The 120839-nt window shown below is 39.5% G+C and overlaps 5 protein-coding genes across 21 annotated transcripts; 2 read left to right on the forward strand and 3 right to left on the reverse strand.

Moving 5' to 3' along the window:
- Positions 1-3815: 3815 nt before the first annotated feature.
- Positions 3816-21129, reverse strand: LOC133635800 (gastrula zinc finger protein XlCGF57.1-like). 2 transcript variants are annotated; one of them, XM_062029104.1, is made up of 3 exons: positions 20720-21129; positions 17933-18181; positions 3816-6690 (listed from the first exon to the last, which is right to left on the reverse strand). In XM_062029104.1, exons 1-3 carry the CDS (start codon positions 20841-20843, stop codon positions 5168-5170), a joined length of 1896 nt encoding a protein of 631 aa, XP_061885088.1. In that variant the 5' UTR covers positions 20844-21129; the 3' UTR covers positions 3816-5167. The 2 variants fall into 2 exon arrangements, with proteins under 2 accessions (XP_061885088.1, XP_061885089.1); XM_062029105.1 differs by lacking the exon at positions 3816-6690 and adding an exon at positions 11540-11654.
- Positions 21130-21238: 109 nt separating this feature from the next.
- Positions 21239-118938, forward strand: LOC133635799 (oocyte zinc finger protein XlCOF6.1-like). Of its 12 annotated transcripts, none has more exons than XM_062029092.1 (7): positions 21239-21360; positions 24116-24362; positions 71345-71830; positions 78258-78476; positions 85804-86352; positions 109383-109625; positions 117074-118938. In XM_062029092.1, the coding sequence occupies exons 2-7, from the start codon at positions 24116-24118 to the stop codon at positions 118378-118380; spliced, it is 3051 nt and encodes a 1016-aa protein (XP_061885076.1). In that variant the 5' UTR covers positions 21239-21360; the 3' UTR covers positions 118381-118938. The 12 variants fall into 12 exon arrangements, with proteins under 12 accessions (XP_061885076.1, XP_061885075.1, XP_061885077.1 ...); XM_062029091.1 differs by lacking the exons at positions 21239-21360; positions 24116-24362 and adding exons at positions 59611-60022; positions 62895-63128; XM_062029093.1 differs by lacking the exons at positions 21239-21360; positions 24116-24362 and adding an exon at positions 59611-60022.
- On the forward strand, positions 33175-40577 carry LOC133635811 (zinc finger and SCAN domain-containing protein 2-like). Of its 4 annotated transcripts, none has more exons than XM_062029125.1 (3): positions 33175-33281; positions 35065-35308; positions 39413-40577. In XM_062029125.1, exons 2-3 carry the CDS (start codon positions 35065-35067, stop codon positions 40399-40401), a joined length of 1233 nt encoding a protein of 410 aa, XP_061885109.1. In that variant the 5' UTR covers positions 33175-33281; the 3' UTR covers positions 40402-40577. The 4 variants fall into 4 exon arrangements, with proteins under 4 accessions (XP_061885109.1, XP_061885108.1, XP_061885107.1 ...); XM_062029124.1 differs by lacking the exon at positions 33175-33281 and adding an exon at positions 33538-33894; XM_062029123.1 differs by lacking the exon at positions 33175-33281 and adding an exon at positions 33903-34063.
- LOC133635810 (uncharacterized) lies at positions 43419-53407 on the reverse strand. 2 transcript variants are annotated; one of them, XM_062029122.1, is made up of 5 exons: positions 53167-53407; positions 50782-51527; positions 50503-50703; positions 47347-47557; positions 43419-47269 (listed from the first exon to the last, which is right to left on the reverse strand). In XM_062029122.1, exons 2-5 carry the CDS (start codon positions 51470-51472, stop codon positions 47014-47016), a joined length of 1359 nt encoding a protein of 452 aa, XP_061885106.1. In that variant the 5' UTR covers positions 51473-51527; positions 53167-53407; the 3' UTR covers positions 43419-47013. The 2 variants fall into 2 exon arrangements, with proteins under 2 accessions (XP_061885106.1, XP_061885105.1); XM_062029121.1 differs by having other exon boundaries at positions 50782-53407.
- Positions 92572-98515, reverse strand: LOC133635809 (gastrula zinc finger protein XlCGF57.1-like). Its single transcript, XM_062029120.1, has 2 exons — positions 98099-98515; positions 92572-94694 (listed from the first exon to the last, which is right to left on the reverse strand). Exons 1-2 carry the CDS (start codon positions 98220-98222, stop codon positions 93424-93426), a joined length of 1395 nt encoding a protein of 464 aa, XP_061885104.1. The 5' UTR covers positions 98223-98515; the 3' UTR covers positions 92572-93423.
- Positions 118939-120839: the final 1901 nt, after the last annotated feature.

A 120839-nucleotide genomic window follows, 5' to 3' on the forward strand; every position in this document is an offset into this window, starting at 1 on the left:
GAGCTAAAATGAGTTGGACACCCCTGATGTACAGTATTAAAGTATATGTAACAGCTGCAGCAAAAAAAGGGCAACATAAAATCGAGAGTAGATCCAGCAGAAAATAGACATTATAAACAAAGAGAGGTAGCTAACATAGAGGCGGTCGGACAAATAAAATAAAAAACCTTGAGACTTCCCGCAAGCCGGATTTTGGACGCTGGCGGGCCGTATTCGGCCGTAGTTTGGGGACCGCTGCTGTAGAGGAAGCATACGACCACTTCTGCATGGCCACCTACAAGGCTGCAATCCCCCGAAGTTACCGAGACCTCTACCTCCCATGCCTTGATGAAGAAAGTGCTGCCCTCTTACAAGCCTGTGAAACTTCAGGGAATCCTGAGATGGCAGATCACCTAATTGAATCGCTAACTACCGCTCGCCGTAAAAAGTGAGAGGAGAACGTAGCTGACCTGAACTTCACCCTCTGTGACAGGAAGTGTTGGAGCCTCAGCCACCATCTCGGATCAGCACAAAAACCTCCTACCCAAAGCCAATCATCTGTCACACCAAACCAAGTCGCATCCCATCTAGTGGACCCACGGCAAACACACCAGAAGAGCAGTTACAGCTGAGCTTAAGTCACATCGGAAAGCCCTCGGGGAAGAAATAAACCCTGAGCTATAAGAGGCTGCTGAACTGGAGAAAGTCCTGCAGGGTTTGACAGTCTCTCATCAGAGTTTATGCAACATCTGGGCCACCAAACTCGATCCTGGTTGACCCAACTCTACACCAGAATCACACAGACAAACCTGATCCCAAAGAAATGGAAAACAACAAAAGTTATTGCTGTATTAAAACCTGACAAAGACCACAAACTACCAGCAAGCTACCGCCCAATCTCTCTACTCTGCGTTCCCTACAAAATCTTAGAACGCCTTATACTTCACCGTATATCCCCAGAAGTCGAGGATATTCTCTGTCCGAATCAGGCAGGTTTTCGCAAGACGAGATATTAAAATGTTGTGGTCGACAGTGTCAAATGCTGCTGTCAGATCTAAAAAGTTACCAGCACACCCGAACAAACAGCGTCAGCTATTAAAAGAAGGTCACTAAATTAAAAAAAAAAAAGGGTTGTTTCTGTGCTGTGACGAGATTTAAAACCTGATTGGAATTGTTTGCAAAACTAATTTAAAATGAGGTGACAATAAACCACATTCTCTAAAATTGGCCCGTAGTTTGACCACACCAAAGAGTCCAGTTTATGTCTTTTTTTCTTTTAAAGATGTTGTACTCCAGCTTGTTTCAAGCAACAGGGAACGCTACCTGCACTAAGTGAACAATTAACCATGTTTAATACATGAGGCCCAATAGAGTCAAACACATATTTTAAGAGTCTGCTAGGGAGGCTGTCAAGGGCGCACTCAGAGGGTCTTAAACTTTTATTAGTCTATCTAATAGTCTCGGAATGACATGTACAGCGAGTTGAGTTTATTTATTTACCTATTTATTTATTTATTTGAATTAGGACAATGCATTTTCATCAACATAGAGCAACAATGTAAATATGCTGGAGTTAGCACAATAGCTAATTTTCATCCGTTGGTCTAAGGCAGGTTAATACAGTAAACATTCAACAGGTCATGATATAAAATAATACATAAATCACAAGACATTTCAAGCATACCATAAGCACAGACCATGGACAAAATAATAAAACAAACAACAAACAAAAAATCAATAGATCAACAGTTTGTGGATCTAAAACTGAGACTACTCATGTGTCGATGTAACAATAAAATGAGTGATTAAGTTGTCTTAACGAGCTGTTTTATTCACAATGTTACAGCTATGTTAAGTGCTAACTGCTAGCCACAGGAACGTACACAGAATGTCGTAACATGAAGACGCCGACCTATACTTATTGCAACATAAATGGCACAGAACAGCTCCATTTCAAGAAGAGAGGTAAAACAAAAGTAGTGAACAGAAGAATTTTTTAAATAAATAACGTGACAACGTCGGACAAGCAGAAATGCACAAAGCTATGTTTGTTTACAGTGGAAGTCATTGCTTTTCAGCACCAGCGGTGAGCGGACTCGTCGAAAAGATGGCGCAATAATACAAACCAGAAGACACCTTTCCTATTACGATGTATGGTGCGCATGTCAAAGTTAAGTATTTCCATTTAAGGTGTGATGCATGAAAATTCACATCATAATCGGATCCTTTTTTTCAGGGTCCATGTACACAGGAACATTTTAATCCGACTGTTGATCAGATTAAAAAAATTGTACCCATGTACACGTTGCTACTGTTTCATCTCTACACGAACGACCTACCCAGCACCGAATCCTGTAAATTCATCAACACAAATGACGTCTGTCTGGCATTCCAAGCACCAGATTTCAATCAACTGGAACGGGTGCTCACTGAAGACCTCAGTAAATTTGATCAGTACTACAAAACTTTGCGCCTAAAACCAATCCCAGCAGAAACTGTTTCTAGTGTAATCCATCTCCACAATGCAAATGCTGCCGGAGAACTACAAAACCAAAACCAGTGAAGTTGTCACGTTGTGTAAATCGCAAATAAAAACAGAATACAATGATTTGCAAATCTTTTCAACCTATATTCAACTAAAAACACTGCAAAGACAAGATACTTAACGTTTGAACTGGAAAACCCTGTTATTTTTTGCAAATATTAGCTCATTTGGAATTTGATGCCTGCAACATGCTTCAAAAAAGCTGGCACAAGTGGCAACAAATATTGAGAAAGTTGAGGAATGCTCATCAAACACTTATTTGGAACATCCCACAGGTGAACAGGCTAATTGGGAACAGGTGGGTGCCATGATTGGGTATAAAAACAGCCTCCATGAAATGCTCAGTCATTCACAAACAAGGATGCGGCGAGGGTCACCACTTTGTGAACAAATGCGTGAGCAAATTGTCGAACAGTTTAAGAACAACATTTCTCAACCAGCTATTGCAAGGAATTTAGGGATTTCACCATCTACGCTCCGTAATATCATCAAAAGTTTCAGAGAATCTGGAGAAATCACTGCACATAAGTGATGATATTACGGACCTTCGATCCTTCAGGCGGTATTGCATCAAAAAGCGACATCACTGTGTAAAGGATATCACCACATGGGCTCAGGAACACTTCAGAAAACCACTGTCAGTAACTGCAGTTTGTCGCTACATCTGTAAGTGCAAGTTAAAACTCTTACTATGCAAAGCGAAAGCTATTTATCAACAACACCCAGAAACGCTGGCGGCTTCGCTTCCAAGCAACGTTATCATGGACGCCCCTGCTTATTTTAGCAAGAAAATGCCAAGCCACGTTTTACAACAGTGTGGCTTCATAGTAAGAGTGCAGGTACTAGACTGGCCTGCCTGTCGTCCACACCTGTCTCCCATTGAAAATGTGTGGCGCAATATGAAGCCTAAAATACGACAACGGAGACCCTGGACTGTTGAACAACTTAAGCTGTACATCAAGCAAGAATTGGAAATATTTCCATCTGAAAAGCTTCAAAAATTGGTCTCTTCAGTTCCCAAACGTTTACTGAGTTTTGTTAAAAGCAAAGGCCATGTAACACAATGGTAAAATTGCCCCTTTTTTGCAATGTGTTGCTACCATTGAATTCTAAGTTAATGATTTGGGAAACAAAATTACGTTTCTCAGTTTGAACATTAAATATCTTGTCTTTGCAGTCTATTCAATTGAATATAAGTTGAAAAGGATTTGCAAGTCATTGTATTCTGTTTTTATTTACGATTTACACAAACGTGCCAACTTCACTGGTTTTGGGTTTTGTACACTCCTCCATAAAATAAACAGCTCTGATCAATTTCTATATTACTTATAAAAACTGTTTTGATAAAATTCTACCCAAACATTTAATACAGTCAAATACAAATAAGGCAACAAGAGAAGTATCCAACACTTCTCTTTTCTAAAGTAAATCTGTACAGCAAATATGATCATCTACATCAACAATATGATTAGTATGAGTGTCTGGACAGGACAGATTTTAAAGAAAAGTAAAAGAAAAATCATTTTAAAAAATTTTTTTAAATCGATTTAAGAATTGTTACAAATAACAATCTTGATTCATTCGAAAAAAAAAAATTTTTGACACCCCTACTACATAGTGACTGAAAAAGAAACAGAATGATGATTAAAAAAACAAAAAAAAACTGATGTAAAATAACCAGCAAAAAGTGCCACATTTGAATTTTTCAGACAAAGTTTGAAACATTCCCTTCCTGCACTTTATTGGGTTTGGTCCAACAAAATGACAGCAATGTGTAACTTTAGACAAGCAGGCTCCAGACAAGGTGAGTTCCACATTCCCAGCCCTTGTGACTGCAGAATATTATAATACACACACTGATTATGGCTAATAGTCATTCGTTGTCCACACTATTCACCCGTTCTTACTTACTACACATTAATCATGTCGGAGTTTACCGAATAATCTTGAAGGTGTGTAATTCCATTATATGTCAAAAGTCGGCCTGATGCTGAGCAAATTGCTAAGTGTGTGTTGGAAATTTCAAAAATAAAGTGAAATAGTGTTGAATATTTCAAACCTAAACCAGTGGTATAGTGGGAAGCCCCTCTCACTCTCTTTGTCCAAGTCCAGCAACACTGAAAACATCTTTGTGACCTGCAGGACCAGCCTTCCTAAAGCTGGCAGCAGTGTGGCCTGCAAGCAGAAGAAGCTGATCTTGCAGCTGATTCACGAGAAAAAGGCTGAAAAGTGAAGGTGCGCCCCTTGGAAGTCAAGTGTGGATGATTCTTAGCCACATCAAAATACGGGCTACTCGAAGAGATGGTTGCGTGAGGGATGGTCCACCGGCAGGTAGGTAAAGACCTCTTGCGCTGCTGAGTGGGAAAGCCAGTGGATGTAAAGGAGAAAGTTCACCTCTGGGCTCTCAAGTGAGTTGTTGGCATCCACAAGGTAAACCTGCTGAACCCTTACTTTGAGTGTTCAATAATTGATATCTAATCCTATGCAATAGATGCAGAAAACATATTAACATAAGGTGGGCTGGCTGGGTCTCAACTGACATGGCCCAGGGACCGAAGTCTGGACTATAGCTGAGCCCTGCAGTAGATCATAAATGACTCTGCAGGAGTAGTGTAGCAAAGAGGACTTCCAAAAAAGGAAAAGTTATTCTCCCGTGTGTGTTCGCATGTGTCTTTGCATATTGCGTTTGTCAGAGAATCTTTTAGCACACACTGAACAACTAAAAGGTTTTTCTCCTGTGTGCGTTCTCATGTGTTGAGTCAAATCAGAGTTTTTATAAAAACCTTTTGCACAAACTGAGCAACTATAGGTTTTTTCTCCTGTGTGTGTTCTAATGTGTCTTAACATATTACGCTTGTCAGAGATTATTTTCCCACACACTGAACAGCTGAAATGTTTTTCACCTGTGTGGGTTCTATTGTGTTTTTGCGCTTCACATTTGTCTGAGAATCTTTTACCGCACATTGAACAACTGAGGGGTTTTTCTCCTGTGTGTGTTTTCATGTGTGCCTGAATATGAAGTTTGCAGGATAATTTTTCACCACACACTGAACAACTAAAAGTTTTTTCTCCTGTGTGTGTTCTCATGTGACGAGTTAAATTTGAGTTTGTAATAAAGCTTTTTCCACAAACGGAACATTTGAAAGGGTTTTCTCCTGTGTGTGTTCTTGTGTGTATTTGCATATTACTTTTGTTAGAAAATCTATCGTCACACACTGAACAACTAAAAGGTTTTTCTCCTGTGTGTATTTTAATATGTCGGGTCAAACTAGTTCTTCTTAAAAAATCCTTTGCACAAACTAAACAACTGAATGGTTTTTCTCCCGTGTGTATTCTCATGTGTTTAGTCAAACTACAGTTTCGAACAAAGCCTTTTGTACAAACGGAACAACTATAGGGGGTTTCCCCTGTGTGTGTTCTCATGTGTATTAGCATATTACGCGTGTCATAGAATCTTTTACCACACACTGAACATTTGAAAGGTTTTTCTCCTGAGTGTGTTTTCATGTGTGACAACATGGCTCTTTTTTGAGAGAACCTTTTTCCGCAGTTTGAGCATTTGAAGGGTTTTTCTCCTGAGTGTGTTCGCATGTGTTGAGTCAAATGAGAGCTTTGAAAAAAGCCTTTTGCACAAACTGAACAACTGAAAGGTCTTTCTCCTGTATGTAATCGCATGTGCCGAGTTAAATGAGATCTTTGAAAAAAACCTTTTGCACAAACTGAACAACTAAAGGGTTTTTCTCCTGCGTGCGTTCTCATGGGTGATTCCATGGTTACATCAACGTCTGACGTTATGTCGTCACTATCTGATAGAGGAGCTAAGAGGTTGTCTGATTGTGATCCTCCACCGTGGTCTCCATCAGCTTCTGTTGTCATGTGTTGAGTTGAGCTGCTGCTTGAAGGTTCCACCTCTATGTTCTGCTTACTAGGACTGTGATGAAGCTGTGAGGACTCAGGCGGTTTGTCTTCATGGTCTTCAGTCTTCACAGAGACAACAGTTAGTGGAAACTTGGTGAGATCAGCCTTCTCTCCCTCCTGAGTGATCCCGAGTTCCGCCTCTTCATATTTAAAGTGGGGGGGTTGTGGCTCCTCCTGTTTCAAAGTGAAGCTACCCTCCAGAGACTGGGGGAGATGTTCTTCTTGATGACCAACCAGCTGCTGGATGTCTACAGGACCAATAAGAATTATTATTAAATATGATCACTGGTTTAACAAGTTTGTATTACAAACAATGAATATATCTGTTTTAGTAAATTATATGTCTTGGCTCTTGTGGTTTCAGAACAGCAAACATAGGAAGTTGTTTATTTGTCCTCATGCTGAACAGCAGTTTCCCTTGTTGGTGGAACAGAAAGTAACTTTTAATGTTGTGCAGGTAAGATGCTTGCCTCAGGCATTCTGCTGCAATGTTTCCACAAGTGTCAGCGCAACATGTCATACCTGACTCATCTGGTCGGTCTGTTATGTCAGGGAAGCTGTGCAACACTCGTGTTGTTTTAGCTATAGCCTCTATGCACCAAACTGGGACGATGAGCATGCCATCCCCAGATTTTACTCTTCTATTACAAATGTTGAATATTATCAGGGAGCTTTTTATTTCAACTCAGCTATGTTGTTTGCTTCAGTGGCAAGGGAGCTGAACTTATCTGACAAGAAAGGGTCTAATTCCCTAAAAAATAAATTCTCCTTTTCTGCACATTTACAGCTTGTATTGTCAAATAATAAATAAATATTAATTTGTTTTAGACAACAGACTACTTTCTAATGTATCATTGTCATTTCAGACCATGTTCCTACATCATTACACTTTCACAATTACACTGCTAAACCATGAAGATTCAATTCACATCTACAGGCAAATAACTTTATTGTGGACACCAAGTATAAAATTACATTCAGAAATAAAAGACACACCTGGTGTGTTGAGGGAGGTCTTTAAAGCTTACCTAAGAGGACACTTCATGTCATATTTTGTTGGGTTGCACAGGAGGGTAAACAAAGAGTATTCCTAACAATTAGAGTGAAAATGTGGCGTACACCTGTGGAAATGTTTCCAATAAATATGTTGGCAAACTTTATTTCAGAGTTCCTATCATTGTCCATCATAAACAGAAAAATGTTGTTAAACAAAAAACACAGACAAAAGTTGCTGCTGTGACAAAACTGTCGCTCTCGTCGAGTGAAGCTGAGTCAACACCACGATGGAGTTTGCGGTGAGCACTTGGTCAATGTCTGTATAAATTCATATAAACTCTAAAAGGCTGTTTATTATTTATTTTATTTTAATATTCTCCATATTCTTACATACAAACACTTTTCTTTAGGAAACGTTGGCGTCTTGTAACAATAGGAACTAGGAAATCCTTGTCAAGTCAAGTCAAGTCAACTTTATTTATATAGCACGTTTACGACAACTTTTAAATTGAACCAAAGTGCTTTACAGGTTAAAAAAAAGCATAGAGCAAAAAACAATTTAAAAAAAAACAAATAAAAAAACAACGAACGTAAACAATGAATGAGCTGAACAAGATAGTGCAAAAACAATACGGTAAAAGGGGTCGAATAAAAAGTAAAAATTTGCTAAATAAAAATAATAATAATAAAAGACAAATTGAAAAATACAACTTAAAGCGAAGGGGGTGGGGGAGGGGAGGACGACTAGAAATGGTGGCCTAGTGGGCGGACTCAGCTCAGGTCAAAGGCCAGCGAGAAGAGATAGTTCTTAAGAAGGGTTTTGAAGACCTCCAGGCTCTGGGCTGGCCTAATGTGGAGGGGAAGGCTGTTCAAGAGCTTAGGGGCGGCAACGGAAAAGGCTCTGTCCCCATCCTTGTTTATGTTGCACACAAACGTCTTTGAGTGACGCACCAGTCAGGTTTGAGTTGACAGCAAAAGATGTGTCTGCTTTAGGCTAAAGCTCGCTCGTCCAGTTTGTAGAGTCAGGACAAAACAAGAAACTGAACCATGTTGGCAAGACCATTCGACAGCTTTTTCTTGTTTTCATGGATTAATGTCCGCTGCGTGGATGTTGTTTTGGCGTGGGGGCTGAACTCTGCTTCGGAGTGGTGCAGACTGACGTTGCAGCGGTCGAGCTGCAGAGTCCAAAGACTGAGGCTTTTCACACATGTGGGGCACGAGCAGCACCCGGGACACCTCAAAGTCTTGCAGAGCGCACAAGTTGACCTCCAGCTGTCCTTACCTTTGGCAAGGTACTCAAAAGTTGGAAGGGTTCACCCCAAATTTATTGGGTCACTTGGGGAACTGCACTTTTTTGGAATTTTGCCTATCATTTTCTTTTTTTCATGCATTCTAACTTGTAAATAAACGCTAGCAAAAGTCAGCTAACAATGGAGTTAATGGAATTTGCGCTAATCCGCCTGTAAAGCGCTCTGAAAAACCTCCAAAAACCTCCATCAAGGTTGTATATACACTCTATATATACACTTTATAAGTATATATGTAATGTAGTAACATTCATAATAACATGGAATATTTATGTGTTTTGATCATTTTAAACATACGGCGGCATATTAATTTCACAGACGCATAACAACGTTCACTTTCCCTTCAACAACAACAACACTTCTAATCGTGGCAGACTTGATAATAAACAACAAAGACTACTTTCGGACAAATGATGATCCATAAATTTCTATTTTTGATCCTGAATATACGGAGGATGATCTACAAGTTTTAGAAGCTGCATGCTCAACAGATGCAGCTTTAGTTAAACACTAGGCATCATGTACCAGTATTGCTAAGTGCTAAACAGGATATACAAACATAATAAAATAATCACTTACTGTACAATGGCTGCTCTCACTGGGATCAAGACTGATGGGATGTTTATATCTTCCCCTTTACATCAACAATTCATCATAATCCTGATGAAGGTAAAAACCAAAGTGTGTTTTTGTCTTTCTCACCATCTCCGGGTCTAAGTTGGATGTCAAAGTTGACCAACTTGTGGGTTTATGTCCACAACCTTCTACTATCCAGGTGAGAGGCATGAATTATAATCTAGAATTTATTTTCACCAACTCAGAGGCGATGCAGCAGCTCAATATGTCAATATAGCAGCGTAAGCTAGTTAGCTCTCTGTGATCATGGCGCCGCTAAAAGTAGGCCCTTATTGTTAGCACTTATAATAACAATATCGCTAATACTTGGTTAATATTCAGGTCATGACATATCAATGGAGTATTGTTGGCGGTTTTTGGATGTATTTTAGGGGGCTTTATAGGCGCAATAGACGCAATGACGTCATGGCTGCCATTGGCTCCATCGTTAGCTGACTCTTATTTACAGTTATTTAAGAATTAGAATGCATTAAAAAAGACATAAGTGTTATTATTCTAATAAGGATTGTGAATGGTAGGCAAAATTCCCCAAAAAGTGAGGCGTTTCTTTTTCCCTCCTACACTACGGTGACCGGTGGTAAGTTCTTCATAAACCAAAGTACAGAGGGAGTCTGTTTTCTTCCATGCGATAAAAATGGCTGACCCATCTAAGCTGGCGCTGGATGGTCAGGACTTCCAGTGTGCTGGAGCGTGGTCTGCCCTGGTGATCCCCAGGATCCGCTGAAGGCATCTCATATGAAAGGCCTCAAGACTCTCCATGTGGGCCGTTATAAGGTCCAGACTTTGCAGCCGTACAGGAGGGCAGAGATACACACCGCCTTGTAGACTACGGTTTTACTGATGGTTAAGTTTTGATTTTGGAAAATCCAAATTGAAAGTCGACCAAAAGGACTTGTGGCCTGTCGAGGAGGACAGGATTCTGCCAACGAAAGCAAAGTATTGAGTCTGAAGATTCTCATCCTCTCCAACTTTAAAATCCGCAAGAGGGGGTTGGTCATCCTAACGCAATGCTCGAGAACAGACCCGATCTTCCTGCCATTGACAACGAGTCTTCGGCTGTTGTAAGTATCGTTGACTGTGTCAAGTGTCCGTTGCGGTTCTACAGCAGTGTGACTGATGAAAGCTGCGTCGTCAGCATACTTTCAATCCAATATGGTCGCAGTTATGGTCTTTGTGAAGGCTTGGAGTCGTCACAGGTAGAATAGACTGTGGAGGATAGTTGGAATTTGGGCTGGGGCAGGAATGTCACTGCTGCCATGTAGATGTTGAAAAGTGTTTTACAACAACCTTGACTTGACTCCAGGCTGCCCACCCCAACACAGGCAAACTTTCCTGTAGGATGGTCAGGAATGTCTGGGGGCACCAAAATCTTTGCTAGAATCGTCCGCAGGAAGGCCCGGGCGACTGTATTGAAACCTTTGTGAGCTCAACCAAGGCGGCTTACAGGTTTCAATGTTGCTCCCAGCACTTTTCTTGAAGAAGCCACTTGAAGAGGCACTTGATCGCCTCGGGTCGGCTGGATTGATACAGTTCAGGAGCTCACCAAGGTGCTCAGCCCAGCGGGCGGAGATACCCCGACAGTCTTTGATAAGTGTCTGGCGTCTCTTACCTCACATCCTGCTCAGTGGCCTTGTGGTTAGAGTGTCCGCCCTGAGATCGGTAGGTCGTGAGTTCAAACCAAAGACACAAAGATTATAAAAATGGGACCCATTACCTCCCTGTTTGACACTCAGCATCAAGGGTTAGAATTGGGGGTTAAATCACCAAAATGACTCCCGGGCGCGGCCACCGCTGTTGCTCCCTGCTCCCTTCACCTCCCAGGGGGTGATCAAGGGTGATGGGTCAAATGCAGAGGATAATTTCACCACACCTAGTGTGTGTGTGACAATTAATGGTACTTTTTTTTAAAGAACCGTGGATCCTCTGGTTGTTTCAACACCGTTGTAGAAGCTGCGGAGGTCGTGGTCATCTGCAGAGCGCTGGATTTCAAAAGCTTTGGCAAGACACCACTCATCCTCCATTTGCCTGAGACATGTTTGACTAGCAGAGCAGAACTCTGCGAATTAGGCACACAATAAAGGGGAAGATGGATTCTTTATATCAAAATCATGTGCAGCGTTCTTTCTTTGAAGTAGCTGAAGAATCTCAGGAGAGTTGTGGTCGAACCAATCTTGGTGGCGCCCAGGCGGTGGGGGTCCCCACAATTGCGGTCCCCTCCAAGGTTTCTCATTGTATCCCATTGGGTTGAGTTTTTTCTTGCTCTGATGTGGGATCTGAGCAGAGGATGTCGTTGTGGCTTGTGCAGCTCTTTGAGACACTTGTGATTAAGAGCTATATAAATACATTTTGATTGATTGATGATTGGTATGTGGGCTTGTATTAAGCCTCAGGGAGTTGAACGCCCCTGCCTTACATAGTTCCGGGTCACCCTTGGGCAAGGTGTAGCACCCGAATGCCCCCCCCATCAGGGTTACGATACCCCCCATGAACTACACTAAAAGAGGATGCGTTACCCGGCCCGGAGGAAGCCCGGGGCCCTCCTCCGGAGCTAGGCCCGGAGGTAGGGCTCGTCAGCGAGCGCCTGGTGGCCGGGCTTGCCACGGAGCCCGGCCGGGCACAGCCCGAAGAAGCTACGTGGACACACCATCTTCTCTGCCACGTGGGCCCACCACCCGCGGTCGGAACCAGTGGGGTCGGGTGCACTGCCAAGTGGATGGCGGTGAAAGTGGAGGCTCCGGACGGACCAATTCGGGGCAGCAGAGGCTGACTTTTGGGACGTGGAACGTCTCTACGCTGGTGGGGAAGGAGCCTGAGCTGGTGCGAGAGGTGGAGCGCTACCGGTTGGATCTGGTGGGGCTTACCTCTACGCATAGCAAGGGCTCTGAAACCACACTCCTGGACAAGGGATGGACCTTGTTCACTTCTGGAGTTGCTCAGGGTGTGAGGGCACAGGCGGGTGTGGGGATACTCACGAGTCCCCGGCTGAGTGCCTGTACGTTGGAGTTCACCCCAGTGGACAAGAGGGTCGCCTCCCTTCGCCTTAGGGTTGGAGGGGGGAAAACTCTGACTGTTGTTTGTGCATACGCACCAAACAGGAGTTCAGAGTATTCAGCCTTCTTGGATACCTTGCATGGGGTCCTGTATGGGGCGCCGGCAGGGGATTCCATAGTCTTGCTGGGGGACTTCAACGCGCACGTGGGCAATGACAGTGATACTTGGACTGGCGTGATTGGGAGGAACGGTCTCCCTGATCTGAACCTGAGTGGTGGATTGTTATTGGACTTCTGTGCTAGTCACGGACTTGCGATAACAAACACCATGTTCAAGCATAAGGATGCTCATAGGTGTACCTGGTACCAGAGCACCCTAGGCCAAAGATCAATGATCGATTTTGTAATCGTATCAGCTGATCTGAGGCCGTATGTTTTGGACACTCGGGTGAAGAGAGGGGCTGAACTGTCAACTGATCACCATCTGGTGGTGAGTTGGGTTAGATGGCGGGGGAAACCTCTGGACAGACCTGGCAAACCCAAGCGTGTAGTGCGGGTGAACTGGGAACGTTTGGAGGAGTCCTCTGTCCGGAAGGACTTCAACTCCCACCTCCGGCGGGACTTCTCTGCCATCCCTGTGGAGGTTGGGGACATTGAACAGGAATGGGCAATGTTCAAAGCCTCTATTGCTAAAGCTGCAGATGCGAGCTGTGGCCAGAAGGTCTTAGGTGCCTCAAGGGGCGGTAACCCTCGAACACCCTGGTGGACAGTGGTGGTCAGGGAAGCCGTCCGACTGAAGAAGGAGTCCTACCGGGGTATGTTATCCCAGGGGACTCCGGAGGCAGTTGCAAGGTACCGACGGGCCCGAAGGGCAGCGGCCGTGGCTGTGGACGAGGCTAAGCAGAGGGTGTGGGAGCAGTTCGGGGAATCCATGGAGAAGGACTATCGGGCGGCACCAAAGCTGTTCTGGAAGACCATACGGCACCTCAGGAGGGGGAAGCAGGGAACCATCCAAGCTGTGTACGGCAAGGATGGGACTTTGCTGACTTCAAGTGAGGAAGTCGTGGGGCGTTGGAAAGAGCACTTTGAGGAACTCCTGAACCCAAATACATCAGACACACCCTCCCTGATAGGAGCAGGGCCTGAGGATGATGGGGGATCGACGTCGATCTCTCGGAGTGAAGTCACTGAGGTAGTTAGACAACTCCACAGTGGCAAAGCTCCGGGGGTTGACGAGATCCGTCCAGAAATGCTGAAGGCTCTGGGTGTTGATGGGCTGTCTTGGTTGATACGCCTTTTCAACATTGCGTGGAAGTCTGGGACAGTGCCGAGGGAGTGGCAGACTGGGGTGGTGGTTCCCCTTTTCAAAAAGGGGGACCAGAGGGTGTGTGCTAATTACAGGGGTATCACACTACTCAGCCTCCCTGGGAAAGTTTACGCCAAGGTACTGGAAAGGAGGGTCCGGCCGATAGTCGAACCTCAGATTCAAGAGGAGCAATGTGGATTCCGTCCTGGTCGTGGAACAACTGACCAACTCTTTACGCTTGCGGGAATCCTGGAGAGGGCCTGGGAGTATGCCTATCCAGTCTACATGTGTTTTGTGGATTTGGAGAAGGCGTATGACCGCGTCCCTCGGGAGATCTTGTGGGAGGTGCTGAGGGAGTACGGAGTGAGGGGAACCCTGTTGAGGGCCATCCAATCTCTGTACAACCAAAGCGAGAGTTGTGTCCGGGTGCTTGGATGTAAGTCGGATCCGTTTCCAGTGGGGGTTGGTCTCCGCCAGGGCTGCGCTCTGTCACCTATCCTGTTTGTGATTTTCATGGACAGGATTTCTAGGCGGAGTCGTGGCCATGGCGGAGAGGGTATACGTCTCGGGGGGCTAAAGGTTGCGTCACTGCTGTTTGCAGATGATGTGGTCCTGATGGCACCTTCGGTTCGTGACCTTCAGCTCTCACTGGATCGGTTCGCAGCCGAGTGTTCAGCGGCTGGAATGAGGATCAGCATCTCCAAATCTGAGGCCATGGTTCTCAGCAGGAAACCGATGGTTTGTACAGTCCGGGTAGGGGACAGGACTCTGTCCCAGGTGGAGGAGTTTAAGTATCTCGGGGTCTTGTTCACGAGTGAGGGAAAGATGGAGAAGGAAATCAGCCGGAGAATCGGAGCAGCTGGGGCAGTATTGCAGTCTCTCTGCCGCACTGTTGTGACGAAACGGGAGCTGAGCCAGAAGGCAAAGCTCTCGGTCTACCGAGCTATCTACATTCCTACTCTCACCTATGGTCATGAAGTGTGGGTAATGACCGAAAGAATAAGATCGCGGATACAAGCGGCCGAAATGAGTTTCCTCAGAAGGGTGGCTGGCATCTCCCTTAGAGATAGGGTGAGAAGTGCAGTCACCCGAGAGAGACTCGGAGTAGAGCCGCTGCTCCTTCGCTTGGAAAGGAGCCAGCTTAGGTGGTTCGGGCATCTCGTGCGGATGCCTCACGAGCGTCTCCCTAGGGAGGTCCTCGTTGCACGTCCCACTGGGAGGAGGCCCCGCGGCAGGCCAAGGACCAGATGGGGGGATTACATCTCCTCTCTGGCCTGGGAACGCTTCGGGATTCCCCAGGAGGAAGTCGCAAATGTTGCTCTGGAGAGGGAAGTCTGGGGGTCTTTGCTGGAGCTGCTGTCCCCGCGACCCGATTCCGGATAAGCGGTTGAAGATGGATGGATGGATGGATGGATGATTGATGATTGATTTGAATGTGACCGAGGGCAGCTGTTGCAGCCCACTTGATTGTGTCCGTTGTCATTGTTGGAAATTAGAATTACCGTAAAACCGTGATTGATAACTGCACTGATGAGTGATGCTGCGCATTTCTTGGAGAAGCAAGCTAGTGCGCTAATCGCTAGCTAGCTGAAATGCTAACATGAATAGATTAAAGCCTTCCTCCATTACAAATGTCATACCCCAATCTAAACTTGTATAAACACATAATAGTCTGAGCAACCAATATAATCAAATATGATCATTTAACCTACGAGTTGTGCTCTCTTAGAACAAAGTGATAATGTGACAATTCCTACACAGGTGTCCAAACAGGAAGTGAACCTGCGTGACATCACATAAACTGTTTTGCCTTCATCATAAAAAAAACACTATAAAAACTTCACAAATTACAACGGGAGCAGATAAATATATTTAAACATTCAAATAACAATAATCTGCCTTTTATGAAGACAGCGCAATGATTCTTCGGCCAACAAATGTTTTTTTTTTAAATAAAACTGTGTTAAAAGATTTCAGTGTATGTCTAAGTACTTTTAAGTACATTAAAAAATACCTTGGTAATAATAATAACCATGATAATTCATGTCACAATAACCGTGATATGAAATATTTATATCGTTACATTGATATGAACGAATAAGTCTAAAGAAGGACTAGGAAGAAGAGGACTAAAGAAAGAAGACCAACCTTTTTGACACTTACATGTCCCATGTAATGTACCACACATGTTTTTGTTTTTTTACTAGCTCATTTACTAATATTATTATCATTAAAAATGTTAAATTCTATAACATGCATGCAAAGAAGTCAGAAAACGTTTCCCATTTGGCAACTCTATCCTGTAGCCACGCCTCCTTGGGTAATACACTTCCTGTGTTGTGACCTCTGTTTACATCAAAAGTATACCTTCTGGCTGGCTACTAATAAATACTCTACAACTACAACTGGTTGGGAACTAACAGTGTTGGGATTGTCATCATCCAAATACGATTAGCAGCAATGTTGTGGCTCGGAAAGCGAACAGAGGCGACAACAAGTAAGCTAGTGATATGGTTAGCTAACAAGGGAGCTTATTTCCGTGCTCCTGATCATCTCCCGTTCTGCAACCCAGTATGGCAGTTAGGCAAGAGGAACATTGAGTACCTGCAGCTGCGGCGAGCGCTCAACAAATTTAGTTTGCATCCAATTTTTTTATATATGTGTAATTAAAAAAGTGATATTTTGACGTGAAAAACGCAGATTTCCGTGGACATTTCACATGCATCAATATAAGTGTATATGTGGGACATGATTGTGTTGTCATGGCAATGACTCCTGTCTTCCTTCGTTGTTATAGTACCAACCTATAATTATGCAACACTTTTGTACTTCTACTCCCCGTGAGTGTAGAACGGGGTGCCCACACTTTTTCTGCAAGCGAGCTACTTTTCAATTGACCAAGTCAAAGGGAATTTACCTCATTCATATATATAATTTACATTGATTTATTTATGAAAGAGAGGTTTTTGTTAACAAGTTAAGGGTGTTTAATGATAATACAAGCATGCTTAACACATATAGATTCATTTATTTCATGAAGACAAGAATATAAGTTGGTGTATTACTTGATTCTGATGGCTTGCATTGATTGGAATCAGACAGTGTCACAGTAGTGCTGATAACGTCCACATTTTCAAATGGAGGAGAAAAAAAGTCCTCCTTTCTGTCCAAAACCACATGAAAGTGGTTGTTTTCTGGCATCTTATTTGTCCAGCTTCCATACTCCTTTTTACGCACATTACAAGAAATACATCGGCGGCAAACTCCGTTTCTTGCTAGCTTTCTGAGACTCATATTTTGTTAGCACAGGCAGGATGAAGCAGGACTTTTATTGTGAAGACAGGAACTCTCTTTAGAGTTTTGACGGCAGGTACGGCGCGAGAGTCTGTTGAAATAAAGTGTTTCTCGCCCTCCTTGTAACAATAGGAGCGACTGTTAAGATATGTGTTCCCTAGGAACTATTGTTTGTGTTGCAACAGGGACATTATTCAGTGATGCACCGGAAAATGGAGTAGAGCTTGTGATGTACTGTTGTGAACGTGTCTGCCGAAGTTGAACAATAAATTACGGCCCAGTTTGGTCTAAATAAAAAATTATGTAGTCAGTGTGCGATAGAGAACATAATTTTACTCTCTTCTCTGTAATTTTTCCTTAATAATGATCTCGCCGCAGCCAGCGTCATCTCACAAGACCCTCGGGTGCCGTGAAAGTCAATCAAGTGACGAAAGTGACGTCTTGGTGAAGATTGACGATTGCTCACTTTTAGGTCTATGTTTTTAATGCCTGGCTGGCGATCGACTGACACCCTCCACCATCGACCGGTAGCTCGCGATCGACGTAATGGGCACCCCTAGTGTAGAAGGAAGTGTGGTCGACCAGATGGTTTGAAAAGTCCACTTTAGTCATGATAAACCTTTTTTTTTTGTACATATTTAGATAGATTTTTATTATTATTTCTGACTTTTATATCCACCACTACACCTTTAAAATACGCTGACATGTATGCTGCTAAAGGTAAATAAACAGCAGCCATATTGAATGTTTGCCTTCATTTGACCACATGAGGTAAGTAGGACGGCCTCTAGGTCACATGGTTACAACCCAGCAATTACATTGTTAATGATTAATACAACATTTGTTTTTAATGGTCGTGTTAAAAAGCAAGTATATCTCCACCCTCAGAGAGAATGTTGGACCTTGGATAAAAAATCAGTAACAAACTTCGTATTAGATGATATGTGGATGTTGTTCTTACTTGGACTGTGATGAAGCTGTGAGGACTCAGGTGGTTTGTCTTCATGGTCTTCAGTCTTCACAGAGACAACAGTCAGTGGAAACTTGGTGAGATCAGCCTCGTCCTGCCCGAGAAGACACTCTCCTTCCTGACTGATCCACACTTCCTCCTCTTCCTGTTTAATGTGTGATGGCTGTGGCTCCTCCTCCTCCTTTTTTACACAATGGGAATGTGGATCTTCCTCTTTAATGTGGGGGTGCTCCTGGACGTCTGTTGGTTAATAGACAACAGAAATAGTTTTTGACTGTCACTTTTAACACAATGAGATTATTTGTGTGTGATATGTTAAAAGTATGTAGCTAAATAACCAATGGAAACATGATAGAAGATTTTATTTTATCCCAACCATAAAAAATGCTTTTAAAGCGGTAGAGTGATTATGGTGTTGTGGGGCTATTTGCTAAGTTTTCATAAAGATGAGTTAGGATTTATGAAACATTACTAAAACTAATATCAGAACTTTATAAACATCCAGTTTAAAGCGAGTACACATTTTTTAAATGTATACATGTTGGCTTATTACACCTAAACGTTAGCAATAACTTTAACTATAACCTTGTAATTACACAGTCCTAATGATTACTTAAAATATCAAAAAAATGAAAAAATATTACTCAAAACCAACTAAAACACTCATACTATGTTTTTATCGTCATGTAAAATATTTTTCTTTATCTTCATTTTGTTGGCTTGGTCAAAAGTAACTTTTACAAAACATGTTTTACGAAGTGGTGTATTTATGGAGTATGTCCATCAACAATTCCTCTTTAGAGCACAGCTCCCACATTCACTTGGAGACCATCTACGACACGCTGAAGGAAAGTCAGTCACCTTTATGTTGTTTTCATAAATCAACTGTTGACTAAGTTGAAGAGGTTCATTTAGCCTACTAATGTGTATTTATAAATGGTTGATTTAGAACAGACCTGGGCATTCTGCGGCCCGCGGGCCGCATCCGGCCCTTTGTGCGTCCCTGTCCGGCCCGCGTGAGGCCAATTATAAATTACAAAATAAATTTTAAAAAGTATCTATGTCGAGTGTGCAATACAACGGTGCTGCTTTTGTTTTGAAAATCGTTATTTGAATTACTTCCGTGTGGACGTGTGCGTGTGCGTGATTGTGAGTGAATGTGAACAGCTGCAATCATTAATTACAAAATAAAGTTGAAAAAACATCTATGTCGTGCGTGCAATACAACTGTGCTGCTTTTATTTTGAAAAGTATTATTTATGGGCGTGTGTCCGTGTGTAACCTGCGAGTGAAGGTGCACATGCAGCGACAAGTGATGCACGGTTTACACCCGAGACGCTAAAAAGAGAAAAGTCGATGAAGAATGGCGTGTTTCCAACAAGACATGGACTGCAAAGCAACGTTCCCTCGAAGGTGCGTGCCTGCGCAATTGCGCACTGCTCAAGCGTCTGCTGCGCGCAGCAAATCAAATCCCATCTGAATTCTAAACAAAATAAACATATTTATTCTATGTAATTTTGCAATGCAACTTTGAGTGACAGTGACAACAAGCGGCCCTAACGGTGTTCGTCAACACCGTTCAATTGAACACCGTTCAATTATTGTAACGTCTATCGAGATGCTTCGAGGACAGGAATTATATCGATCACTTTATTGAGCAAAACTGTTTATATTCGGACATAACCACACCAAAAACATGAGTAAAACATTTCTATCTCGAAAAACTAGTCATTTTCTACCGTACAAACCAGGCCAAAACCAACTTGTCATCTGTCACCAACACGCATAGCACTAAACCACTGCTGCGTTTATGGCCACACAAAAAGTCGGACAACTCAAACACCACACAAAGTTACACTATGACTCCTCAGTCATACGTGTGCTTATTTTACTGTCATTTATTATTAATGTTAATTTATTTATATTAGTCATGGAATGCTGTTACACACACTATGTTGAAGTATTACTATTATTATTAATATTATTATTATTATTTATCTTACGGTATATATCAAAAATAATATTGAGCAAAATTTAATTTAAATATTGTCGATGTGGCCCTCCAGCAGTGCTCGGGTTGCTCATGCGGCCCCCGGTAAAAATTAATTGCCCACCCCTGATTTAGAAGCAAGATAGCCGAAACTTGTCAGGTACAAAACTTTACCTTACTAGCCTATATAAATCAACCATTTCTAAATCAACTGTTGACTACTTTGCTAATTGAAAGATGATTGACAATAAATGTTTAGTTACACTTATTGATGCATTTAGGTCGGAATCAGGGAGTGAAATTCGCCATGAAACTATTAATTATATTAATTACAATGTCAAATAAATTTGGTGACTGTGTGAGTTTAGTGTAAACATGTTGATACACATTGTTACAAACTGAGAGGAACAGCTCAGTTGGTAGAGTGGCCGTGCCATGCAACTTGAGGGTTCCAGGTTCGATCCCCGCTTCAGCCATCCTAGTCACTGCCGTTGTGTCCTTGGGCAAGACACTTTAAATGTAACTTAGATATTGGGTTTCACTATGTAAAGCGCTTTGAGTCACTAGAGAAAAGCGCTATATAAATATAATTCACTTCAATTCACACTTCACAACGTCTCATAAATATTGTACGTCTGAAACTGTCACCTTTTCATGAACAATATAAAAACAAAGCAGTGCATCATCCTCACAAGACAATTCACCTTCCTAAAAACAACATATTTAGGAATAATGTTAATAATCAAATACAAAGTTAGCAAACGTGTGAGAGTAACAAGTAAACAAACCTGCTCTGTGTAACACAACTTGATGTTTCTTGAAAACAGCGTCCAGTAGTTGATGTTGTCGCTCCTTCTCCTCTTTTGTTGGACAAAGTTCCTCCTCGTACCCTGCTATCGTTCTTTCGCACATTTTCACACAATCACAACACTTTACACTCACACTTCATCTCTGCTTGGCGATGTGTTGATAACTTCCGCCTCTCTTTGTTAGCAGCTAACAAGCTAAGCTAACTAGCAAGTTAAGCTAGCACAAGAAGCGTCAAAATGCGTTTAGACTAACGTACAAACAATTATTAATTATATTTACCTTTTTAAACGGTATATATGTGCACATATATGCACTAATTAAGAACAAAGAACGTATCTATCAAACACCATTTTGTTTTTTGTATTCCTCTTGTTTTGTTTGATGGTGGTACAATACATGACTTAACAGTACTGTACTGCCACCTGTCGGTAATGTTTGGCTACCACACAATATAATTGACGCGTTCGAGGAACGATTATTGGACAACATGCGTTTCCCTGGGACATTAATGGTTGGTGCACAACTCCTTTGCCAAGCCACGTAACAAATAGTCACATTTAATAGTTGTAACAATTAAAAAAATATATTTTACTCCTCTCTAGTAAATGCGTCGCATAAGGTAATGTAGATTATATATATTTTTACATTATTTTTGTTATTTACCTGAGAGGTTGTTCGAAGCTAACGTGCTATCGTTAGCCCACTAGCAGACCTATTTTGGAGCAAATAAAATGCAAGTGTTATTTGAGCAGCTCTCTATGAGAATTATATTTTGTTATGTGATACTTTAAATTACTATTTTCTATTGTACAGTGACGCTTATCATTATTAAATACATATAGCTAAAAATGAATATCTTGGTCTCGTAATTTGAGACTGATAGTACCAAAACAACACATTTTATAACAGGATTGTACAGTAATACTTTTTCCTCTCATCTAAAAAACAACCAGAATAACAACATACTTTGCCACATTAATATATAACATTCTCACCAATCAGCCAGAGAATAAAGAACACATTACTGTAACCTATTGATCAACACAAAAATAGCATCCAAGGTACGTGGAAAGTTTTAAATGGCATCATTAAAAAAACATGACAAATAAATCATAACTATTTCGTAAAAAATAATCAAACTATAAATAACCCTAAGGGAATAACTGATGCATTTAACACCTTATTTGTGAATGTTGGACCCAATTTAGCCAATTAAATTGTACAAGTAAAACACATTGTCAAATTTAATGAACAAATCATTCAAAACAACTTAGAATTGGTTTTCATTTCTCCTGTTCATGAAAGTGAAGTCACAGAAATGGTAAATTCCATGAAAAACAAGAAGTCAACAGACTGCTGTGACATACACATCTCTGGTCAAATAAATTGTTGATTATATAGCTGTTCCCTTCACCTATATATGTAATATTTATTTTATAAGAGGTGTCTTTCCAATGAAAATGAAAATGGCAAAAAATATTCCCATCCTCAAAAGTGTAGATGAGCATCAGTTTACCAACTAAAGGCCTATTTCCTTACTCCCACAATTTTCAAAAATTCTGAGATTAGGCAGTTTTATTGATAAGCATCACTTGCTAAGTGAACAACAATACGGTTTTCCATCAAACAAGTCCACTCCAATGCTGGAATTAGTTGAGGAGGTAACCATGGTTCTCATCAATCGCAGTGCACTGCGATTGATGAGGAGTTCACTGTTGGCGTTTTTATTGACCTGACCTTTGACACCATCACATTACACATTACTTTTAAACAGAATGCAGAGGTATGGTGTCAGAGGTGTTGCTCATGATTGGTTGAAAAGTTATCCTGGTGGCAAAGAGCAGTATGTGCATGTGAACAATGTAGGTTCTGATAAAAAGATTATAACACCCATGGAGTTCCCCAAGGCTCTGTAATGATATCTGTAAAATATTTTTAAAAAACTAAACTGTATTCTCTTTGCTAATGAAACAAGCCTGTACAGTTCTGGGCAAGACCTCGGCCAGCTCCTAGAGACCGTAGAGAGTGAACTTCTAATTCGAAAGGAATGGTTTGATGCTAATAAAATATCAATCAACTTAAATAAAACAAAGTATATAATTTTTTTGAGCACTGAACGAATAAATAATAATAATTATAATAATATTAAAAAACAGAAGTAACATTGTGTTACACATACATTGTAGTCTATTTTGTGTTGATAGATACCTATTTAGCAGTAAATATATAAATGATACTCTTCTTATTAGGCCTACTTTACATCGTACTTTTCACACAATAAGCTGTGAATAAATATTAACTATTTCGTTTTTTAATACACTTTACATAAAACGTTAGCTGGCTAAAAATGGCGGGCTTTGCCTTGGCCTACTTTCAGAATATACAGTTTGTCCAATGTATTTGATAATATATTTTGTTTAGTGTTGTATCAACAATCAGTAAAAACACAGCCGGCAGGAAGGCGGGACTTAAACCGGAAGTTACGTAAAATGAAAGTATTAAAGGCTTCGTTATGTTTCATCGTTGGTCAGCGTCCTTGTTGTTGCTTCCTTTGCAGAACTGTGACATTTTTTTTTTTAAACGCTTTAGTGTAGGAAATGTACATTTCTGAGAAGTTTTAACATTTCCTACGGTCTGTAGTTAGGATGAGCAGAAATATTTTTTTAATGTTATATTGCTTACTGTATTGCACACATTTGGTTTATTTTCTCTTAAATGTGTATCAGGACACATTTGAATTTTAGAATTCAATATATTTATTACCTATGGTTCTATATTTGTATGCATTTTCATTACTTTGATCACATATAATGGACTTTAATTCAACTGATGTTCATTCCAAATCCACTATTTGCACAATTGCATTTGATCAATGCGTATTCAGTGAGACAAAATATGTTTAATTAAATATATGTTAAACATGAAAAAGTGCTTCAATATATTGAACACAAGTTAATCATGCATCAATAATTGTTTTGTAATAAAATCATGAGGCGCCCAAAGATTCTTACCACAGCACATTTCTTCATGTATTGACGGAGATTTAACCAACACACTCTGACGCTGCAGCACAATGCAACTTTTATACGTGCAGACTGACTTAATGGAGTCATGAAGATATTAAAATCCCAGCAGGAAGTTTTCTATATGTCATAAAAAGATGGTCTGTGCGGCCACTGCTCATCTTGTATAGTTGTAGAAAACAAGATCAATTAAACAATCCATAATAATGACTAAATTATGTTAATTCCATGTGTATAAGAGCATTATAACTTCTGTCAGTCCACTTGTAAAATATTATATTTGATGGAATAAATAATATTTGACATGCTTGAGCTAAATTTTGTTTGTGTTGTCCTGCAAACGTCCAACAGATGAATGGTTGTCAAGAAGAAGAAGGTCCCCTTCAGCAGAGAGGGAGCTCCTCTTTAAAGAAGGAGGAGCCACAGCCCCCCTGTGTTAAGGAGGAAGAGGAGGAAGTGTGGATACGTCAGGAGGGAGAGTGTCTTCGAGGGCAGGAGGAGGCTGATCTCACCAAGTTTCCACTGACTGTTGTCTCTGTGAAGACTGAAGACCATGAAGACAAACCACCTGAGTCCTCACAGCTTCATCACAGTCCAAGTAAGCACCACAGATTTTTTGAGATATTTGATCAAATATATAAATAGATACAAATATGGCCTGCTGAGTAGTTCTGTTTGTCCTGCCAAAGGCCTCACAATCGCTGTGTTTATATTTTTTTGCTCTGGCCCTTGGAGGTGAAAAGTTTTGTTACTTGTGATTTCGAGGAAGTAAAGTGTAAACAAATGTGGCGTCGTCCGTGCAGGACTTGTTTACTCCTTATGAGGAAGACATCCTGTGTGTTGCCCTGCAAACACTCCGCAAGGAAAAAAACGAAAAACACCCGACTTCGACACATCAAACCTCACCATCCAACCCAAAGTGCAGTCAACATCCATTCCAAAACGCCCATCAAGATCCCTGCGCTGGCAAAGAACCTTCCCAAAGCCAGCCGCAATTAAAAGATGTCTGCTGCTGCGCCATAAAAGTGCAAAAAGCCTGCCAGACAAATAGATTTGCATTTTTCTCATGGAAATGAAATGATGGCATTTGACAGAGCCAGCAAACAAAACTTTCCTCGGTGTTCCCCGCGTCAGCTGCGATATCAGAGATGCAGAAGACCATGCCCCCCACCATCACTAAAGACATTGGACTTCAGCCTACAGACCACTTGGAGCCACAGTTTGTACTTCTGAGCCGCTGTAATTTTTCAGATATATGTTTGCTAGCAAAGAACAATGTGATGGCTACACTCTTGCACACACTGATAGATGGAAATAAGGACATCATATTCATGACTAGTTTATGAATGTGATGTTAGCGCTACCTCAGGAGTGATGTCATATTTGGTTAGGACAAATCTACAGGAACACTTTGTTTTATCCACCTTTGACTTATTTCCAGCTGTTTACAAACAGCACTTACATTTACTTAAAAAACAAAAACATAAATGTTGATAAATGATCTGTTATCTGTCTTAAAAAGCATGATGTTATCAGCATCGATTTTAAAAAATGTTACCCTCCTTCCCTAATTTCTTACATGATTTGCATGGGATTTCATGAATTACGATTATATTCTTTTGTCCTGTCCCATTTTTTCCTTCAGATTTACGTGCCACTGTACAGTATGCAGAGGTTTCATACGGGTTTTCAATTACTTGTTGCATTGCTTCTGTTATTCCCTTATGAACAGTATGGTTATGACCACTTGAATGGCAATGTGGTAACTGATGAGATCCTCAGAAACATCCTCAGAACATATGTCCCATGTGACTGAGCAAAGCTGGACTTTTCTAAAGCATGTTTGTCTTCTTGTGTCCTGCAGATGTCTGTGAAGAACATCTTCTCCCTCAGCACCAAGAGTGGAGCGTCAGGATGGAACAGAAAGAGCCACAGCTTGCCTACATCAAAGAAGAAGAGCAGGAGGAGTCTCAGTTCACCCAAATAAAAGAGAAAGTAGAGATGCCACAGCTACCCCACATTAAAGCAGGAGAGGAGCTAGAGCCGCCTCAATTCAAAGCGGAAGAGAAGGAACTACAGCCCCCCCACATCATAGAGAAAAAGGAGGAACAGAGCATCAGTCAGGCGGGAGAGCAGCTTGAATGGTTGGAGGAGTTCCCAGTGATTGGTGTGATTGTGAAGAGTGAATATGATGAGGTCAAAGGTGAAAATGAGGAGAAGAGAGTGGTGGAGCCTCCAAGCAGCAGCTCAACTCAACACATGACAACAGAAGCTGATGGAGACCACTGTGGAGGATCACAAGCAGACAAGCTCTCAGCTCCACTATCAGATAGTGACGACCCAACGTCACACTCTCCTGACACTGATGATGAAGACTCTAAAGCTGATAAGACATGTCACACTGACAACACACACTTAAAATGTTCTCACTGTGACAAAACTTTTAATTACCGTTGTCAACTGAAAAAACACACAAGAAGACACACTGGAGAAAAAGCTTTTTCCTGTTCAATCTGCGGTAAATGTTTCATTGAAAATAGTGACTTAAAAACACACAAGAGAATACACACAGGAGAAAAACCATTCATGTGCTTAGTTTGCAGTAAAATATTCTCTCAAAAACAACATTTAAAACTACACACCAGATTACACACAGGAGAAAAACCATTATCCGTGCTTAGTTTGCAGTAAAAGATTCTCTCAAAAAATACATTTAAAACTACACACCAGATTACACACTGGTGGAAAACCTTATTCCTGTTCAATATGTAAGGAAGATTTTATACAAAATAAATGTTTGAAATTACACAAGAATACACAACGGTGAAAAAACATTCGGCTGCTCAGTGTGTGGTGAATGTTTTGTACAAAAGAGTGATTATAAAGTACACATGAGAACACACAGTAGAGAAAAAACCTTTGTCTGTTCAGTCTGCGGTAAGCGTTTTCTACAAAGTTCATATTTGAAAGTACACATGAAAATGCACACAGGTGAAAAACCATATTCCTGTTCAAGCTGCAACAAAAGCTTTTCTGACCGATCAAAACTTGTAAGACACGTGAGAACACACACAGGTGAGAAAGTGTTTAGTTGCAGTGTGTGTGATGAAAGATTCTCTTATAAGTACCAGTGTAAGAAACACAAGTGTGCTGGTGAGAACAGCTGCAGCAGAAAATGAAGGTGCAGGATTTGAAATAAACTGTCAAGACTCTGACGTTGAATTCTAAATGTGTGACGCTTATTATATATATATTTTTTTATTCTAAATTATTCCATTGATGAAATATTTTATATGATATACATATTTGTTTTACATTTGTTCATACCTTTGCTTTTAAGTACACATAAATCCCTCTTAGTTCATATTTACTGGTTCACATCTTCTGGACCACTTCTGGAAGCATATTATTTACTCTATACATCATTTGAGCACTTGTGTTTTATACAATATCAAATTACCTTTAACTCGGAATCCGTGATGATGTTATAAACTGAGGTAAGGTGTTGATTTTTACAAAAAGAGTTGAATGAATACTCATGATTTAGACAAATACCCATTATAAACACTAATACCTTATGAAGTAAAGTGTTTAAAATGAAAACAAAATATCACAGAAATTGGATGACTTTGAGGGAATAATCACATGTTTTGTGGCACTATGACATCAGAGCATTGGCAAATTATCACATAAAATAAAACTATAAAATGCAACATTGCAATTAACTTAAAAAAACATATCCACAATTTTTTTTTGCCAATCAAAATGTCATGGCCTGGGCGCACTCCCAGTGTGTATACATCTATGCACTGCGCTGGGCGCACCTCCAAACACGCGTCACTCCGGCGGCAGAAAGCAGTTGCTTTCCATCAGCACTCAACGCACCTGTCACTAATGAGAGGACCTGCCTTCATAAGCCTGCACAACCTGTTATCCCAGGCCAGAACGTAGCTACCTGTCCTGTACAGTAAACCTAATTGTCATCTCTACGCAAACCTGCTCTCTCTCTGTGTTTTCTCCCCCGTCGTGTTTATTGTCCCGTGTCCTCCTTGTCATTCCAACAGCAGACCTCTGTTCCCGCGTGACGAGCTGTGTGTCTCGTCTCCCCTTGTTCCCTCTGCTTCCCTGACTGCCGCTTGGATCTCGACCTCCTACCTGGACACAGAACTTCAACGCCTCGCTATAGCCCCAGACTTCCTGCCTGCTCACGGACCTCCGAGCTCTGCCTTGTCCCTCTTGATCTTCCGCCTCTCTCGCTCAACACTACCGGTAACACTCAAAAGCTAATTGCCACACATAGTCGCACACCATACACCCTTTGGATTTATTACACACTTCATTTCTGATTATTATATATTGTGCATATATAATAAATAACATACAGCTAAATACGACGTCCCTGTTGTCTGTGCCGTCTCCTTCCCCCTGTACACGTAACACCAAATAAGCTATCTTTAATGACATTATCCTGTTAAAGGTATTGTTTGCCGTTTTTGACATGTTTACACCATATATGGTATGGCATTGTTTCAAAGGGAATGTTTGCAACTTTTATGTGGTAACACATGCATTAGCTTTGTTTGTTGTTAGCTAATGACAGTGATTTAGCTAAGAGGCATGAGCTATCATTGAATGTAAATTCTATCATAACAACTAAATGACGCAAATTGTTTGCTGCTTCTCTGCCTACTTTTGTGTGTGTGCACGCGCTCCCTGTGTGTATGTGAGTATGGTATTCATTTCATGGCCCTACAAGTGATTAACACATGGTTCCATACCATTTGACAAGGTTGTAAACTGAAAGTAGGTTAGTTATAATTATTGAATACAATTAAAGTCAAAATTAAGATTACTAATTCAGAAGTAATATTTGAGTGGGCCGCGGGGCCCTCTGTAGTGGAAAAGTTGGGCCCCGATGTCTAAAAGGTTAAGAACCCCTGCTGTAATACAAACCCTGTTTCCATATAAGTTGGGAAATTGTGTTAGATGTAAATATAAACGGAATACAGTGATATGCAAATCATTTTCAACCCATATTCAGTTGAATATGCTACACAGACAACATATTTGATGTTCAAACTGATAAACATTTTTTTTGTGCAAATAATCATTAACTTTAGAATTTGATGCCAGCAACACGTGACAAAGAAGTTGGGAAAGGAGGCAATAAATACTGATAAAGTTGAGGAATGCTCATCAAACACTTATTTGGAACCTCCCACAGGTGAACAGGCAAATTGGGAACAGGTGGGTGCCATGTTTGGGTATAAAAGTAGCTTCCATGAAATGCTCAGTCATTCACAAACAAGGATGGGGCGAGGGTCACCACTTTGTCAACAAATGCATGAGCAAATTGTTGAACAGTTTAAGAAAAAACTTTCTCAACCAGCTATTGCAAGGAATTTAGGGATTTCACCATCTACGGTCCGTAATATCATCAAAGGGTTCAGAGAATCTGGAGATATCACTGCACGTAAGCAGCTAAGCCTGTGACCTTCGATCCCTCAGGCTGTACTGCATCAACAAGCGACATCAGTGTGTAAAGGATATCACCACATGGGCTCAGGAACACTTCAGAAACCCACTGTCAGTAACTACAGTTGGTCTCTACATCTGTAAGTGCAAGTTAAAACTCTCCTATGCAAGGCGAAAACCGTTTATCAACAACAACCAGAAAAGCTGTCGGCTTCGCTGGGCCTGAGCTCATCTAAGATGGACTGATACAAAGTGGAAAAGTGTTCTGTGGTCTGACGAGTCCACATTTCAAATTGTTTTTGGAAACTGTGGACATCGTGTCCTCCGGACCAAAGAGGAAAAGAACCATCCGGATTGTTATAGGCGCAAAGTTGAAAAGCCAGCATCTGTGATGGTATGGGGGTGTATTAGTGCCCAAGACATGGGTAACTTACACATCTGTGAAGGCACCATTAATGCTGAAAGGTACATACAGGTTTTGGAGCAACATATGTTGCCATCCAAGCAACGTTACCATGGACGCCCCTCCTTATTTCAGCAAGACAATGCCAAGCCACGTGTTACATCAACGTGGCTTCATAGTAAAAGAGTGCGGGTACTAGACTGGCCTGCCTGTAGTCCAGACCTGTCTCCCATTTAAAATGTGTGGCGCATTATGAAGCCTAAAATACCACAACGGAGACCCCCGGACTGTTGAACAACTTAAGCTGTACATCAAGCAAGAATGGGAAAGAATTCCACCTGAGAAGCATAAAAAATGTGTCTCCTCAGTTCCCAAACATTTACTGAGTGTTGTTAAAAGGAAAGGCCATGTAACACAGTGGTGAACATGCCCTTTCCCAACTACTTTGGCACGTGTTGCAGCCATGAAATACTAAGTTAATTATTATTCGCAAAAAAAAAAAAAAAGTTTATGAGTTTGAACATCAAATATCTTGTCTTTGTAGTGCATTCAATTGAATATGGGTTGAAAAGGATTTGCAAATCATTGTATTCCGTTTATATTTACATCTAACACAATTTCCCAACTCATATGGAAACGAGGTTTGTATGTACTCATACGTGCTTAGGTTTGCTTAGATTTTTTTTTTCCTAGTCGCAAACTGCTCTTCTTCAGCGTGGCAGCTTGAGATTGGCCTTTTTTTCCTCTCCCTCTTCCTTCCTCATGTTCTTATCGGGTACATTGGGAGAATGGCTGTAGCTCCACCCAATCAGAATAGCTGTCGCTCTGGTTTTTTTTCCCTCTCTTCCTCTTCAAAACCAAGAACAAGATGAAAAAGATCCGGCTGCACCATCCACACAAGCATCATCATTATCATCATCATCATCATCAGGAGCTATACCCCACTCCACAATCAAAGAAAAGAGAAGAGGAAGGCCTCTGTGGACCTCACTGACCTACACGACTTGTAACGAGAGAACGAGCTCCTCTGCAATGCCAAGCTGAAAGATAACAAGAACATGGCACTGAAACAGAGACCGATGAAGGAGAAAGCCACAGACTTTGACGTCACTGAGATCCAATTGCTCACCTGGCCTACAGTAGGTCCAAATACTTGGACTTCCCAACAGTACTAATGTTTTTTTTCCTGTTTAACTTTTCAGTCCATTGGGCAAGCGAGAACGATCCAAAGAGCACTTCAGAACATTGCAGGCATACTGTCATGCTAACTTTCTCGCAAGTATGTTAACAGTTAAGTTAGCATACTTGCAAGGTGAGTGAAGTGTGTGGTTGGCGGAACAATTCAAATCGGATGAGAAATGTGGGATATGCAGAAGTGTGTATATTGCTATTTCATTGACAATGGGAAGAAATTCCAGGTAAATCAGGAATTTTGGGAAATAGAAAACATGTTTTGCCACTTTGCTGACCTCAGCTTTCATGAAACCATGCTCATGAATGACATCACCTGGAGCGATTATCAAACACAATCTTTCAAGATGTTGATGGCCTTCAAGCAAAGGCATCACCAAATGTATCATCTACAAGCTGGGCCACCTCCTTCATTGACAAGGTCTGCTTCAGGTCCACCTGCAAATCCATGCACACTCTCTCCCTAAACCCCTCACAGAATTTTACTGATCAAACAACATGTTCTAAACGTGTTATAGCTCTATTTATTATTTATATATATATATATATATATATATATATATATATATATATATATATATATATATATATATATATATATATATATATATATATATATATATATATATATATATTATTATATATAGATCTTCAGCTCTCACTGGATCGGTTGGCAGCTGAGTGTGAAGCGACTGGGATGAGAATCGGCACCTCCAAGTCCGAGTCCATGGTTCTCGCCCGGAAAAGGGTGGAGTGCCATCTCCGGGTTGCGGAGGAGACCCTGCTCCAAGTGGAGGAGTTCAAGTACCTCGGAGTCTTGTTCACAAGTGAGGGAAGAGTGGATCGTGAGATCGACAGGCGGATCAGTGCGGCGTCTTCAGTAATGCGGACGCTGTATCGATCTGTTGTGGTGAAGAAGGAGCTGAGCCGGAAGGCAAAGCTTTCAATTTACCGGTCGATCTATGTTCCCATCCTCACCTATGGTCATGAGTTTTGGGTTATGACCGAAAGGACAAGATCACAGGTACAAGCGGCCGAAATGAGTTTCCTCCGCCGGGTGGCGGGGCTCCCCCTTAGAGAAAGGGTGAGAAGCTCTGCCATCCGGGGGGAGCTCAAAGTAAAGCATCTAGCAAGCTTCTGGTTGAATTTTTGACCACTCCTCTTGACAAAATTGGTGCACTTTAGCTAAATTGGTTGGTTTTCTGACATGGACTTGTTTTTTCAGCATTGTCCACACGTTTAAGTCAGGACTTTGGGAAGGCCATTCTAAAACCTTAATTCTAGCATGATTTAGCCATTCCTTTACCACTTTTGACATGTGTTTGGGGTCATTGTCCTGTTGGAACACCCAACTGCGCCCAAGACCCAACCTCCAGGCTGATGATTTTAGGTTGTCCTGAATAATTTGGAGGTAATCTTCCTTTTTCATTGTCCCATTTAAAGCACCAGTTTCATTGGCAGCAAAACAGGCCCAGAGCATAATACTATCACCACCATGCTTGACGGTAGGCATGGTGTTCCTGGGATTACAGGCCTCACTTTTTCTCCTCCAAACATATTGCTGGGTACTGTGGCCAAACAGCTCAATTTTTGTTTCTTCTGACATCACATGGACAAAGATAAGACCTACTGGAGGAAAGTTCTGCTGTCAGATGAAACACGATCGTCATCGTTCACGATAGCGCTAAACATACTATTTCCGAACCATTCAGTGGAAAATAACATTGCAGCGGCTGTGATACGATGGAGACATACTGTGAGTCATTAGATAAGAAGTCCCTTCGTCGTTATAAGGAGCAAACAGCTGTAATGGTGTCTCATACCCAGACTTTATGAACTACCTAATTGTTCAACCCAGCCCATTTTACACTTTGAAAGACATTCTAAATTATAGGAGTCAGGAGAGCTAAGGCTGTGGATGTGTTTGTGGATATGTTCGTGACATTTTTGTTTAGCTGTATAAACCCAGTCGACATTGTGTCCTCAAGCCAGTCTAGCGTAATGGACTCTCAGAAATGATCCGACCCAAGTTTGACATGCTGGATGATCACGGATAACCAATATAAGGTCATCTCAGCACACTGTGACTCGAGTCATACCAAAAACTATAAAAATGGGACCCATTAAGTTAAAGTTAAAGTACCAATGATTGTCACACCTCCCTGCTTGGCACTCAGCATCAAGGGTTGGAATTGGGGGTTAATCACCAAAATGATTCCCGAGCGCGGCCACCACTGCTGCTCACTCCTCCCCTCACCTCCCAGGGGGTGGAACAAGAGGATGGGTCAAATGCAGAGGGTAATTTCACCACACCTAGTGTGTGTGTGTGTGTGTGTGTGTGACTATCAGTGGTACTTTAACTTTAACTTTAAGGCAGAATTGAGAGAATACTGTTCTCATGTCACTTCACTTTTGTTTTATGTGGAGGTTACAGTTCGGATAAGAAAAGTGAGTACCATTTTTATTAATACAATTACCATCAAAGTTCTTCCACCAGGCACATCAAGTTAATGCAAAGTGAGGCTGTTATCTATTTTACATTCTTTTTTACTTACAAAATGTTTTACGTGCAATGACCCGAACCAACAGGAAGTCGTCAGCACGTCACATGTCGGTTGATTGTAGCAGTCCATGCTCGCCTTCTTATTTTTGGTCGTTTATTCCTGTCCAGAAATAACCTTAGGAATGCGATACGAGCTTGTTTTATTTACTCCACCCTTGATTGCGACAGTTGACAAGAGCACACGTCGTCGGTATTATGAATTATATGTGATAAATTATCGGAGACAATTAGCGTTTCACTAACTTCCGCCCTTCAATGTGAATATCGGCAATGCATTGTGGGAAAGTAATTTCACTGGTGGCCATACATACCGTGCAATAATCTTCCATTTACAAAATATAACCAATAGTAATGTCCACTCTCACTTGTGAAAAGTAATCCTGTGTGCCCTGTTTTTCATGGTTCACCGATTTGCACAAGAATATTCAGCACAATGCTCTGGCATCTTCTTCTCTCTGCTTCTTTCTGAGGAGTAGACGACCGGTTCAAGATGGCGGCGTAAGCATGATGTCAATGGGAACGATTGCTGGGCAGCATATGTTTACTTTGGACATTAATGATTGGTGCACCACTACCTCGTCAAGCTACAGAACAAAAAAGGCACAGTTGCTGGTGTAACAATTGAAATCAAATATTTGACTTCTCTTAAGTACATGCTGCTAATGAGGTAATGTAAATTATATATATTTTTAATTATTTACGTTATTTACCCGAGATGTTGTTCGAAGCTAACGTGCTATCGTTAGCCTGCTATCAGGCCTATGTAGCAAATGCAAGCATTATTGAAACAGTTATCTAGGATAATTGTGTTATTTAATACTTTAAATTACTATTTTCCATCGTGCAGTCACGCTTAACATCATTAAATATATATGAAAATATCTCGGTTTCGTAATTTTAGACTGGATGAAGTAATGCGTTATACTTGTATAGCGCTTTTCTACATTCAAGGTACTCAAAGTGCTTAGACGCTATTTCCACATTCCACATTCACATTGCTCAAGGACACAACGGAAGTGACTAGGATGGCGGAAGCTGGGATCGAACTTGGAACCCTCAAGTTGCTGACACGGCCGCTGTAATATATAAGCCATGCAACGGCAAGTGATCAATGCTCATTCAGTGAGACAAAAGTACAAGTTTAATTAATTCAATGTTAAATATGAAAAGGTGATTCAATAAATTGAACACAAATTAAACATGCATCAATTATTGTTTTGTAATCGAATCATGAGGTGCCCAAATATTCTTATTCCAGCACATTTCTTCATGTGTGAGTGATGTTTAACCAACATGCACAGCCACACTAGCTGTCACTGGTTACACATGCACACTGCACTTATGTTTGTTTTCTGTTGATTTAAAAAAAAATGTTGCTTTCAGATTGACTTAATGGAGCCATGAAGATATTAAAATCCCAGTAGGCTGTTTTTTATGTGCTGTTAAAAGATGGTCTGTGTGGCCGCTGCTCATCTTGTATCAATAATTACTGTGATTGTAGAAAACAAGATCAATTAATAATAATCACTAAATTATGTTAATTCCATGTGCAGAAGGACTTTCTAAATTCTGTCAATCCACTTGTAAAATATTATATTTGATAGACTAAATAATATTTGACATGCCTGAGCTAAAGTTTATTTGTGTTGTCTTACAAATGTCTAACAGATGAACGGTCGTCAAGAAGCAGATCCCCTTCAGCAGAGAGGGGGCTCCTCTTTGAAGCAAGATGAGCCACAGGTCCCCCATGTTAAGGAGGAAGAAGAGGAAGTGTGGATCAGTCAGGAGGATGAGTGTCTTCTAGGGCAGGAGGAGGCTGATCTTACCAAGTTTCCACTGACTGGTGTCTCTGTGAAGACTGAAGACCATAAAGACAAACCACCTGGGTCCTCACAGCTTCATCACAGTCCTAGTAAGCAAAACAGATATTACATTTTTAGATAGTAGATCAAATATATAAATAGATACAAATATGGCCTGCTGAGTATTTCTGTTTGTCTTGCCAAAGGCCTCAAAATCGCTGTGTTAATTTATTTTCGCTCTGACTCTTGGAGGTGAAAAGTTTGGGTACTTGTGATCTCAAGGAAGTAAAAGTTGTAACAAGGTTTCTGTACTGAAACCTGCTGGAGGATTAGTTTATTACCACCTTTGCTAGACAGGAGCAGTCACATGGGCAGAAGCTACTGGTGGCGAGTCCCAGCAGGGCCGACGGCAGGATTAGGCCTGCCTGAAGCGCCCGATGGCACGGACGGGCCCCGTGTCCACCATCTTGAAACAAGTAGTGCGATAAATCGATATCAATGTTTTTTGCGAAAGACACACAATTGATATCAATAAAAAATGCGTTCCATAACACGTCCAATATTTTATTTTCTTCTATGTCAGAAGAAAGTAGAAATATGGAAGGAAGGTTGGTTGCATGAACGAAGTAAGTAAGTACATTTTATTTATGAAGCACTTTTCACAGATAAAATCACAAAGCGTTGTACAAAACAGAGGTGAAGTAAAACAACAATTCAACTAAAACAACAGGGGCAACATCATAAAAAGGATACAAAGTGGATTAAAAATGATAGCTAAAAGGTGCATTAACTAAAAGCTTTACTAAAAAGAGAAGTTTTCAAATGTTTTTTAAAAGTGTCAAGATCACGGAGGGACTGGTGCAAGTTGTTCCAGAGTCTGTGAGCTATAGCCTGGAATGCCAGGTCTCCAGAAGTGAGTTTTGGGGATCTTTAGAAGACCCTGACCTGAAGACCGGAGGCTGCGCCCTGAAGAGTAGGGGCATAACAAGTCAGTGATGTACTGAGGGGCCCCACCATGCGGAAAGTCAGGACTAAAATCTTAAACTCAATGCGGAATTTGACTGGAAGCCAATGAAGACTGGATAAAATAGGGGTGATATGGGCTGTTCTGGGTGCACCGGTCAAAAGTCTGGCAGCTGCATTTTGTACCGTCTGGAGTCTCTTTAGCGTTGACTTGTTGAAAAGAGTGAAGAGCGAATTGCAATAGTCAATACGAGATGAAATGAACGCGTGAATGATCACAGGCACATAGCGAGTCTACTGATAGATAAAAGTTAGAACTTTACGTTACTTTGTATTAGAAATGGCAACAGTGGAGGATGAATGTCCCACAAAGGGAAGATAGAGAAAAAGGAGGAGCTTATTGACTACGGTTCGGACTACAGTGGCGGACGCGTGCAAATGTTTGGGGCTTATGCAGATCCCAAACATACATGAGAAGGTAAGAAAAGTTGGTTTTGCATAATATTGCCAAACAAAACTCCAGATAGTATGTCCCCTAAAAGGTGCCATTTTGGGGTCCTTTACACACACTATAATAATACTGTATGTTGAAGCACAGTACGTCTGACTACGGTAGCCGTAATGCTCTGACAATCCATCAAGCGGTGTGGCTTCGTAGCTTACCAATGTTTTCCTAAAACATTTTGACAGATTTTTAAGCGCCGTGTGTAATCTATATTCTCAATGGAACATCAACCTTTTGGTGTTGCTTGCTTACGAGTACTTGCTAGCGTCAGTTATTGAACAGGCGTCAACCTGCGGTCCACACGTATCTAATGTTTGACTGCCATGTACCAAATAAAATTGCTTCCAGGTCGGTAAGCACAAGCAGAATTAATCCGTACATTTGGCGCACCGGGTTATAAAGTGCACTGTCCATTTTTGAGAAAATGAAAGGATTTTGAAGTACTAGTGAAGTCGAAAAGCAAGTTGCCTCTATATTGAAGCCTTTATCATACAGTATATATCTGATGTATGACACCAAAATACTCACAAAGTTTACAGATAAATAAAAATGATCAAAATAGTATCAATCTCACTGAGATTCCCGAGCCATTATGAGACATAATGAGGAAGCCAGACATGTAATCGTATGACCTAGAGGAGGAACCACAAATCCCTTCAACAACAACAATGAATATCATGCAGACTTTGTGAGAGCCAACAACGATTACTTTGGGACAAATGATGATCCAGAAACTTCTATTTTTGATCCTGAATATAAGGAGGATGATCTTCAAGTTTTAGAAGCTCTGTGCTAAACAGATGCAGCTTTAGTGAAACACTAAGCATCATGAAGCAGTATTGCTAAGTGCTAAACAACATATACAAACTATCAACATAATAAAACAATCACTTACTGTACAACATCTGCTCTCACTTGGATAACGATTAATGGGATGTCTATATCGTCCCGTTTATATTTAAAATGAATTATGATGCACACAAAACGTTAACAATGAAAAGTCTCCCGGCATACATCATGTGGGTCACCTGCAGTGAGCGACACCGGAATAAAAATGCTCCATGTAAACACGCCATTCGGAATAGTCTAAACCGATCACATGTTCAGATCAAAATGGGGGTCAGCATAGCGTCATTGTATTAGTTGCATTATTTGCTCTGATACGATTTTCTTTAAAAAGGCTCCAAAATGTATAGATATTTATTTTTAAAATCTGTGTTATTATTATTAATAACATATATTATTATTTTGTATCATTTTGGCATATTTTCAACTGTTGCTGCTTATTGTACAAAACACTTTTTTTTAGAATTTTTCAAGTACTTTAATCACTTTAAATTATTTTGTCAGAGAGAGATAAATACGTATAATGTTCCGCTGTGTTTTTTTTAAGTGTTGTGAACGCAGGGCGGCGGGACGAATGTCCGTGTGTGCCCAATAGAAACGAGTCAGCCAGGCACGGAAAAAAACTCCCAGGCAATGCTGCTGTAACTTTCACTCATTTAGAAATGTTTCTCTGCTTGCATCGTTGTCTTGCCCCCGAAAGCCGTTTACCCCACCGTGATTGGTATGTTCGTTCAGCACCGCACACAACACTATTAAGTGGCATGCTAAAGAAAAATGTACTACGGTACATTTTTAGTCTACTTTATACTTTTTGTTTTTGCCCTCTTTTTGTGCCCGTGTGTGCATTATCCTTTCCATCCTTTGTAACTGAGCTACTGTGTGGAACAATTTCCCTTGTGGATCATTAAAGTTTGTCTAAGTCTATTCATATAAAACTTGCGGGCCGCACTAACATTAAAGTTTCATATTAAGGTGGGGGCCAGACAATATCGTCTCGAGGGCTGCGATTGGCCGGCGAGTTTGAGAACCCTGAGCTACACAAATTTCAGATTTGAATTTGTCAGGAGTGCAGGATGCATATCTAGCAACATCACTGTGATCATCAGAGAGTGAGATATTTCAAAAGATCGCTATTTTTGGTGAACGGCTTTGACTATTTACTGTCATACAAACTACACAGTGAGTGATTTTTAAATGTTTGGTTTACATATCAATAATTGTCATTGTTGTTTATGTAAAGGATGTTTGATTTCACAAATTTTCACATGATTATAATTTTCACTAATTATGAATAACGACGTCCTTGTGATCTACCACTATTTATCATTGCTGTCTACAGACTAATTGACCAACAAAACATACTCGTATTATTTTTTACTTTGTTTTAATTCAATTTTTATATACAAAAAAGGTTAGTGTCAAAGACTGGCTGTTTATAGGTTTCTCTCCACTGGGATGAGCCTGCGTATTTTTATGAAAGTTTCCTCTTCTGTTACTTATTACACGGATCGGCTTTTATTTGATCATATACTTAAAAAAATATTGACTTATTTCATCTTCTATAGCTTGTATGCTTGTTGGTGTAAACTAGGGCTCTTTAAATTGTTCTCAGGGCCACATTTTCTTACATTCTCCCCTCACTAATATTCTTATTTTGAGAAGTAGTGGACATATCGCCCATCCCCGGTAAAAAGATCCCCCACCGGCTTGGTCGTGTTTTCCTGTAAATAATGTTGTAAAGAGCAGCGTGTTAGTCCCTCGCTAGGGTTGGAATTGAGAGATTTCGGGCCAGTTTATACGATAACCTGTTTTTTCCTTATGTAAATGTATTGAATGTCCCATGTGACTGAGCAAAGCTGGACTTTTCCAAAACGTGTGTTTGTCTTCTTGTGTCCTGCAGAGGTCTGTGAAAAAGATCTTCTCCCTGAGCAACAGGAGTGGATCTTTAGGATGGAGCAGGAGGAGCCCCAGCCCTCCCACTTTAAAGAGGAAGACGAAGCGTCACAGACTCCTCCTGTTAAAAAGGAAGAGGAGGACCCACTGACCCCCCACCTTAAAGAGGAAGAGGGAGAACACAGAATCAGTCAGGAGGGAGAGCATCTTGAATGGTTGGAGGAGTTCCCAGTGACTGGTGTGATTGTAAAGAGTGAAGATGATGAGGTCAAAGATGAAAGTGAGGAAAAGAGAGTGGTGGAGCCTCCAAGCAGCAGCTCAACTCAACACATGACAACAGAAGCGGATGGAGACCACTGTGGAGGATCACAAGCAGACAAGCTCTTAGCTCCATTATCAGATAGTAAGGACACAACGTCACACTCTCCTGACACTGAGGATGAAGACTCTAAAGCTGATAAGACATGTCACACTGACAACACACGTTTGAAATGTTCTTACTGTGACAAAACTTACAAATACCATTGTCGTCTGAAAGTACACACAAGAATACACACCGGAGAAAAACCATTCTCCTGCTCAGAATGTGGTAAAGGCTTTATAACCGGTCAATATTTAAAAGTACACATGAAAATACACATTGGAGAAAAACCTTTCTCTTGTTCAGTCTGTAGTAAAGGTTTTACACAAAGGCATGGTTTGAAAAGCCACACAAGAATACACACTGGAGAAAAGCCTTTTTCCTGTACAATCTGCGGTAAAGATTTTGTACAAAATCAGCATTTAAAAGTACACATGAGAATACACACTGGTGAAAAACCATATTCCTGTCCAAGCTGCACCAAAAGTTTTTGTGATCAATCAAGACTTGTAGTACACATGAGAACACATACTGGTAAGATGGTGTACAGTTGCAGTGTGTGCGATGAAAGATTCTCTTATAAGTACGAGTGTAAGAAACACAAGTGTGCTGGTGAGAACAGCAGCAGCAAATGAAGCTGCAGGATTTGAAATCAACTGTCAACTTTGACTCTTTTATTCAGTCAAGCACATGCATTAATGTTGAACATTGTGTACATTTATTTAAAAATAAACAGAACAATGTGAAAAGGTGAGCGTAAACAGCACAAAATATATGTGACATACAATTAACATTATATATATATATATGTATGTATGTATATATATATATATATATATATATATATATATATATATATATATATATATATATATATTCATAATTCACTTTTGTACCTATTCACAGTAATGTTTTATGTTTTTGACATAATGAAGTGTTAGATATTTTCATTTCTAATTGTGAATGATTCCATAGATGAAATATTTTATATGATATACATATTTGTTTTACATGTGTTCATACCTTTGCTTTTAAGTACACATAATCCCTCTTAGTTCATATTTACTGGTTCACATCTGAAGCATCTTCTGGAAGCACATTATTATTTTTGTACATCATTTGAGCAGTTGTGTTTTATACAAGATCATTTACTTTTAAATAGGTGACTTTGTGAATCATTGGTTGGGTCTTCATAATACATTCTATTAATTATCTTTATTACTCTGTATGAAAACAATTTTGTGATTTGTTTTTCATGTCCCCAGACCTTAATGTAATAAACAATGTATACTTTAACACAAGTTGTGTACAATAAATGTAGTTAATATTTATGAGTATGTATTTTGTTCTATTTAATATAGTAGTCATTTTGGGTATTTCTTCTTTATATGATATTTATATAGTGTCCAGCTTAGTTAATCTATAATAACAAATATTATATATTTAATTTTATTGAAGTTAAGTGACAGTTTATTTATGTTAGCCATCTTTTTATGGTCAAGTTCTCTCTGGATAAAATAAAATGGGAGCTAAATCAAGCAGTAATGAAGATGAAGAATGGAAGGTTATTATATACATAATTATATATAAATAATTAAAGACCACTTTCATTCAGTTCATTTGAGCGTAACAAAAGAAATGAACAAAGTGAAATATGCTAAACGATAGAAGAATATTAATATCAGCAGCCAATATTCAAAAATTGTGAATGTACTTGTAGAAATGTCAATGGATGAAGTGAAAAAAGAGGAAAGGTGTGAAAATAATATTCATGAGCTTCTCCTCACAGGCGGTCAGGTTGACAGTAGCCTCGCGCAGCAGTCCCAGCTGCAGTCAGAGCAGAGAGGAGAGCCCCATTAGTTGAACATGGTTCATGTTAATGAACGTGGCTTGGCGAGAAAAAAAGTTCAGCTGAGTGACCATAATTTTTGTTGACCGCTGTAACACGCTGTATTGCACCGTTACAGATGCTTTATAGGAGACTTTGGACGTTATTAAACGCATTGTTGAGCACAATTGGACGCTATTGAAAGCTTTGGACACTTGAACTTCATGCTGTCTATTGACGAACCAAGCAAGTTTATTTTTGTACTGAAGTGTATTAATTAACTCATTATGTTCTACCTATGGTGAATGTTCATATTCATCTTAGAGAAAGCAAACCTTCAAGTTTGAGTACAGATTATGGTCAGGATGCGCTCTCCTGACCCAGCACACACACAGACAGGAGATAGGAATATAGAAGCTGATGTTTTGGCATCTCCAAGGTAGGAGTGCCTAATTTTTGACCTGACCTCCTCCAGGAACTGCGGTCCTGTATAATGACACTCGCTTGTAATAAAGCAACTTTTGGTTCAGTAAAGCGTCTCTTTTGATCCAGCCACACTGCCGTGTTACCCCTCTGTCTGGGCGAGGATGACAAGACCAGAAATACACATCATAACTCACCAACTTGGGTTAAATCAACACTTTGTGAGTTGTTATTAATACTATGTCAGAGTTCCTTCTTTAACTCTCCAAACTGGGTGTAACTACTATGGACAAGTAGTTTTGCAAGACATGTTAATGCTAAAACTAGCTCTCCAATTAGCTGAACAGACTCAAAAACTCCATGGTGACGTTTTGGTGAATTTACCTAGGAATTTGTGAGAAACAAAAAAAAATGTTGCTTGGAGAGAACAATGACAAAATCATGTGAGAAAAAATAAAGCTATTGACGACAAGGAAATGGAACGGAACTTTTATATTAGGTTCAAAGCACGAAGCAAAAGGAAATTCCAGATCAACCTGCAACACTTGTAGTGAGCAAACTAAACCACAAGATGTCGCCATAGCATAACAGACAATATGGACTATAGAACCATACTTTACAACTTGTAGCTCATCCTATAAGGTTCTGGATCATCATTTGTCCCAAAGTAGTCTTCCTTGTCCCTCAAGAAGTCTGCCATGATTAGTAGTGTTGTTGTTGAAGTAAATAAACATTTTGCATTTAATACGCCTCCTTACGGTTGTGATGACTAAAATCCGTAAATATTACACGATATTATGAATGTGCCTGTTACATTACACTTGTATACAAAACATTGATGGATGTTTTTTTTTTACAGCGCTTTATCAGCTAAATAGGGCAAAACCCACTCGTGCCATTGGTAGCTGACTCTTGCTAACATTTATTTATGAGTTAGAATGCAAAAAAAACTGAAGAACGTGTGTTGTCTCACGTAAGTATTGTGAATGATAGTGCAGGTCTCCTTTAATACAACAGGCAACAGTCCATGTCCTTGCAGATGTACAGTTTCCCTTGAGAAGGCCAAATAATACGCAAACTTACAAATATAGGAACAGGGACCAGACTATGACTGGAGGTAAACTGCTTTGTAGACTCAGATATTTATGAAATGTTCATTAAGTTAAGTAACACCTTTTTTAGTTAATCGTTGAAACAGTGAGAAACAACTCCTTGCCCACTATCTCACCAAGAATCAGAGTGACGAAGCCAAAGAAAGACTAAAACACTTTGAGGACAATTTTCAACAAGCTGGGCAGTTGGAGTTTTTAAATAGACTTTGATTGTTAATTAAAATACACTTGGCCAAAACTTTGTTTTTTTACTACAGAACGCATTTTACATGCACACACACACTGCCAGGGTTCTTATGGGTGTTTTTTCCTTTTTAATGACAGTTTTTACTAATTTGAGTATTAGGCTCACAGGGTAAATGAAATTTTGACACATTGATTCTAGTATCTTACCAACTTTATTCAAGAGTACTTTACAGTACAAAGCTCCAATACAACAGTTCTTTAAAAAAAAAAAAATTGGGAGGTTGGGAAAAAAATAAGTCTGAATCATTGGAGCCAGGATGTGAAAGGTAAAATATTCAGAGGCTATAAAAGTTAGCATTTTAATGTTAGCATACTAGAAGGCCAACAGCTTTCATGTGTCAACTAGTCGTATCACTCTGAGGTAAATGTGAGTGAACTCGTAGCTTTGGGAGAAAGGTGGTTGTACAAAACCCAAAACCAGTGAAGTTGGCACGTTGTGTAAATCGTAAATAAAAACACAATACAATGATTTGCAAATCCTTTTCAACATATATTCAATTGAATAGACTTCAAAGACAATATATTTAATGTTCGAACTGAGAAACTTAATTTTTTTTTTGCAAATATTAATTAACTTAGAATTTAATCGCAGCAACACATTCAAAAAAAGTGTGCACAGGAGCATTTTTACCACTGTGTTACATGGCCTTTCCTTTTAGCAACACCCAGTAAACATTTTGGGAACTGAGGAGACCAATTTTTGAAGCTTTTCAGGTGGAATTATTTCCCATTCTTGCTTGATGTACAGCTTAAGTTGTTCAACAGTTCGGGGTCTCCATTGTGGTATTTTAGGCTTCATACTGCGCCACACATTTTCAATGGGAGACAGGTCTCGACCACAGGCAGGCCAGTCTAGTACCCGCACTCTTTCACTATGAAGCCACGGTGTTGTAACACGTGGCTTGGCATTGTCTTGCTGAAATAAGCAGGGGCGTCCATGATAACATTGCTTGGATGGCAACATCTGTTGCTCCAAAACCTGTATGTACCTTTCAGCATTATTGGTGCCAACACAAATGTGCAAGTTACCCATGCTTTGGGCACCAATACACCCCCATACCATACCATCACATATGCTGGCTTTTGAACTTTGCACCTAGAACAATCCGGATAATTATTTTCCTCTCTGTTCCTTAGGACACAACATCCACGTTCCCAAAAAAAATTGAAATGTGGACTCGTCCGACCACAGAACACTTTTCCACTTTGTATCAGTCCATCTTAGATGAGCTCGGGCCCAGCGAAGCCGGCGGCGTTTCTGGGTGTTGTTGATAAATGGCTTTGGCTTTGCATAGTAGAGTTTTAACTTGCACTTCCAGATGTAGCAACGAACTGTAGTTACTGACAGTGGTTTTCTGAAGTGTTCTGTGGTGATATCCTTCACACACTGATGTCGCTTTTCGTAAGAAGATGGATCGAAGGTCCGTAACATCATCGCTTACGTGCAGTGATTTCTCCAGATTCTCTGAACCTTTTGATATTACGGACCATTGATGGTGAAATCCCTAAATTTCTTGCTATAGCTTGTTGAGAAATGTTGTTCACGCATTTGTTCACAAAGTGGTGACCCTCGCCCCATCCTTGTTTGTGAATGACGGAGCATTTCATGGAAGCTTCTTTTATACCCAATCATGGCACCCACCTGTTCCCAATTAGCCTGTTCACCTGTTGAATGTTCCAAATATGTGTTTGATGAGCATTCCTCGACTTTCTCAGTCTTTTTTGCCACTTGTGCCAGCTTTTTTTGAACATGTTGCAGACATCAAATTCCAAATGATAACGATTTTGCCAGGCAACACATTTTGGTACTACTAGAATTTAGAGAAAATAGAGTGCCAGTCATCCATTTTCCTCAGCCTTCCCGGTAAGGTCTATTCAGGTGTACTGGAGAGGAGGCTACGCCGGATAGTCGAACCTCGGACTCAGGAGGAACAGTGTGGTTTTCGTCCTGGTCGTGGAACTGTGGACCAGCTGTATACTCTCGGCAGGGTTCTTGAGGGTGCATGGGAGTTTGCCCAACCAGTCTACATGTGCTTTTAGGCTTGGAGAAAGCATTCGACAGTGTACCCCGGGAAGTCCTGTGGGGAGTGCTCAGAGTATGGGGTAACGGACTGTCTGATTGTGGTGGTCCGCTCCCTGTATGATCAGTGTCAGAGCTTGGTCCGCATTGCCGGTGGTAAGTCGGACCCGTTTCCAGTGAGGGTTGGACTCCGCCAAGGCTGCCCTTTGTCACCGATTCTGTTCATAACTTTTATGGACAGAATTTCTAGGCGCAGTCAGGGCGTTGAGGGGATCTGGTTTGGTGGCTGCAGAATTAGGTCTCTGCTTTTTGCAGATGATGTGGTCCTGATGGCTTCATCTGGCCAAGATCTTCAGCTCTCACTGGATCGGTTCACAGCAGAGTGTGAAGCGACTGGGAAGGGAATCAGCACCTCCAAGTCCGAGGTCATGGTTCTCGCCCGGAAAAGGGTGGAGTGCCATCTCCGGGTTGGGGGGGAGATCTTGCCCAAGTGGAGGAGTTCAATTACCTCAGAGTCTTGTTCATGAGTGAGGGAAGAGTGGATTGTGAGATCGACAGGCGGATCGGTGCGGCGTCTTCAGTAATGCGGACGCTGTATCGATCCGTTCTGGTGAAGAAGGAGCTGAGCCGGAAGGCAAAGCTCTAAATTTACCGTTCGATCTACGTTCCCATCCTCACCTATGGTCATGAGCTTTGGGTTATGACCGAAAGGACAAGATCACGGGTACAAGCGGCCGGAATTAATTTCTTCCGCCGGGTGGCGGGGCTCTCACTTAGAGATAGGGTGAGAAGCCCTGTCATCCGGTGGGAGCTCAAAGTAAAGCCGCTGCTCCTCCACATCGAGACGAGCCAGATGAGGTGGTTCGGGCATCTGGTCAGGATGCCCCGAACACCTCTCTGGGGAGGTGTTTCGGGCACGTCCGACCGGTAGGAGGCCACGGGGAAGACTCAGGACACTTTGGGAAGACTATCTCCCCCGGCTGGTCTGGGAACGCCTCGGGATCCCCTGGGAGGAGCTGGACAAAGTGGCTGGGGAGAGGGAAGTCTGGGCTTCCCTGCTTAGGCTGCTGCCCCCGTGACCCGACCTTGGATAAGCGGAAGAAGATGGATGGATGGATGGATACATTTTCTACCGCTTGTCCCTTCCGGGGTCGCGGTGGGTGCTGGAGCCTATCTCAGCTGCTTTTGGACGGAAGGCGGGGTGCACCCTGGACAAGTCGCCACATATTTGTCCAAAATCTCCCGAATGACCTTTGGAGTAGCAACAAAAGTATACACACGTTTCTCTCAAAGCAACGAGTTCAAACACAACTTCCTTTTTCTTGGCTCTCATCCAACGCTCACTTATTCACAGTCTTATGCCTTTGCAAAGTTGCAAACACACCAGATGCCACAATGACCCCTAGTGGAGTCCTCTCGGAAATACATTGTAAAATTCCTTTTTTCCTACCTGGCTACATACATTTCAGAAAAATAGCTAAAAAAGTTGTTAGCATACTAATGTTAACATGCTAGCATAGTAATGTTAGCAAATTCCAAACGGCTCATTTGGAGGAAGTATAAAAGAAGGCAAGATTAATTCATAAATTAATCTGGAGACGAAGAAGTTCTGCTGGGATCATCGGTCTCCCTCCCACACACAGTTGCATTCCCTTAGAGGGTTTCTCTGGCGCATGGCGGTGACTACTGTAATCCTATTGGCCGACATCCCCCGCAGCTGGTTGATGAGCTCTTGCACGGAGGGTCCAGGCCACGGGTGTCCGTTCAGGTAGCCCCTCAGGATTAAGGAGCGCTCCACCAGCAGCTCCAGGCGCTCCAAGTGCCGCAGGCGGTGAAGGTTCAGCAAGTCCTTCTCCGGCTCCCGATGGAAGAACCTGGAAGGCGAGAGAGAAGCGCTCAGAACGTGACGTAAAAAGTCTGATCCCGCTGACTCAAGGGGGTGGGGGCTCACCTTATGCGCAGCGTCCTGAGTTGAGGGAACAACGTGGGGATGCAGCGACACAGGCTGCCGTTGGAGCGATTCTGCCCAATGTCCAGGTGCTCCAGAGACAGGCCTTTCGGAGCGATTGAGTCCAAGTCCTTGAGAGTGATGGCCACACGCAGCGTCAGGCTAGTCACGCTGGCGGGAATGGTGGTCGTGTAGACGGCCAGAGAGTTCGGGCCTGTCTTGGGAACCACAAAACATTGGTGAGAACGTCCCACAAGGAGGACTCAAATGTAATAAGCACTTATTCATCTCTTGCTTCCGGATGCTCTGTATACTACAAATGTAGGTATCGATCCGATACCAAGAAGTTACAGAGGCCAATGCTGATACTGATACTTGAGGATTTTCAAGATCAATAAAACACTGCATAGCGATGAAACAATATCTTGAAACAATATAAAGAGTATAGGTTCGCCACCACAAGCCCAGGGAGTAGGGATATATACAGAGTACTGCACTTTTTTTGGAATGTTGCCTATCGTTCACAATTATTATGAAAGACATGACGGATGTATTTTTTTAATGCATTCTAAATAATAAATAAATGTGATCAAAAGTCAGCTTACAATGGAGCCTTATAGAGTCGCTCTATTCTGCCTATAAAACCCGTAAAACACATCCAAACACCTCCATTAAGTTTTTATATACATGATGTAAGTATTTATGCAATGTAGTAACATTTATAATAACATTTAATATTTACCTATTTTGATCATGTTAAGCATACGCAGCACATTAATTTCAAAAACGCATCACGACAGTCGCTCTTTTTTTTTAACAACATTACTGATTATTACTCACTGCAGACTTCGTTAGAGTCAACAAACATAATAAAACATCACTTACTGTACAATTTCTGCTGTCATTAGTATACCATCTGCTTGGATGCTCATATATTCCCATTTAGATGAAGAATGACTCATAATCCTCGCCAAGACGTCTTTTCGTGTCGTTCTCGCCAGTTGCAGGTCCTAAATGGCTGTCACTGTACCAACTTGTCAGAATATGTCCTCATCCTTCTACTGTCTGTCGCCACTATAAATAGTTTGTCTGCGTTAGCGATTATAATAACAACATCACTAATACTTGTTATTATTCCAGTCCACCCATCCATCCATTTTCTACCGCTTATTCCCTTCGGGGTCGCGGGGGGTGCTGGAGCCTATCTCAGCTACAATCGGGCGGAAGGCGGGGTACACCCTGGACAAATCGCCATCTCATCGCAGGGCCAACACAGATAGACAGGCAACATTTTATGGGCCCAAAAGAGGACCTCCCTTTGGACCTCCCTGTAAGCTGACTTTTATTGACGAGTTTGAATGCTTTAAAAAAATACATCCGTCGTCATGTCTTTCATAATGATAGTGAACGATTGGCAAAATTACAAAAAAAGTGCAGTTCCCCTTTAAATACGACCAATGTATGATCCTGTAACTCCTTGGTATTGGATCCGTACCAAAATGTGGAGTATAATCTAAAACTATTGTAAAGTATCAAACAAGAGAAGAATAAGTGATTATTACATTTTAACATAAGTGTAGATAGAACATGTTAAAACAGAAAGTAAGCCGATATTAACCGTTAATGAACAAGTAGATTAATAATTTTGACAAAATAATAGAATGAGAAATGACACAATATGTTAGTGCATACGTCAGCAGACCAAATAGGAGCCTTTGTTTGCTTACTTACTACTAAAAGACAAATTGTCTAGAGTGTTCAACATCCTATTTCATGCATAAATTATTTGATTGCAATAAGAAATGTATGTTTAATAAGATTTAGTAGGAAACGCGATCATTTCAGCTGCTATGTAATTACTGATCACTTATTTGAATACAAAAATACTTCTGACCACTAAGTTCCTGCTAAAACATGAACTTTTATAATTTGAGTGACTGCAAGGCGCTGACGAGCGGTGAGTATAAGGAAATGCAAGGGCATTTACACAAATCGCTGTACAGAAAGACGAGTTGTAGAAGTGTAGCTAAATTCATGTGTAAAAAAACATCTAATAGAGGATTCCTGCTTCACACACATCTAAATAGGCACACACGCCGATTGAAATACGGACATCTTTTTTTTTTTTTAAAAACACGGACCAATTAGAATCGGGATAGACTACTTAGAACACGCGCGCATATTTGATTGATTACACACACACAAACAAGTACACACGCATGTGAATTGGATTACACACACACACACGCAAACACACTCACACACACATGCAAACACACACACACACACACACACATTTGAAAATAATAGTGCTACAATAATACTTCCAATAGAGGCAAACAGGGAAATCATGTTTACTAGCCAGTCAGGGGCCAGCACCGGCAGCCCTGCATCCTTCTGGGGCCATCTCTCTGCTTGCCTCCAAGACACACGGCCATTTCAAACTACCAAACTTACTCCAAAATTCAGACCCCAACAGTTCCCAAATGACTTCTACGTATCAGGTGATATGTTTCTTTTGTGAATTTGATGACTAACCGTCTTCCAAAAGCCGTGTGAAAAACACAGTGCTAACTAATGTCAGTGCTTAGAAGTTGTGGACGCGGCCTCAGATCTTCATTGGTAAGTTGATGACTTCATAGCTTCCAATGCTACAGTTGGACCGCAAGTGTTGAAAAAATATTTGATGCATTGTTGTGTGTGCTTTGTTTTACTGGTACACAAGTCAACGCAAATGTATTGGTACATTATGTTATTGTGCTTTTTAAAGTGAGTTGATTTATTGTATCGACTTTGTTTTTTGTACAGACGCTTTAAAACTGGCAGGTTAAAAACAATATAAAAAAATGGTGACATTAACCGATTATTTTTTTTTTTTTTTTGCCATATCGCTAGGCCGTACGATCTGACAATCAGCTTGAAATAACCACAAAAACGGAAGCAATAATAAAGAAAATAATAAATCAAATAAAAACAGTTATAAAAATGCATATTTTCCCATCTCTATTTACACTACATATATTACCGATAAGAGTAGCGATTAAAACTGGTATTGATAAGAATATCGATATCAGTATGGATAAAATCCTTACGATATACATCCCGACCAGGGAGTGTTCATCTTCATCAATGTGTAGTTCCCTCCTGACAACAACTCACCGATGATGCTGAGAGACTCCAAGTTCTTGAGGGGTCTTAGCCAGGAGTTTAGGCGACAATCCACGCCATCTTGAAAGTACCTGTAGCGCACCGTCAGTGACTTGAGTGAGGTCAAGTTCCACAGGGCTGTCTCAGGCAGGATGGTCTCAGGGTAGACCTCCAGCTCCAAGGTGGTCAGAGCTGGGCCGCTGTACTGAGATCCTGAGGAAGGTAAAGTCAGTTAACTGCTTATCTCTGCCTTGAAATCAGTGTCCGTGATCACATGAGGATTGTGCTTACCCGGGTGCCGAGGATCTGGTGGGCTCGGCCAGTTGTCAGGCAGAGGATCCTGCGGCTTGCCCCTCATTCCCCATGAGAGGTGTTTGAGCTTCTTCAGGTGCATCATCATGTGGTGGAAGTCTTCCAGGGGCACAGGACGAACCTCGTCCAGGTCGTAGCCCTGTTGGTGGAAGAGCAGGTACCGCAGGTTGCTGAGCTGCGACACGGCCTGAATGAAGGAGACGGTGCACGTCAGGCTGACGTTGCACACGCTCATGTGTGTCAGCCGATCCCTCAGGTGGGCGATCAGGCTGGTGCCCAGCACGGGCTCCGTCCAGGTGGTGTCCCGTACGCCCAAGTCTCTGATGTTTGGGAACTGCAGCAGGGGGTGCAGGTACTTCTGCTTGTACACATGCCCTCCGCCCACGAACACGATGGCGGTGAGCGCCGGGAGGAACTTGACGAGCCGCTGCCATTCTTTCCGTCGAAGGTGACGCACGGCCACCCGGGTCAGCTTGCGCTGGTGCAGAGTGTCCCAGAAGCCAAAGGTGTAGCGGTCGAGGTCCCTCAGCACCACCGTGTACCTCCTCCACAGGTACGGGTGGTCGACCAGCTTTTTGAAGGCCCTACAGCAGCAACGAACGGCGTGCTTTTCCTCTGTGCTCAGGTAACCGAACACAGACACCCAGAGCTCTGGCGGAAGACCCAACATCTTCTCCCCGGCCAATCAGTGGCGGGAATGCGGCTCCCTCATGTGAGCTAGATGTCTAGCGTAATGACAGCGGTAGAATTCACCATTAAGTGCCGTTGTCACGTGATCAAATACTGTCTAAACGTTCCACTGCTGATCCTTTTAGAATGTGGAATGGTTGACTTTTGTTATTTGTAAGCATAATTTTAAACACAGTATTGTACGCCTGCTCTACTTCAGCTCCCCTGGCTAGGTCATGTTAGCTAGCCTAGCATGCATTGCCCACTACTATATTCTACACGTAGCTTAACTGCTTTTTTCTCTTTTCAGACTACACACAACAATCAACAAAACAAAGTTTCGCAAGCGAGGGCTAAATAACGTTTTTATTTTATTGTAGCAAAGTGCTGGCTTTGTCGCCATCAAGCAATGACAACGTCAGAGGCCTACTGTGGTTGTCACCATAGACATCATACATGAATAGAGACGCCGCATTGGCGCCTACAGCGCAGGAACTTCAGCCGCTATATCTTATACTTTATAAAGAATCTTAATTTTCCCTTGGGGATTAATAAAGTATTTCTGATTCTGATTGTAAATACAGTGGGTTATAAAATGTGTGTTTCAGTGCCTGCTGGTCACCAAACACTGCAGGAACGTAGCAACAAAATTCACAAAATAAAAACATGTTTTACTGTAAGTTTATGAGCTGGTGTATGTTTAGAACTATAGACAGACATTATTTTGGCTTATTTCGTCAGAAAAACTAACGTCAAAATGACAGCAATCGCATGCATCCGGGCACAGCCGCACACGTCTATGGTAGCAAACATGGCGCCTCACGTTTAGTTGGCCATACTCTCTTTATACACCACTATGGCAGTTACCATGAATTGATTTGCGTGGACCCCGACTTAAACAACTTGAAAAACTTATTCGGGTGTTACCATTTAGTGGTCAATTGTACGGAATATGTACTGTGCAATCTACTAATAAAAGTTTCAATCAATCAATCAAAAGTTATGTTTGTGTCCGCCTATACAGTTACCATGTTTTTTGTAATCTTTATACTACTAACAATGCCATATAAAAGATAACATACAAAACAAGCGTTATCTAAAAAATACAGTGTTTTGAAACCGGATGGATTCGTACAGAAACCTTAACGATGTATTCAGCAGCCTTAAATTGCAAAAAAAACATTTGTTTTATACTTTTTCTACAGTAAATATTTACAATTTTAACGTTTATGTTTGTAAGGCTGCAGATAAATATTGAGTTATAGTAAATGCCTCGTTTAAAAAAAAAATCAACATTTAAGAAAATAAACTATGGAGTGGGAGTCAGTGGCGCCCCCATGTGTCATTGTTTACAATAGCAGAAGTGTTTTTTTAAATCTACCCCTTGCTCATTTTTATTTTATTTTTTCTTTATACAAAACATTCAAGTACCAGCGACCGTGACGTCGCAAAAGCCCCGTCGTTAAATATTGCAAGTCCAAGAAGTGACAATCTTCGCGCATGCGTGTGCCGATCGGGTTTTTGTACTTGTGACGCTGGTCGCCGTGCTAAAGATGGCGACGTCGGACAGCCTCGCGCTCAGCTACCTGCGGTCGCTACTTAGACTGGTCGACGACCGGCGCGACCCTGCAACTTCTAAAATGGTCTATTTGTTGAACTCGATAGCGGGAAAAGGTCAAATGTTAAATAAATTACCACAGGGCCTCTCCCGTCGAGTAGGATGTCATCCTCACGTCAGCCGAACATGAGCCGAGTCTGCATCCTTCGCAGTGCACGTTTGTGGGCGCTGACGTAAATTCAAAAACGCGTCCTTTGAACAATGTTCTTCCTTAGCTTTTTAGTATACATAATATTGAATACTTAAAGTAAATAATTTTACTTTAAAGACTGCACGTTAACTATCTCGCTCTGCGTTTCCACACTCCTCTACCTTGTTTCTCTTTCTTCTCCTTTTTCCGGTGTACTAGGGCACATGGGTCGCATAGTTAGCTTGCAAGGTGCGCACTGCCACCTAGTGTGCTGGGGGTATGTACTGCAGCATGTGCCGAGTTGCGATCACGTGACCGAGAGGCGCTGGTCGATGGTCTTTTTTTAAACTTTATTTTAATAACAGTATAATGCAAACATTGAACAAATTAAAGTAACGATTATCAAGTATGTAACAAATTAACAGGAAGTTGGAACACACAGACATAAAGGAAAAACAAATAACAGAAAAAAACAAGAAACATAACGTGCGACGGATAACACTACAATAAAATAAAAGCAAATAAGAGTATCAGGCTATACACTTACATATTATTTGGTTTTGTGATGTTTAGAACGTGGGAAGTTATGGCCTTTTTGTTTTCCTTTGTAATTATTAGTGATCTGTACATTTTTTTTTAATTCAGAAGAAAACACAAACATATTTGGTTTGTATGCTACTACTCTGGATTTATGAATATAACATTTACCTAAAAGACATAATAACAGTTTGATTGCATTCTCCACCTCTCAATGAAGTTTTCAATGTGAAAACAAAACCATTTCTCTTTTTAACTCAAAAATTGTATGCCAAATACTGAACAGAACAAATGAGAGAAGGGACAATCAAAAACAAATCTGTATTTGATTATTTTTCAATATGATGATAGGCTCCAGCTCCCCCCGCGACCCCGAAAGGGATAATCGGTAGGAAATGGACGGATGATGAAATGTGCATTCTGCAGAAACATCCTGCATACATTTGGATAGATTTGAGTTACATGGGTAAAATGTATGAATTATTTTGATGTGTACTTCTTTCATATTATTTGGGATGAAAAATCTGTTATGTCCAAATGTTCCTGAAATCAGTATGAGGGAAGGAGTTCCTCCAGAATGCAACAGCCTTTGGTGGACAACTTTTATCTAAATCCAGAGAGTTCCTTCTGTGTTTGTTGTTACATTTTTGATCCGGGAAGTTTATTCCAGCTATCATTACGCCTGGCAAAACACCTTCCAGCTGTTCACCCTGTAGAGAGGATTTAACAAGTTGAAGAAGCTAGGCGGGGATGCCATTAATCCATTTTTATAGGCAATAAGACCAATGTAAAAAAAAAAGTAATATAATCAAATTATATTACTTTCCTATCAATGACAAAAAACATATTTTTTCAACACATTTTTTGTGAAACAACATTTTGTCTCTGTGTAAAATTTAGTTGTTATTCCAAAGAATGCACTTATGTGGGGAGAAGTTATGTTTATAGGCCAACCTCCATGAATCCAGAGCTTGTTCATAAAAATTAGATAACTTCATGGGTAATTTAGAAGACTTCAAATCAACTTAGTAGAAACTTGAGACCACCACATTTTTCAAATATGCCCATCCATCCATCCATCCATCCATCCATCCATCCATCTTCTTCCGCTTATCCAAAGTCAGGACGCGGGGGCAGCAGCCTAAGCAGAGAAGCCCAGACTTCCCTCTCCCTAGCCACTTCGTCAATCTCCTCCCTCACCCTATCACTAGGGAAATCCCCGCCCCCGACAAATGAAACTCATTTAGGCCGCTTGTACCTGTGATCTTGCCCTTTTGGTCATAACCCAAAGTTCATGATCATAGGTGAGGGTAGGGAATGTAGATAGACCGATAAATTGAGAGCTTCTACCGGCTCAGCTTCTTTTTCACCACAACGGAACGATGCAGGGTCCGCATCACTGCAGACGCCGCACCAAAACGCCTGTCGATCTCACGATCCACTCTTCCCTCACTCAGAACGAGACCCCAAGGTACTTGAACTACTCCACTTGGGAAATGATCTCCTCCCACCCTTTTCCAGGTGAGAACCATGCACTCGGACTTGGAGGTGCTAATTCTCATCCCAGTCAAATATAAGGTTGGGAAAAACTGACCTGGGTTTTTTTATTGCATGCACATCAGCCATTTTTTGATCCATTTGATTTGAATACAGTATTAAGCGTTTCAAAGTTTATAGCAGGACTATTCAACTATATCATGAAGAGATCCGCAGTTTCGAGAGTCCAAGGGCTCAGGGGCCGTACATCAAAATGTGGATGTTTCGTCAGAAAGTGCCTTCGCAGGTTAAATTCCTTTGTGGCTGCGTTTACCTGATTGCAAAGTAAACACAATGTCCATTGTGTATTTTATATAAATAATGTCCATTGTGTATATTACAGAAATGAAATAGAATGTTTTGTGTTGATACATTCACACAATAAACTACAAATCATTACGCATATTTAAATTAAACAACATCCACAGCAAACAATTGCGCACCATCAATGGCTCATCACAATTAAAATGTAAAATGTAGCATTATCGCCCTCTACTGGACAATTTTAGCGCTACATGCATTAAACAAACTTTGATTGCCAGAGTTTCTCTCAGACAAAAACAACACAACCACGAATACAAAAGTCTTTACAAAGTCAGCAAGTTCAATAGAAAAACTAAATATATTTATGCACAATATCTACTTCCAAAGATCTGACCAAGTTTTGTGACAAATCTTACTGCTTGTCTAGAACACTGTGTCCGTCGCTTAAAATGTCCGACAGGAAACAATGACTCAAGCACTTGCTCAGGGTAGGACATTCATACTTTGTTGTCTGGTCGTTGTTAAAAATCTGAATTTTGCAATTTATTTAAAAAAATAAAAAATCAGGGTTGAATGAGTAGTCTCCTTCTACTCACCCCACTGCTGCTTCATTGTGACATATGCCTCGCTGTTGCTCCCTGCGGTGTGGATGGAGTACTGCATACATTATCATCTATCCATCCATTTTCTACCGCTTGTCCCTTACATGATCAACCCTAGTTAAAATGGTTTCATCAAGCCTATTTGGCTGATGTTCGGCGGGCCACGTGAAAAGCTTTGGCGGGCCGGCTGCCACTGGAATAGACCTGGTCTCTCACATTGAAACCTCCATCGATGTAGTGTCTAATTATTGTATATCGTTGACCATACTTTGTTTTATTCCGCCATATAAATTTAAATAGAGAATAATTCATTGTTAAGGATGATTTTTATTAACATATAATGATAGGGCAGGATCCACCATCCTAGAAATCTCTTCAGCCTTGGAGAACATTATCCTTCCTTGTAAGGCGAGGTCCCTTTAAAGCCAACAGTTTGATTTCTGTATATTTAAAGATACATTTTCATCTACAAATAGACTTGTTAATAGTAATTCCAAGATGTCCTTGTGGCTTGTGCAGCCCTTTGAGACACTTGTGATTAAGGGTTATACAAATAAGCTTTGATTGATTGATTGATTGATTGACATCAGATATAGTTTTAACAGTAATACCACCAACAGATTTTAGTTAGTTTAGTTTATTATTTCTTCGGTCAGTGGTCAACAAAATAAACAATCAGTTTTACATTCATAAATTGACAATTTTGCAGACCAAAGGGGTTTAGGCTGAAGTTGAGCACTTATTTCGCCTAACCTTATAAACAATCTCAAATACCAGGAGACACCGGGCTCTGATCTTGAGCTTCATATAAATATGAAATTTCCTTTACACATTATATTATAAATACACCTTGTGCACAACATAAACACTGATCAAATATATACACAGTAAAGACATAGACAGATTTCTTATCTATTTCATTATTTCACACTTCTTCCTATTAATTACCAAACAAGAAGCATTTGAAAATCCTGTAAAGCAGTGGCGTGCAGTGAGGTTTGAGGTTGGGGAAGCACTGCCACTGACCCACTAGTCAGATTTACAAACATACAGTATGATGCTATGTCACTGTCTCACAAGTCAGATTTACAAACATGACAGTATGATGCAATGGCACCGGCTAAAAATCACAAAAACACACAGTATGATGCTAGAATAAAACATTTCAACACACTTAGCACACAATTAACACAGCAACTGCAGAGCAGACTACTTTTTGACTTGGGGGTCGCATTGGGTTAAAACAATTTGGCCAGGGGCCGGGCTGTATATATATATATATATATATATATATATATATATATATATATATATTCCCCGCGCACTAATTGACCGTCACTGCGGCGCGAGTGCAATGATCTCTTGATTTTCGATGGGAAAATGCATTTTTAGACAATATGATATGCCTGAGCGGCTAGGAGACACCCGAAGTAACAAGCGGTGGAAAATGGATTAGAAAGGACAGATTTTTAAATATAATAATTAAAAAAATATATATATATTTCTTTATTTTTTAACTTGGGACTTCCCGTGGGCCGGATTTTGGGGACCACAGTACTTGACAGTATACCTTACCTTTACTTGTAAATGAAGTCCATTCGCCTTTCCTTCTGGACAAGGATGTTGTAGAAGTCCTCCTTTTTCTCTTTTTTTTGAGCTTTTAAAGTCTCTCTTTCTCAATTGAGATAATTCCCGCCAAATGCAAGCTCCTGTTTCCCCAAGAAGCAAGTGGCATTTATCAGGTCTTTTAATATCTCACGATGTTCCTTTACATTGGCATTGTGGATGCTGTTTTTTAGTCTCATTTAGAGCCAGATCAATACGTGATATTCCAAACGTTTTTAAGGAACCCGGACCTTGAATGTGGGCAGATGAGCTTTCATGTTTTTCGAGGCTTCTTGGCAGGTTTTTCAGATCCATCCCGTCCATCCATTTTCTCCAGCACCCCCTGCAACCCCTCTCGGGGTTGCGAAGGGTGCTGGAGCCTATCCCAGTTGCTTTTGGGCGGAAGGCAGCGTACACCATGGACAAGTCGCCACCTCAGTATATCCCATTTGGGTCCAAACACGGCCACTCGTTGAGAATAAAAGGCAGGGAAAGCAATAAAGACGTTTTTTGTAGCACAGCCACAAAGCCATTCTTTCCCAGTATACCAAACCTTTTGAAATGAACGCGTTATTTTCTGTCCTCGGACCACACACGTTTGAATCAAATCTGGCAGCTCTGGCGTTGGTCTCCCAGTGTTAATGACTTCATGCTTTGATTAAAAGTCCAGTCTTGAAAAATTACACACACACACACACACACACACACACACACACACACACACACACACACACACACACACACACACACACACACACACACACACACACACACACACACACACACACACACACACACACACACACACACACACACACACACACACACGCAGTCACACACGCAGTCACACACACACACACACACACACACACACACACACACACACACACACACACACACACACACACACACACACACACACACACACACACACACACACACACACACACACACACACAATCTGGAGTGTGGTCCTAACTTTTACCCCTATTGGCTTTTACAATCTTTATCTTCATCATTTATTTCAACTTTATGTTATTCAAGTATGACATTTTTAAATGTAATTAATTTAATTGACAAGCAATTCTATTATGGTCATACTCTTGTTTGCTAGCGGCTACGATTTCAGTACTATTGAAGATCTTTGCTCCTTCTCAACTCTGTGGTAATATTATTTTACAAAATACAACCAATAGTACGTTAATGTTAAATCTTACTTGTGAAAAGTAATCCCCCGATTCCTATTTTCAACTGTCCGCTCATTTGAGCAGGAAAACGCTGAACACCAGCCCGGCATCTTTGTATTCTACCTGTCAATTAACTGTCAGTTTAGGCTGCTCGCCAGCTCCTCATCACCACTTCAAGATGGCGGCCGAATTTCTCGCGTCACAGCAGCCAATGCTGCGTCTACTGATAGTATGTCTATGGCCGTGGAGGCACCACCTGTGTCTGCCTCACTTCTCGTCTGCCACGTTATTTTGTTAAGGAAACACGGAATTTCCGCGATTTTGACCATGAAAATTATCAATATATACAGGAACCACACCAAAATCACATAGAAAGAATAGACCAAAAGAGAAATATTAAAACTTATTTTATTTTATTAATTCGTTTTTCTAACATCTCATGGTTAAGCACTGCCTCACTTGCCTCCCCTGACGGCACGTCAGTGCTGTAAAGACTATAAAGACAGTTGGGACATAATGGTAATTTTAAAGAAAGATGCATGTATCGTCTGATATTAGATGTGGGCCATATGACATAACGAGGAAATCCCGTTAAGAACCTGTTGGGGGCAGCAATACGCCTAAAATGCTCTACTAGTCTGCTGGAAATAAAATAAGAAGAAGAACAAGGAAAAGGCAAAATGGCGTTTGATAGAGAAGGTCTAAACGTGGCCATTATAGTTCTGTATTTTTAATTAGTGTATACATGTACACATGTATAACGCCTAAGAGATTAAACATTATTAGTAATTGTTTGTATTCGGATACATTAGTCACTCTGACGCGTCTTGTTCTCGCTTAGCTTGCTAGTTAGCTTAGCTTGTTAGCTGCTAATAAAGACGCAGAAGTTATCAACACATCGCTAAGCAGAGATCAAGTGTGAGTGTAAAGTGTTGTGATTGTGTGAAAATGTGCGAAAGAACGATAGCAGAGTACGAGGAGGAACTTTGTCCAACAAAAGAGGACAAGGAGCGACATCATCAACTACTGGACGCTGTTTTCAAGAAACATCAAGTTGTTTTACACACAACGGGTTTGTTTACTTCTTACTCTCACATGTTTACTAACTTTATATTTGATTATTAACATTATTCTTTAATACATTGTCTATAGGAAGGTAAATTGTCTTGTGACGACGATGCACTGCTTTGTTTTTATATTGTTCATGAAAATGAGACAGTTTCAGACACAATATTTATCAATCAATCAATCAATCAATGTTTATTTATATAGCCCTAAATCACAAGTGTCTCAGGGGGCTGTACAAGCCACAACGACATCCTCGGTACAGAGCCCACATACGGTTTATGTTATGAGGTTTATGTTCCTCTCAGTTTGTAACAATGTGTATCAACATGTTTACACAAAACTCACAGAATCACCAAATATTTTTGACATTGTGATCAATATGATTCATAGTTTCATGGCTAATTTCACTTCCTGATTCTGACCTGCATGCATCAATAAGTGAAAGTAATCATTTATTGTCAATCGTCTTTTAATAAGCAAAGTAGTCAACAGTAGGGATGATGTTCGAAACCTGTTTTCCCGGTTGTTCGATAAGAAAAGAACCGAGTCCTCGGACTCGAATCCCTTTGTGAGAACCGGTACCCGTTATCAAGACCACTATAGTAAAGAAAAAGAGTTGGTTCTTTATTCGAATCCCTGGGAACAAATCCCGTCCTGACAAGAAATGCACCGTGGGACATCACAAGAAACGACGTCACGTAGCACAGTTATTAGGCGCAGATGGGGAAAGCAGGAAAAAAATGGACCGGAAAAAGCGCTCCAAGGCATGGCTTCATTTCACCCAAAAAAAACGAGGAAGCGGCAATGTGCAATTATTGCCAGGCTTCGCTCTCGTGTAAGGGGGGGGAAGCACAACAAGCGTGTCGTGTCTTCGAACACGTGCTGAAGCAGCGGCAGAGACGACGAAGAACGCCCCTTTTCTTCTGCCAGCTGCCCAAGTCCCAGCTACAGCGGCGGTGACGCCGGTGAGTAACTAACGTTAACTGTTGCCGGTTAATTTCCATATCTGCTCACTTGTAGTAACGTCACCTCTTATGTCAACCAGGACTGCAGTAATGTTAGCTAGACTAATCGTTACCTAAGCATAGTCAGTGGCTAACTGTAACGTTAACGTGAGCCTTTTTGTATGTGTCTGATAACGTTAACGTTATCTTGTAGCCTACACCACGACAGAGTTTGCAAGTCTGTCTAATAAACTAGTGCTTTCTTTATTTCTTTAGTTTATTTGGAACATGGACACACTTACAGTATAATACATCACCGTTTCATATCATTTCACTTTACAGGAGTAGGAAGAAGTAAAGCTTATTTAATCCTACCCCTTTACCACTTCATAGCGTTTACAAATATATACATTATTTACTGACCTTTTTATAATAAAATATCTGTGAATTAGTATGTACAATAGTTTTGTAATATGTAATTAATTAATTCAGTCATTATTAATATACTGAGATGAAGAATATCTTATTTTCAATAAGGTTGAAAGTATTTCTCATAATTCTTCTTCTTTGTACTTTGTAAGCACTATTCATTTGAACAACCTCTTAAACTGGATCTTATCAGTACAATGTTTAACTTCATTACTTAATCCATTCCATCATTTAATTCCACATAATTTTAGCTGTTTGCAATTTTACCAAATCATTGAACTTTAATATTTTTGATTCAATAAATAAAGTGTTTGTATGTTCTCTATATCCAACATTATGTATCAGTCGAATTAATTTTTTTTGTAACACGGTTAATAACGCACATTTGTAGTTATTTCCCCACATTTCTGCACAATAACTCCGATATGGTAATACTATAGTAGCGAGCAGTAGAGAATGTGAAGTGATTTGTTAAACCAAATATTGTGTGTTTTTTTTACATATACAACAACCTATCTGGACTCGATAAGAGAATCGATAAGGAATCGGTTCGATAAGAGGATTCGATAATAGGCTCGAACTTCAAACATCATCCCTAGTCAACAGTTGATTTATGAAAACAACATAAAGGTGACTGACTTTCCTTCAGCGTGTCGTAGATGGTCTCCAAGTGAATGTGGGAGCTGCGCTCTAAAAAGATATTGTTGATGGACATACTCCATAAAAACACCACTTAGTAAAACATGTTTTGTAAGAATTCCCTTTGGCCCAGCCAACAAAAAGACCATAAAGAAAATAATGTTATAAGATGATAAAAATATAGTGTGGCTGTTATGAGTACATTTTGTATTTCCATTATATTTAAGCAATGGTTATGACTATATTATTACAAGGTTGAAGATAAGGTTTAGGTGTAATAGGCCGACATGTACACATAGTGGTTAGAGTGTCCGCCCTGATATCGGTAGGTTGTGAGTTCAAACCCTGGCAGAGTCATACCAAAGACCTGCTTGGCACTCAGCATCAAGGGCTGGAATTGGGGATTAACACCAAAAATGATTCCCGGGCGCGGCCACCGCTGCTGCCCACTGCTCCTCTCACCTCTCAGGGGGTGATCAAGGGTGATGGGTCAAATGCTGAGAATAATTTTACAAAACCTAGTGTGTGTGTGACATACATTGGTACTTTAACTTTAATAATTAATTGGCTTTCTTTACACCACTGAGGATACAATTAATAATGCCTCAATCAATGCTGGCTCGTACTTATAAAGACTTTTCAAATTGCCCCTTAAATTTCCAAGCATCTTGTATTACTGACTGTACCTCTTTTACATTTAGTGGCTGTAACAAAAGGAAATCTTTCCCATGTTTTTATTGGTTGTTTAGTGATACACTTTTAACACAACATACAAAAGAACACATGTTATCTCATTGTGTTAACAGTGTCAGTCATAAACTATTTCTATTCTCTAATAATTTTATTTACTTATTTACCCAACAGACGTCCAGCAGCCCCCCCACATTAAAGAGGAAGATCTACATCCCCCTTGTGTTAAACAGGCGGAGCCAAAGCCATCCCACATTAAAGAGGAAGAGGAGGAAGTGTGGATCAGTCAGGAGGAAGAGTGTCTTCTAGGGCAGGAGGAGGCTGATCTCACCAAGTTTCCACTGACTGTTGTGTCTGTGAAGACTGAAGACAAACCACCTGAGTCCTCACAGCTTCATCACAGTTCAAGTAAGCACAACATCCAGATATAATTTTATTCTCAGGGCATTCAATCCATCACAACTGGACTGTTCAGTTTGTCTTAGAAGACATTTGGCCTGTCATCCAAGTAGGCTTAATCAATTCGTGCTCACAGAATTACAATCTTAAATCTTATCATTTCAATTGAAGGCCTTGGAATGTCTTGAATTCTATCAACATTTTGTAAAAAATCTTAAACACGTCCTTGAAAGTTCCCAAAAATGATAATAATATTTTTATTTAAAGAAATATGTAAACTAATTATCTGTACAGCCCGGTCAGAATTTCTGGAGCAGGACGAGTGTGCTATGCTGTGTATGTTACAGTAGAGTTTAGCTAGCAGCGCATAGTAGGAAAGCCCACAGCAAAGCAGTTATTTGTGTAAGATGGTAAGTGCAAGTTCAACCATTTGTGGCTGTAGTATAGAGGCTTTGCAACTGACGTCATCAGCCACGTGACATTACCTTGGCGGCCATCTTGCCGGTCACCAGTTCAGTGCCCGTCAACGACTCACACACGCTTTCTTGTTAGATCTGCTGCTATTTGAGCTTGGAACCGAAAGAGGCGATTTAAAAGAGGCGATTTCAGCCACTTCCGTCATTAAAGCCGAGTTTAGATATACTTTTCGAAACGAGTGACGTAAGCGCGCATCCGCGTCAGGGGGTGCATTCTACGGCAGGGGTGCGTTTTCAGGAACAACATCTGAAACCTGCTGTGCTGTTGGATGTAGCAATAGACGAGGGGCTAAACCAAATCTTAGCTTCTATAGATTCCCGGCAAACATCAAAAACGCGATAAATGGATTGCGGCGATTTGTCGTGAACGATGGAAACCTACGATGTACACAAGGATATGCAATGAACACTTCATATCAGGTATGTAAACAAACTATTTACCCCTGATTTGTTTCACAAAATGTGAAATAATACAATATGGGATGATACAAATATGATTGTTGAAAATGCTGGGTGCATTTTTAGAAAGGCAGCAAGAGCAGCAAGGCAGCTTAACAATGTGAGTTTTCATTAGAATCACTTCAGTAGTTTTTTCACAATCACACTGTTACTGCCACGCGGATTTGTAAACAGACAGTAGGCTCTTCTGTGTGTGCTTTTTCCTTACCTTGGTCATGAGAAGAAATCGATTCTTGTTTGGAATCTGCCATATCAGCCCATCATGCACAAAACCTGCTGTAAAATACTTGTAGGCATCCAGACTCTTGTATGCCTTAAGGTCCTTTCTAGTGTACGGAGATGGTGAATCGACGAGGTAATTATAAATGTCTGGATATGAGAGATCAGGCAGGTCGGCTGTTGCAAAATGCTCAGGTGATTTTAGCATGCTTCTCGGTAAAAGGTACGGATCCGTTGTGCCAACAAGGTTCAACTTCTCTCGGTAACGTTTCTTGGACTCTTCATCCAAATGCACAACTTCATTGGATAGCAACTCAGCCATAATTCGGATGAAATCGGTGAAAATGTAGCGCAGAAATCAAACTGAATCCGTACGAACACGTAGGAACGAGCTGACCGGTTAACCGGCAAGATGGCGGCGTAACACAAAGTCACGTGATAAAACCACGTGACTGCAAAGCCTCTATAAATCATGTGGAGGACAACGTTTGTAAACATTGCAGTGAAAGGGAATGGAAAGATTATGAAAAAAAGTTTAAACCCTAACCCTTGGACTGCAACTCACCACTACGTTGATAGATGTCATTGACTAGTTTAAAGATTACTAATCGGATTGGCTCTAATTTAGCCATTGGCTCTTAGATTGATTCATAAATATTTATGTATACTGTTACTGTGCTGCTCATTAGGCTGTTACAAAATAACTATATTCAATTGTTGTTAATTTAAAAGCAAGGATCGGAAAAGTGCTGATAAAAACAGAGAATACATTTTCAAGGGAAACAAAAGACCGTCAAAATAGTGTCAAACAACACAACACGACCAAAGCTTAATTGCTTCCTCAGAAAAAATATATATTGTGATGATGATGATGTGTTTAGATACACAAGTATTCTTTGTATTCACCTGACGTCACGTCCGGCTCATTAAATATGCGACACTCAAAGTAGTGGTCCAGCTAGCGTCTGTTGTCAAAGCGTGCTGAATGGCATTTTGCCTTTCTCGACAGCATTTTGCCTTTCTCGAAGAAATTTGCTGTATGCTACTATTATGCTCTGGGCCTGTTTTGCTGCCAATGGAACTGGTGATTTACAGAGAGTAAATGGGACAATGAAAAAGGAGGATTACCTCCAAATTCTTCAGGACAACCTAAAATCATCAGCCCGGAGTTTGGGTCTTGGGTGCAGTCGAGTGTTCCAACAGGACAATGACCCCAAACACACGTCAAAAGTGGTAAAGGAATGGCCGTTCCTGAAGTCCTGACTTAAACATGTGGACAATGCTTAAGAAACAAGTGCATGTCAGAAAACCAACACATTTAGCTGAACTGCACCATTTTTGTCATGAGGAGTGGTCAAAAATTCAACCAGAAGCTTGCCAGAAGCTTGTGGATGGCTACCAAAAGTGCCTTATTGCAGTGAAACTTGCCAAGGGACATGTAACCAAATATTAACATTGCTGTATGTATACTTTTGACCCAGCAGATTTGCACACATTTTCAATAGACCCATAATAAATTCATAAAAGAACCAAACTTCCCGAATGTTTTTTGTGACCAACAAGTATGTGCTCCAATCACTCTCACAAAAAATAAGAGTTGTAGAAATAGTTCTTTACAAGTGTATGTAAACTTTTGACCACGACTGTACACAATTTTGACATCTATAGTTATATTTTGATAAACAATCATAAATGAATCTTTCAGCACTTACACAATGTTGACATCTATAGTTATATTTTGATACAGACGGGGAAAAACATGCGCGCTTGTAACGACGCGTGCAACAACATCAAGATAACATGGCTGAAACTTACCTGTTATAGTTGGCTGGGATTACTTTTCCGTAATTTTTCACAACCAGCCAGGTCTTCAGTGGTGTCAGCGATTATCTTTGAGTTGTTAACATAGTAAGAAAAGGAAGAACAGCGAATCAAGGCTATCAAGTGCTACCTACAGTTTGTTTACAAAGACGGGTTCTAGCAAGACGTGAAGTTAAATCATGAAATGCATCCTTACCCGAGCAAAAACGATGCATATTTATCAGGGAGAGTCTTGATACCAATGTCCTTGACCCAGCCACACACAAAGAAGTTGTATACCTCCATGCTTTTCCAAATTTCCATCTGTTCTGTCGTGTGGAATGATGTCTGGAGCACAATAGTTCCATATGTCTGGGAACGTGACCGACGTATAATCCTTGATATCTCACGACAAATCTTTTTTTTAATAAAGTGTAGGTATCTAATCCATTGCACAGTTAGATGTTTTTGCTCATATCTGCTTTTAGTGGTAATATTTAGGCTCCTTGCTTACTCAGGTAGTTTGCTACACAATAGCCATGTTGGTTTGGTTGACCACCACTTCGTTCACCGAAAGTTACATCTCAGAAAAAGTCACGTGACTAAATGCAATCAATACTGCCCCTATTACTACTTGGTATTGGATCCATACCCACATGTTTAGTATCACCCAAAACAAATGTACAGTTTCAATAGGGCTGGGCCAATAATACGATATCAATATATACAGCGATAGACACATAATCGATATCAATATAAACTGCGTTCGATAAAATATTCAATATATATTGATATGTTTTGGTCGGAAGAAACCAGAAATTATGAAGCAAGATTTGTTTTATGAAGTCACTTGTGCTTAGGGAACCCAGCAAACAGGAAACAGGAAGTGTCACTGTCCCTATTACTACTTGGTATTGGATCCATACCTTACCCCGACGGGATCACCACCTTATCCTGGTTGGGTGGTTTTGCTCGCCTCCATGACCTCTAGAGCTATGTTGCCTGGAGTCTCGTACTCCTGGCAGGGTCTCCCATGCTAAACAGGTCGAAGGGTAGAGATCAGACCAAGAGTGATCTCACCTGTCCTCCAGGTTGGGAGTTGGGCTGAGGGCCAATAACCCGCTCCCATAAAAAGGAGTTTATAACAGAAACCCACAGCAGAGCAAATTCACTACCGGGAAACGCTGTAGCCAGTCCTTGAAATGAGAGAGACACCATGACGCCCAAGGGTCAAAGCCAACAGAACCAACGGGACACCCTTCGGCCGAAAAAGCTACTGCTGCACCCCAGAAAAACGATGAAGAATGGAAATTGGAATGTCAGCGGCAATATAGCACTGGCAGCAAAATAACTAACCACCAAAGGAATCGGCATCATGGGAATCAGCGAAACACACTGGACAGGACAGGGAAAAGTAGAATTGGCAGAAGGAGAAACAATAATTTCCTCTGGCAGAGACGACAACAACCACAGGCAAGGCATCGGCATACTAATGTCAAAAACTGCAGCAAGAGCCCTGATTGGTTGGACACATGTCAACGAAAGAATTATTCAAGCTAGGTACCATTCCCAACACATCAAACTGACTTTCATACACAACTATGCCCCAACAAAAGATGCAAAAGAACAAGCAAAGGATGCATTCTACATGCGGCTACAAGACGTACTTGACAGGAGAAACAAACCCGACACGTTGATTGTGACAGGAGACATGAATGCTAAAGTGGGAAACGAGCGCCAGGGTTATGAAAGAGTCATGGGCAAGCATGGGCTTGGAAGAAGGAACAACAATGGAGAATGGCTCTGCGAAATGTGTGACATGAACGAGCTGGTCATTACTGGGACTCTGTTCCCACATAAAGAAATACACAAGGCAATATGGGTATCTCCAGATTGGAAGACCAAGAATCAGATAGATCATACACATGTCAATAAGCGTTTCAGGAATTCAATAGATGATACAAGAGCATACAGATCTGCAGACATCGGAAGCGACCACTATTTGGTTTGCACAACAAATAGGCTGAGGTTTAAGAGAAAACCTAAGGAGAAGAAAAGCGCCAGAGTCAAGTATTACACGGCAAAGCTGAAGAACAAAAACATCTTGAAGACATTTACCATCAGTCTAAGAAATAGGTACCAAGTCTTGGAGGAGGAGGAGCAGGGAGGATTGTAAGATGAGGAGGTGGAACGAGACTTCAGAGTAATGGAGAAGGCTTACATCAAAGTGGCCGAGGCAGTCCTGGGGAGACCACGGAAAAGGAGAACGCCATGGATTAGCAAAGAATAATGGAGTTTAGTAGAACAAAGAAACAGCATAAACAAGACGATCCTGGGCACTCGTTCTGAAAGAATCAAAAAACGGCTAAAAGAGAAGTACGCAGATAAGAACAAAGAGGTGAAGAGAAGCATAAAAGCAGACAAAAGGAAATGGATGGAGAACATCGCTGGTGAAGCTGAAGATGCTGCAAGAAAACAACATATTAAGACATTATACGGACTCACAAAAATACTGTGCAAAGAAAGGCCCAGACAGAGCGCAGCAGTGCTGGACAAAATGGTAACCTCATCAGTGGAAGGGATGCAATAAAGTCGAGATGGACAGAACATTTTATGGAGGTCTTGAATAGAGAAGAACCAGCAAACCCAATCACTCAAGAGGACGAATTTGAATTCAACGACATAATTGAAGATATCACATTAACCGAACCAACACCCGGGGAAGTCAAAGAGGCAATAAAAAGGCTACAGAACAGAAAAACACCAGGGGTCGACAACATCACAGCTGAATTGTTAAAAGCGGATATAGATTTCTCAACAAAGAAAGTACACCAACTGTTGGAAAAAATATGGAAACATGAGAAGATCCCAACAAACTGGAAGAAAGGGCTCTTCATCAAACTTGCAAAGAAAGGGAATCTCAAAGAATGCAAGAACACGAGCGGCATCACACTACTCTCCGTAGTAAGGAAGATAGTTTGAAGAGTCATTGTAGATCGCAAAAGAAAAGGAATCGACTGCAGGCTGAGAAAGGAGCAAGCAGGATACAGAACGGTCAGAGGAACAACAGAGCAAGTCTTCATACTGCGAAACATAATTGAACAGGTTAACGAGTGGCAAGCAACACTATTCATGAACTTTGTAGATTTCGAAAAGGCTTTCGACTCCGTCCTCCACGAAAGTCTGTGAATGATTATGAAGAAATATGGAATTCCAGAGAAGATTGTGAGAATGGTGAAAACATTGTACGAAGACTTCCAGTGCGCAGTAAAAGACCAAGGAGAAACATGCGAGTGGTTCAACATTAAAACCGGTGTCAAGCAAGGATGTAATATGTCCGGATTCCTGTTCTTGATCGTGATGGAGTGGATAATGCGAAGAACAGTTAAAGAGGGAGAGAATGGAATTCGCTGGAAGCTAACATCAAAACTCAACGACCTGGACTTTGCAGATGACGTAGCATTACTGTCCTCCACAAAACAGCACATGCAGAGTAAAACAACATGGATTGACGAAGAAGCTGGGCGAGTAGGACTCAGGATCAATACACAAAAGACTAAAACAATGATGATCAATGCAAGAAACCAGGAAAAAATCCAAATCAATGGACACGATGTCAAAGAGGTAGACCAGTTCACCTACTTGGGAGCCACAGTTTGTAAAGAGGGAGGCGGCATGAAGGATCTGAAGAATAGACTGTCGAAAGGGAGAGGTGCATTCATCAGACTTGGAAAGACCTGGAGCTCCAACAGCATCACAAGAAGAACATAACTAAAACTGTACAAGACACTAGTGGTACCAGTATTGCTATACGGGTGTGAAACCTGGAAAATGAATAGAGGAGATAACAGGGCGGTTGACGTAATCCATAACAAATGCCTACGAAGACTACTCAGAATCTGCTGGCAAAATCACATCAGTACTGAAAAACTGCTGGAAAGAGCGAATATGAAGCCACTCAGTGAGGACGTAAAGCTACGAATATGGAAGATGATTGGACACATACTACGGCAGGACCACAACAACAATTGCAGCATAGCCATGACCTGGGCACCAGAGGGGAAAAGAAGAAAGGGAAGACCAATGACCACCTGGAGGCGTACCGTTGAGAAAGAAAGGAAAGCGGGAGGATGGAACTCATGGTCGGAGGCGAGGACTGCAGCAGCCGATTGTGACAAGTGTAGAAGCCCTGTGAGGTCCTTATGTGCCACGAGGCACAAAGTGGATAGGTAACAGGTAATTGGATACAAACCCAAATTTTTAGTATCATCCAAAACTAATGTACAGATTCAAACAACAGAAGAATACATGTTTATTACATTTTAACAGAAGTGTAGATAAAAACATGTTACAACAGAAAGTAACCAGATATTAACAGTAAATTAACAAGTAGATTAATAATAGTTTTGAAAAAATAATACAACGGTAAATTATGTAATATGTTACTGCATATGTCAGCAACTAAATTTGGAGCCTTTGTAGCCCCCTTTAAATTGGTTTTATTATCAGTGCTGTATTAAATGATATATTGGAATATAGATTTTAGGCCATATTGCCAATCTTAGTAAAATGTAACCCCGCCCCAGGTTGGTCTCTTTATCCTCTAAGTATTGTTAAGTCTTGCTCTAAGATTACCGGAGTAAAACTAAGAGTTAAGTTAAAGTTAAAGTACCAATGATTGTCACACACACACACTAAGTGTGGTGAAATTTGTCCTCTGCATTTGACCCATCCCCTTGATCACCCCCTGGGAGGTGAGGGGAGCAGTGGACTTAAACTTCTTCTGCAACCAGCAAATCCTCCAAAAAGCAAAAAGCATTTTAGCCTCCCCGAGCCATGTCCTTGCAGGTGAATTCTCTTTGTTGCCTTCGGAGCGATTTAATGCCTTTCCATTGCGTAAAATAAATCGCTTTTCCAAATTATTCGTACCCTCTGCACTCTGACTTTTAAACTCTATAAACTCTTAAAATTTTTCAGAGTGTTGTATTGTTGTACTGTTTATGTATTTATTGAATATTTATTTTTTGTGGGCCGTGTGTAAACTTTTTTAACCACGACAACCTGATGCTCAAAACGAATTGTTTGAATGAATTGTTTGAATTGAATAATGTAAAAAGTGGCATGTTTCTTCCCCCACATATATTTAGGACCAGTTCATACAATAAGTTGTTTGGTTTTTTTTGATACATGAAAAAACGTACTGAATGCCTCATGTGACGGAACAAAGCTGGACTTTTCTATAGCATGTGTTTGTCTTCTTGTGTCATGCAGACATATGTGAAGAACATATTCTCCCTGAGCAGCAGGAATGGAGCGTCGGGATGGAGCAGAAAGAGCCACAGCCCTCCCACATTAAAGATGAAGACGAGGCGCCAGAGACCCCTCACTTTAAAAAAGAAGAAGAGGACCCACTGACCCCCCATTTTAAAGAAGAAGAGGAGGCGCCACAGCCCCTGCACATTAAAGATGAAGAGGGGGAACACAGTATTAGTCAGGAGGGAGAGCATCTTGAATGGTTGGAGGAGTACCCAGTGATTGGCGTGATTGTGAAGAGTAAAGGTAATGAGGTCAAAGGTGAAAGTGATAAGAATAGAGAGTTAGAATCTCCAAGCAGCAGCTCAACTCAATACATGACAACAGAAGCTGATGGAGACCACTGTGGAGGATCACAAGCAGACACGCTCTTAGCTCCACTGTCAGATAGTGACGACACAACGTCACACTCTCCTGACACTGATAAGGAAGACTCTAAAGCTGGTAAGAAATGTCACACTGACAACACTCACTTTAAATGTTCTCACTGTGACAAAATGTTTAAATACCGTTGTAGTCTGAAATTACACATGATAATACACACTGGAGAAAAACCTTTTCTCTGCTCAGAATGTGGTAAAAGTTTTGGCCGAAAAAATGTGTTGAAAGAACACATGCACACGCATACTGGAGAAAAAACATTTTCCTGCTCTGTCTGTGGTAAAGGTTTTGTGCAAAGTCAAAATTTGAAAGTACACATGGGAGTACACAACGGAGAAAAACCTTTTTCCTGCTCAGAATGTGGTAAATATTTTGTCCAAAGACGGTATTTGAAAAAACACATGAGTATGCACACTGGAGAAAAACATTTCCCCTGCTCAGCATGTGGTAAAGGTTTTTCGCAGAAATTTTGTTTGAAAGAACACATGAAAATACACACTGGTGAAAAACATTTTGCCTGTTCAATCTGTGGTAAAAGTTTTGTACAAAGTCAAAATTTAAAAGTACACATGAGAATACACACTGGAGAAAAACCTTTTTCTTGTTCAGTCTGTGGTAAAGATTTTGTAGAAGGTAACAATTTGAAGGTACACATGAGAACACACACTGGGGAAAAACCTTTTACCTGTCCAACATGTGGTAAAGGTTTTGTAACAAGTCAAAATTTGAAAGAACACACAAGAATACACACTGGAGAAAAACCTTTTAACTGTTCAGTCTGTGGTAAAGGTTATGTAAACTACCGAAGTTGTAAAGTCCACATGAGAAAACACACTGGTGAAAGTGTTGAGTTGCAGTGTGTGTGATGAAAGATCCTCTTATAAGTACCAGTGTAAGAAACACAAGTGTCCTGGTGAGAACAGTAGCAGCAAATGAAGTCACAACTTTGGTAACTATAACTTTCTAACAACATCAATACATAAAACATGTGTGACGACATTGTTGTGTGTGTGACACATACTTGTTAATATGCTTCTTACATTTATAGGATAGATATTTAATATTATTATTGTTTTTTTTGTCAAGTATTGGTACATGCATTAATATACAACATTGTGTACTTTCTTTTAATTGAACGGATACATTTTACTGAAAAAGTGAGAGTAAACAGTACAAAACATATGTGACATACAATAAACATTTTATGTATACGGTATATGGATGTTCATAATTCACTTTTGTACAGTAATATTTTTATACAATAACAAAATAGAAGCGTTAGATATTTTCATTTCTAATTGTAAATGATTCCATTGATGAAATATTTTATATGATATACATATTTGTTTTACATGTGTTTTACATTGCTTTTGAGTACACATAAATCCCTCTTAGTTCATATTTACGGATTCACATCTGAAACATCTTTTAGACCACTTCTGGAAGCATATTATTATTTACTTTATACATCATTTGAGCAGTTGTGTTTTATACAAGATCAGTTAGTTTTACTTTTTAAATGAATGCTTCAAATAAAGCTGGGTACAATACATTTAGTTAATATTTGTTATGTATGTATTTTGTTGTTTTATATGATTTATATGTAGTTTCCAGCTTTGTTCATCAACTATAATTACTCCTCAAAATGTAATTACCTTTACTGTTTTCATTTAAATATTATCCATTATAATTTGTGTTTATATGTCTACAATATCCAAAAAAGATATATTTACTTTTATTTAGTTTAATGACATGTTATTAATGTTAGCCATCTTTTCATGGTCAACTTCTCTCTGGATAAAATAAGATCAGAGCTAAATCAAGCAGTAATGAAGATGAAGAACGGAAGGTTATTATATACATAATTATATATATTTACACTCAGTAGCGACAGTTAAAGACCACTTTCATCCAGTTCCTTTGAGCAAAGCAAAATATATGAGGAAAGTGAAATATGCTAAAAAATAGAAGAATATTAATATAAGCAGTCAATATTCAAACATTGTGAATGTACTTCTAGAAATACCAATGGATGAAGTGGAAAAAAAGAGGAAAGGTGTGAAAATAATATTCATGAGCCCCTCCTCACAGGCGATCAAGCTGACAGTAGCCTCGTGCAGCAGTCCCAGCTGCAGTTAGAGCAGAGAGGAGAGCATCATTAGTCGAAAATGGTTCATGTTAATGAGCCAGTCAATAGATTATGTTCGTTCATCAATGTCACAACCCTCCAATCTTTGGATCAAATGTGATATTCTAACATTAAACAATGCAGAACGAATTATTTACATTTAAAGATAAACTAAGACTCCTCTCTGAGCTGCCACATTAACATTATCGCTAAGAGCTTCTATGCCCCTGTTTGGGTCTCCCATGACAAACAGGTCCTAGGTGAGGGACCAAACAAAGCAGCTCAAAGACATCTATGAATACACAAAATTAAGGACCAAGGTTTCCCTCGCCTGGATGCAGATCACTGGGCCCCCCCTCTGGAGCCAGGCCTGAACGTGGGGCTCAATGGCGAGCACCTAGTGGCTGGGCTTTCCCCCATGGGGCCCGGCCGTGCACAGCCCAAAGAGGCAATGTGGGTCCCCCCTACAATGGGCTCACCACCCAAAGGGAGGGGCTGTTGTTTTTAGGTTATAGAGTTTTTATCTACTCAGAATTCAGCTAGCTTATGTTGCCATGCTGTACCAAATCTGCTCGAAGCCTTCAGAATCCTTAATGCGGGCGTCCGTTCACTTACAGTGCACGGGCACATACAGTTGACAGACAGTTGCAATAGCCAATCAGACCACAAGTTGTTGTCAGTAAGGCCTTTTAGATGGCCTAAGGCAGATATATATAGTGATGTTATGAGCTGTGTAACATAAGAACTCCATTACCCAGCATGCCACAGTAGTGAAGCGCATGCGCAGTAGCCGTGTTTAGCCACAGCCACAGCGGGATGTTTTTGATGAGCACCCTGCTGAGTAAACTTTAAGAACTCAGCCAACAGGCCTCGTCTGCATCTTTTATGATGAGACAAGACAACACATATATTTGCAAGGCCATTTTCAAGAAGGATATTTAAAGAGAAACTACATCTTGTGAGACGATGTCAGCCAACCTCGGAAACTCGAATGGGTGTAACAGATTGTGAGTTCAGATATTTGATTTCTTAATTTTTTTAAGTTTAATATATTTTTTACAATTTTAATTTTGACTGTACCACATAAGATATGTTTTAATTGCTGATGCGTGTTTATTGATATTTAAATGCGACAGCAAATAACCTGTTATGTACACTGTTGGTGGTGATTCAATGCACAGTAGTGCGTAAATGTGTTTCTGCATAGTATTTCTCCAGCAATTGTCATGTGGTGACATAAATGATGGCATTTTGAGAGGTAATCAATGAAGTCGGACATCACTGAAGGCCTAGGTGGGAAACGCACTGCCTGCCACTGAGTGACATTCCTGCTTTCCATGTAAATAAGGTCCCTTTGAAGCCAAAAGTTAAACATCGACTTTAAATTGTGTATATTTATAGATACATTTCTATGTAATCTATCACTTGTACACTTTTCTAATAGTTGTTCTTCCCTGCATGTTTTGTTGACAGGAAATTGACAATTGTAATGTACTAGGGTGTTTTATTTTGACAGCGTTTGCGGAAGTCGGAAAATATGATGGGAAACTAAGCTTCCGGGGTCTTGTAAGAATGTTTCTATAAATACACAGTCGATGTTGGAACTTGCCGTCGAAGGCAAAAGTATAATTGGACAGCAGTGGCAAATAAATTGCGAAAATGATGAAAAAGGAAAGCAGTTATTTTCTGTTCAGAACCAGGTCCGGGTTTTAAGATGGAAAGGGATTGTAAGGAAACACCAAGTAATAATGAGCATAATTATGATTGCGCATAGCCATTTAAATGATAAATTGTTTTTTAGTTGCGAAACACCACATACAGGAATGTGTGAACAATGTAAAAACACGTTTTTTGGAATTTACCAAATATAATGTAGATATACTGACTATGACGGCAAAACTGAAGGTACTGGGATGCAGAAGAGCCTGATCAATCCTGCAGAAACTGAAAATGGTAAAGGAAATAGTAAGGGAGTTTTTTAATAATACTGGACTCAAGCAGAGACTGTAATGTAATTATAAAATGAAACTGAAGATGGCAGTAATGCAATTTAGATGGATGCCAGCTGCTGTAAAACTGAAAAGAAGAAGAACTTAGCGTCGTGTTTTTAGCCTTCATACGCTTCAGAAAGCAATGTCTGTGAGTAAATAAGTTGTTTGAACGGTAAGGTGACAAGATTGTGTAACTTTTAAGTGTTTTATGTGCATTATTAGAGATCGTTTTGTGGCTCGTTGTCACTGCTTTTTGAATGGGTGAGTCGGTGTCATCTAGTGGTCATTTTGGGTATAGCAATCTGCCTGTCATATATGGACCCCGAACGGGACAAGCGGTAGGAAAGGGTTGGATGGATGGATGGATGGATTGGTAACGTCCTTACGTGGTACTGCAATTGTTTATGCAAATTATGACATAATATTTGTGATTAAATACTAAGTGATGCATGATATTAATGATATGTGCATTATTTGTTTTTCTCCTTGTTCTTGTAGTTTCACTGGTAATTTTTGTGAGCCATAAAAGTGTCATCAGTTGCACTTGTCGACAATAAAGGGATCAATACGTGTTGATCCTGCCTCGTTTAACCCGAGTTTGGCTTGCTGTTTATCTACGTTAACATAATAGAAGTATACAACATGTAGTGGGAACAGCACAATAGTAATTCCAGGATATCGAAGAGAGTTTTGAACTGTAATTCCCACCAACGGATTGCTTATCTGTTTTGTGAATAAACATTATTTCACACTTCTTCCTATTAATTACCAAACCAGAAGCTTTTTAAAAGTCCTCTAAGACAGTTGACACATACTTGAAGAAAGATGCATGTATCGTTTGATTATTATACGAGCTAATGTAGTGTGGGCCATAGGTCATAATGAGGAAATCCCGTTAAGAACCTGTAGAGGGCAGCAATACGCCTAAAATGCTCTAATAGTCTGCTAGAAAAACAAAGAAGAAGAAGAAGAACGAGGAAAAAGCAAAATGGCGTTTGACGGAGAAGGTCTAAACGTGGCCATTTTAATTAGTGCATACATGTACACACATGCGCAGTCTAATAGATTACAATTTGTTAGTAATTGTTTGTATTCGGATACATTAGTCTGAGCGCACTTTGACGCGTCTCTTGCTAGCTAGCTTAGCTTGTTAGCTGCTACCAAATAGACGCGGAAATTATCAACACATCGCTAAGCAGAGATCAAGTGTGAGTGTAAAGTGTTGTGATTGTGTGAAAATGTGCGAAAGAACGATAGCAGAGTACGAGGAGGAACTTTGTCCAAAAGAGGAGAAGGAGCGTCAACATCAACTACTGAACGCTGTTTTCAAGAAACATCAAGTTGTGTTACACAGAACAGGTTTGTTTACTTATTACTCTAACACGATTACTAACTTTATATTTGATTATTAACACTATTCTTAAATATGTTGTTTTTAGGAAGGTGATTTGTCTTGTGATGATGATGATGATGCACTGTTTTATGTTATATTTATATTGGAGACAGTTTCAGACACAATATTTATGAGAGGTTGATGTTCCTCTCAGTTTGTAACAAATTGTATCAACATGTTTACACAAAACTCACAGTCACGAAATATATTTGACATTGTAGTCAATATAATTCATAGTTTCAAGCCTAAATTCACTTCCTGATTTTGACCTACATGCATCAATAGGTGAAAGAAAACATTTATTGTCAATCATCTTTCAATAAGCAAAGTAGTCAACCGATTATTTATGAAAATAACATAAAAGTGACTGACTTTCCTTCAGCGTGTCGTAGATGGTCTCCAAGTGAATGTGGGAGCTGTGCTCTAAAGAGGAATTGTTGATGGACATACTCCATAAAAACACCACTTAGTAAAACATGTTTTGTTAGAGTTCATTTTGGTCCAGCCAAAAAAAAAGACCATAAATAATAGCATTTTATATAATGATTAAAACCTAGTATGGCTGTTTTTAAGTAATTTGGAATGCAATTTTTTATTTCCATTATATTTAAGTTATTGTTATGACTATGCTATTACAAGGTTGTGGTTGAGGTTAGAGATAAGGTTTAGATGTAATAGGCCGACATGTAAACATAATTAATTGGTTACTCACTTTACACCAGTGAGGGTAAAGTTAAGAAGGCCTCGATCAATGCTGGCTCGTACATATAAAAACTTTTAAAATTACCCCCCTCAAATTTCCAAGCCTGTTTTTTACTCGCTATTCCTCTTTTGAAGTCATTTTAGTGGCTTGGATTAAAGGAAGTACTTCACTTGTTTTTATTGGTTGTTTAGCTACACACTTTGGACACAACACACAAAATAACACAAATAATATTTCTATTCTCTAATAATCTTATTTACTTATTTATCCAACAGACGCCCAGCAGCCTCCCTACTTTAAAGAGGTAGAGGAGGAGCCACAGCCCCCACATATTAAAGAGGATAAGGAGGAAGTGTGGATCAGTCAGGAGGGAGACTGTCTTCTGGGGCAGGAGGAGGCTCATCTCCCCAAGTTTCCACTGACTGTTGTCTCTGTGAAGACTGAAGACCATGAAGACAAACCACCTGAGTCCTCACAGTTTCAACACAGTCCAAGTAAGCACAACATCCACATATCAGTTTATTCTTAGGGCATTCAATCCATCACAACTGGACTATTCAGTGTGTCTTGGAAGACGTTTAGCCTCTCGTCCAAGTAGGCTTCATCACTTCATGCTCACAGACTTAAAGTCTTAAATTTAATCATTTAAGTTTAAAGCCTTAGAATGTCTTAAATTCTATCAAAATCCTGTAAAAAAAAGTATTGAATTCGTCCTTAAAGGGTCTCAAAAATTATATTGACAATATTTTAATTTGTAATAAATACATCAACTAATTAACTGTATTGGCCGGTCAGAATTCTGGAGCAGGACGAGTGTGCGGTGATGTGTATGTTACAGCAGAGTTTAGCTAGCAGCGGATATTAGGAAAGCCTACAGCAAAGCAGAGTTATTTGTGTAAGATGGTAAGTGCAAATTCCACCATTTGTGGCTGTAGAACAAATCATGTAGAGCAGTGGTTCTCAAATGGGGGTACGCGTACCCCTGGGAGTACTTGAAGGTATGCCAAGGGGTACGTGAGATTTTTAAAAAATGTCTGTCAAAAAGAACTGTGAAAAGAAATGCAACAATGCAATATTCAGTGTTGACAGCTAAATTTTTTGTGGACATGTTCCATAAATATTGATGTTAAATATTTCTTTTTTTGTGAAGAAATGTTTAGAATTAAGTTCATGAATCCAGATGGATCTCTATTACAATCCCCAAAGAGGGCACTTTAAGTTGATGATTACTTCTATGTGTAGAAATCTTTATTTATAATTGAATCACTTGTTTATTTTTCAACAAGTTTTTAGTTATTTTTATATCTTTTTTTCCAAATAGTTCAAGAAAGACCGCAACAAATGAGCAATATTTTGCACTGTTATACAATTTAATAAATCAGAAACTGATGACATAGTGCTGTATTTTACTTCTTTATCTCTTTTTTTCAACCAAAAATGCTTTTCTCTGATTAGGGGGTACTTGAATTAAAACATTTTTCACATGGGGTACATCACTGAAAAAAGGTTGAGAACCACTGATGTAGAGGACAGTGTTTGTCAACATTGTGGCGAAAGGGAAAGATAATGAAAAGGTTTAAAATCCTGGAAAAGTTTGTGTCAAATGACGTTAAAACACCTGCACAACTGTACATAGTCAACCAACCTCCCAAAGGACCATGGTTGACAAAGGGATTGATAAATGCTTGCAATCAGAACAATACATTGTATTGAATATTTTTGAGACAAAGATTAATAGAAGCAGATAAGTACAAAACGAATAAAAATAAGCTAACCAACCTCTTAAGAACAAGTAGAAAATAATATAGTCATTTATTAGACAGGAACAAAAACAATATGAGAGCAACATGGGGCATCCTAAATAGTGTTATTAAAATGGTGCTAAGAAGGTTTATCCTAAATACTTCTCAGATGGAAATGCAAAAAATCACAATATGTACGAAGTAGTTGAAAGCTTCAATAAGTACTTTGTGAACATTGGACCAAATCTGGAGGAAAAGATTCAAAATACTGGGTCAGTTGAGGACTTGAATGACACCACAGACAGAAATGTCAACTTGAGGTTCTTTGTTAATGTGACAAAAGAAGAAATAATCAAAATTATAAAGATATGTAAATCCAAGACCTCAACTGGCTGTCCCTAAATAGATATGAAAGCCATAAAAAAGTTATTGGAGACATTTCAGAACCTTTAAAATATATCAGCAACCAATCATTTCAAACAGGCAAATTCCCTAACAAAATGAAAATGGCCAAAGTTGTTCCTATTTATAAAACTGGAGACAAACGCAAGTTTACAATTTATAGACCTGTTTTTGTACTTCCACCATTTTCTGAAATCATCAAAAAATTATTAAACAACAGATTGGACAAGTTCATTAATAAATGTGGAACACTTGCAGAGAACCAATACGGATACAGAGTTAACATTTCAACAACAATGGCATAAGTTAAAATAACAGAGGAGATATGCAATGCAATATATGTTAAACAATGTGCAGCTGCAGTGTTTATGGATCTAACAAAAGCATTTGACACAATCATAATATTTTAATAAACAAATTAAAATGGTATGGCATCAGAGGGCTGGTCTTGAACCGGGTAAGAAGCTACTTAAAGGGGAGCTGGCCTTTTTTGGGAATTTTCGTTCACAGTCATTATGAAAGACATGACGACGGCTGGATTTTTTTTCAATGCATTCTAAATATTAAATAAATGCGATCAAAAGTCTGCTTACAATGGAGTCCATAGGAGTCGCTCTGTTCCGCCTATAAAACATAAAAAAACATCCAAACACTTCCATTAATGTTTTATATACATAATGTAAGTATATATGTAATGTAGTAACATTTATAATAACATTTAAAATGTACACATTTTGATAATTTTAAGCTTACGGGGCGCATTAATTTAGAAAAACGCATCACGATGTTAGCTTTTTTTTAACAACATGACTGATTATTACTCCTCACTGCAGACTTCATGAGAGCCAACAAACATGACAGCACATGCCTAGTGGTTAAGCACATGCCTAGTGGTTAGAGTGTCCGCCCTGAGATCGGTAGGTCGTGAGTTCAAACCCCGGCCGAGTCATACCAAGGACTATAAAAACGGGACCCATTACCTCCCTGCTTGGCACTCAGCATCAAGGGTTGGAATTGGGGGTCAAATCACCAAAAATGATTCCCGGGCGCTGCCACCGCTGCTGCTCACTGCTCACTTCCCAGGGGGTAGGGTGATGGGTCAAATGCAGGGGATAATCTCACCACACCTAGTGTGTGTGTGACAATCAGTGATACTTTAACTTTTAACATACACAATGTTGACATCTATAGTTATTTTGCGATAAAAACACGCTACTCGTAAATGAGGCGTGCAACACCAACAACAACAAACATGGCGGTAGACGTTAAGTTAAATCATGAAATAAAACTTTTACCGAGCAAAAACGATGCATATTTATCAGGGAGAGTTTTGATACCAATGTCCTTGACTCAGCCACTCACAATGAAGTTGTAGACCTCCATGCTTTTCCAAGTTTTCATCTGTTTTGTCGTGTAGAATGATGTCTGGAGCACAATAGTTCCATATGTCTGGGAACGCTTCACACGTATAATTCTTGATATCACTCCACAAATCTTTTTTTGATAAAGTATAGGGATCTATTTCATCGCATAGTTAAATTTTTTGCTCGCATCTGCTTTTAGTGGTAATATTTAGGCTCCTTGCTTACTCAGGTAGTTTGCTACACAATAGCCATGTTGGTTTGGTTGGCCACCACTTCTTCGTTCACCGGAAGTAAACATCTCAGAAAAAGTCACGTGACTAAATACAATTAATACTGCCCCTGTTACTACTTGGTATTTGTTCCATACCCACATGTTTAGTATCACCCAAAACAAATGTACAGTTTCAATAGGGCTGGGCCAATAATACGATATCAATATATACCGCTATAGACACGTAATCGATATCAATATAAAATGCGTTCGTTAAAATATTAAACATACATTTATGTTTTGGTCTGAAGAAACCAGAAAAATATGAAGCAAGATTCGTTTTATGAAGTCACTCGTGCTTTGGGAACGCAGCAAAGAGGAAACAGGAAGTGTCACTGAGCAATGGGAGGGAGACGCTAACCGCCAATTATGTAGAGTTACACCTTTCCTGCTCTTCGGCCTCCTGTCCCAGACCGTAGTCGAGGAGCGCAGGGGAGACGTTCCCTCCAGGGCTGATGTTTTCATCGGGGGTAACATCCATTACTTTACCCGCTTTCGGGTCAGAATGACCCAACACACTGCCATTCTTAAAAGAGAGCACACACACATCAATACTCTCATAACACTAGTGTGGTTGCGCCGTCTTTCTGTCTTACTGTGGGTTCTCTGCATGGAGTGAGAAGAGAAACTGTAATAAGTTGATATATCAGACGATTATGCAGACGGTGCGGCAACAGTCGGACACTTCAAATTTGTGGGTTTATTTAGTTGCTTCTCAAACCACTGTAGTGTTCAATAGCTTATACACTCCTGCCATCCCGTGTCTCAAATCTGTAACTACCTTCAAATCTACTTTAATTACTTTATTACCTTAGCCACGCTCATCCTACCTGGCTAGCAGACACTCTCTCCACTGATGAATAGCAGCCTTGGTAAGTTGGAAATAGTTTTACTGTATTTATTAGCAGACCTAAATAAGTCATAAAAAGTATCAATAAATATCGATATTGATCAACTTATAAAACATATAGTTTTCTCAGCCTTTAGTTTCAAACAGAAGAATAAAATGCTTATTACATTTTAACAGAAGTGTACATAAAAACATGTTACAACAGAAAGTAACCAGATATTAACATTAAATTAACAAGTAGATTGATAGTTTTGAGAAAATAATACAACTGTAAATGATGTAATAGGTTACTGTACAGTATATGTTGGCAACTAAATTAAAGGCCTACTGAAACCCACTACTACCGACCACGCAGTCTGATAGTCTATATATCAATGATGAAATCTTAACATTATAACACATGCCAATACGGCCGGGTTAACTTATAAAGTGACATTTTAAATTTGCCGCTAAACTTCCGGTTCGAAACGCCTCTGAGGATGACGTATGCGCGTGACGTAGACCGGCGAACACGGGTATGCCTTCCACATTGAAGCCAATACGAAAAAGCTCTGTTTTCATTTCATAATTCCACAGTATTCTGGACATCTGTGTTCGTGAATCTGTTTCAATCATGTTCATTGCATTATGGAGAAGGAAGCCGAGCAAGCAAAGAAGAAAGTTGTCGGTGCGAAATGGACCTATTTTTCGAACGTAGTCAGCCACAACAGTACACAGCCGGCGCTTCTTTGTTTACATTCCCGAAAGATGCAGTCAAGATGGAAGAACTCGGATAACAGAGACTCTAACCAGGAGGACTTTTGACTACACAGACGCCTGTAGAGAACTGGGACAACACAGACTCTTACCAGGATTACTTTGATTTGGATGACAAAGACGCAGACGTGCTACTGTGAGTATGCAGCTTTGGCTTCTAAACATTTGATCGCTTGACCGTATGTGCGCAACTTTTTTTTGCGTATGTACGTAACTTTTTAAAAATATATAAGCATTATGAACCTTGGGTTAGGTGAACGGTCTTTTGGGCTGAGTGATTGTGTGTGTTGATCAGGTGTTTGAATTGTATTGGCGTGTTCTATGGAGCTAGGAGATAGCATAGGAGCTAGGAGCTAGCATAACACGTACCGTACCGTACGTGCGCGTCACATACGTAACTTTTTAAAAATATATAAGCTTTATGAACCTTGGGTTAGGTGAACGGTCTTTTGGGCTGAGTGATTGTGTGTGTTGATCAGGTGTTTGAATTGTATTGGCGTGTTCTATGGAGCTAGGAGCTAGCATAGGAGCTAGGAGCTAGCATAACACGTACCGTACCGTATGTGCGCGTCACGTACGTAACTTTTTAAAAATATATAAGCTTTATGAACCTTGGGTTAGGTGAACGGTCTTTTGGGCTGAGTGATTGTGTGTGTTGATCAGGTGTTTGAATTGTATTGGCGTGTTCTATGGAGCTAGGAGCTAGCAGAGGAGCTAGGAGCTAGCATAACAAACACGCAGGTGTTATTATGCAGGATTAATTTGTGGCATATTAAATATAAGCCTGGTTGTGTTGTGGCTAATAGAGTATATATATGTCTTGTGTTTATTTACTGTTGTAGTCATTCCCAGCTGAATATCAGGTACCGTGAGTATGCAGCCTTGGCTGCTAAACATTTGACAGCTTGACCGTACGTGCGCGTCACGTACGTAACTTTTTAAAAATATATAAGCTTTATGAACCTTGGGTTAGGTGAACGGTCTTTTGGGCTGAGTGATTGTGTGTGTTGATCAGGTGTTTGAATTGTATTGGCGTGTTCTATGGAGCTAGGAGCTAGCAGAGGAGCTAGGAGCTAGCATAACAAACACGCAGGTGTTTTTATGCAGGATTAATTTGTGGCATGTTAAATATAAGCCTGGTTGTGTTGTGGCTAATAGAGTATATATATGTCTTGTGTTTATTTACTGTTGTAGTCATTCCCAGCTGAATATCAGGTCACCCCCGGCTCTCACAGCATCTTCCCTATCTGAATAGCTTCAATTCCCCACTAGTCCTTCACTTGCACTTTACTCATCCACAAATCTTTCATCCTCGCTCAAATTAATGGGGAAATTGTCGCTTTCTCGGTCCGAATCTCTCTCACTTCATGCGGCCATCATTGTAAACAATAGGGAACTTTGCGTATATGTTCAACTGACTACGTCACGCTAATTCCGGTAGGGGCAAGCCTTTTTTTTATCAGATACCAAAAGTTGCAATCTTTATCGTCGTTGTTCTATACTAAATCCTTTCAGCAAAAATATGGCAATATCGCGAAATGATCAAGTATGACACATAGAATAGATCTGCTATCCCCGTTTAAATAAAAAAAATTCATTTCAGTAGGCCTTTAAGAGCCTTTGGAACCTCTTTTAAAATGGTTTTATTATCAATTCTGTATTAATATATTGCAATATAGATTTTAGGCCTTATCGCCAATCCCTTGTAAAAAACAAAAAACAAAACTCAGCCCCAGCTTGGTTGTCTTATCCTCTAAATAATTGTGTATAGTTTGGCGTTTTTTCCCCCCCACAAAGATTTAGGACCAGTTCATACAATAGCTCGTTATTTATTTTTGATACATTTTATCCGGTCCGCGGCATGAGTTTGCTAAGTATAAAAATGAGCCAAAGTTTTTGAATGAAAGAAACTGCTGTTCTAAATGTGTCCACTAGATGTCGCAATAGCGATTATTTGTATCTTTGTAGATTATGTTACGTATGTAAAAAATAATAAACCACATGATGTTAGTGCACCAGTCGAGGAAAGTTAGAAAACTACATAAATACCATCCTGTAATTTGATTTTGATATTTTTTTATCGTGATAGATTGAAAATTAACACCAATAAGTTGACTGATGAACATTATCCCATAATTTATTCAGAAAGTATAAATAACGACAAATAAAGATGGAATACTATTAACCGCAACATGTAAGTGTAAAAAAACAAAACAATAACAACATCATGATTTGTACATTTTGAGAATGTGCTTGTTCTATTTTTAAACAAAGAAAACAATCGTGCTGTGATTTTACCAGTCCAGCCCACTTGGGAGTAGATTTTTTTCCCCAATCTAAAATGAGTTTGACACCCATGATGTAAACGTACTGAATGTCTCATGTGACTGAGCAAAGCTGGACGTTTCTAAAGCATGTTTTTTTTGTGTGATGCAGACGTATGTGAAGAACATATTCTCCCTGAGCACCAGAAGTGGAGATTCAGGATGGAGCAGGAAGCACCACAGCCCTCCCACATTAAAGATGAAGACAAAGTGCCAGAGACCCCTCACATTAAAAAGGAAGAGGAGGACCCATTGACCCTCCACCTTAAAAATGAAGAGGACCCACTGACTCCCCATTTTACAGAGGAAGAGATGCCACAGACCCCTCACCTAAAAAAGGAAGAGAATGAGCCACAGCCCCCCCACATCAAAGAGGAAGAGGAGGAACACAGCATCAGTCAGGGGGGAGAGCATCTTAAATGGTTGGAGGAGTTCCCAGTGATTGGTGTGATTGTGAAGAGTGAAGATGACAGGGTCAAAGGTGAAAGTGAGGAGAAGAGAGTGGTGGAGCCTCCAAGCAGCAGCTCAACTCAACACATGACAACAGAAGCTGATGGAGACCACTGTGGAGGATCACAAGCAGACCAGCTCTTAGCTCCACTATCAGATAGTGACGACACAACGTCACACTCTCCTGACACTGATGATGAAGACTCTAAAGGTGATAAGACATGTCGCACTGACAACACACGCTTTAAGTGTTCTCACTGTAACAAAATGTTTAAATATCATTGTCGTCTGAAAAGACACTTGATAATACACACTGGAGAAAAACCATTCTCCTGTTCAAGCTGCAACAAAAGCTTTTCTGACCCATCAGCACTGATAAAACACATGAGAACACACACTGGAGAAAAACCTTTTTCCTGCTCAGACTGTGGTAAAGGTTTTACGCAAAAATTTAGTTTGAAAGTACACATGCAAATACACAGCGGAAAAAAAACATTTTCTTGTTCAATCTGTGGTAAAAGTTTTGTACAAAGTAATAATTTAAAAGTACACATGAGAATACACACTGGTGAAAATCCTTTTACCTGTCCCATCTGTGGTAAAGGTTTTGTAACAAGTCAAAATTTGAAATTACATCTGAGAACACACACTCGAGAAAAACCTTTTATCTGTTCAATCTGTGGTAAAGGTTATGCATCTAGTCAATATTTAAGACTACACGTGAGAACACACAGTGGAGAAACAGCTGTTACCTGTTCAATCTGTGGTAAAGGTTATGTAACGAGTCAATATTTGAAATTACACATGAGAATACACACTGGTGAAAAACCTGTTACATGTTCAGTCTGTGGTAAAGGTTATGTAAACAATCAAAGTTTGAAAGTACACATGCAAATACACACGGGTGAAAAAACATATTCCTGTTCAAACTGCAAGAAAAGCTTTTGTAACCAAGCAAACTTTGTAGCACACATGAAAACACATACTGGTGAAAAACAATATTCCTGTTCAAGCTGCAACAAAAGTCTTTGTGACCGATCAGCACTAGCAGCACACATGAGAACACACACTGGTGAGAAAGAGTTTAGTTGCAGTGAGTGTGGTGAAAGATTCTCTTATAAGTACCAGTGTAAGAAACACGAGTGTGCTGGTGAGAACAGCAGCAGCAAATGAAGTCAAAACTTTGATCAATTTTGAATTTCTAACAACGTCAGCACATACAGTATAACATGAGTGACATCATTGTTGTGTGTATAACACCATCCGTGCATCCATTTTTTTACTGCTTGTCCCTTTCAAACTTGTTAAAATGCTTCTAACAATTATAAGTGAGATATTTTAAATTGATTCTTGTTTCACTCAAGTACATCTTTCAATATACAACATTGTGCACGTTGTTTATTTGAACTGCAAAGATGAGTAAACAGTACAAAACATACTGTATGTTACATACAATAAACATTTTATGTGTGTATATTTATATACAGGTATATATATTATTCATAATTCACTTTTGTACTTATTCACAATAATGTTTTATTAGGTTTTTAAAATATTGAAGTGTTAGATATTTTCATGTCCAACTGTAAATGGTTCCATAGATGAACTCATTTTATATATTATACATATTTGTTTTACATGTGTTCATACCTTTGCTTTTGAGTACACATAAATCCCTCTTAGTTCATACTTACTGGTTCACATGTGAAACATCTTCTGGACCACTTCTGGAAGCATATTATTATTGACTTTATACATCATTTGAGCAGTTTTGTTTTAAACAAGATCGTTTACTTCTAATATGTGAGCCTTTACTCTCTTTTGTAATGTGAATATTGTTTTGTGATTGTTTTATATGTATGTCCCCAGACCTTTTATGCAATAAGTAATGTATGCTTCAAAAAAGCTGGGTACAATAAATGTAGTCAATAGTTATGTTTGTATTTTGTTCTTTATATGATTTAAATGTAGTTTGCAGCTTAATTAATCAACTATGATAACTCCTAACAATGCAATTACCTTTACTCTTTTTATTTCAATATTATCTATCATCTTTTTATGAATGCACCCGACACTTATTTGAAAAAACTGGATAATGTATATCGCTGTGCCTTACGTTTTATTACTAGTTGTGGTCAACTGTCCATCTTTGTCAGTTCGCAGATGGATGTTTTTTTTATATATAAATCACTTCTTGGTCTGGTTCCCCCTAATGGTGTACTTATATGTGTAGATTCAAGTCGCTACAATTTAAGGTCGCAGGACATACTTAGCATGTTTGTTCCTAGAGCCAACTCAAGTCTAAGTAAAAAAAAAGCCGTCAGACTTGCTGCTCCATGGTCATGAAATGACTTACAGAAGGATCTGAGGTTGCCTGAGCTCATCACTTTGGGAGAATTTCAGGCCATTTTAAAGGATGATGAAACTGTTTCTATTGGGCACTGTATTTGTTTTAAGTTGTTTTTACTGCAACATTTTATATATTTTTTGACCTATCACATGTTTTTATGTTAATATAAAGTATATAAGTGAAATTAATTTTATTCATCTAGCGCTTTTCTCTAGTGACTCAAAACCAACCCAAAAGTTCAACAACATGTCTGCTATGTTCCTTGATATTAATTCTACACGACAACTGGCACTACATCCATACCTAGAACTGTCCAGGTTTTAGTTGCTCTTTCTCTACTAAGCATGTTTCATTGTTCAGTTCGATGCAGACAACATTTGACTACCGGCCAGCATCACACAGAATTGAAGCCAGAGAATTGTACCTGTGTTTGGTTGCTGCCATATTTCACATATTGTTTGAAAGGTGTACTTTATGCATGAATGTGTCCAAATTGGAGTTGCTTCTTCCACTTATGGAAGATTGTGTCACTCAGAGTCTACATTTCAAATGCTCTTCCTCATAACAGAATCCATCATTGACTTTCAATACACAATCATTGGCAGTTCACTGATAAATTCTCATTTGCCCTGTGAGAGACCTGCGTCCGATTCCCGGCCAATGCAATAAGTTTGTTTCATCAGAGCTGATGTTGAAAATGTACAATATCTTTGTACAGCCTCGACCAACTTACAGTTAAAGTGGGGATACAGTCGCGATCAAAAGTTTACATACACTTGTAAAGAACAATGTTATGGCTGTCTTGAGTTTCCAGTACTTTCTACAACTCTTGTTTTTTTGTGATAGAGTGATGGGAGCACATACTTGTTGGTCACAAAAAACATTCATGAAGTTTGGTTCTTTTATGAATTTATTATGGGTCTACTGAACATGTGAGCAAATCTGCTGGGTCAAAAGTATACATACAGCAATGTTAATATTTGGTTACATGTCCCATGGCAAGTTTCACTGCAATAAGGCGCTTTTGGTAGCCATCCACAAGCTTCTGGTTGAGTTTTTGACCACTCCTCTTGACAAAATTGGTGCAGTTCAACTACATTTGTTGGTTTTCTGACATGGACTTGTTTCTTTAGCATTGTCCACACGTTTAAGTCAGGACTTTGAGAAGGCCGATCTAAAACCTTCATTCCAGCCTGATTTAGCTATTCCTTTACCACTTTTGACGTGTGTTTGGGGTCATTGTCCTGTTGGAACACCCAACTGCGCCCAAGACCCAACCTCCGGGCTGATGATTTTAGGTTGTCCTGAAGAATTTGGAGGTAATCCTCCTTTTTCATTGTCCCATTTAAAGCACCAGTTCCATTGACAGCAAAACAGGCCTTGGGCATAATACTACCACCACTATGCTTGACGGTACGTTTGGTGTTCCTGGGATTAAGGGCTCAACTTTTCTCCTCCAAACACATTGCTTGGTATTGTGGCCAAACAGCTCGCAACAAAACTTTTCAGGTTTGTTGTGAGGTTGTTGCATTCCTTTATCGCTTTATATGAAAAGGCTGATTGTGCAAAAGAGGTTTTACATCTGCCCCCTGGTGTAGGCACGTGTGTTTCTAGTTGTCACAGCAGCAGACGATGGCGTGGAACACCGCAGAGGCCACCTCAGTGTATATGTTGTTTTTTTTGTTTTGTAGTTGTTTTACTTCTGTGGCTGTGTGTAGAAGTGGCTGGTTGCATCAGCTCTGCTCTTTTAATGTCTTTAATGTCCTTTGTGTTCTTTGATGTTTCCCTCTTACACATGTGTTTGTGTGCTGTGGCTATGAGGTTTTTTCCCCCTTGGCCTCAGTCTGGACCCCCTCTCCAGGGCCCAGGCTTAGACTGAATGTTTTTATTTTATTGTTATTATTTCCCCAGCGTTTACTTGATCCTTTTTTTTTTTCCATTTTTCCTGCGTCTGGGTGCGTGTTAAACACCCTCCACACTCATCTATGTTTGACACATTTTAGCTGCTCGATATTTCTGATTGATTATATTTCAGGAGGTTGTCACAGAAGTAAACAAGGTAGGAGTCCAACTTTCACATACTCTTATTATATATATATATATATATATATATATATATATATATATATATATATATATATATATATATATATATATATATATATATATATATATATATATATATATATATATATATATATATATATATATATATATATATATATATATATATATATATATATAGCTTTTTTAGCCCAATGCGGCCCCAAGTCAAAAATGTTAGACACCCCTGGTCTAAACAAGATCTTTGTTTACACAATATTTAAAGGGGAACTGAATTTTTTTGGAATTTTGCTTATCTTTCACAGTCATAATGAAATAAATTACGACGGATGTATTTTTTATGCATTCTAAATATTAAATAAATGTGATCAAATGTTCGCTTACAATTGAGCCTATAGGAGTCGCTCTATTCTGCCTAAAAAACCCTTGAAAAAACTTCCAAACACCTCTATTAAGGTTGTATATACATGATGTGGGTATATATGTAATGTAGTAAAATTTATAATATTTAATATTTATGTATTTTGATAATTTTAAGCATAAATTTAAAAAACGCATCACTAAATGTGCTTTTATTTTTCTTCATCACCGATTATTACTCAGTGCAGACTTCATGAGAGCCAACAAACATAATCACTCACTGTACAATGTCTGCTGTTATCAGGACGCCAACTGCTTGAATGTTCATATATTCCCATTTAGATGAATGACTCACAATCCTTGCCAAGAAAAGGGGGTCGTTCTTGCCATTACCAGGTCTAAATTGGCCGTCAAAGTTTGCCAACTTGTCGGAATACCTCCTCAGCCATCGACTTTCCAGGTGAGATGCATGGTTTATGATCCAGTCCTGTTCAACGGTCCATCTCTCAACTTGAGGACCTGGTTTTTGTTTGTTTTTAATCATACTTTAATTTAGTTTCATTATTATGTTTATTGTTTTAAATGTGTTGTTTATCCAACTGTTTTTGTTGAGGCCAAAATACAACACAATGTTGTTCTGCAAACAAATCAATGATGCTATGCTTGAATGACAATAAAGGATCTTCATTTAAATTCAATACGTAATTATGGCCGATCAAAAGATTGATAAACAAAAAAAGTGTCTATGAAGTCCTGTTTTATTTAACAGACTTTAAACAAATGCTGTCTTAGCCACTTACCACAATAAAACATCAGGTCAATATAAAATGCTGATGTTAGCACATTAAAAACAATTTCCAGATAAATACAAACACAAGTTTTGAACATTGACCTTGTTACTCTTTCAAAATAATAATTTAATGAATAAAAGAGACCCATCAATCACAGCGGGCGAGGAAACCGGCAGAGTCGCAGGCATCCAGAGAAAATAATGTTATATATTTAACATTTAATTAACATAATTAAAAATAAAAATATGACTGTGATTAATAATTCACAAGTAATGCCATAATTTGACACTCCTGATTATTTCAACATTTTTTAAGGGGGATTTTTGCCACCTTTAGGACCTACACCTTTAGTTAATACAGCTTCATCCAGCTCCTTAAATATGCGAGACTTGAAGCAGTAGGCCAGCGAGCGAGTGTTGTCAAAGCGTTGTGGGCGGCATTTTGCCTTTCTCAAAGAAAAATGCCCCATCCTTGCGTTATTTTAGGCTGTTGGAAGCGTTCAAATTGTGAACATTTTCTTCAGAGTTCCTCGAGAGGTAATCAAAAATGGTGCAAGACTACAAGATTTTACAAAAGACGACAAGAAAAGTGCCTCACACTCCTGTCCAGGGGAGCAGAGTCGAAGAATGCACTAGTTTGCTGTGATCACTTCGTTAAAGGTTTGTTTGATATACTTTTAACGTGAAGTATTGTCTTGATATTACTTGTATTTTATCTTGTTTCAGAGTTCTTAAAACACAGTTTCGAAAAGCACCAACTGGCGAGTCTAAATAAAAGAAAGCAAATGTGAGTAAAACCTAAAAGAGTTAAGTTTTTACCAAAGACAACAATCATAAATGAATCTTTCAGCACATACACAATGTTGACATCTATAGTTATATTTTGATAAACAATCATAAATGAATATTTCAGCACATATACAATGTTGACATCTATAGTTATATTTTGATAAACAATCATAAATGAATCTTTTAGCACATACACAATGTTGACATCCATAGTTATATTTTGATAAACAATCATAAATTAATATTTCAGCACATACACAATGATGACATCTATAGTTATATTTTGACAAACAATCATAAATGAATCTTTCAGCCCATATACAATGATGACATCTATAGTTATATTTTGACAAACAATCATAAATTAATCTTTCAGCACATACAAAATGTTGACATCTATAGTTATATTTGATTAAAAAAACATGCTACTCGTAAACAGTGCATGCAACAACAACAAATATGGCAGTAGACGTGAAGTTAAATCATGAAATGCAATGTTACACCGGCAAAAACGATGCATATTTATCAGGGAGAGTCTTGATACCAACGTCCTTGACTCAGCCACACACAAAGAAGTAGTAGACCTCCATGCTTTTCCAAGTTTCCATCTGTTTTGTTGTGTACAATGATGTCTGGAGCACAATAGTTTCACATGTCTGGGAACACCACCGACGTATAATCCTTGATTTCACTCGACACATCTTTTTTTGATAAAGTATAGGGATCTATTCCACTGCATAGTTAGATTTTTTTGCTCGTATCTGCTTTTAGTGGTAAGATGTAGGCCCCTTGCTTCCTCAGATAGTTAGCACTCTGTTTGCTGCACAGTAGCCATGTTGGCCCACCACTTTGTTTACTTCCGTTCTAAGGTCACTTGACTGAATACAACTTATAAGTCCACTCAAAGAGGACTTCCAAAAAAGGAAAAGTTATTTTCCTGTGTGTGTTCTCTTGTGTGAATGCATATTACTTTTGTCAGAGAATCTTTTACCACACACTGAACAGTTGAAAGGTTTTTCTCCTGTGTGCATTCTTATGTGTTTTTGAATATTACTTCTGTCCGAGAATCTTTTACCACACACTGAGCAGCTGAAAGGTTTTTGTCCTGTGTGCGTTCTCATGTGTGATTGAATATTACTTTGGTCGGAAAATCTTTTGCCGCACACTGAACAACTGAAAGGTTTTTCTCCTGTGTGTGTTCTCATGTGTCTTTGAAAACTATATTTGTCAGAGAAACTTTTACCACACACTAAACAACTGAATTGTATATCTCCTGTGTGTGTTCTCATGTGCTTAGACAAGTTAAAGTTTTTAACAAAGCCTTTTGCACAAACTGAACAACGAAAGGGAGTTTCTCCTGTGTGTGTCCTCATATGTATTTGCATATGACCTTTGAGAGAGAATGTTTTACAGCAAACTGAACAACAGAAAGGTTTTTCTCCTGTGTGCATTTTCATGTGTGTTTGCACATGGCCTTTGAGAGAGAATGTTTTACAGCAAACTGAACAACTGAAAGGTTTTTCTCCCGTGTGTGTTCTCATATGTCGAGTCAAATTACATTTTAAAAGAAACCCTTTTGCACAAACTGAACAAGAAAAGGGTTTTTCTCCTGTGTGTGTTCTCATGTGTGATTTCATATTACTTTTTACAGAGAATTGTCTACCACAAAATGAACAACTGAAAGGTTTTTCTCCTGTGTGTGTTTTCATGTGGGATTCCATATTTACATAACCGTCTGATGTTATATCGTCACTATCTGATAGTGGAGCTAAGAGCTTGTCTGCTTGTGATCCTCCACAGTGGTCTCCATCAGCTTCTGTTGTCATGTGTTGAGTTGAGCTGCTGCTTGGAGGCTCCACCTCTCTCTTCTCCTCACTTGCACTGTTATGAAGCTGTGAGGACTCAGGCGGTTTGTCTTCATGGTCTTCAGTCTTTACAGAGACAACAGTCAGTGGAAACTTGGTGAGATCAGCCTCCTCCTGCCCTAGAAGACACTCTTCCTCCTGAGTGATCCAGAGTTCTTTCTCTTCCTCTTTAATTTGAAGGAAATATGGCTCTTCCTTTTCAACATGAAGGGAATGTGGCTCATCTTCTTCCTCTTTAAAATGCGGGGGCTGTGGAACCTTCTGCTCCAAAGGGAAGCTGCCCCCCTGCATTTGAGGGACACGTTCTTCTCTATGTCCAATTAGCTGCTGGATGTCTGTAGAACAGACAAAGTTAGTTTTGCATAACAGGGTCACTTTTATATTGCTACACATTACATCTACTATGACTCTTGTCACCATGGTGATATTTCCAAGCAGTCATCAACAACCAATGATCATCAAGTGTCGCATTAACACAAATTCTGATCCCAGGACAGGATTTGCTTCAGGTCAAATCCTGCTGGGCTTCTGTTAGATAAGTAAGTAGGTATGAAATCACAAACCGGTTCTTGTTCAGCATTGGTTCCCAGTGTATCAATTCCTGGGAATCGCTTGCCCATTTTTTAAACGATTCCCTTAACGAACCCTGCGAGCGGGAATGACGTTGTTATGCAATGTGCGTAGTCGCTACACAATGTGCGTAGTCACTTCAGACAGCGAGAAACATGGCGACCAGGCGGCAGAAACACTCCGAAGTCTGGCTATATTTTACCAAAAATGATTGCAACTGCGCGACTTGCAACAGTTGCGAAGTTGCTGTTCCGACAAAAGGAGGAAACACAAGCAGAGACATTTGAACTCACAGCATGCAGAATGTCACATGTTCAAACCGCTCCGATCTCATGCTAGCATCTGCCGTAAATACAACAGGTACTAACTAACACCGATTATCATGTTAGCGCCATTGGCCTAATTGTCACAGCTGCTTTTAAATTGAAATGAATGCCTTTTCATTTAGAAGAGCAAGATACATTTAAAAATATTCCAGAAGGACAAGCCAGCACTGATAAAAATATTCCTAAAAGTTATATCAGAATTTTTAAACCTCCAGTGTAAAGTGATGAACCATTTTCTTCTGTCCACATGTTGACCTATTACACCTAAACCTTAGTCCTAACCTTCATCTTGTCATGACATAGTCACAATCATGACTTAAAAGATGATTGACAATAAATGATTACTTTCACTTATTGATGCATGTACGTCAGAATCAGGAAGTGAAATTAGCTATGAAACTATGAATTATAATGACGACAATGATAAATATATTTGGTGACTGTGTGAGTTTTGTGTAAACACGTTGATACACATTGTTACAAACTGAGAGGAACATCAACCTCTCATAAATATTGTGTGTCTGAAACTGTCTCGTTCTCATGAACAGGTTTTCATTATGTAAATCATAACTGACTAATCTATTTTTTGACTGTAAGAGAACTGTTGTGTTTAGATTGAGTGATGGGAAGTGTGTGACAAACTGACAACAGGAAGTGAACTACGAACACTAACGGTGTCAGTAGTTGCTATGAAGTGGAAAGGGGGTAGGATTAAATAAGATCCGCTTCTTCCTTCTCCTTTTTGGACATATTGTAAAAAATAATTGAAAATATGTGATGCATCATGTTGAAATGGTATACATATTCGAAATAACCTTCAGCCAACCAATAGTGTAATGATTTTTAGGAGTTTAAGTGTAGTTTATGTAATGCGTCTGTGTTGGGAGTTAGAGAAGTGGCACATGTGTAGGCAGAGTTACAGACAGTTGTGGTAAGAATGGATTGTGGTCGATGACAGTAGCCTGTGAATGGAGTTTGTGTGTCTCACTGCAACTTGCAACACTGTTTAGAAAAAGCCAGAGTCGCAACAGAATTTGCAACACTATTCGGTCGTAAGGGACATGGTACAAGAGAGAGATATGTACCTTATTTTCCGGACAAACCACAGATACAACTTTTCGTTTCTTTTGTTGTTTTGGAGCTTCTGCCATGATAGCAGTAATCGCACGCAGGCGTTCTTCGTATTATTTTATTTTTCTGGCGGCACGCAGGCTTTCGCATCGACTTCCATCTGTTTAACGAATGAGGAAAGGGGGAGTGAAGTATGCCGTTTTGCAAGGCAGCACATTTTTTTGTAGTTTTCTGTGTGGCAGGGTTCCTGCCGCCCTTCACAGAGTCGTTAAGTGCTAGTGAGAGCGAATCAGACCCCCTCAGGTGTCATTCAACTAGTTGTAATTCCATGTATCATCCCAAAATTTATCACAATATTTTATCAGGATTAGAAAAAAACACTCCTACTAAAAAGGTTATTATTTTGTTATTTATAGGTTAGAGAGGTAGCACATTCTGACAGGCATATTTAGCCATCAAATAACGCACCCATTACCAGTCGGTAGTCGGGCACAACAACTCTTATTGTCCTAGTTCCTGGTGCACACTTAACCTTTGTTGTCACTCAAATTACTACTCCGATCTAAACTGGGATGACAACGAAAATGCAGGCTACTATTGTTAGCGTCAGTGTGAACATCTTCGCGCTGTTTTTGTTTACATGCTTACTCGTCAGAAGACACTATGGAAATATATTTGAAAATAGTTACTTACTTGTAGCGCCAGTGACAAAAAACTCTTTATCTACGCGAGGTAGCTCGTTTTGATGGGTATTTAACGCACAAAAAAACATGTAGCGCTGATGCGCATGCGTGCACATGCGCAGGAGCCTTAGGTAGCTAATTTTGACGGGTCGCTCAGTTCTTCTTTCTTTCTTTAGTTTATTTCGAACATGAACACACTTACAGCATAATAAATCACACAATTTCATATCATTTCACTTTACATCATGTCCGAAAAGGAGTAGGAAGTTCATTTAATCCCACCCCTTTCCCACGTCAAAGCGTTTATAAATATATACATCATTTACTGACTTTTTTTTTTTACAGTAAAATGACATCTGTGAATGAGTAATACAACAGTTTTGTAATATATAATTAAGTCAGTCATTATTAACATACTGAGATGAAGAATATGTTATTTTCAATAAGGTTGAAAGTATTTCTCATAATCCTTCTTTGTACTTTGTAAACACTATTAATTTGAACAACTTCTTAAACTGGATCATATCAGTACAATGTTTAACTTCTTTACTTAATCCATTCCATAATTTAATTCCACATACTGATAAGCTAAAGGTTCTAAGTGTTGTACATGCATACAAATGTTTTAAATTAGATTTTGCTCTAAGGTTATATTTCTCCTCTTTAGTTGAGAAGAATTGTTGTACATTCTTTGGTAGCAGGTTATAGTTTGGTTTGTACATAATTTTAGCTGTTTGCAATTTTACCAAATCATCGAACTTTAATATTTTTGACTCAATAAATAAAGGGTTTGTATGTTCTCTATATCCAACATTATGTATCAGTCTAATTGATCTTTTTTGTAACATGGTTAACGAATGTAGCGCACATTTGTAGTTATTTCCCCATATTTCTGCACAATAACTCAGATATGGTAACACTAGCGAGCAGTAGAGAATATGAAGTGATTTTTTCCAAACAACATATTGTACTTGTGCCTTGCACGGAATCTTACTATAGAGGGCTACTTTTGGCTAAAGTCTCCCACAATGTATTGTTAATAATCAGATATAAAGTTAGTAAACATGTGAGAGTAAGAAGTAAACAAACCTGTTCTGTGTAACACAACTTGATGCTTCTTGAAAACAGCGTCCAGTAGTTGATGTTGTCGCTCGTTCTCTTCTTTGGTTTGACAAAGTTCCTCCTCGTACTCTGCTATCGTTCTTTCGCACATTTTCACACAATCACAACACTTTACACTCACACTTGATCTCTGCTTAGCGATGTGTTGATAACTTCCGCGTCTCTTTGTTAGCAGCTAACAAGCTAAGCTAAGCTAGCACAAGTAGCTTAAAAGTGCACTTAGACTAATGTATCCAAATACAAACAATTATTAATCATTTTTACTCTATCAAACACCATATATGTGTACATGTTCGTAACGATTAAGAACGCAGTACTATAATGGCCACAGTAACGTCTTCTCCATCAAACGCCATCTTGTTTTACTTCATTTTGTTTCGCAGTTTTGTCAGATCTCGCGAGAGAAACAACCAACCAGCTCTTCTTCTTGTAGTGTGGACCATAGGGCAGAACGAGGGAATCCCGTTAAGAACCTGTGGAGGGCAGCAATGCGCCTAACAGAAGCAGAAGAAGAGACCGGTCTTGACTTAAACACCCGGTATCACGAATTTATATATGTCTATGATCACGAAGGCTACAAATCGGGGGAAAGACGGAAGGCGGAAGTAAACCAAGAGCGGTGGCTAAACACGTGAGAGTATCCAAATCTTATTGACGGTTGTGCATAAACTGTTTTGTGACTGGATCGAGATGGAAGGGTATAGTGCACCCAATCATGATTCTCTGCGGGAGGACTTCCTCGACAAACTGTACTAATACTGATTCGCTCTCCATCTTTTCTCCATTTCTATATGCCATCATTCTTGTCAACATCTTGACAGTTCCCCCTTTTATTTGTCTTTTCAATTCTTCTAAATTTTCACCTCTTGGAATTCCTAGGGCACTACTCCTCTTGCCCCCTTTCGTTCTCCCACTTCGATTTTTTCCTTTATTATCTTATTGCACAGTTTTTGCAACCGCATTGCTTTACTTTTTTGCTCTCCATTTTTGCATTTAATCAAAAGTCGCCCGTCCCTAAGCACCTTCGCTATCTCCACCTCTCCGATGTCCTTTAACCCCTTAACCAGTGTCATTAAACTTATGTCATTCATGTCTTGACTTGATTTAAATGTATATATAATCATATAATTATCTTCCATAGTCTTTTTCCTTTTTTCTACTTCTTCATCTTCTTAATGGGCTCTTTTAGCACTCGACTTTCCTTCATGCCCTCCGCTCCCCTTCTTTCCTTTCTCCCATCTAGTCCTATCCACATCCATACCTTCCGCATACATCCCGATAAGCTTTTATGTTAGAGCTTACGTCCCACCCCCAGTTCGCTGCTTCAAGTGCCAACGCTATGGGCACATGTGTCATGCTAAGTTGAGATGTGGAAGGTGTGGAGGGGAGCATGAATATGGACAATGTGGAGATAATGATCTGGGGCCGTACTTATCAAGCTTCTTAGAGTGCCATTTTACACTTAAGTCCTGAGAATTTGCGAAATTTAGTCCTACTCTCAAACTTAAGAATAAAAGCTTTTTATCAACGTTCTTAAGTCTAAGAATCACTCCTACTCTCCACGATATTTAAGAGACCTTCAGAGGTGTCTTAAGTGGTTAGGAGTTGCCAGCAGGGGATGGCACTGAGGCGAGAGAGACGTGCGCGAACGTTCAGGGAACGGAACAATGTTTTTTGTTTTTTTGATGATGAGCAGCTGATCAAACGGTATCGTTTAGACAGAGCGGATATTATTTTTGTCACAGATTTAATACTTTTCGATTCCTTGTTGATTTCTGCATGTGTCTGCAGTGGGCTAGTATATATAGAGCCACCCACACCAGTTTCAAATTAGTTGCCTAATTAATGAATTGGAAAGAAAATGTTATGACAGTAGCGTATGTGTGTGGCCGTGAGGTGAGTGACGTCAGTGAGTGTGTGGGCGATAGAAGAGAGGGAGCGGTAGCGTGAGTGCCGGCGGGGACTAGTTTGTTTTGTATTATTTTGTAGTTTATTGTCAAAATATACACTCCCATTGTCCACTTAAATATTTCCAAGATATTTCTTTATTCTTAGACAACGGATTCCCTTCCGCGATTGGTCATTTCTATGGACACAGAAATTACGTCACCTAAAATTCCGTTTACGGCACATAGTAATGTCGTAATTCAGCTCTGAGTGTGACACTTAAGATTCAGTCCTACACTTCGCTGAAAGTGTGAGTAAGACGCTTGATAACTAACTTTTAAGTGCAGCTTTCAGCAAATAATTTATTTAGTCTTAAGTCAACTCTTAGCAGACTTCTTAGGAGTAATTCTAAGAAGCTTGATAAGTACGGCCCCTGGTCAAATGTTGTAACTGTGGCGGGAATCACACAGCAGCGTATGGGGGATGTGTCATTAGGAAACAGCCAACAGAAGTACAGCAAATCAGAGTAGAAAGAAATTTTACATACGCAGAGGTAGTTAAAGTAAGAAATCAAGAAAGTGCAGAACAAGATAGAAGTGAGAATAGTTCAGAACGAGACAGAAGTGGTAATAGTTCAAGTAATAAAAAACAAGAGGCAACAAATACAGGACTTTCTATGGACAAGCTAGTTGTGTTCCTGGCATATGTCATAAACTGTACAGAACAGGCAAGAAATAAAACTGAGAAGATCAAAATAATTGTCAAAGCAGCAGCAAAGTTTTTAAATTTAGAATAACTATCTTGGGAACAGGTACAAGGTGAACTACAGAGAGTAGACGAGACAGAGTCATGTTACCACAATCCAACGCCATGTTAATTATTCAGTGGAATGCCAGAAGTTTAGTAGCAAACGGACAGGAACTAAAGGGATATATTAATAATATGAAAAATAAACCACATATAATATGTATTCAAGAAACCTGGCTGAAGCCAAAATTGAGCTTTATAATAAAAGGATACGTAACAATACGTAAAGATAGGAATGATGGGCAAGGAGGAGGATGTGCCATATTTATTAAAGAAGACATGCATTATACAATATTAAAAGAAAAACAAGAACTAGAAATAGTAGGGGTATAAGTATGGAATAATAAAGAAAGATACAAAGTGCTAAACTTCTATAATCCGTGCAAGAAATTACAAATTAGAAATAATAGAAATAAATAGAAAAAATAGTCGAGCACTGGAGTAGCAATATCATTTGGTGTGGTGACTTTAATGCACATAGCACAATGTGGGGTGAAAGGCATGACTGGAATGGGGAAACATTGGAAGCATTTTTGGAGGAAAAAGAACTGGTGTGTGTGAATGATGGGTCGGGAACAAGATTAGATGTAGTTACGGGTAAAGAAACAGCAATAGATTTAACACTGGTGTCACAAGGGTTAGCAGGAAATGTAGAGTGGGAAGTAAATAAAGACAGCACTATAGGAAGTGATCACTACCCAATCTTCATTCACATAAACATAAACCAAAGGACAGAAAGCACTAAAAAAGAAGGAAGATGGAAGTATAATCACGGTGATTGGGGACAGTTTAGGGAAAGTACCGACATGACATTAAAGGAAGTGGATATAAATCAAGATATTGAACAACTAAATACAGATATTACAAAGTGCATAATAGAAGCAGCAAAAAAAAGCATACCAAGGAGTAGTATAGGGAAAAGAAGGAAGATAGTGCCGTGGTGGACACAAGCGTGCACAGACGCAATAAAAAAACGGAATAGAGCATTTAGAATATTGAGAAGAACACATAATTTCCAAGATATGATCCAATATAAAAGGCACCAAGCTAAAGTAAGGTACGTTATTAAAAAGACAAAAAAACACTATTGGAGAACGTTTTGTGAATCATTAAATAGAACTACTCCTTTAGGCCAAGTGTGGGGAATGATCAAGAAAATGTCAGGGATCAGAAGTGAACATAAAAATCATGTGATGAAAGATGGGACACAGTGTGTGGTAGAAAATAAAGAAAAAGCAGAACTTTTAGCAAAGACATTTGTTAAAGTGCACAGTAATGATAATTTGAGAAATGTAGAAAAACAAAAGAGAGAAGAAACACTTAGTTTAAATATTGGGGAAATGGTGGAAGACAATGATAATAGTTTAACCAACACTATAGATATGACATTTTCTTTGAATGAAATGGTTCGAATATTGAAAAAGGTTAAAAATACAACACCAGGAAAAGACCAGGTGAGTTATCAGATGATCAAAAACTTAAGCAGCATTGGCAAAGAAGTGGTCTTGAAATTATATAATAGGATATATGAAGAAGGGAAATTACCAGCAGAGTGGAAAGAAGCTGTAATAATGCCGATATGCAAACCAGGGAAAGACCCGGAAGAGGCAGGTAATTATAGGCCTATAGCATTGACCTCAAATTTGGGTAAATGAATGGAAAAAATGATTAATGAAAGACTAGTGTATTATTTAGAGTCAAAAGAAATAATAAAAAACTACCAAAGTGGATTTCGCAAAGCAAGAAACACAAACGACCCAGCAGTGCAGCTGGAAGAGGAAATTAGAAAGGGACAAATAAATAAAGAAAGTATAATTGCAGTATTTTTTGATATAGAGAAAGCTTATGATATGTTGTGGAAACAGGGGTTGCTGATAAAACTAAATATAATTGGGATTAGAGGGAAAATGTATAGATGGATTAAAGACTTCTTAACAAGTAGAACAATATTAGTAAAAATAGAGATTGAATACAGCAGAGTATATGAAGTGGAAATTGGGACCCCGCAAGGGAGTATAATAAGTCCAGTATTATTTTCAATAATGATAAATGAAGTTTTTAGTGAAGTGGAAGGGTTAGTGGATGTGGCACTGTTTGCTGACGATGGAGTGATGTGGAAGAGAGGTAGAAATACTACTCATATAGAAAAGAAGATTCAAAAAGCGGTAAATAAAGTTCAAGAATGGGGAACGGCGTGGGGTTTAAGATTCTCTGTTGGAAAGACAAAAGTCATACATTTTACAAAGAGGAAAGTACAAAACAAGATCCAAATTAAACTCTATGGAGAAAATATAGAAGAGGTACAAGTATTTAAATATTTGGGTATATGGTTTGATAAAAATATTAACTGGTCAACCCACATCAGCAAAACAGTGGAGAAAAGTAAAAAGGTGTTAAATGTAATGAGGGCTTTGAGGGGTAAAGACTGGGGGGCTGATAGGCAGACATTGAAAGCAATATACATCAGTTTAATACGATCTGTTATTGATTATGGATGCATTATTTATCAATCTGCTGCCAAAAACATTACTTGGGAAAATAGACAGGATCCAATCACAGGCTTTAAGATGATGTTGTGGAGCTACTAAATCAACCCCAGTTGCAGCATTACAAGTAGAGATGAATGAAAAACCTTTAGATATGAGGAGAGATCAACTGTCAGTAGTTTATTGGGCAAACTTAAAAGGGTCCAAGCAAGGACATCCAACCCATCAAGTACTATTAAACTGCCAAGAAAAAGAGAAGAAAAAAATGAATAGTTTTGGGTGGATAATAGGAGACAGATGTAATAAAGTTCAAATTGATAATATTAAAGTTAGCCCTACAGTACCAATCCCCGCAATACCACCGTGGATGTATGAAAACCCAAATGTAAACATGCAATTACTAAAGAATAGAAATTTAAATAGTTACCAGATAGAACAATGGATTGAGGAAACGTTTTTAGACAACATCATGGTGTACACAGATGCATCAAAAACTATAAATAATAAGGTAGGAGCAGCAACTGTTATTCCACAAGGAAACATAGTATTAAATAAAATAATTAGTGATAAATTATCTGTTTTTACGGGAGAATTGGTAGCAATTTATATGGCAATTAATTGGATAGAAGAAAATAAAGCAAGAAAAGCAGTCGTGTGCTCGGACTCCAGCAGTGCATTGACTAGCATAAAAAACATAGCATCAGAAACAAGACAAGATTTAGTTTATGAAATAGTTCAGGCAGTCTACAGAATAAATAAAGCGGGAGGTGTGGTAACATTTCTTTGGGTTCCTGCTCATGTAGGAGTTGAGGGGAACGAATTAGCTGATAAGTACGCAAAACAAGCAACCACTAAAACAGAAGTAAACATGGAGATTAAGCACATTAAAGAAGAAGTGAAGAACATCATTAAGATAGAACACAATAAAAAGTGGCAGGATAATTGGAATAAGGAAACAAAAGGTAGAGAGTATTACAAAGTCCAGAGGAGAGTAGGTGTAATGAGAGGAGGCAATAGAAATAGGAAGGAAGAAGACATTATTACTAGAATGAGATTAGGACATGCATATCTAAATAGTTCATTGAAATTGATGGGGAAACATGCTACAGGACTGTGTGATTCTTGCCAACAGATAGAAAATGTAAGACATGTTTTAATACATTGTAGAAAATATAATAGAGGAAGGGAAATACTGGGAAATAAGTTAGCGAAAGAGAATATTAGGTTAGCAGTGGAAGATATATTAGGATTGCACTCAGAACACACAGGTTATAAAGCAATAAACACATTTTTTTTTTAAAACACTGGGTTAAATAAAATAATTTAGAGTAGGAATCCACCTCGATCCACACTCCATTACAGTAGGTGGCGGTAATGCTCACCACAAGGTTGCTTGCCAACCGCCATAAAATCACAAGAAGAAGAAGAAGAATGCGCCTAACATGCTCTACTAGTCTGCTGGAAATAGAAAGAAGAAGAAAAACGAAGAAAGGGCAAGATGGCGTTTGACGGAGAATGGCTAAACCTGGGAATTATAGTCCTGTATTTTTAATTAGTGCATACATGTACACATATATGCCGTTAAAAAGTATATAGTTAATAATTGTTTGTATTCGGATACATTAGTCTGAGCGTACTTTGACACGTCTCGTTCTAGCTTAGTTGGCTAGTTAGCTTAGCTTGTTAGCCGCTAACAAAGATACGTGGAAGTTATCAACACATCGCTAAGCAGAGATCAAGTGTGAGTGTAAAGTGTTGTGATTGTGTGAAAATGTGGGAAAGAACGATAGCAGAGTACGAGGAGGAACTGTGTCCAACAAAAGAAGAGAATGAGGTGGACGCTGTTTTCAAGAAACATCAAGTTGTTAAGCACAGAACAGGTTTGTTTACTTCTTACTCTCACATGTTTACTCATTTCATATTTACATATAAACAGTATTATTAAATACATTGTTTTAGGAAGGAATCTCTTCTCATCTCTCTTCATCTCCCTGTGTTTAACTCCTCAGTAAGGACAGTAGCTATTGGCTGTCATACAAGTTGGTAGACGTTGATATTTAACATCATTGGCTCATTTGCATAATCGATTACAATGGTGTAGGAGAGAGGAATAATGTGGTGGGAGACATAAAATGTAATTTTAAAAAAAGCAAATTTTGATTAGAACTGTAACTGAATTTTCTTCTGTTTATTCTCAGTTTAGGTGTATTTTTCTTTGTTCTACATCGTAAATGTTATAGTAGTGTACTACTAGTGGTTCTCGGGCTCCATAGCAGCACTGTACAGTGTGAGCATTTTAATAATAATAATAATAATAATGGATTAGATTTATATAGCGCTTTTCTAGACACTCAAAGCGCTTCACAGAGAAGTGAGAACCCATCATTCATTTTTACAACTCATTCATTCATCATTCATTCTCCGGTGTGAGCGGCACCGGGGGCAAGGGTGAAGTGTCCTGCCCAAGGACACAACGGCAGCGATTTTTGGATGGTAAGAGGCGGGGAGCGAACCTGCAACCCTCAGGTTTCTGGCAAGGCCGCTCAACCCACTACGCCATGCCGCCCCATTTTAGTCACATTTGCTACTACAATTAGGTCGTGTGAGTTTTGGAAGAGAAAAAAAAGTAGCACATGAATTACCATGAATTGATTAACGTGGACTCCGACTTAAACAAGTTGAAAAACTTATTTGGGTGTTACAATTTAGTGGTCAGTTGTACGGAATATGTACTGTACTGTGCAATCTACTAATAAAAGTCTCAATCAATCAATCAAACACATGCAAATACAGATTTGAACCCTTTCATCACATTTTACTCCCAAAATAAATCCATCAAAAGTTGATCAAGGCCGAGTAAAATTTCACCCTATCAGTATAGCATGTTTGAAATAAACGTAAACCTTAACCATAACCAAATGGACAAGTAATTGACGTGGAAGTGTCACTCTGTCTGCGCTGCAAATCTGTGTCCCCCTCCTCCATGCACAGAGGGGAGCGGTGCTCCAGTAGCTCACACAAAAAGTCTTAGTTGGAGGAACTGTTTTTTTTTTCACCATCCTAAAACTTGACTGCACTGCGCGTTTGTAACTCGAGGGTTAGTTTGTTATTTTCAGTTTTTTCGAACATGCAATACAATTACAATGGAGGGAATATTGAACAACAAATCAATGACTGAAGTGTAAAACTTGCCGTCCAAACAATACCCCGTTTGTTGACAAGAACATGCAGCCATGAAAGCACATTCAAACTATTTATTAAGCAGAGGTAACACAAACCAGTGAAAGATTCAAAAGAGCTTTCGACAAACTGCTGATGCTATTCTGCTGAGCTAACAAAAACAGCTCAAGCTATGTGTGAGACACCGAGCATAGACTTGCTGACGTCACTCGGCAACAAGCACCATTTTTTAAAACACACACACTGCTCTCATATGGTAAATGGCAAATGTGTTATACGGGTATGGTGCATTTCTAGCTTCAAGGTACATTTGACACTATTTCCACATTCACCCATTCACACACACATTCACACACTAATGGCGGAAGCTGCCATACAGGGCCCTAACCACAACCCATCAGGAGCAAGGGGGAAGGAAGTGTCTTGCCCAAGGACACAACGGACGTGACTAGGATGGGGGAAACTGGGTTCGAACCTGGAACCCTCATGTTGCTGGCACGGCCGCTCTACCACCCAAGCCACGCCACAACCCTTATATATTAATATTATGTCTATGTCCATCCATCCATCAATTTTCTACCGCTTGTCCAGTCCTATAATATTGTTTATTGTTAAAGGTTAATTATTTTCATTTTGCTGCTGACCTTTAAACATGTGCTCTTGAACCAGGGCACTTTATTTCACATTTTGTAATTTTGTGTTTTTGTTACCTGAAGAATTGAGCATAGCTAAATGTTGTTTTAAAGAAGATTGGAGATTACATTTGTCTTTTTTATATTATTTCCAAGATTTTTTCTTTTTTCTTATCTCAAAACACCTCTTAAGTTGGGCTCCATTAAAGAAAACCTACTTTTCTTACTTGTTTGTACCTGTTTTTGTGTATTTGGGATACCCATCATTCTTGAAAACGTAAAATCAAGGCATGGTGGAGATATTTAGTAACGTCAACGAATATTTCCAGGTATGGGTTATTTTATGGGCCAAACTATATTGGGGTATGAGTTTTGATCCATATGGTCCAGTCCTACATTCATGTTAGCGACGGTGCTAGCACACTTTAGGGATGTTCTCTGTGTTTAATTGAGTGTTACAGTAGGCCTTATAATGGCATTGTGTTTATATGTATGTACATGTGTACCTTGTTTGAGTGTTAATAATTAAATTGTGATATTTGAGATGTTACATATTGCTACTAAATTTGTTTTGTGCTACTATTTTTTTTTCATTTAGTAGCACTGATGCTACAAGTGAAAAAGCGAAGCGTACAGCCCTGCACAAGTGGTATGCCAAATAATCACTTATTTTCCTATATTCAAACTGAGTGTTTTGTGGCCAAAAATATTAGTACATACAGTACTTGTAAAATAAAACTTCTGCCTTATTTTTAATAACTATTTAGGCCTACTACGCTACTGTATTTTAATGTTTGTCATTATGGTGGTACATGGGGAGCCAAGTGTTTTCTGAGGTGGTACTTGGTGAAAAAAACATTTGAGACCGTTCGAGTATCAAATATGATCAAACGACTGAAGGATTGTGATATTCACGAATGAACCAGATCTGTGACTAACTCATTAACATGAACGATGGCTTTGTGTTTATTTGAACCGTGACAAATTATTTACGTTTACATCGCACTCTGTACACAAAGGCACAAACAGCGGAATTTGCAGTGGGTGAGCGTCTCCTCTCTGCTCTGACTGGAATGGAACTTTGTCATGGCACTTAAAAGTACAACAAAATGCTGCCCAAGAGCAGAGACACAGTTAGGGGACCACCTGGGAGCAGCGAGGACATTAAGTGCAGAGTTTTACGCACGTGCATGTCTCCAAAACATCCCCAAAAGTCGCTAGATTTGTCGCTAGTTGCTTTGGAGAATGAAAATCACTAGATTTAGTGAGAAAGTCGCCAAGTTGGCAACACTGCGCTGAGGTGTGTGAAAGAGAGACCCCAAGACCCACCTTACGTTGTTTCTGATTGGTTTAAATTGCGTGGTGTCTGTTGTGATTGGTTAAATGTAGGCAGAGAGGATTGATGGCTTGATGCGGGATTGGTTATCTCCATCAACCAATCATACTCACTCGAACTACGATAAGTTGCGAGGACCAAAGTTTATTATTATGAAAAAAAGATGTACAGTTGTGAATGGGGAATATAAGCGTGAGAAATGTCAAGTGTGGCGTGTACCGTGAGAAAGGGTTAAATTGCGTGTCTGTCACGCTGAAAGCGTGAGGCTTAGCAACTCTGCATATCAACAGTTGATTTATGAAAAGAACATAAAGGTGACTGACTTTCCTTCAGCGTGTCGTAGATGGTCTTCAAGTGAATGTGGGAGCTGTGCATTAAGAGAAATTGTTGATGGACATACTCCATAAAAACACCACTTAGTAAAACATGTTTTGTTAGAGTTCCTTTTGGCCCAGCCAACAAAACGACCATAAAGGAAATTATTTTATATGATGATAAAAAAATAGTATACATGTTTTGGAATGCGCATTTTTTATTTCCATTATATTTAAGTAATAAGTATGACTGTTATTAAAAGGTTGTGGTTAAGGTTAGAGATAAGGTTTAGGTGTAATAGGCCGACATGTACACATAATTAATTGGTTACTCACTTCACACCAGTGAGTGTAAAGTTAAGAATGCCTCAATCAATGCTGGCTCGTACATATAGTATAAAGACTTTTCAAATGACCCTCTTCCAATTTCCAAACCTGTTTTTTGAAGTCATTTTAGTGGCTGGGACAAAAATAAGTATTTCCCCTGGTTTTTATTGTTTTTTTAGCTACACTTTTTAACACAACCCACAAAAGAACACAAATAATCTCATTGTGTTAACAGTGTCAATTATGTTCTATAATAATCTTATTTACTTATTTACCCAACAGACGTCCAGCAGCCCCCCCACACTAAAGAGGATGATCTACATCCCCCCTTTTTAAAAGCAGAGAATGCAGAGCCATCCCGCATTAAAGAGGAAGAAGAGGAAGTGTGGATCACTCGGGAGGAAGAGTGCCTTCTAGGGCAGAAGGAGGCTGATCTCACCAAGTTTCCACTGACTGTTGTCTCTGTGAAGACTGAAGACCATGAAGACAAACCACCTGATTCCTCACAGCTTCATCACAGTCCAAGTAAGAACAACATCCACATATAAGTTTATTCTCAGGGCATTCAATCCATCACAACTGGACTGTTCAGTTTGTTTTAGAAGACGTTTGGCCTCTCATCCAAGTAGGCTTCATCACTTTTTGCTCACAGACTTAAAGTCTTAATCTAATCATTTCAATTTAAGACCTTGAAATGTCTTTAGTACTATCATAATCTTGTAAAAAATCTTAAGTACGTCCTTGAAATGTCCCAAAAATTATAATAACAATATTTTTATTTAGAATAAATACATCAACTAATCATCTGTATAGCCCGGTCAGAATTTCTGGAGCAGGATGAGTGTGTGGTGCTGTGTATTTTACAGCAGAGTTTAGCTACCAGGACATCTTAGGAAAGCCCACAGCAAAGCACAGTTATTTGTGTAAGATGGTAAGTGTGAGTTCAACCATTTGTGGCTGTAGAACAAATCATTTAAAGGCCTACTGAAATGAATTTTTTTTATTTAAACGGGGATAGCAGATCCATTCTATGTGTCATACTTGATCATTTCGCGATATTGCCATATTTTTGCTGAAAGGATTTAGTATAGAACAACGACGATAAAGTTCGCAACTTTTGGTCGCTGATAAAAAAAAGCCTTGCCCCTACCGGAAGTAGCGTGACATAGTCGGTTGTTCGCTTCCTCATATTTTCCTATTGTTTTCAACGCAGCTAGAGCAATTCGGACCGAGAAAGCGACGATTACCCCATTAATTTGAGCGAGGATGAAAGATTCGTGGATGAGGAACGTGAGAGTGAAGGACTAGAATGCAGTGCAAACATATTTTTTCGCTCTGACCGTAACTTAGGTACAAGCTGGCTCATTGGATTCCACACTCTCTCCTTTTTCTATTGTGGCTCACGGATTTGTATTTTAAACCACCTCGGATACTATATCCTCTTGAAAATGAGAGTCGAGAACGCGAAATGGACATTCACAGTGCCTTTTATCTCCACGACAATACATCGGCGAAGCTCTTTAGCTACTGAGCTAACGTGATACTATCATGCTTAACTGCATATAGAAATGAAATAAATAAACCCCTGACTGGAAGGATAGATAGAAAATCAACAATACTATTAAACCATGGACATGTAACTACACGGTTAATGCTTTCCAGGCTGGCGAAGGTTAACAATGCTGTTGCTAATGACGCCATTGAAGCTAACTTAGCAACCGGACCTCACAGAGTTATGCTAAAAATATTAGCTCTCCACCTACGCCAGCCAGCCCTCATCTGCTCATCAACACCCGTGCTCACCTGCGTTCCAGCGATCAACGGTGCGACGAAGGACTTCACCCGATCACAGATGCGGTCGGCGAGACGGAGGAAGTTAAGGTGAGTTCGGCGGCTAACGCGTCTGCTATCCATCTCTGTCTTCCTGGTTGTGTTGCTGTAGTCCGCTGCTAATACACCGATCCCACCTACAACTTTTTTCTTTGCAGTCTCCGTTGTTCATTAAACAAATTGCAAAAGATTCACCAACACAGATGTCCAGAATACTGTGGAATTATGAAATGAAAATAGAGCTTTTTTGTATTGGATTCAATGGGTCCGAATACTTCCGTATCAACCGTTAACGTCACGCGCATATGTCATCATACATAGACGTTTTCAACCGGAAGTTTAGCGGGAAATTTAAAATTGCACTTTATAAGTTAACCCGGCCGTATTGGCATGTGTTGCAATGTTAAGATTTCATCATTGATATATAAACTATCAGACTGCGTGGTCTGTAGTAGTGGGTTTTAGTAGGCCTTTAATGCGTGGTTGAAGCCAGTGAACAGAAACGTAGAAAATGTTTTCACCAATGTCACAACTAAAGCCATCGTGGAGGACAGTGTTTGTAAACATTGTGGTGAAAGGAAGTGTAAAGATGATGAAAAGGTTGAAAATCCGGGACAAGTCTGTGTCAAATGATGGTAAAACACCTGCACATTATACAAAACCCAAAACCAGTGAAGTTGGCACGTTGTGTATTTCGTAAATAAAAACAGAATACAATGATTTGCAAATCCATTCAACTTATATTCAATTGAACAGACTGCAAAAACAAGATATTTAATGTTCAAACTGAGAAACATATATATTTTTTGCAAATAATCATTAACTTAGAATTTAAGAGCAAAAAGTCTTGCTGGTCAAAGTTGGAGGTTCGACAGCGATCATATCCAAAACAGCTGAATGTCATTTGTGCCGGTGGGAGTGTCGCAATGCCTGTTTTGAAGTGTCTTTTTTATTATTGTTGAGTGAAAATAGCAGCATGTTTACATTCAAACATACAATAAATCCTCTTATAGTGTGTGTAAAGCCAGCAAGGCAGTGTTGTTGAGCTTTGGAAATGACAGCGCACAACCGTGACGTCATCCCAATTCTCCGTTTGTGCCGCATACAAGCATACGCTAAGCGGAGAGTTTTGGAACTCTACACATTGGCCAGCGTTTGTAAAAGTCTGCGTTTTCAAAGACAAACGTAGGCGTCTGCGTGTGTACAAGAGGCCTAAACGCAGAGATAAGTATGAGTTTATTAAGTATCCGTGTTCGTGTGGACATGGCCTCAGAAGTGTGTTTGCACTGTGGAGGAACATTAGCCGCTAGCGACGATGCTATGTTGAGGGTGCATTCGTTAGCTTGTCCCTGTGAAATTAGCGGAAACAGCTAGAATGTGTCATCAACATGCATTATTACAATATCAAAAGCCCTATTGTTGGCCTAATTTATATAATTTGTATCGTATATATCGTGCAACCTTAATGAGATCAGAGTTTTCCCCAGCTTGCCAATACGCTTGCGGCGTGTATAGGGGGCGTGGTCAATATGACGGTATCATACAATTTGCTTAACAGTCGAAGATGTATATATTTTCTTAAAAAAACGCTAAAAAATGTACATACATATAAAAACATACAAAACAAATATGTGTTATTAGTAATGAGCAATAACATATTTTTGCTTATATCGATTTGCTCTATCTTTTCACATGTTATTATTGTACAACGTAACACAGGCCGTATACCAGGGGCGGCTCCTGGTATTTTGAGTCGGGGAAGCTCATTTTCAGCTATAGTCTAAACATGAGTACATTGTCCAATTATACCTATAAAGGTTCTCATTCATCCAGGTCGTTGTCATCTCAGGGCGGTCAATCGTTTGCAACTGGACTGCTTGGTTTGTCTTGGAAGACGTTTCGCCGCTCCTCCGAGTAGGCTTCATCAGTTCGTGCTCATAGACTTGGATTGGTCAGATCTAGTCCTGAGGATGAGCCGTGAAACGTCTTCCAAGACAAACCAAATTGTCCAATTATAGATGAAATATATAAAAATGATAGATTGTACAAAGAAAAAGTCACTTAAAAGATTATACAATTCTCCATATCAACAGGAACAACTGAATTAATATTAAAACAAATGTTTTAACAATGTTTTATGTTTCAAGATCGCTGATTGGCTCATTTTGAGTGTAGGAAGACGAAACCGTATACCAAAGTGCAAAAGAAACCATCTCAAATTGTCATTTGTTCTAGCTTACATCAAGCTGTTGAACAATGCAACAAAATTGTGCAATAGAGCAATGAACACAACATTTTCTGGCACTTTATATTGAACCGTATGTCCCTGTTGCCATTGAACATTCTATATTTTCTGTTTTTACCCCTGCTTTCTTATTGTTTTTTTTAATGACTTGCGATATTTTATGCCTTCGAAAGCAATAATGTAACACAATGCAATGCACAAGATACATTTCTTTAACGGTACAATAAAGTTTACTTACTTACCGTACCACGCATCCAACACAAGTCCTCCTGGTATTTGTCTGTTTTTGTCCCAGTTCTCCACAGGCCAATGGTAAATCCACAAAAAAGTTAAAAATAAGGAAAATAATCCACACAATGGCTCTACTGCAAAACAATCTGGCTAACAGGTGGTCCAGTCGGCGTCTGACGTCCAGTCCGACAGCGCCCGATGCCTTTTATATTCCCACATTCTGTCCGTTTACATTGAAAACCATAATTATTCGATGTGCCTGAAACAGTTAATTTTTATTCATGAATGAATGACATAAATCTATATTATCTTATTCTAAGCTAAGCCCATGCTAATTGTAACTGGCAATACAAAGTATCAATATCAGCATTGGTATGACCAATACTGCCCCAGTAACTACTTTGTATTGGATCCACACCCACATTTGTAGTATCGCCCAAAACTGATGTCAAATATCCAAACTACAGAATAATAAGTCATTATTACCTTTGAACAGCAGCGTAAATAGAACATGTAAAAACAGAAAGTAAGATGATATTAACAGTAAATGAACAAGTAGATTAATAAAAGTTTCTATAAAATAATACAACTGTAAATGGTGTAATATGTTACTGCAAATGTCAGCAACTTAATTAAGAGATGTTTTAACCTGTTTTAAAATGGTTCTAATATTGATTCTTTGTTGGGTCTGTTCCTGTCTCTGAATCCACTACATCAAGCTGTGCTCTGCAAGTTTGCCTTCCGAAGATAGGTATCGATCCAACAAAAGACAATGTATCGATTTTATCGATACTAGGAAAAGGAAAACATTGGATTTAAGAACGACAGGCTTTATATGAAGTTAAGCACTTTTAATGATAAGGACATTAAACATTATTCAAGTCTGTCTGCCCTTCTGTAGCGTTATCGCCATCAGTCGGCAAAAATAAGAATGGCAGATACCTGCGGTGGACGAGAAAGGTCACAATAAAGCCACAACACGACAACTTTTGGCTACAGCATGATTGCAAAAGCTTCAACAAATACAAACGCCACAACCCTATATTATAAAGCCGCAACAAAGGACACAACGGACAAAACGGGAGTGGCAGCGGAGCAAGTTTTGCTGATGGACCGACTTCCTGAGCGAAGTTAGAAAATTAAGTTCCGTCTTTATATTGTCGTGTTTTGGCTTACAGCCGTTGCGTTGTGGCTTTATGTTGTTGGGTTGTGGTGTTTACATGTGTTGTGACTTTTCTTGACTACTGTAGCTGTTTATTGAAATGAGAGAAGTGGCAGGTCAAACCACTGCTTATTTAATCGGAAGGGATGATGATTGCGTTTTATTTTAGATATTAATATCGTATTAATTTTATGTTGAAAAACAAAAGCAAAAGAAGCAGGTAAATCTACTGTTAAATAGTTGTTTACTGTACTTTTTTTTATTTTTTTATTCTTGGATGTTGAAAATGTGAGCAGGAAATGTTTCTTCTTGTTAATTGAAGCACTTTATTCCATCAAGATGTGAATGCATTGGCCATTAATTGTTGTTTGTATCATAATTAATTGATAGGTCATTCCCTTACGAGAAATAACAGCAATATAGGAAACTTCACCTGCAGTGTCCAGTATTTTTTTCAATCTCACACTGGTTTAAATTTTTTGGTTAAAAAATACTGAATCAATTTAAACTCACTGAATCGTTTCGTATCGTATCTTTCTAAATAAATTAAAATCGTACATCTTAACGATTCAATTTGAATCATAATTATATGTTGCGATGCAATTTAGGTACAAAACCCAAAACCAATGAAGTGGGCACATTGTGTAAATTGTAAATAACAACAGAATCCAATTATTGGCAAATACTTTTCAACCTATATTCAATTGAATACACTGCAAAAACAAGATACGTAACATTTGAACTGAGAAACTTTGTTATTTTTTGCAAATATTAGCTCATGTGGAATTTGATGCCTGCAACATGTTTAAAAAAAGCTGTCACAAGTGGCAAAAAAGACTGACAAATTTGAGGAATGCTCATCAAACACTCATTTGGAACATCCCACAGGTGAACAGGCTAATTGGGAACAGGTGAGTGACATGATTGGGTATAAAAGCAGCTTCCATGAAATGCTCAGTCATTCACAAACAAGGATGGGGCGAGGGTCACCACTTTGTCAACAAATGCGTGAGCAAATTGTCGAACAATTTAAGAACAACATTTCTCAATGAGCTATTGCAAGGAATTTAGAGATTTCACCTTCTACGGCCCGTGGTATCATCAAAAGGTTCAGAGAATCTGGAGAAATCACTGCACGTAAACGTAATAAACATTGAATGCCCGATACCGTCGATCCCTCAGGCGGTACTGCATCAAAAACCGACATCAGTGTGTAAAGGATATCACCACATGAGCTCAAGAACACTTCAGAAAACCACTGTCAGTAACTACAGCTTGTCGCTACATCAATCAATCAATGTTTATTTATATAGCCCTAAATCACAAGTGTCTCAAAGGGCTGTACAAGTCACAACGACATCTGTAAGTGCAAGTCAAAACTCTACTATGCAAAGCCAAAGCCATTTATCAACAACACCCAGAAACACTGCCGGCTTTGCTGGGCCCGAGCTCATCTAAGATGGACTGATGCAAAGTGTAAAAGTGTTCCGTGAATGCCCCTGCTTATTTCAGCAAGACAATGCCAAGCCACATTCTACACGTGTTAAAACAGAGTGGCTTCATAGTAAAAGACTGTGGGTACTAGACTGGCCTGCCTGTAGTCCAGACCTGTCTCCCATTAAAAATGTGTGGCACATTATGAAGCATAAAATGCGACAACGGAAACCTCGGACCGTTGAACAACTTAAGCTGTACATCAAGCAAGGATGGGAAATAGTTCCACCTGAAAAACTTAAAAAATTGGTCTCCTCAGTTCCCAAACGTTTACTGAGTGTTGTTAAAAGGAAAGGCCATGTAACACAGTGGTAAAAATGCCCCTGTACCAACTTTTTTGCAATGTGTTGCTGCCGTTAAATTTTAAGTTAATGATTATGTGCAAAAAAAAAAATTGAGTTTCTCAGTTCGAACATTAAATATCTTGTATTTGCAGTCTATTCAATTGAATATAAGTTTAAAATGATTTTCTAATTATTGTATTTTGTTTTTATTTACGAATTACACAACGTGTCAATTTCACTGGTTTTGGGTTTTGTACCTAAATTGCATCGCAACATCAAATTATGATTCGAATTAAATCATTAAGATGAATCATTACACCCTATAGACTATGCATGGTGCAATCGTATGTGCGCAATATGTATTATTTATTGCAGATTCTTTGGTCTTTTGTTGTGTTTTACTTTGTAGCTGTGCTTTTTCAATGTATTTATGTACTTTTGTGTTATTTAATGTTTCCCTACTGTTGGCATGTGTTTTTACCTAATTTGTTGTGTACTTTTTGTATCTGCACACCAACCACATAATTTCCCCGTTGTGGGATGAATGAAGCCTATATTATCCTATCCTATATTAAATTATATATCGCAATATGAATTATAGGTCATATTGCTCATCCCTAGTTAAAAGTCCCCTCGCCCTGGCTTGTTCTTTTTTTCTGAATGTCTCATGTGACTGAGCAAAGCTGGATGTTTCCAAAGCATGCGTTTGTCTTCTTGTGTCCTGCAGATGTCTGTGAAGATCATCTTCTCCCTGAGAACCAGGAGTGGAGCTTCAGGATGGAGCAGGAGGAGCCACAGACCTCCCACATTCAGGAGGAAGACGAAGCGTCACAGACTCCTCTCGTTAAAAACGAAGAGGAAGACCCACGGACCCCCCGTGTCAAAGAGGAAGAGGAGGAAATCAGCATCAGTCAGGAGGGAGAGCATCGTAAATGGTTGGAGGAGTTCCCAGTGATTGTGAAGAGTGAAGATTATAAGGTCAAAGGTGAAAGTGAGGAGAAGAGAGAGGTGGAGCCTCCAAGCAGCAGCTCAACTCAACACCTGACAACAGAAGCTAAAGGAGACCACACTGAGGATGAAGACTCTAAAGCTGATAAGACATGTCACACTGACAACACACGCTTAAAATGTTGTCACTGTGACAAAACTTTTCAACGCCCTAGTGATCTTAAAAGACACATGAGAATACACACTGGAGAAAAACCCTTTTCCTGCTCAGAATGTGGTAAAAGTTTTGCACGAAAATATGTGTTGAATGAACACATGCTGAGTCACTCTGGAGAAAAGCCTTTTTCTTGTTCAATCTGCGGTAAAGATTTTGTACAAAGTCACTATTTGAAAGTACACATTAGATTACACACCGGAGAAAAACCTAACACCTGTTCAATCTGTGGTAAAGGTTTTGTAAGAAGTTCCAATTTGAAAGCACACATGAGAACACACACTGGAGAAAAACCCTTTTCCTGCTCGTTATGTGGTAAAGGTTTTGCTCACAAAAATTTGTTAAAAGAACACATGCAAATACACACTGGAGAAAAACGTTTTTCCTGCTCAGCATGTGATAAAGGTTTTGCACGGCAACATTTGTTGAAAGAACACATGAGAATACACACTAGAGAAAAACCTTTTTCATGCTCAGAATGTGGTAAAAGCTTTACCCGAAATAAATTGTTGAAGGAACACTTGAGAACACACACTGGAGAAAAACCTTTTTCCTGCTCAGCATGTGATAAAGGTTTTGTACGGAAACATTTGTTGAAAGAACACATGAGAATACACACGGGAGAAAAACCTTTTTCCTGCTCAGTATGTGGTAAGAGCTTTGCCCGAAATAAATTTTTGAAGGAACACATGACAACACACACTGGAGAAAAACCTTTTTCCTGTTCAATCTGTGGTAAAAGTTTTGCACGCTCATATATGTTCAAAGTACACATGAGAACCCACACAGGTGAGAAAGTGTTGAGTTGCAGTATGTGCGGTGAAAGATTCTCTTATAAGTATCAGTGTAAGAAACACACGTGTGCTGGTTAGAACAGCAGCAGCAAATGAAGTCAAAACTTTAACTTTGACTTTCTAACAACATCAGTACATTAAACATGTGTGACATCATTGTTGTGTGTAACACCCTCCATGCATTCATTTTCTACTACTTGTCCCTTTCACACATGTTAATATACTTCTACCATTTTCAATTGGATATTTTAGATTATTGCTTCGTTCAGTCAAGTACATGGATTAATATACAGCATTGTGTACTTTTATTTCAAATTGAACAGAGCAATTTAACTGTAAAGGTGACAGTAAATTGTACAAAACATATGTGACATACATTAAACATGTTATGTGTATATAGATATTCATAATTCACTTGTTTTATATATGTTTTTGAAATTATTAAGTGTTACATATTTTCCATTCTAATTGTAAATGATTGCATAGATTAACTCATTTATTTGATAAACATATTTGTTTTACATTTTTAATTGTATTATTGAGTGAAAAGGACTGCATTTTATTTCCATGGAGAGGTCTGAAATCACAGGATGCCGATGATGCACGTTCCATTTTGTAGTTTATCCTCAAAATAAAAATGACATCAAAAATCGGATTTCTTTATTCTATTTCTATCATTTCATCAATGCAACGAGACATAATACATTACTATTGTAATAGACTTAGACTTAGACTTCCTTTTTATTGTCACTCAAATTTGAACTTTACAGTACAGATAAGAACGAAATTTCTTAACCCATTCACTGTACACACATACATATATACATACTGTACATATACAAGCACATACTGTATGTACACATACAGTCACGCATATAATCACGATCAGCCACTTTATTCAAATAACATGTGAATGCATTGGCCACGGTTCACCGTGCGTGACTGCTCGCCGTCTGTTCGCTGTTGCGAAAAAGCTAAGTAGCGCTCTATCTGTGTGCTTTTAATTGTTCTACAGCTTTCTTTATCACTTCTCAAACATTTTTAGTGGTACTATTTAACTTGCAAATCACCCGATCTCTGTCCCACCACCCTTTCCTCAGCTAGCCAGCTGCTAAGCTAGCGCGGAGAAAGGCAGCGCCGGTCAGTAAGAAGCTACTCCTACAGACCGCGACCACTTCCCTGAGGACAGCAGGAACTTCACTCGGTGACAGAAAACACTGTGAGTAATGGCTTCCTGCGCGTCTTGCACCATACTCACGGAGAGGTTGGCTCTGCTAGAGGGCCGTGTCCGCCAGTTAGAGCAGAGTAATGTCGTAACTTTAGATGTTGCGGACACATCTGCTAGCGTTAGCTGTAGCGAGCTAACTAGCCCAGCTTGTAGCAGTCCTAAGCGGCCTACAAGCTACGGTGTACCGGTTGAGACGCATAATAGATTTAGCTCTTTAGCTAGTCCTACACCCCAGTCTACCGGGCACCACACCTTAGTTATAGGGGACTCCATCACCCGAAACATAAAGCTTAGCAAACCAGCCACAATAAAGTGTATCCCCGGGGCCAGAGCACCTGACATTGAAGCTAATCTTAGGGAGCTAACTCGCAACAGGCCTAGTAAACACGTACGACAGGCTAATCGCACCACTAATTATGCGAATATAGTTGTACACGTTGGCTCCAATGACACTAGAATGAGACAGTCAGAGATTACAAAGAGAAACATAGCCAGGACTTGTGATCTCGCCAGAAAGATGTCCAGGCATCGAGTAATTGTCTCTGGCCCCCTGCCTGCGAGAGGCAATGATGAGAGATATAGCAGATTAGTCTCGCTTAACAAGTGGTTGGCTAGCTACTGTAGGACGCAGGGACTAACGTTTATTGATAACTGGCCCTCTTTCTGGGGCAAACCAGGCTTGCTGATGAGAGACGGCCTTCACCCTAACCAGGAAGGCGCCATCATCCTGTCTAGAAACATAGACTACTATTTAAGTCTCACTTGACTGACTACACTAGAGCAAGCCCGGTCACAGGCAATTACAATGTCTGTTAGTCCGGGTGAGGAGTCAGTTAAGCTAGAACTAGCCAGCGCCAGGCTGGATAATCCATGTACGCATAGCAATTCTCTTAGAATAATACACAATTCACATAATGTTTTTTCTGTTGTGTCTGTGTCAGAGGTGGACATGCATTCTACTGAGGTGGCAAATTATGATATGTCCAGTCTATTGCAGCACCAAGCAAACAATCGGAAAATTCCCGTCATATCAATTCCTAGATATGGTCGAAACTATTTAAAGTGCACTACGCATAATAAACGCAACATTGTTAATATTGCCACTACGGATAATCTTAACAAAAACTCGTCAAAACAGCCCAATACCTATAATATGGGCTTTTTAAACATAAGATCATTGTCTCCCAAGGCGTTATTGGTTAATGAGGTCATTAGAGACAACAATCTTAACGTCATTGGTCTTAGCGAAACCTGGCTCAAACCGGACGAATTTTTTGCGCTCAATGAGGCATCTCCTCCTAACTATACG

The sequence above is a fragment of the Entelurus aequoreus genome, linkage group LG20, assembly GCF_033978785.1.
Source record: "Entelurus aequoreus isolate RoL-2023_Sb linkage group LG20, RoL_Eaeq_v1.1, whole genome shotgun sequence".
In the NCBI taxonomy this organism is placed as follows: domain Eukaryota; kingdom Metazoa; phylum Chordata; class Actinopteri; order Syngnathiformes; family Syngnathidae; genus Entelurus; species Entelurus aequoreus.

Excerpts from the sequence above, each read along its gene's own strand:
- LOC133635800 (XM_062029104.1), bottom strand. The coding sequence starts at position 20,843 with ATGTGCGAAAGAACGATAGCAGGGTACGAGGAGGAACTTTGTCCAACA. Across the intron at positions 18,182-20,719 it reads AGTTGTGTTACACAGAGCAG|ACGTCCAGGAGCACCCCCAC; the intron begins GTTTGTTTACTT and ends ATTAACCAACAG. Across the intron at positions 6,691-17,932 it reads ACAGCTTCATCACAGTCCAA|ACATCCAGCAGCTGGTTGGT; the intron begins GTAAGAACAACA and ends TTGGTCCTGTAG.
- LOC133635811 (XM_062029125.1), top strand. The coding sequence starts at position 35,065 with ATGAACGGTCGTCAAGAAGCAGATCCCCTTCAGCAGAGAGGGGGCTCC. Across the intron at positions 35,309-39,412 it reads ACAGCTTCATCACAGTCCTA|AGGTCTGTGAAAAAGATCTT; the intron begins GTAAGCAAAACA and ends TGTGTCCTGCAG.
- LOC133635810 (XM_062029122.1), bottom strand. The coding sequence starts at position 51,472 with ATGTTGGGTCTTCCGCCAGAGCTCTGGGTGTCTGTGTTCGGTTACCTG. Across the intron at positions 50,704-50,781 it reads ACCAGATCCTCGGCACCCGG|GATCTCAGTACAGCGGCCCA; the intron begins GTAAGCACAATC and ends TACCTTCCTCAG. Across the intron at positions 47,558-50,502 it reads GGAGTCTCTCAGCATCATCG|GCCCGAACTCTCTGGCCGTC; the intron begins GTGAGTTGTTGT and ends TTCCCAAGACAG.
- LOC133635799 (XM_062029091.1), top strand. The coding sequence starts at position 59,899 with ATGTGCGAAAGAACGATAGCAGAGTACGAGGAGGAACTTTGTCCAACA. Across the intron at positions 71,831-78,257 it reads TAAGGAAGACTCTAAAGCTG|ACGCCCAGCAGCCTCCCTAC; the intron begins GTAAGAAATGTC and ends TTTATCCAACAG. Across the intron at positions 78,477-85,803 it reads ACAGTTTCAACACAGTCCAA|ACGTATGTGAAGAACATATT; the intron begins GTAAGCACAACA and ends TGTGTGATGCAG.
- LOC133635809 (XM_062029120.1), bottom strand. The coding sequence starts at position 98,222 with ATGTGCGAAAGAACGATAGCAGAGTACGAGGAGGAACTTTGTCAAACC. Across the intron at positions 94,695-98,098 it reads AGTTGTGTTACACAGAACAG|ACATCCAGCAGCTAATTGGA; the intron begins GTTTGTTTACTT and ends TCTGTTCTACAG.